The 144,179-nt window shown below is 39.7% G+C and overlaps 4 protein-coding genes across 4 annotated transcripts; 1 reads left to right on the top strand and 3 right to left on the bottom strand.

The window, feature by feature from the left end:
- Positions 1 to 10,159: 10,159 nt before the first annotated feature.
- On the bottom strand, positions 10,160 to 11,512 carry LOC121987051 (protein ABERRANT PANICLE ORGANIZATION 1-like). The gene has a single exon (XM_042540958.1). It carries the CDS (start codon positions 11,510 to 11,512, stop codon positions 10,160 to 10,162), a length of 1,353 nt encoding a protein of 450 aa, XP_042396892.1.
- A 33,246-nt stretch (positions 11,513 to 44,758) lies between these two features.
- LOC121987880 (36.4 kDa proline-rich protein-like) lies at positions 44,759 to 45,429 on the bottom strand. The gene has a single exon (XM_042541591.1). It carries the CDS (start codon positions 45,386 to 45,388, stop codon positions 44,924 to 44,926), a length of 465 nt encoding a protein of 154 aa, XP_042397525.1. The 5' UTR covers positions 45,389 to 45,429; the 3' UTR covers positions 44,759 to 44,923.
- A 26,417-nt stretch (positions 45,430 to 71,846) lies between these two features.
- On the top strand, positions 71,847 to 73,933 carry LOC121986013 (myb family transcription factor IPN2-like). The gene is made up of 6 exons (XM_042539771.1): positions 71,847 to 72,294; positions 72,377 to 72,453; positions 72,529 to 72,589; positions 72,702 to 72,762; positions 72,850 to 72,904; positions 73,060 to 73,933. Exons 1-6 carry the CDS (start codon positions 72,114 to 72,116, stop codon positions 73,738 to 73,740), a joined length of 1,116 nt encoding a protein of 371 aa, XP_042395705.1. The 5' UTR covers positions 71,847 to 72,113; the 3' UTR covers positions 73,741 to 73,933.
- Positions 73,934 to 87,818: 13,885 nt separating this feature from the next.
- LOC121986012 (sodium/hydrogen exchanger 2-like) lies at positions 87,819 to 108,229 on the bottom strand. Its single transcript, XM_042539770.1, has 14 exons — positions 107,912 to 108,229; positions 107,686 to 107,804; positions 99,570 to 99,667; positions 95,725 to 95,784; positions 95,567 to 95,613; positions 95,290 to 95,484; positions 95,165 to 95,211; positions 94,821 to 94,887; positions 94,625 to 94,725; positions 94,419 to 94,520; positions 90,061 to 90,196; positions 89,910 to 89,972; positions 89,283 to 89,366; positions 87,819 to 88,488 (listed from the first exon to the last, which is right to left on the bottom strand). Exons 1-14 carry the CDS (start codon positions 108,089 to 108,091, stop codon positions 88,153 to 88,155), a joined length of 1,635 nt encoding a protein of 544 aa, XP_042395704.1. The 5' UTR covers positions 108,092 to 108,229; the 3' UTR covers positions 87,819 to 88,152.
- Between the last annotated feature and the right edge of the window lie 35,950 nt (positions 108,230 to 144,179).

Here is a 144,179-nt window from a genome sequence, read left to right as displayed (position 1 = left end):
TCACACTGGCAATAGGTAAATCTCCTGAGTGGAGTAGGTGAGGATGCGTTCCCCGTAGAGGGAACAGTAGGCGTCGGGTCGACCTAGGGTTTCCGGTTGGAAATCCGAAGTCAGACCCGGATAGTCCGACGACTGTCAAGTTTATCTATAATATTATCCATGTGCTAACTTTGTTTTGCAGGGTTTGTGTTTGGGACTAACACAATTTGCAGGAATAAAGGAGCATCTTTAACCTTGGATGAATAGTGTCCGAGGCGCCTCCATGGGGGTTGGAGACGCCTTGGGTGCTAGCCGAAGCCAGCTGTCCAGAAGAGTTGGAGGCGCCTTGGAGGAAGCTGGAGGTGCCTTGGACCAGGCGTTGGAGGCGCCTTGGAGCAGCTTAGAGGCGCCTTCAGAGGGATGAGATGTGACCAGGTTTGCGTTGATCCACCCGTACGACTCGACGGCCTAGAGGCGCCTCGGACAGGCTTGGAGGCGCCTCCAGCACTGTTTATAAGGGGACTTCGAACAACAGCTCTCAACAACTTCGCACAAACAATCTTTCTGCAACCTGCTGCTAACGAGACGTTCCGACAAAGCCTCAACTCGACGCCGACAACCCGGAGCTTCAGATTTAGTCTTTTGTTGTCGGTATAAGTTTTATTATTACTGCTTTGAATTGTACTTAGTTTGTAATAGTTTTTACGAACTATAGTTGTTGCCCACCGAAAGCAGTCAGCGACCGCGGGCCTTCGAGTAGGAGTCAAGATAGGCTCCGAACGAAGTAATTTCTCGAGTCTTCTGTGTGTTTGTGCATTTTACTATTTCCGCTGTGTTATAACTCGATATTTTTACGAAATAGTCACGAGCGCTATTCACCCCTTCTAGCGCTTTCGATCCAACACATACTACGCTTCCACGTCGCGAAGTCTCCGTCGAATTTCGGGGGATGGATGCTGGTTTCGGCCATCGTCTTGATCTTTGTGCTTCAGTCGGCGATCAGTCCTTCTAAGGCAGTCTGGCTCTGATATCACTTGTTGGTGTAGCGGGGCCAGCAAGAGGGGGGGTGAATTGCCTGCAAATGAAAGTATACCCTCCTCAAGACTTTCAACTCAAAAATGCAACACTAATAAAAATGAAAGAATAGAAATAAAGAGGAGACAGAATTTTAACTTGGTTACAACCCAGGGGGTTGTTAATCCATGGCGGTTGAACAACTCTACTAGAATATCTCCTTCACTGTAAGCGGAGAAGTCTTTTTTACACACTTAGAATGCTCAAAGGTTTCTAGGAACTTAATACAAAGTTGAATGATTATTTCCTAGCTCCAGGGGCCTTTATATAGCTCCTGGAAACTCTATCTCGAGTGTTGAAGGCGCCTCCAAGAGGGTTGAAGGCGCCTCCAAGAGGGTTGATCAGATAAAGCTTTATCCGATTGCAAACATTCATTTTTACTGGGTCTAAGGCGCCTCCATTACCCTTGAAGGCGCCTCAGATTGGGTCTGAGGCACCTTCAAGGTTATGGAGGCGCCTCAGACAATGCAGGCAGCGGAGGCGCCTTCAGCACTTCGTTGAAGGCGCCTCCAGCTAACTTTCCAGCTCCTTTTGATTTCATTTTAGCTTCTGATGCTCTATTAACTTGGGTTATTGTGGCCAACCAGAATAAGGCTCACCTAAACCCAATTCCCGGTCTTTTCCTCGAGCAGACTTCCGTCCTGGCTTCTCGTCCCTCGAACGCCGCGCACGTTCTTCTCGTCCACCGGAGTACTCTTCCACAGCTCTCTCGTCCTTCAGACGCACCGAGCCCGTCAGCTCCCTTCCCATGTCGTCCTTCTCACTAGCTGCGTCTTCTGCTCGACTTCCTGCGCTCCTAAGTTCTTGTACACTTAGACATAGGGATGAGATAACTAGCATGACCTAACCTAACTTAGTTGATCACATCAAAACACCCACGGGGTCCAACATGAAGTTGGAGTTGGGCTAATATGGGTTAGTCTAATTTAAACATATTGTCAAACATTAAAAAGTGAAGATTATTGGTGCAATCGTTCCCTGGGTCAAGGTTGACCAATTTGACTAAGCTCAAGTGGATTCGAGCTTGAGTTTCGATATTTAAACAATATATTGTGAACAACATGTTTGGATAATATATTGTGGGACATATGAGAGAGAAGTCAAGTAGGTCATGAAAGACCGGTACTTGACTTGTAAAGTCATAACTAGGTGTTAGACAATGGTAAAGTCCTAACTAGGAGTTAGGTAATGGTAAAGTCCTAACTAGGGGTTAGGTAATGGTAAAGTTCTAACTATGGTTAGATAAGGGTAAAGTCCTAACTCGAGGGCTAGGTAAAGGAAAGCCCAACTGGGTCAGGGAGGATTGCACATTGGTAAGGAAAATCCAAATGGGTCAAGGAAGATCGCATGTTCGTAAGGAAAGTCCTAACTACGGTTAGACAACAAGACAAGAAAAGTCTAGATGGATCAAGGATGATCGCACGTTAGCAAAGGAAAATCATAACTACGATTAAGTAAAGGTAAGTCCAATTGGGTCAAGGCGAACCACACGTTTGGAAGGTAAAATCCAAACTGCGGTTAAGTAAGAGAAAAATCCAAGTGAGTCAAGAAGGATCATACGTGATGGTAATCCAATTGAAAGTTGACAAAGTCTAAGTGAGTTAAATGGTTGACCAGACACTTAGTGGAGAAGTTTCAATAGGTCACAATTGACCAGAGGTTGGGCAAGGGAATGTTAGAGTTAGGTTAAGTAAGTTAGGGTTGGACAATCAATCAAGTGATCAATTGAGTACTCCACCAATCAATCAGTGGATCAATTGACCGCACTTCTCCGCGACGCAGAGGTGTTCTCAATTGATCCACTGATCGATTGAGAGTTGCGCTAATTGATCCGTGGATCGATTGAGTGCACTTCTTCGTGACGCACAAAGGCATTCCCAATTGATCAGTGAATCAATTAGTTGCGCCAATCAATTAGGTGATCAATTGGGCGTGTTTTCGTCATGACAAATAGCAACCTCTTCATCAATCAACTGATTGATTAATAGGAGTTTTTCGCAAAGCACAGTAGCTTCCTCATGAGAGCTTGATCGATTAGGTAATCGATTAAGTAACGAAGTAAAGAGTTATTGTGAGATTTGGATGGCTAGATGTATTCGGATTTGACGTGACAATCAATTGAGGGTAAGGTCAATCAATTAGGAGCCCTAATCCATGGGATATAAAGGTGTCGATGAAGATTCAAACACAACTCTTCTTCTCCATTCTTCACCACCGATTCTTGAGCTTTGGAAGACAAGTCTTGCTGCACTTTCCAACCTATCAAGAGGCATTTACAAGCTATAAGAAAGCAAGCAAGGTTTTCATTTACATTGTGTATTTTCTTCTTGTTTGCATTATATTTCTTATTTGTGAGCTTGTACGAGATTTCTCCACCACCGGAGTGTTTCTGAGAAGGAGTATTTTCATAGTAGAAAGTGTTGGTGCTGGAAGCACTAGCTAATCAAACTTGTGCTTTGATATTTGACAAAAGTTCAAAGTTAAGCTATGTTTTAATCTAATAAATCTAACTGAGTATGTAGGAAAATCCTAACTGATCTGAGATAAAGTGAAAATCCTAGTTGATGCTAGGCAAATAAGTCCCAGTGGATACTAGGCAGGTGGAAAGTTCTAGTTGCGGTTAGGCAATGAAGTCTTGGTCCGTGAGATTGACCAAAGTCATGGCAAGTTTAGGACATTGAGCGAAATCCTAGGGTCGAGGACACTAGGTGAAAGTCCTAGAGGTTGTGGACACTAGGCGGGAAATCCTAGGATCAAGGACACTAGGTGAAAGTCCTGGAGGTCGCGGACACCAGGCGAGAAATCCTAGGGTGGAGAACACTAAGTGAAGTCCTGGAGGTCGCGGATACCAGGGGAGAAATCCTAGGGTCGAGGACACTAGCTGAAAGTCCTAAAGTCTCAAATACTGAGAAAAAGTCCAAACAGTTTGGAAGACCGGTTTGGAAAAAGATAATTCTCCTGAGAAGAGTAGATGAAGCGGCGTTATCCGTTGAGGGAACCGTAGGCGTCGGTTCGACTTAGGGTTTCACTGGAAATTCGAAAGTCAAAACCATACAATTTAGAGACTATTAAATTATTCATATTTTATTGTGATAACTTTGTTTTGCAGGAGTATCTTTGGTATTTTGGACTAACATGTCTTACAAAAAGTGAAATACACAAAGAAACTTCGGGTAAACAGTGCTCGAGGCACCTCCTATGGTGTTGGAGGCTCCTCCGATACCCTGGTTGAAGACCCTGTGTGGAAGGGCGTGGAGGCGCCTCCCATGCTGCTGGAGGCACCTTGGAGATGGGCGCAGAGGCACCTCAGAGAGTATAGAAGGCACCCTCCAGAGGATAAAAATCGTAGATTCGGTGATTATCATGACCGAAGCTTAGGAGATAATCTTTACATCTGGAGGCACCTTGGATGTAGCCGGTGTTGGTGCGGTTAGGACTAACGGTCTAACCCGGGTTTTGATGAATGACAAAATAGGTTAAGTTAGTTTTGTTGTTGATCTAACACTCTGATCGAGTGTGCAGGAGAAGTCCAGACAGGTCGATGGGCCTTCGACCGCCCGCTCTGAACAAAAATTATAATTTGGTGGGGACGGTGAACCCAAGAAGGGATCTCAATAATTTACGGCCGGATCGCGACCCCGATCCGATCATAAATATGAGTGACACATCCCCTGGATCATAAAAAAGTGGTCCAGGAGATCTGTGCTCTCTTTAATACTCATGCTCATGTCCAGGAGATCTGTGCTCTCTTTAATACTCATGCTCATAACCTCCTTATATAGGAGCTTAGACCCTTGCATGCGTGGTTCATTTGCTTCGGCAAATTTTATCCTGACTGGTTCAACATTCAACTCACATAGGTTTTTTGCTCACAAGCGAATCAACTTGTTTTAGTCCAATTCGGATCTGGATTTGCAACCCCCTGCACACCCACGCATGAGAGATAGTCTTTCCCCATACATTTGTTCACAACTACAATGCTTGTGAAATAGTATAAACCAACCAATATACCTTGAAACTCCCAATGCATAACTAAAATCTTATTCACAATGAAACCTCTTGCCTCTCCACTTCTTTTCCATTCACATCCAACATATCTATCATTTGAAACTCATCTTGGAAGTGATTAAATTGTAACAACTTCAGTTCTTGAATTGACAATGACTTTTGTATACACAACCACTCCTCAATATAAACACACATTTTTCACCCCTTTAATATGAAATTATTGGCTGCATCCCTGACCCTTGATGAAGACAAGTGGGATGAAACATTATGAATGATTGTAATCTTGGATTTTTGATAGAATTTTTTATGCAGGACTAACATAGGAGAATCTAGTTTTTCGGAGGGCATAACTTTTAACTCGGGATTCGTAATAAGAATTTAAAAATCTACATTTTTTATGAGGGAACTTGTAACCATCAATTTTCAGACCCAAATTTCACAGTTTAGACCATTTTTGAAGTCTTTTTTATTATCTTTTTAATAATTTATATTTTTATGGTATTTAGGTTATTTTTTGATATTTTTGATATGTAGGGGGTTAGAGATTGTCTATATCAGCATCATGTTTTATTAATTTATGTCAATTATGAAATTTACTTTTCTGGTAAGATTTCTTCTATTTTTTAATAAGATTCGAATTGAGGCCTAAAATTTAGAATTTTTTTTCCTTTTTAAGTCATATAGTTTGAAGATTTATATAATACTTATCAGCTGTATGATGTATTATCCTTTATTATTTTTTTTTTTTGACACACGGTGATTTTTCTATTTGTTTTTTTTTATTTTCTTCTTGTCTTCTCCTCTAATTTTTTTTCTCATTAGCATACAGAATAATCTTTATTCTGCCCAATGTTAATTTTAGTTGGGCATCTATTCAATCAACTTGGTACGATTGTAGATGTACTGCTCTTAGAAATAGAAGCATTCTATTCTAACTTGAAACAACTAAATTGGAATTCACTCAAATGAAGTAGTCTGAGTTGACTAGAAGAATCTTGAGTCGATTCAAGATGTATATATTTATTGGGGGATAAGATTTGCAACAATAGATTTACATTGACCAGAACAAGTTGGAGTTGATTGAAAATATTACTTAGTGATGGATAAAATTGCAAACTTAATTATTCAGTTGAATTGATTAACAAAACATTAAACATTAGTTAATCAAAGCACATTTGGGTTGACTAAATATGATTAGAGTCGGATCATGTTCGAAAATCGAAAAGATGAAAAATTGGAGATATGGTATTCATGCTGATCTCTTGTAGATTCTGTGCGGACCTGTAACACAGATAATGCCAGAGTCGAGTCAAGGAAAGGGTCCCCGATGTTGATCACGTTCAAATCAATCACCAATGATGAAATAGAAAACGGAGCAATAAAAAAACTATTGTAGCATATCCATCCATAAATAAGGTTATTTAAACTGACATCTTTAATTTCTCTATGCAGGATTTAATTCGTGTTAATTAAAACAAAGGGATTTTTAAAGTCGAGATAGAAATGATACGATTCGATTGTTTATTTCTTTCGTTTACTTTCAACTAACCCTATTAACGTGCTAAAAGGAGATCGCTCATCCTAAATATTTTTTATCGCCGGCTCCATAGCCATAGTAAAATAAAGAGAGACAATCAAGTTGACCGAGCGTTCTCTTACCACCCTAAACTCTAAATAAATCTAAGGGCATGTACTAGAGGGCATGTACTCTAAGGGCATGTAATCATCTATCATGTCCCCTCGGATGGGTCTAATGGCTAACATATGAAGTGTTGTCATCATGAGGTCTGGGGTTCAAATCTCGACAAAGCCGAGATAAATATCTCCCTTATGTGCTAGTCATTATTTCAAAGGCTAGTAGCCACCCGTGATTTACCTCCTCCGTGTTGGCCCTGAGACGGGTTGGCGGAGACGCTGGGGGCGAGCGTATTCGCCTTTTGCCACCATGTAATCATCTATCATTAATAAGTCCCCTCGGATAAGTCCAGTAACTAGCGCATGAAGTGTTATCACAATGAGGTATGAAGTTCGAATCTCGACAAAACCGAGGTAAATACCTCTCTTATGTGCTAGTTACCATTCCAAAGGCTAGTAGCCGCCTGTGATTTACCTCCTCTGTGTTGACCTTGGGACGGATTGACGAGGGCGCTGAGGACGAGTGTATTCGCTTTTTGCCACAATGTACTCGTTGGGAATTGATTCCTGTCCTATTAACTTATTAATGATCCATCATAGTAAAAAGTGATTATGATTATTTTAAGAACCTCTCATAATCTGTCCCCAAGTTATGTGAAGATAAGTAGATTATAAGGTTAATTTATAACTGACCGCTAAAAATAGAAGATGAGAGGAATTTATTTCTCCAAAGTATAATCCGCCGACAATTAATTCTTTATCCCATATAAATATGTGATCCTCTAATCAAGTAAACATCCACATGGGAACACCTATTAATGATCCAGCTTCATGTCACAGTTGAATTAAATTTTCTTCATACTATAGAGTTTTATCTTTTTCATGAACTAGTATTCCCAATGATTTAATTTGGTGTAATTTATATTTATTTCTGGCTCCCGAATCATTATTTTGACGTAAAAAATGAAGGAAAATATGCAGAAAACTTTGGCTAACGTGTAGATATTAATCCTATGGATTTTTTTTTATTAATCATCAAAATAAATCCAAAGTACTCATAGTCAGTGACTCATATTTATTCGTATAATTGAAACTGGACTCAGTCCTTAATTATCTAAGAAATTATAAATACACCCTACCGTCGTCGCATCATTAGGCCGGGGTAAAAAACAAGAATACTCAGTCCATCTGGTATGATGTAGAAGTTTCTTAAAACAGATAAATATCTCTATAATAAAATTAGTGATAAATTTAGAAACGAATTTAAAAATAAATTTATAAACAAAATTATAAATAAATAAAAACTATATTTAATAATAACTTATATATAAATAACATTAAAGACTAAATTTAAATTTAAAATTATCGTGATTCGACTAAATTAAAAAACAGATTTATAAATAATTTTATAATGGGCCTCTAATATTAGAAACATATAATGTTTAAAGTGAGTAAAGAAACTTTCAATAATAGATTTTTGAGATGAAATTTTACAGCTTAATTCAACCTTTTTTTTAAGATAGAAAAATAATCCCGAGAGATGATTTTTTCCATCTCTGTTTTCATATAGTGAAACTCAGCTTTTAGTTTGATTTAAAGACTTATCTCTAGGGGTGTTCATTTGATTCGGTTCAGATTATTTGAGTTATTCGGTTCGGGTTATTCGGATTTTATAATTTTCTAAATCCAACCAAGAATCAAACTGAATTAATTATAAACAAAATTACCCGAAACTAATTCGGATTATTCGGTTCGGGTACCAATTAATCCAATATTCTTTTCATTTCAAATTTTCAATCTTCTTCAAATAAATAAACTCTTAATAATTTACATTTATAAATAAATAAGCTCCAAATTTGATAAAATAATTTCATTCGATGTAAGAAAAAAAACTTACACATTCCAAATATTCCAAAAATTATACTAAAAAATTAAAAAATATATATTAATTCCTTATTCGGGTTTCGGGCGGATTATTCGGATGGAGAGTTAAATCCAAAATCAAACCATTAACACAATTAATATTTCGGGTCAGTTCATTCAACCGACCCGAATTTCATTTAACCAAACCAAATAACCCGAATGTTATTTAGATTAGGCGAATTAATGGATCGACCCGAATAATGAACACCCCTACTTATATCAGCACACATCGATCGTGCTTCCAGTTTTACAAGAGACTGATCATATATACAAGCAGCCAATGTCTTTCACGGCTATGTGAAAGAAAACACAGCATATGCAAATCTATATATATTCGACCAATTAAACATATATATATATATATATAGCCTAAACTCATCGACAAAGGATCAGGTAATATAATTAATCATGTACACATTGAGCAAAGGAACTAAACCAGTACGTATTTTTCTGTGTTTTCAAATCAAAGAGATCAGTATTTTTCTGTTCTGTTCCTTCTAGTTCTGAACCCCATCCCCTCTTTACATTAACATATTTTATTCCACTACAAATTCAAGAAGATAGATAGATAGATCCCTGCACAGCTGCACTGGTAAGATCTCGCAGCTAATCTCCAGGCCCCGCAGAGCCAGTAGCTTCAACTCTTTCTATTCTATGCATATATATATATATTTGTATATAATCGCAGTATTGCATGGTATATTAATTTTGAGAGGTCAGGTGCAGTGAGGGGTTGTGTTTGCAGGCTTTTAATTATAGCGTTTCATGCATGTGAGTACTGTGAGATTCTTCCTCTTCTGTATAGAAAACTCCCCATCTTGTACTCAAACTGCAGAAAGCCAACCCTTTTCCTGCCCTCTCCCACACACAGGAAGGCGAGATTTACTAAACCTCTTCCCCCTCCAAATAAACTCATGATAGTACCAAACATAAATAATCGCATATATTTATTTATAGCAATATGCCTCCTTCCACTTTAATTTCATGGTCGCATTCCAATCTCGCCAACCATGCACTGCGCCCATTCATGATCATGCTACAGCGTGCAACAGTTCCGTGATCATGCTACAGCGTGCAAACCATATTCCATGAACTACCTTTGCTGCTATCCAAAAGGCCAACACCAACGTAACAACCACTCTCACTACTCCTGTTCAATGCCATTCCCATTCTGTATGATGTTTTAATTTGAAGGGTTTTTTTTTTTTGTTTTTTAATAAAAAAGAAACAAACAAACAACCGAACAAAGAAAGAAAAAGTGCATGCAAAATGTATCAAAGATCATCGATTTCAGACTACAACAGGAAACCTAGCTAGAGGATTAGATAAGTGTAGTAGTGAATAGTGGTTACATGCATGCATATTGCATGGATCATGAAGAGGTACAAAGCTTGTTAACTAGTATACTCTAGCTAGAGGGAGGGAGCCACTTGCGATCGATCGATCGATCGATGACTAAATTGACAAACAGGTGAAGTGATGAATACTGATGATCATGTGGATGCTACGAGAGTAAGAGTGAGGAGCTCTGGGTTGCTAGCTAACCGTCGAAGCCTACGGGAGGCATGAAGGAGGATGAATCGAGCAGCGCCATGCAGGGAGTAGCCAGGCGCGGCACGTAGGCGAATCCGCGAAGCGTGCCGATCACTCCGCCGGGTCCCTGGAGGAAGGGGCAGGGCGGGGCCCAGCGCCACTCCTTGCGGCGGACGTGGAAGAGGAGCACGTCGTGGGAGGCGCGCATGGTGATGACGAGGAAGTCGCCGTGGCCGACGCACTCGAAGCCGCGGCCAGCCTCGGCGTCGCAGAAACGGGAGTGGACGTCGTGGGGCATGCGGTCTAGCTCCGACCACGCGCGGCCGCACGGCTGGAGCGACCACACCCGCACGCTCCGCGGCACGCTCAGCTTGCTCTTCTCGACCGCCGCGACCAGCACCACCCGCCCGCCGCCGCACTCAGCGATGCTGGGAGAGCGGAGGAAGCGCCGCATCGGCGGTTGGATCTTCTCCCATGCGTTGGAGGCGACGTCGTAGGAGAGCACACCGAAGGGGCCGCAGCTCATGCCGTAGAAGCGGCCCGCCGAGGCGGCGTAGGCCATGCGCCCGGGCTCGAAACTGCAGAGGCGGGGCAGCGCGCTGCCGGTGGCCCAGGGGGAGTAGAAGCCCGTGACGCCGTCAGCGTGGAAGCACTCGGCGGTGAGATTCTTGACTGCGAAAGGGGAGATCATGTCGTCGCCGGCAAGAACGGTGCAAATGGAGGAAGGCCCGACGGCGAGGCCGACGGTGGGGAAGAGGCGCGGGGTAGGGGAAGGGGGGAGATGGGCTGCGAGTTTGGACAAGAGGTTGCAGAGGAGGAGGGTCTTGGAGCCCGCGTCGTCGGAGATGAAACAGAGCACCCCGTGGGAGGAGGCGGCGGGGGAGAAGCCGGGGGGAATGACGGCGTCGAGGGGGATGCGGTGCCAGGAATCGGCAACGGGGTCGAGGAGGAGTGCCGGGGGAGGTGGCGGCCTCGATGACGATGAGGAGGCGGCGGCGATAGCCGGGGAGGATGCATCGGAAGGTGCGGACGAGGAGGCGGTCGTGGAGGGGAGGAGGAAGAAGACGAAGCAGGGGAGGGCGGGAGCGAGGCGAAGGTGGAGCTCAAGAAAGCTATCGGAGAAGACGAGGGAGTACCAGCGCTTGCAGACGGCGCGGGCGCGAAAGAAGGCGTCGGGGGGCAGGAAGGCCAGCACGCGGTCCACCATCCCCTGCGGCAGGTGACGCCATATGCGCGGGTCCATGTTTACCACGGTAATTAAGCTGGCAGACGAAGAGGCGGAGGAGGAAGAGGAAGCGCCGGCCCCGGCCCCTGTCCCGGCCCCCGCGGTAGTTATGGAAATGGTGAAAGCCTCCTCCATAGCGCGCGCACGACAGCAGCAATCTATGAATGGCTTGTGGCGGTGAGTGGAGAGTCAATTAGAGGGTAAGATGGTGTCGAATATAAGGCAGAAGAATAGCAAGGAGAAAGAAGAAGCTGTACAAAAGATAAAGAAAAAGGAACAAAGAAAGAAATACAGAAAGGAGAGAGAATTGAGAAGGGGAATGGGGAGACACTACAGTAGGGTTTCTGTTGTGTGTAGTCTTTTCAATCTATCGATCGTCATCATCGCATCTCATCTCATCTCATCTCATATCACATGAGCCGGCGAAGGACGAATTAAGGGACAAAGAGAACAGCGATTGTGAGTGGGCGTATAATGTACATGGTTGTGTACCGTTGACGTGAGTTATAAAGCCCAATTCAATGGCATATCTCGTATATACCGACCATGTTGTTGGTACGTAATCAAAATATGGGGAAGTTAGAGTGTTTGACTATACATGATTCAACGATTAATCACACACTATATGAAATTAAAGCATTTACCAATCTCTTTAACTAATGACAAATTTTTGTATCTATGCATGGTTTGATCTTAAGACTTCTATTTATTTATATACTCCTAAAGTATGTCAATATTTTTGAAAACTCTTTTTAAATATTGGTCTTTCGATAGAGCTATCCTTGTTAATCACAAGGAAGACAATCCTATATATCTTAGGGGTTTGGGTGTTTTATGATTGACCTAAGGATCTAGAAGATAAGTGTCGATCAACAACTATCATTTTCAAATATGTATAGATTTTCAAAAAATATTTATATAATGTACTCAATTAAACATGAAATATCATTAAACATCATAACGTAGACAACTATTTTGAAAATATTTTTAATAAAAATAATCCTATAAATTTTTGAAAACCTTTTTAAAAATATTTTCAATTTAAATTGTCCTAACATCTCACCTGTTCTATGTGACTCAGTATACACAATACATGGTAGTTTTAAAGTTTTGTGAGATGAGATTTTCAATTTTAATTTGATTAAATTGTTTTTCTAAGAAAGTTTGATCTTGTGTTAAATTTAAACTTAACTTTGGATTTGACAAGCCATTGTTTTTAGAATAAGCTTGTAAGTTGTGATGAGTCACATGAAATATTATTAGAGTAACGACTTGCCTAAGACAAAGTTTTTCCAACATCCAACTCAAGAAACTTAATATTAATCTTTGATCTAACTAGTCCAGATTGGACTAATGTAGCTTCAGCTAGATCTACAAAATCGATTATACCAAGGAGAATACTTATGATTCAATCTAGTATCATCTTAACCCTCTTTAATACGTATTATGAGTCAAGATTAAACTCCTTCTCCTTATATTTGCTCTATTTACCTGTTATAAAATAAGCAATAATCACACGGATAGAAATGCATGCCAGGTGAAGCATGACACATTGCAATTTACAAAAATATACATGAACATGACAAATATGAACACGTATATATAGAATCACGAAAATTAAGTCAAACAAATCATATTTAAAGCGTTTGTTTCTAATAATATATCAAACTCAGATTTGATATATTTTATGCTAAATACTTCAACACATTTTAATTTTTGTTAAGTTTTATAGTTTTCTCAAGTATAATTTATTGATTAGTTCCAATGTCATAAGGTACTTCATTATAAATAGGTTTATAATGAAATTTAGGTTCTTAGCTTGGGTTTGAGTTATACTTGTAACTCAAGTTTATATTTTGAAAGTTTGTAAAATTATCAATAATTTCTTGTAACTTATTAATTTTGTTTTAAAAATATTATTCTATTTTTTTAATTTTCTAAAACTTGTAATTTGAAAGTTGAAGATTTATCTTTAAAATCTGAATTTTTAAACGTTAAAAACTTATCTTTTGAATTTTTAAAACTTAAATATTGATTTTTCAAACTTTTAATTTTTGAAAAATGCTTTTTATGATTTTTAAAATTCAAATTAGTTTTATCATTTTTAAAATTTGAAATATTGTTTCCTTTATTTTTAAAATTCAAATTTTGATTTTTAAAAATCTTGAAATTCTAATTTTTATTTTTGAAAATTAATTTCTGATTTTTCAAATCTTTAGATTTTGAAAACCGCTTTTCTAAATTTTAAAATTTTAAAAATTATTTTTACGATTTTTTAAAATTTGAAAAATATTTTACTATTTTTAAAAATTCTTATCATAATTTTGAATTACTTAAATTTGATTATTAATTAGATTTATATTGATTAATTAAATTTGAATTAATTGATTTATTTTTCAAATTAATTTTTGATTAGTCAGGTCAAGGTTTTAATTAATCTGACTAGGATATAGACTAAACGGATCATCATTTTAATTGATCCATGTTGGTACAACCTATCTCAGGTCAAAGTTTATCAAGTTGACTAAACTTGAATGAATTCGATCTTGAGTTTTGATGTTTGACAATATGTGACATAGAAGTCAAGTAGGTCATGGAAGACTAGATACTTGATTAGGAAAAGTCTTAACTGAAGGTTATGCAAAGAAAGTCCAAGTGGGTTAAGGAGGATCACACGTTGGTAAAGGAAAGCCTTAAATGTGATTAGGTAAGGGAAAGCCGAAACTGAGGTTAAGCAGGGTAGAAGTCTACTGAGTGACTAGTCATAGCTGAAGGTTAGGTAAGAGAAAAATCCAAGTGGATAATCAGAGACTTGGTAAGGAAGTCCTGGCAGGTCAAGATTGATTGGATGTTAGGTAATGTGAAATCCAAAGAGGTCAAGGTTGACTGAATATTAGGCAAGGGAACCCTAGACTCGGATAAGGGAGTTAGGGTTGGGCAATCGATTAGGTAATCAATTGGATTGATTGCCCAATCATTGGAGGTCATTCGTGGCGGCAAAAGGTGATTGTCCTAATTGGAAGTTAGCCAAACGAGAAGTTCTAATTGGAGGTTAGACAAATGAAAGTCCTAGTGGGACTAGGCAAACCTAGTTGGGAACTATGTTAAGTCCAAAGTGAGTTATCTGAGAGCTAAACACTTGACACAAGGGATGTCCTAGTGGGACTAGGCAAATCTAGTTGGAAACTAGGTTAAGTCCAAGCTGGGTTAGCTGGGAGCTAAACACTTGGCACAAGTGAAGTCCTAGTGGGACTAGACAAATCTAGCTGTGAACTAGATTAAGTTCAAGGTGGGTTAGCTGAGAGCTAAACTGGCACAAGAGAAGTCTTAGTGAGATAGGCAAACCTAGTTTGGAACTAGGTTAAGTCCAAGGTGGATTAGCTGGAAGATAAATACTTGGCACGAGAAAAGTCCTAGTTGGGAACTAGGCAAGAGAAAGTCCAAGTTGGTCAAGGGTTAATCGAACATTTCATAAAGAAGTTCTGATAGGTCAAGGTTGATTGTATACTAGGCTATGGAAAGCCCCAACAAGTCATGGAAGACTTCGGGTTGGATAAAGGAACCCTAAAACTAGGTTTAGGGGATTAGGGCTAGACAATCGATCAGGTTGTCCAAAATCAATCGATTAGGTGATCGATTAGACACTTTCCTCGTGAAACAGAAGGGTTATAGATCGATTGGAAAATCTATCAAGATCATCTCCAATCAATTGGGTAATCAATTGAGAGGTGTTTTTCGTGAAAAACAGAAACTTGGTGAATCGATTAGTCGATTCACCCCTTCTTAATTGATTGAGCATTTGATTGAGAGAAGTTTTTCACGAAGCTTAGTGAATCAATTAGGTAATTGATTCAACCTTTCTTAATCGATTGGGCTAATCGATTAAGGCATTTTGCGAGAGAATATAAAGGTTGAGAATCGATTAAGGCCTTAGTGATCGATTGGTATGACTCACCAATCGATTAGGAATTTGAAAATGAGTCATTTTGCAGGTGAATAATCGAATGATGATGTGATAATCAATTAGGGAAAAACTTAATTGATTAGAAGCATCAAAGGAACCCTAGAAAAGGGTATTCATGAAGGATTGAAGCACGATTCTTGGCTGTTAATTCTTGAGCTCTCAGAGACAAGTGTTGCTGCATTTCCAGACATCTAAAAGCATTTTCCAAGCAAGAAGAAAGCAAACTAAGCAAGATTCAAGTATTGTAAAATTATTTTCGATTTTCATTTGTATTTGCTTCTTTTATTCTTGGTGTATAGTCGTATTTGTGCTTGCATGAGGCTTCTCTGCCTCTAAGAAGGAAGTATTCATAGTGCATATGTGAGTAAGGAGAGTGGACCCTTGGATTAGTCATCTCAAGGAGGTGGTTACCAAGTAAAGCGAATGTGTAATAATTGTTTCGAGTTTTTCACTACAACATCAACAAGAAGTGAAAGAAGCTATTCACCCTCATTTACTCTCGAGTGTCCTAATAAGTGTTATCAGAACCGCTCTTCATTGAGCTAATTGTTGGAAGAAGAAGCTGAAAGTTGAAGCCCTAATTTTCAACAAGTCAAAGATATATCATCATGGGTCTCATCCTCAAAATAGATTTCTGAGATGGATTCGGATATGATATCGAAGCACCTCCACCCTTTGGATTGGGAGGATTCGACCAATGGAATGGTAGGATTAAAAATGTCTTCATGATGAACATTGAAGAATGGTTCATTTTAATGGATGGATTTGAAGCCCCAATTGATGGTCAAGGACTTCTCAAGAAAAAGAATTGGATCGAGGAGTAACTCAAAAATCTAAGACAAACGACAAAGCAACCAAAATTTTAGTTAATTTATTGCCTAATAATATTTTGTGTATGATAGGTAATTACAAGGAAGCAAGTGAGTTATGGAGTAAATTGACCAAACTCCATGAAGATCCATCCTCAATGGAAAATAGAGAAAAAGGCAAAGAGGGAAACTTTTTGTTTCAAATACAAGAGGATTCGGAGGTTGAGAGGTGCTCAATATCTGAGGAGGTTATCGAAGAGGCATCCATCTCAAGGGATGAGGGAGAGTGCTCATTGACACCGGAATGAGAAGAAGTCTCAACTTCTGGAGTAAATGGAGACAAAGATTTCTCCACCTCTACAAGAGAAGGGAGCAAAAATTGTGAAGGTATATCAACTTCAATTTGTAAAAATAAAAGTCACATTATATGCTTTGAATGTAGGGAGTGGACACTACAAGAGTAAGTGCCCCAATTTAATGAAGAAGAAGACTTAAATTACTCTCAAGATGAAGGAGATGCTAAAAGAGGTTGCCCCCATGATGTGAAAGAGTAAGGAGTATATTGTGTGTTTCTCTTGTAATCAAATGGGACATTATTGGAATCAATGTCCAAAGGGGAGGAATTCGACCAAGAACAAAGAAGGAATCTCAAATCAAGTGGGAGCTTCAAAGGGCAAAATTAAGGTATCATTAGCTAATGATACTTATTTAAATCTTGATACAATGCATGCTAGAAATAAATTTCATCATTTTAGTACTATTTATCATGAAAATAAAAAAACATGAAAAAGCTAAAGAAAATTACAAAGCATTTCATGTTAGAACCACCTTACCTAAGGTTAGAAAGGTAGGAAATAATTTAGACAAGAACTCTAAGGATTTTAGATATATACCTAGAAAGAGAAATGCTCAAGGAAATCATGAAAAATCTAAATTTGAGAATTTAAGGAAAGAAAATCAAGTCTTGAGGTCAAGACTTGATAAATTAGAGAAGATCCTTAAGAAAATGACAAATAATGTCAAAGGATTTAAGAAACAAAACCTAGGTTTAGGAAGACAAGAGTCATCTAAGGACAAGAAAGGTTTGAGATACAAACCTAAGTCCAAGAAAGGTATGACCTTATATCATAAAGTTTCATATGGTTATGGAACTAACTCTAGGTCTAGGAGTTAAGCCAAGGTTATAAGGGAAGCTATATCTCTATAATTGACCTTGAGAAGACTAGTGTGACTAAGGCTTTTAAGAAGCCTAGGAAAGTTATTAGAAATATATCAAGGGAAGTTATCCCTAGTAAATACCTAGAACACCCAAGAAGCATCAATAGGTATTGAGTTCATAAGAGTATATTCTCTACACCCTAGATGAGTTTAGAGTGTGTCAACTCTAATTGGAAGAGTAGTTAACCCAACTACGATGAAGTTGAAACTTTAGGAAATTTTCAAGGTATTGTGATATCTTGAAAATAAGAGATGATTGTTACTCTTGAGAGTAAGGATGTGCTAATAAAATTTGAAGAATTAAGTCTGATTAAATTGACACAAATAGGATAGAACTCAACGAAATATGAAGTTAAGATTTTGACATATTCGAGAAAGATAAGGACAAACTTAGGTTTATTTTTGACTTAGCGATTAATAATGATATTAGAAAATCTAGGTATTTTTTTTATGTTAAACTTACCATGTTTTGTGTACCCTATCACATGTCATGTCATCATATCATATATCTTGCATGGAAGAAGATACATATCATACATACATCATTCAAGTCAAGATATGATAGATTTTTGTTTGAAAATATGCATTTGATGTATATCATGATCATTATCATGTATTATTTTTAATTTCTTATAATTAAGGATAATGACATTAATTGACATCCTAGGTAGGATGATCAAAGCTAAATTACTTAGTTAGATATGTATGATATCTTAGTTTTAGGAAAAACTATTTTACATCTCACAGAACCATAGATTTAACTTGTATATATTTTTGAGATACATTAGATACAAGTAAGATATTAGAAAGATGAACAAAATTTAAGATATTGATCTAGTGCATCTATTATTAGCAGCTACCAATCGATTAGAAATGCTGATTTTGGTTTAAGTAATATGATTTTAGTATATTAAGCTACATTTAATCAAGTTAACCATCTCTAACCCTATTAAGTGCTTAGGTTAGCATTTAGGGTAATTTTCTTGATGAAAATAAAAAAATAGTTAAAAGATACTAATTTGGTGTTTAAGAGGAGGTTTAGATTCGAGATTGAATTTTTAACCTCATGATTTCGTTTTGAGTTTTCCTAAAGATTTAGAAAATCAAAATCATTATTGGTGCAATGATAAAAGTTAGAGTATTCTTCGAGGGGGAGGTCTTCCTTAAAGATATGATTTATTTATTTTTTTAATAAGGAGACAATGGGAGATTGGAAATCTTCATTATTATGAATATATGCTCGAGGTTGAGCATATGATATAATTAAAGGTATGAGATTTTCATTGGATTCCTTTGAACAAATTGACTCACGGGAGCTAAGTTGTCAACTGAAGCATAGCAGTTGGTAGTGGATTTTAATTAAATAATGTTAGAGGATCTTCCTTCTAAGCTACCATCTATGCGAGACATCGAGCATCAGATTAATCTTTTTTTGGGGCTGAGTTTGGATAATCGATTAACAATTTCCTCAGTCCCAAGGAGGCTATATCCGTGAGAATTACTAGAGAATAATTATATTTGTGAAAGCATGAGCCTATGTGAAGTTTTTGCCCTAGTCATGCTGAAGAAAGATGGTTCATGGCCTATGTGTGTTGACAGTTGAGTCATCAATAAGATTACAGTGAAGTATAGATTTTTAATTCCCCACTTAAATGACATGTTGGATCAACTATCCGATTCTTGAGTCTTCTAAAAAATTAACCTTAAAAGCAGATACCACTAGATCAGCAAAAGGTCGGGAGATGAATGGAAGAAAAGATTCAAGATGCAACATTGACTATATGGATGGATGATCATGCCTTTTAGATTGTCCAATATATGCACCTAGCACATTCATGAGGTTCATGCTTTATATTTTATAGTCCTTTATGGGAAAGTTTGTGGTGATCTACTTTAATGACATCCTTGTATACAGTCCGACAGAGGTATCACACTTTGATTACCTCCATGCTATTTTTGAAAAGTTGAAAATGGAGTGTTTATTTGTTAACAAAAAGAAGTATTCTTTCTTTACTACATCGGTAACTTTTCTTGTTTTTATTGTGTCTGTTGATGGTATGCAGGTTGATAAAACAAAGATAAATGTAATCTTGTAGTGACCTCAATTGAGGACCTTGCATGATGTCAGAAGTTTTCATATCTTCTCTTCTTTCTACCATTTGTTCATCAGAAATTTTAGCATTTTGATTGTTCCCAATACCGAGTGTCTCAAGGAATGAGATTTCAAGTAGTCTAAAGAAGTAGAGGTTGGTTTTTAACTGGTCAAGCAGTAGATGATCGGGGCATCAGTTCTGGTAATTTTTGATTTTGACCAAGTGTTCAAGGTCAACTGTGATGCATCCGATATTGGTATAGGGGTGTTCTGAGTCAGTCTGGGTATACAGTGACTTTCTTCAGTGAGAAGTTGTCTAGATCCAAGAAGTATTATTCTACTTATGACTTATAGTTTATGTCATTGTACAATCCTTAAAGCATTAGCGTCACTACCAAGTATGTAAGGAGTCCATCCTATTTATTGATCATGAAGCCTTAAAATATATTAATGGTCAAAATAAGCTGAGTAGGCGACATGCCAAGTGGATGTCTTATTTACTAAAGTTAACCTTTACGCTAGGACATTAATCTAGGAGTCTAAATTGTCACAGATGCCTTGAGTTATTGCTCTTCATTACTTACTGTTTGGGTTGCAAGGTTGTAAATACAGTCCCACATTGAAAACACATGGGAAAGATCATGACTTTATAAGAGAAAATATATCTCTATTGGCATGAGACCTTTTGGAAAGAGCCCAAGAACAAAACCATGAGGACTTAGGCCTAAAGTAGATAATAACATACCATTATGGAGATATCTAAATTCTTTTTGATCATACAATTAGTATCAGAGCCCGGACTGCCAGAAGGTTTAACCGCCCACAAGAGCTATGGTCTGATTGAGTCATATGAGTACAATATTTGTTAGTATTAGCCATAGTGTCAATTATGAGATGATTGTAAAGGGCACATTATTGTATCATATTTCATTATAAATAAAAGGCAAAGTTGATTATTATATTTATTTCAGTTCAGTGCCAATTGAATAAATATAATAATGTCCTTGGGTAGTAGGTTCTTATCTACAACATATCAATTAGTTGAATTGATAGTGAGATATGTAGATATATATAGAACACTACTCTTAACTATTCCTAGTCAAGCATTAATATATAAGGACAATATTAATACGTTGAGACTAGCATGTAGATCAACGGATGACTTAATCTCACAAGTCATGAATATGAGATATCAGGTTGATACATGAGTATATATTAGAGAATATATACTAAATGACCCGCCATCAGAATGTTTCATGGATCGTTATATGAGTGTCATAAACATTCTCATGTGACTATTGGTATGAATAGTCCTTGGACCTGAAGTCACTACGGTTCCCTACATAAGGAGTTATGTACTTTAGTATCGGTAAACGTTACCTGTAACAAGGTGGACAATAAAGTCGATCACTGGGTATGCAATGAATTATGCGGAGGGATGCGAGTGATGTAGATGAGATCTATCCCTTCCATATGACGGAAGCGATATCTGTGGGCCCTTTGATTAGTAAGACACAAGAAAGCATGACCAAGTGCAAATGAGTCAATATGAGATATTGAGCTTATTTGATTGAATGTGTCTACTTAGAGATCAAGAAACACAAACATTGATAAGAAGATGACACGATCTATACCTCATTGATTAACCTAGATATCAAGGATAGAGGGATAAAGTCATACAAGATAATAGCCACGGACAGATTAGGTCGGATCTTGACCTTCTCGTCACTTGGGTAGCAATGATGTCTTGCTAGATGTCACTCATTGCTTATGTATCTAAATGTTGATTTAGGTACATTGTCAACGTTACAAGAACCTATTGGATCACACACAAAGAACAAATAGATTTGGAGATGGATTCATATGATGAATCATTGGATTAAGTCTAATTCGAATTGGACATATTGAGTTGGACTCAATTGGATCTAATTGTTAGATTAAGTCTAATTCAAATTAGACTCAATGAGTCAATTTGAATTAATGAAATAGTCATTCATTGAATTTGAATTGCATGAGGATTAATTGAGTAAGACTAGATTGAATTAGACTTGAGTTAGACTCAAGTGAGGAGACTTGAGTTATACTCAAGTGAGGATTAATGGAGATAATTATTAAATTTTGAAATTTAATAATTTATTTCATTCAATTTTCGAAATTGATTTGAAATGAGGAGTTACAAGTGTGATTCTTAATGGAGTGTAAATACTCATTAAGGCCATTAATGCTAATTAAGTATTTTCATTGGATGAAAATACTTAAGCAATTTTCTCTTCATTTTGGGCACTTCTTCATTGGCTTCTTCCTCTTCCTCTCCTCTCCTCTCCTCTTGGTCGAAACCTTCTCAAGGTTGCTAGCACAACCTTAGGTGGTTTCATCTCCATCTTGTGAGTTTGTGAGACAAACGAACGCTTGTTCGTGTGGATACAGTAGAGGGGCGAACGCGAGATCATGCTGTGATCCGAGCTGTCGGGAGTCCGTGAGCATGCTACAAAGGTATAATCTTTCATACTTTTAGATCTAACTTAGTATAAGTTTTGTTTCCCTTCGCATGGATCTTCTGGGGTAATAGGTTTTTTCGCTGTGCGTTTGCATGTTTAGCAACCTATTACCTTACAATATTGACCTCGAACAAAGAAAGTGAGGGCTCCTATGTTCGGATCAAGAGGACTAGACACCAGGTAGGAAGTCCTAGTTGTGACTAGGCAAAGGAAGTCCTAGTAGGTCGGGTGGACTGAGGGGCAGGAAGACCTAGTGGGTCGAGGATCGGACGTGGGAAGCCTATGATCATTTGTTTGAGGGGGGGGGGGGATTGTTGGGGTTGCAAGGTTGCAAACATAGTCCCACATTGAAAGCATATGGGAAAGATCATGAGTTTATAAGAGAAAAGATATCTCCATCGGCATGAGGCCTTTTGGGGAGAGCCCAAGAGCAAAACCATGAGGGCTTAGACCTAAAGTGGACAATATCATACCATTGTGAAGATATTTAAATTCTTTTTAATCCTACACTTACTACCATGAGTACCAAAGTTGCAGACTTTGAAGTCTTTGCAAATATATATGCAGCTGACCCTTTATTCGGAAGGATATTTCAGGAGATACATGATTGTCTCCTTCACGGTTTTATTTTGCATAATGACTATTTGTTTTATGGGTTACATTTGTGAGTTCCAGATTGCTCTCAGAGGTAACAAATTATGAGTGAGCTTTATAATGAGGGACACTTTGAACTAGATAAGACATTGACCCCCCATCTCTATTGATTTTTATTGGTCCAAGTTAACCAGTGATGACTCACTTTGTAGACTGATATCTATATACCAGTGATCTAAGAGGGTTCTTACCAATGAAGGTTTATACACTCCCTTTCCTCTTCCTGAAGCTCCTTGGTTCAATGTCAGTATAGATTTTGTATTGGGACTACCCTACATCCAACGCACCTCAGATTCTATTTTAGTTGTGGTTGCCAGATTTTCAAAATGACATATTTTGTAGTTTACACGAAGACTATGGATGTTGTCTGGCTTGCCCATCTTTACTTCAAAGAGATTGTGTGTTTACATGACATTCCTCAATCCATTATTTCAAATAATGATACTAGGTTTATCAGTCATTTTTGGAAGAGCTTATGTAAAAAATTGGGAACACAATTGAACTTTAGCAGTTCTTACCACCCCAAATAGATAGTCAGACTGAGGTGGTGAATCAGAGTTTGGGCAATATTCTAAGGTGTTTAACAAGAACTAAGTTGAAGCAGTGGACTTGGTGCTATCTCAAGCAGATCTAGTTTACCTACAACAGATCGAGAAACATAAATGTAAGTTTGAGTCCTTTTGATGTTATCTATGTAGGGAACCCAATCCGGGAGTCAACCCCTATCCTATGTAGAGGACGGTTCAACCCTAAAGCAGATGAGATGACAAAACATTTTTGAAGTATTCATGAGCAAGTGAAGCAAGCAATTCAAGAGAACAACACTAAGTACAAGACTAAGGTTCATTGTCATCGTCGTTAGGTACTATTTTGCAACTATGTTAGGACTGTATTTATTCGTGATTGTTTGTGGACGAGTATAACAAGCTCAACTTTATTTTAATTGCAAACATTGCTTAAATCGTTATATGTTTTCAAATGCAATTAGTTTTCTTAATTTTTTTTTAAAAATATTTTTAAAAATCTGTACTTGAGCATACTTCTCTTAAAAATTTATTTTTGAAAATACCTTATTGAAAAATCTTGCTTCGGAATAGTTTTGAAAACTACTTTGAAAAGCTATTTTTTATTGTAAAATATGTTTAAAAATTCCTTTGAAAATTATTTTTCAACTTAACCTATTTCTCAAAAATTAGTTTCTAACTTCCCCAAGTTCATTTGACAAAATTAGTTTTTAAAATTTAAAAATTTTACAAATATTTTTTTCTAACTACTTACGATTTTTGAAACCATTATTTTGAAACAATAATAAGTTTTTAAATTATTTTAACATACTTATGATTCTTGGAACTTTCTGTTAGTTTTTTATGTATATAAAAAAGGACGAGAATAGGTTAAAAAGTTTAATTATTTTTAAAACCTAAGTATATTAAATTCAAGGAAGAGTTTAAAATGAGGGAGAATTTTGAAAATTTAAACATTCAAGCATGTTTTTTCTTCTAAAAATTAAATCATAAAGTGTTTTTTTTAAAATTCCTTTTGAAAACTTTCTATTTCTAACTTTGCAAAATCCTTTTTACAATAATTTATTTAAACTTTATTTTTGATAAATGTCAAAAGGGGAAGAGTATAGTGCTAAAAGTTAAATAGTTTTTGTTTAAATATCCCTTAAACATTAATTTCAAGAGGAGAGATCATGTTAAGGGGGAGGGAGCATTTTCGTTTTAAAATATTTTCTTTATGTTTATTTTATTTAACTTTGAACTAGTTTATCATAAATAAAAAATGGGAGGATTGTTGAAGTAGAGAACACCAGATAGTTGAACCTAGATTTTGATATTGACAAAAGTTCAAACTTAAGTTTTATTATGATCTAATGAAGGCTCACTAAGTGTACAAATAGTTCAACTATAAAATCCTAGTAGGCCAAATTGACTGCTACTAAGTAAGACAAATGATAGAACTTGAGTTTTTTTCCTAATCGCACGAATTCTAAGAATGAAATAAGACCTCGAATCGAGGAAATACAAGACATGATCTAGTTTCATCGAAAATATGACATAATATAAGAGTATAAACAAAAATGACAAGGAAACCTGATTGAAGAGTCATTCTCTTTATCCCTTAATGTCGTATGAAAGATCCTGAGGAAGAAGAAGAAGCGGAAGCAAATGAGAAAGATCTTCTAAGGGGCTTAGCGGTGACGACGCAAAAAAAATTTTTGTCAATGAGGAACAAGAAACTAAGTCAAGATATGATGTTCTAAATCCTTGGGGACCTCCCCTTATATAGGCAACCAATCTATTATCAACTCATAGATGATAACGAATTGGGTTAAAGGGTTCTTCACATTCAACTCACATCCAATGACCCAAAATCTAATAAGCTTAAGTTAGATTATTTTAATGGATTCAGTTTGTACTCATATGCATAACTTATAATTAAACCCACTAATTAGAGATAATAACCAACATAAAAGTCCTACTGGATACTAGGCAAGGGAAAACCCTAGTAGGTCAACTAGACGAGATACTAGCCAGAAGACTTGGCAGATCGAATATAGTAGACAAGAAGCCTAGATGAGTCTAGAGGACTGAACGTCTAGTAGGTTGATGGGTCTGAAGGACCAAACAAAAAGAGGAAGTCCTAAGGGTTGAAGGATTGGATGCCGAGTAGAAAATCTAAATAGATATGGAAGACCGAATGTTTGGCAAGTCAGATAACTTCTCTTAGGAGTAGTAGGTGATGACATATTCTTTTGAAGGGAACAGTAGACATCAGTTCAGCTTAGGATTTCACGAGAAATCCGAAAGTCTGAATCTTGAGATTGTCAAATTAGTTTATGTCTTCTTTGATATTATGCTTGTGTGCTAACTTTGTGATACAGGTAGTCGAAGGAAATGGTTTCGACAAAGTTCTAGATGTTTGGAGGAGTTTTTGGGTGTCGGAAGATTCCAGGCACTGGACGAAGTTCCAGACTTCTGGAGGAATTTCTGGGCATCGAAAGATTCCAGGTACCCTGGAACAATCCAGGGCACCCTAATTCCAAGCGCTCTGGAACATCCAAGGTGCCCTGGATCAGAATTTTTATCAAGAGGATAACAAGCGAATGAAGCGGATCAGATAAGGCCTACTTGAGGTGCCTTAGGTCATTCGAGGCAACCTTGATAACTATAAAAGCAACCTACAACTAGAAGCTCAAAACAACACTTTTCTATACTCAAATAATATTTTCGCTACTATGAAATTCTGCTACGACACTGAATTATTGCTCCGACAACAACAATCAAGTCTTTACTCCATTTTATTTTAGGTATTAGTATTATTTGTATTTCTTTTCATACTCAAATTTGTGTAATTTTGAATCTTTAGTGGATTGTCCATATGAAACGATCAACAATCGTAGACCATAGACTAGCAGCACAGACTGTGAACTAAGTAAAAATAAATTGTATTAGCATTGTGCTCATATGTGTTTAATTTTCACTTTGTACTTTTGAAAATCGTGAAAAAAATGACATGTGTTATTTACTCCTCTAGCGCCTAGCGCTTCTTCGATCCTACACTTTTTAGAAGATCCAAACATCTTTTTTCTGTTTTAAATCATTTCTATTTTTATAGTATTTTAGATATTTTTGGTATATTAGTAATTATGGGTTAGAGTTTGTCTATATAAGTACATGTTTAACTATTTGAGAAATTATCCTATATTCTTAATAAAATTTTAGTTTTTTAGTAAATCTAGAGAATGATAATCTTTTTTATTTTTGACAATTTTTCTTTTTATTTTCTCCTTAATTTCCCCTTCTTATCGGCCTATTGGATAATGACTATTCCACTCGGTACCATATCCCCCATTTGCTAATGTGATGAATAAACTCTATTACTTAAAAATCACTCATTACTTAAAGTAAACAGATTAAATAATATAATCTTAGATTGATAATTAAAATTATCAATAATAACCTACAATCCAACATGCCCTAATAGTGTTTAATATTTGATGAAAAAATAATATTAAATGATTTTTAGAACTATTAATTGAATAATTTAGATTTTTTATAATTAAAATTGGTCCTTGATCTCTTAATCTAGATCTAAAATATGAAACCATGAAATTATTAAACACATTTTTTCAATTTTAAACAACAAATTTAATACAAAAGTATAACCAATCAATCTGTTTAAACGCTTCCATTAAAACAACTTCAAAACTTAATTTATTTATTTTTTAACAAAAGGCTGACGGGAATAAATTCCCTCAACCTGAAAATTGTTCGTGGTGGTGGTCAATGGTCGTGAATGCCTCCAGAGTACTCCTTCAGCCGTCCGGAAGCGAGACAGTTTCTTCGATTTAATGCTGCTGCTCGCGAGGATCGAGCCAGCTTCATTCATGCATTGCCGTGAGTTTGGATTTTGCTGGAACATCCAAAACACTATGTTTTGGAAGTGGCAACGATCGAGGCCGGGGCGGAGCAGAGTATCTGCCGCAGGGTGGTGCACTCTTTAGGAAGAAGAGATGGGGTGATCAGCTCCATAACCGAGAAGGAAATGGATTAGAAAAAAAAAATGCAGTGGCAACAGAGGTCCTCTGCTAGAGAGAGGGAGAGAGAGACAATGTGAAGGACAAGAAGAACATGCATTGTTTTCATACGTCCAATCCGCTCCTCGTTGGACTCTCGGTTGACATAGCATCACACTTCTGCTAGCTGCTGCTACCTTGGATTTGATGATGAAAAGGGCAGTAGAGCAATGAGTTCCTGCTTTTTGTTTTATGTCGTGGGAGATGGATCGATCGATTGATGGACGATGGTGCTGTTTGCCATTTGCATCACGAGTCAGGTTTGCTTGGCGGCTCCTCTGGGTTGCTATATTTGCCAACCACTACCTCAGCCTCAGGCTCAGGCTCAGGCTCAGGCTCAGCCTCTGCCCTTGTCGCTGCTGCTGTAATGTATCACTGTGACCGAGGGTTATGTCCTGCTGCCTCCACTTTGCCGCCTCTTTCTTTATGGCGGTAGATGGGATCTGAGATGGTGGAGGAGACGTTTGGTTTGCTGGTGGCTAGCTGGTTGGTTTGTGACTCGATCAGGCGTGTGTCACTGTTGCATGTGTCAGCTGCCATATGTATCACAAGTTCCCATGTGTCTCCACGCACCGCTTCCTAGCTACTTGATTTTCATGCCTTTGTTTTCTAATTTTGATCGATTTAAATTTATATAACAATTTTGGATAAATTTAAATTATAGACCGCAACTGATTGTATAATATAATTTTGATCAAATTCCTCTTTTATATTTCTTAGCTAGTCTCTACATTTGTTCTATGTCCTTACTTTCTTTGACAAATTTAGATCTATATGACAATTTTGACTATACAATAGGAACTTAAATTGCCAAATTTCAAAAATGATATATCTATTATATATATGTTCCATAGATCTTGTGTCATCATTCAATTTAAATTCATATAATAGTTTTAGATAAAACTATATATTCTTCAAAACTAACCAAATTTCAAAAGGACCTATTTTATATTCCCTATAACATTTAATAGTATATTATTTATCTCTGTGTTTTTAGATTTTAACTAGATTAGGTCTCTGTGTAATAGTTTGGGCCGAAACTATTTGTGTTTCTTAGGACCCGTGGAGTAATTCTTACGTACCTTTGTTTTCTAATAACTATATGAATCTAAATTGGTCAAATCTTGAAAATGATCCCTATATTAGGTTCTACCTCTAGTGAAAATCGATTAGATTGACCAGGATTAAATTGGCTCGATGTGAGTTTCATTGAATTTTAATATTTGATCAATATATTTGTTAACGAGAGTGGTACGATGAGTAGAAGAAGAGTTTATTAAATAGAGAGATTGTCGGTGCAATCAACCTCTGATTTAATTGACTAAAATTGATGTCGATGCGGATGTTTGAGCGAAAAGTCAAGAAGGTCAAAATTAATCAGGTACTTAATAGTGAAAAATTTTAAATGGATCATGCATGATTGATCAGACACTTAGAGCTGGAAGTCCAACATAGAGTTGACAAATAGAGAAGTCTAAGTAGGTCACAATTGATCGGATACTTAGTTGTTGAAAATCCAATAGAAAGTTGACAAAGACAAAGTCTAAGTAAGTCATGGAGGATCAAACATTTAACAAGGGTAAAGTCCAAGTGAATCAAAGTTGATCGGGCACTTGATAATGATAGAAGTACTCCTGATAGATCATGAAGGATCGGATGTTAGGTATGAAAAAAAAAGTCTAAACAAGCCAAAGAGAATCAGAGGTTAAGAAATGACGAATCTTAGTATATCAAGGTTAATCAGATGATAAACATGAAGTGAGAAGTTCAAATAGGTTAAGGAGGGTCGGATGTTTGGCAATAACAAAGTCCTAGCAAATTAAGGTTGATCGGATGTTAGACATGAAACGAGAAGTCTTGACAGATCAAGGTGTTAAGCGGGTAAAGTCCTAGTAGGTTGAAGTTAATTAGATATTAGATAAGGATGAAATCACAGCAAGTCTAGGTTAACCAGTACTAATCGTATGAGGAAGTTTCAGAGACATGAGGGTCCTTGCGAATTCAGTGTGAACAATATTTTCACCACTTTAAAACAAAGCATTAGTCAACTGATGAACAATGCCCATCGATTGTAAGTAGTATTTTTGCTATAATATTTTGTTGCAATATCAATCGTTTGATGAGTAGTAACAATCTACTGATTGTAGGATCTGTGTGATCCATAGAGGGGGATGATACTATAAAGTAGAAAGAAAGTTTGAAAACTCGATTGTTACACACGGATGGAATCAATGGATTTATATTACTATATTAGTGAACATAAGGTTTATGAGTCAAGTGCAACACTTGACTATTTGAGTATCAATTGATTGATGGATAGTAACAATCGACTATTCATGGTCAAATCAAAATTGGTAAGAGACGTTATGTAGGTGGAAAGTGGATCAATTGATTGATGGTAATAAGTAAACTGTTGGGTCACTTCAGAGATAGAGGGAGGTGAATAGCTCACTTATTTCATCAAAGATGATTTGCAGCGGATAACATCGAAGCAAACTCCTTCAATGCTAACACAAGGATTTACTTACTGTCCACATTAAGATGAGATAACTAATCTAAGGATCCACACTCGAGCACACTCTCCACTATGTAAATACTCATTCTCGGAATAATTCGGAGGTGGAGAAATCTCGTACAAGCCCACACAAGATTACAACTCAAAACAAGAAGTAAATACACAAATATAAATAAAAAACCTTCTTACTTGATATGTTGTTGCTTATAAATACCTCTTGTAAGCTTAGAAGTGCAGCAACAATTCAACTCTAAGCTTCTAAGAACCGGTGGAGAGGAGTGTGTAAGAGTTGTCGCCTTTGAACTCGTTGTCACCTTTCTATCTGTACTTTTAGGGCTCCCAATCGATTAGGCATGCTCCCAATCGATTGCCATATATCCCAGCGATCACAGTCGTCCAAAGCTCGCAATCTGCACAACAGCCATATCCCAATCGATTGACCAATCGATTGGGGAGACTTCAATCGATCAATTGATCTATTCAGAGCGCCTCTATACTCTCGTAGAAGATTTGGAATTGATTGACCAATCAATTTTGGCTACCTCACAATCTTGTGAGAAAACCCAGCCCAACTGATCGATTGGGAGTAGCCCAGATCAATTGGGAACCTTTCTATGCTCATGATAATGGCTGTCAATCGATTAACTGATCAATTGGTGTAGCCCGTCGATTGTGATGCTTTTGTTCGCAACACTCTTTGAATCGATCAACTGATTGATTGGGCCCTGCCTCAACTTGATCGATTGATCAACCTTAACTTACTTAGTTTAAGTCTAGAGTTCCTATGCCCAACATCCGGTCAATAGTGACATGTTTGAACTCCTCATTGCCTAGCATCTGGTCAACCGTGACCTATTGGGACTTCGTCACCAAGTGTCTGGTCAACACTTTGACCCACTTGGACTTTTCTCCTCGATAAAATGTCCGGTCAACCTTGACACACTTGGACTTACCATCTCGTGTCAAGTGTCTGGTCATCCATGACCCACTTAGACTTCTACTCACTAGATATCCGATCAACCTTGACCTACCTAGATTTCTACTGCCTAGTTTTACTCACTAGGACTTTTTTATTGTCTAACTTCACTCACAAGGACTTTCCCACCTGGCTTCACTCACCATGATTTCCATTTGCGCAGCCTCACTCACTAGAATTTCCCACCTAGCTTCACTCACCAGGATTTCCATCTGTCTATCTTCACTCACTAGGACTTTCCAACTACTTGGCTTCACTCACCAGAACCGTCTCACTGCATATCGTCACTCACTAGGGCTTTTCACACTACCCCGCTTCACTCATCGAGACTTCTCAACTACCCGACTTCACTCACCAGGACTTCCCAACTGCTTGGTTTCGCTCATTAGGGCTTTCCATACCAAGTTCACTCAATACTGACATATTTTGACTTTCATCTTCTATCAATCTTCCCATTAGACTTGCTCTTGCCTAATCTCTAGTTAGGACTTCCCAGAATTTTCAACTATCTTGCTTCACTCACTATGATTTTTATCTGACTTTACTCACTAGAATTTTCCAATTGCGTAGCTTCACTTACTAGGGCTTTTCACACTGCCCCACTTTACTAACCGGGACTTCTCAACTGTCCGGCTTCACTCGCTAGGACTTCCCAACTGTCTAACTTCGCTCATTGGGAATTTCCACACTAAGTGCTTGATCAATACTGACACACTTGGACTTTCATTTTCTGCCAACCTTCCCATTGAACTCGCTCTTGCCTAACCTCCAGTTAGAACTTCCCAGTCAAGTATCTAGTCAACCTTGACCTACTTGACTCTTCTGGTTAATCTTTAATCGTTAATATCCTATATGGACAATTGCACATGCAATCTCGATACATTCTCAAACATCAAAACTCAAGTATCAAAACTTAAGCTTGAGTAATTCAAGCTTAGTTAACCTGATTAGCCTTGACCAAGGAAAAATTGCACCAACACAAATGTCTGATAGGCAAAAATCAACCCTGAGACTGACCTCAAAGCTCTAAATGGAGGGTTTTATGGAGGTTTTTATCACCAATTCTTAAAGGTTTTTCTTAGAGGTTTTGGAGGATAATACTAGTGCATTTTAGGACCTTAGAAGACAAACCAAAACTATAAATAACAATCAAAGTAAAACTTCTTAGATTAAATTATTCATTCGATGTTTTATGTCATTTGTACACTTATTCGATTTGGAATCTTTCTGTGCTCGCGATAATAGCTGCAAATCAATTAACTGATCAATTAGCATAGCCCCAATCGATCAGCTGATTGATTGGAATGCTTTTGTTCGCAACACTCTCCTAATCAATCGACTGATTGATTGGACCCTATCTCGATTGATCACCTAATCGATTGACCAACCCTAACTTACTTAGTTCAAGCCTAAGGTTCCCATGCCTAACATCCGGTTAACAATGACTTGTTGGGACTCCTCATAGCCTAGCATCTGATCAACCTTGATCTGTTAGGACTTCATCACCAAGTGCTCGGTCAACTCTTTGACCCACTTGGACTTTTCTCCTCGTGCAAAGTGTCCAGTCAACCTTGACACACTTGGATTTACCGTCTTGTGTCAAGTGTTCGGTCATCCATGACCCACTTGGACTTCCACTAACCAGATGTTTGGTCAACCTCGACCCACCTATATTTCTACTATTTGACTTCACTCACTACCGAACTTCACTCACTAGGACTTTTCCACCTAGCTTCATTCACCAAAATTTTCATTTGCCTAGCTTCACTCATTAGGATTTTCCACCTGACTTCACTTACCAAGATTTCCATCTGCCTATCTTCACTCACTAGAACTTCCCAACTATTTGGCTTCACTTACTAGAGCTTTTCACTACCTAACTTCACTCACTAGGGCTTTTCACCTAGCTTCACTCACCAGGATTTTCATCTGCTTAGCTTCACTCACTAGGGCTCTCACTTGACTTTACTCACTAGGATTTTCTAACTGCGTAGCTTTACTCACTAGGGTTTTTCACACTGCTTGGCTTCACTCACTAAGACTTCTCAACTGCCCAGCTTCACTCATCGGACTTCCCAACTCCTGACTTCGCTCGCTAGGACTTTCCAGACCAAATATCTGGTCAATACTGACACAGTTGGATTTTCATCTTCTGCCAACCTTCCCATTAGACTTGCTCTTACCTAACCTCTAGTTAAGACTTTTCAATCAAGTATTCGGTCAACCTTAACCTACTTGACTCTTCTGGTCAATCTTTGACTGTCAATATCCATATGGACAATTGCACTTGCAATCTCGATATATTATCAAATATCAAAACTCAAATATCAAGATTGAATCTTGAGCCAACTCAAGCTTAGTTAACCTGCTCAGCTTTAATGAAGAGAAAATTGCACCAATACAAATGTCTGATAGGCAAAAATCAACCCGAGCCTAACCTCAAAGCTCTAAATGGAGGGTTTCACGGAGGTTTTCATCACCGATTCTTAGAGGTTTTTTCTTAGAGGTTTTGGAAGATAGTACTAGAAGAATAGATATGGTAAGAATTATACGAATTTTCTCCACTTCTAAAATGTCTTTTGCAAGAAAATGGATCGTGTAGTATTACTAAGACTAGGTCGTGAAATGAAGTAGGAACTAATTAGAGTTTTGAACCACGTAAAATCTCAGTTTAGTGTGCATGTCTTTTACTTTGTTTTATGTCTTTTACTTTGTTTTATGTCTTTTACTTTCACTGCATGTTGAGACAATTTTGTAGATGAGCCCGATGATAAAAAATGATGAAAGAATCACAAATCCTATTTAATGGTCTGTTTGGGAGAGGTGAGGGAAGGTGGCATTCATCCTTAAGGAAGGAGGTGAGGGAAGGAGATGGGGGGAAGGAGGGGGAATTTTTACCCTTTCTTATCCCTCAAATGAATTATTTTCTTACACTTTAAATCAAGATGTAAGGAAGTTACCTTCCCTTTCTCCTCCTTTCTTTCTCTTTCCTTTTCATTAATGAAGCTCTCCTCATCCCATCCAAATATAAGGTTAGCGATGCCATCCATCCCATCCTATTATGTTCTTAATTTGGAGTGTGTAGAGTTATTTCATATCTTTATTTTCATATTTAATTATTTTACGTTCATATGATAATTTTAGTTAAAAGTACTTACGAATCTAAATTGATCAACTATGAAAAAACAAAAGCATAAAGTGACTTCACATATACTCCAAATTAAAGGAACACTAGCTTAAAACTAGTAAATTAACCAAAGTTGTTCAAAATTACAAAACAAGGGATCAAATGATCAATTGGCTCAGATTAAAAGGCAAACCAGGTTGTGGGTCCAATTGAGTGCTAAGTGAGTCAGGTCACACCCAATTCTAGTGTTGAAATCTTTGCTCGTTCCCATTGGAAGCCATTGTCTTTTTCCATACCCATCGATCAGTCCACATATTTAACTACGTACCATTGCTTTCAAAACACTGATCATGTCGAGCTGTTCAGAAACAGACTATACGATTCATTTTGTGTTCCGGCACTGTCATTCACTTGAACCATCCAGTCGACATGCATAATTGCCGGTGGAGAAGAGGTCTGTGCATTACCACGACTTTTCGTTCGCCCTCCCCTTAAGACTTCATTCCCTTCTCCTAGACAAGTTGCAGAAATATAATTAACAACCAAAGGTGACAAAACACATCCACCTCGTCCCATTAATCGCACAATTACGCAGCGTCAACTCAATCACTAGTTGTTTGAAAAAAGAGAGCATATTCCGCTTATTCGTATGGTCGTCGCGTCAGACTATTGGAGCGTTAAGTTGTGTGAGTATAGCAGCCATGTATTTGTGCCGGATCAGCAAGGCAGTTGCATAAACATCTTCTTTTGATTTGGACTGATTGTCTTCGGTGCCGACATCATGCATGGGACAGTGGAATTTGACATTCGAACTATTGCTCGGAGCCTTTTCCCACTTCGAAGTCATCAACCAATTATTCCTCCTAAACAAGTTGGAATTGAGTGTCCTGCTGTTTCTGGAAGATGAAGTTCATGGCAACCAGTTGGGAGGCCAAACACGTATCACAGTTCGTGCGTGGCAACAACTCTAGCTCACGGCCACAATTTTCTAGATCTTCTATATGAGGGGTAGAATATTTGATCACCTACCGATTTTCTAGTTTATTTTTGAAGAAGATATATAAAGTTAAACAAAGTAATGCTTTGTTGAACTATTTCAAAATTAATGACTTATGGACCAACTGTTTACCATTGCCATGCATGCCTATCGTTTAGAATTGCATTTAGTTGTTAGTTGTAAAAAATTATTTGCAACAACTTTTTAATGTCCTATCACTGGAAAAAAAACACGCAGACAGTGACTGAATTAACTACTGAATTAAAATTCCATCCTAATATCAGTTGTTTTTAATAAAAATAAATATCATAGTTAATCTATTAAATTTGCGATGAAAATTAAATTTTATCACTAATATAGAGACAAAATTAAATTTTCCTCATTATATAGTTAAATTCTTAATATTTTTCGATGTTGACTTCTCTATCTGGCGTGCTTTTAAATTTTTGAAGATAACCTTCTTCGTGCACCTGCTATGTATATGATGAATGATTATTTATTGATAATATTAGATTTTAATGATTTAATTAAGATTAAGTTTAAACTATCGGTAAATTATGCATGCTTAGTTTTATACATTTAATAATGTTAACTTTATTTCTTATTAGATTACAATGTATATGAATAAAGTCTAGAGGTACAATAGATTAAAAAATAGATTTATCATTGAAAAATATTTTAATGAAGTTGAAAATTTTGTAAACTTTGCTAAGCGTCTTTCAAACTATATGATAATGATAAATTATGTTATTTGTGTAATCATTGCAAATGTAGAAATACAATTTTCTATGATGAGGATACCGTAAAAGTACATCTATGTAGAAATGATTTTTATTCTAAATTACTACAACTGTTACTGTCATGAAGATCCTTATATCTTTGAGTATTATTTATTATCACTCACATTTAATCTAACTTTATTAATTGCATATTAGATAATAATAATATTTTTTTACATAGGATGATATGATTGATAGAGTTACATAGGCATCTTAACCTATTATAAAGGGATAGGAGTTACATATTCTGATGCTATAAATGATATATATCATGGAGTTGTTGGTGGAAGGAAAAAAACCTCCTCTACTACCTTGGCTTATAGGCAAAAGTTGTATAAGATCATGTGATAACTCCTAGGCTTAGGGGTCGCCTCAGTTTTACATATACTCAAGTGCAAATATTAATACAACAAAATAAAGAATTGAGGGATTGAGTCACAATATTAAAGAAGTCTCATATCAGTGAGCAGTCAATTGAAAATTGAGTCAAGATGACAGTAGAGCGGCAAATGCAAAAATGTATATTTCAACGGAGTTCAAATTTTCAAACACCACATGATTTTGATTTACAAGAGACTCAAAACCTGAACGCTACTGATAAGTAGTTCATAATAACAACAATGTTTTTTGAGATGGGTTGACTTTCAATTTAGCTAAATTTAACGATAAAAATTAAAATCCGTCGTTAATTTAGCAACGAAAATTTTAAGTTCCGTCACTAATTTAGGAAATAAAGTTGACAGATTTTGGTTTCCATTGCTAATATAATATAGTGATGTAATTTTATTTTGGTCACTAAATTTAAAGACTAAATTTAATATCCACGAATTTTAATATCCTCGTTAAATTTAGTGACAAATTTTAATTTGGATTCGTGACCGAAATTTTTAAGACTAATAATTCCGTTGCAAAGTGTGATTAATAAAAAAATTTAGTCATTAATGTTTATTTCTTGTGGTGTAAAGAAGATTTATAATTTTTAATAGTGCTAAAAATGTGATGTTTGATGGGAATCATATTTTTTTTATATGTCATTATATCATGTTAATACCATGTTCATATTTATTTAATTTAATTTTTAATAATGACATAATTAATTTTACTTAGTATATAAAATTTTTATTTTTAATTATAATTAATAATTAATTACAATTTACAGTACTAATATCTGTTTATTTATATTGGTTGATTGATTTGTTTACCTACGTTTTTATAATATTTTTTAATTTGTAAAATTTAATTTTAACTTTAATTACATTTCTTTAATTTTATAATAATATATATTCATAATTTATTTTTAAAACGAATGAAATTATTATTATTATTTTATAATCAAAATGTCTAGACCTTATGCCCAATTAATTCTCGAGACGGATAGTCTTTTTATGATCCGTCCATGAGATAAATTTAAAAATATTAAGAGCATCAGCAATGGAAGCTACTTTGTGTTGGATCGATCGCACGCGAGAGGAGGGTGAATTATGTGGTTTTCAAAAACTCGTCTTTTCGTTTTTAAAATCAAGTAAGAACTCAGCGAAAATTAAGAAAGCGAACACCAGAAGACACGGTTGATTTACTTGTTCGGAGCCTTCGGCAACTTCTACTCCAAGACTCAGGTCCCGCGGACCTATCGATAGGTAAATCACTATAAACCTCTTTCGGTATCTTTGGAAGAGAGAATCGAGTACAGAGAAAGAAGGAACAAGTGCAACACCCTGCACTTATCCTATTGCAAATAATTAAGTATGCAAATTACAGTTCGTTACTCAACACCTTCGAAGATTGTCAACTTAGGCTCGGTGTCGGTCGGGTCCTCGACAGTAGTCGGGTGCAACAGCGTCGTAGCAGAGTTACAGCAGTAGACTAGAACAGTCGGAACCTCAATTGGATGTGTAGAGGCTTGTATATCAGTTGTTGTTCAATGCCTTCTCGAGATAGCCTTATAAAAGGCATGGAAGGCGCCACCAATGAGGCAAAATTGATCCCGAACAACCCGATATTTATCCGCAACTTCGGCCAAAATTTATCCTGCAGAAGGCGCCTTCGGACACTGTTCACCCGAATACAATTTCCTTCTTTTGTTCTTCAAAACAATGTTAGTCCAATAAACCTGCAAGACAAGTGTTAGCATAATTATAATTAAAGAATAGTAATTAGTTCCTATTCTCCTAGGACCAGGAACTAGTCAAAGTCTCAGTTTAGGGATCCAAAATGGACCTAAACTGAACCGACGCCTACTGTCCCTTCAACCGGGACGCGTCCTCACTCGGTCACTCTTCTCCAGTGACTTACCTTAACTTACCAGTTTACCAGACATCTGGTCAACCCGTCGACCTGTCTGGACTTCCTCCACCTAGCTTCACTCACTAGGGTCCGACTTCACTCACCAGGACTTCCACCACCTAGCTTCACTCACTAGGGCCTGGCTTCACTCACTAGAACTTCCATCACCTAGCATTCACTAGGGTCCGGTTTCACTCACCAGGACTTCCACCACCTAGCTTCACTCACTAGGGTCCAGCATCACTCACCATGACTTCCACTTGCCTAACTTCTAATTAGGACTTCTCACTTGCTAGTCATCTAGTCCTGACTAAACTATTCTCTTCCAAACATCAAATCCTATTTGGATTAACCCTTGATCAAATTGACCAGACTTAGGTGCATTGTCAAACATCGAAATCCTAGAGGTCAATTGCACCAACACTTTGAAGTGCCCGTTGCTGAGCTGGCACATGGGACAGACTTACCTCCCATAGTGGGAGGGAGGTTCGCCCCTCAAATGACGGAGTGGCTCTGCAAACGCGGAGCCTCCATCATCAATTTTTTTAGTTTTAATTATTTTTTAAATATTTGTATAAAAAATAAACGTTGAATGTTGAAGAAGATGAGACGTTAAATAATGGCTAATTTTATAGCCATTGTTCAATGTTCAATTTTTTTTAATTAAAAAAAATTCTATAAATACATCACGAACTCTTATTTTTTTCATTCGTCTCTTCATGCTTTATTTCTTTCATCCTTTCATTCTCAATTTGTATTCGAGATGGACGAAAATTTTAATACTTGTTTTACAAATCTTTTGAATTCTTCAAATGCAGAAGAAAATACATCTTCTCAAAATACCAACATTCCTCCAAACCATGATGCCCAATATCCTCAATTTTTCTCTCATAGGCAATACCGTCCGAATTTTTAAAATATCTTATATGTTCCACAAGGTCTTCCAATTTTCCCAAATTCCTCAAAATTTATCACTCCCCCTTCAGAGTAACACCACCTCAACTCCATTTGGTATGTATTCACGTTAAGATTGATCAACCACGAGCAACCAATTTGGGATGTCTTCTCCGCCTTTCGTATTTTCATCTCTTCAACCATTAGCCATGTTTTCGAATGAAGAAAGAAGGGTTATTATCTGTTGGTGCAGATTGCACTAATGGGATCTAACTCAAGTTTTGATGAATGACAAGGAAGTTAAGTTAGGTGTTTTGTGATCTAATTGCTTTATCAAGTATGCAGGAACTGACAAGTCCGAAGGATCGGACACCAGACTGAAATCCAGCTAGGTTTGGGGGATCAGATAGCTGGTACGAAGTCCATGTAGGTCAATGGGCTGACCAGATATCTAGCAGGAAGACCGGTTGGGTCCGCGGGACCGGACAACCTACAAAAGTTTAGTTAGGCCTGCGGATCTGATAACTATCATGAAGGCTTGGTGGGTCAAGAGGCTAATCAACCTACTGCAAGTTAGTAAATAGAGGTAAGTCACTGAAGGAGAGTGACTAAGTGAGGATGCGTCATGATTGAGGTACAGTAGGCGTCGATCCAGGTTAGATCTATTTTGAATCCCTAATCTGAGACCTTGACTAGTTCCTAGTCCTAGGAGGATAGAAGCTAATTACTAGTTTTTTTATCTTTCACTGTGCTAACTTTGTTTTCTAGGTTAAATATTTTAGTTTTGGACTAACACAACTTGTAGGGCCAAAGGAGTAAAAAGCCTTCAGATGAACAGTACCCGAAAGCGCCTTCAAGCATTGGAAGGTGTCTCCACATTGTTCATGGAAGGCACCTTCAATTGCTTGAAGGCACCTTCCGCAGGATAACTTTTGGATATCATCGTAGATAAGATACAGTGAAGTCGGGATTAGATTTCTCAAGTTGGAGGCGCCTTCAAGTTTATGGAAGACATCTTCCACAACCTTTATAAGGGCTATTCGACCAAGCTTAAAAAAAACAACATCCATACAAGCTTCTGTGAGTCCATTTGAGGTCCCGATTGCTTTGACTTCCTGTTGTGACACTGCTACGACACTGTTGTGCCCGACTGCTACCAAGGAGCCGACCAACACTGAGCCTAAGCTAACAATCTTCTAAGGAGTTGGGTAACGATTTGTAATTTGTACATTTTACTACTTGCAAAAGGACAAGTGTAGGGTATTGCACTTGTTTCCTTTTTCTGTGTACTCGATTCTCTTTTCTGGAGGTACCAGAAAATGTATTTTAGTGGATTATCCATCGATAGGTATGTGAGACCTGGGTCTTGGAGTAGGAGTCGTCGAAGGCTCCGACCAAGTAAACCGACCATGTCTGTTTTGGTTTTCTTACTTGTCATTAGATTTCTCTATTTTTTCGATGCACGTACTCGTGTTTTTTATTTAAATAATAAAATAAAGTTTTGAAAACCACGTGATTCACCCCCTCTTATGTGTGTATCGATCCAACACTATTGACCCATCTATTAGCAAAAAGAACCTCTAACGTCATAGTCTGTTCCAACATCTCAGTGGCCACCACACTCATCACAAGAAGAGCGTGAAGTTGAACTGGAGAAAGATGATTCGAAACAATTTGATCTCTTGATGAAGACACGATCCTTGCGAAGGCATGAGCAACTATTAGCATCGATGCAGTCATTGGTAATGACTAGAAGGATCAAGCTTTTTGGAAACATATAGTTGATTACTACAACAAGCATTGACCCATTGGAACTATAAAGAGAACAAATCATGTGCTAAAATCACATTACTATAAGTTTGTGCCGATGGTAAATGAATTTTCTATAATTTATAATAATTTGTATATAATGACAATACTGGAAAATAATTTCGAATTGATTTTAATCATGTCTCAGTTCTACTTAAATTTTGGGATGAGGCCGTCCAAATCACAGTTTACCTTATCAATCGTTTACTCACTCCACTACTTTAAAACAAGTGTCCCTTGGAGAGACTTTATAATTATTCTCTGGATTACTCTTTTTTTTATATCTTTGATTGTACATGTTATCCTTGACTATATAACCTTACTCTAAACACAAGTTAAACCCTCGCTCTTAACAATATGTTTTCCTTAGTTATAGTAATTTGCATCATGGGTATCGTGGGCTCCATATTTCGATCAGGCGGATATATATTTCTCAATATGTTACTTTTGATGAATCTCTTTTTCCATTTGTAATTGCTATCTCGGATCCTCCTTCAGATAATCAAGAAACTTTTCTAATATCACCGAGTAATATATTAAAATCCTCACAGATTGCTTCATCAGGACATATTGAAAGTACAAGAGGGATGGTCGCTTAGATCTTGCTCCGTCTCCACAAATTCTAGTAGACTTAGCGACTAGTGGTGATCCTCTCTTTAGTTTTGATTCTAATCCGTTTGATCAGTCATCTCCGATTAGCACTAATAATGATAATCCTCAATGAATGCTTCCTCTAAGTGATATTTATGCACGATGTTAATCAGTTTCCACTCATTATCCTCTTCCATGCGCTCTTATTGCTTTTTCAAATTTTGTTGAACCTTTTAGCTTTACACAGGCAGCCAAAGATCCATATTGGCGTGTTGCGATGACTACAGAGTTTGATGCTCTTCTTTGCAATGCAACTTGGAGCTTAGTTCCTCGTACTCCATCTATGAATATTGTGGGCTCTAAATGAGTTGATCGAATTAAGTATCGTGCAGATGGATCTATTAAACATTACAAAGCTCGCCTTGTTGCTAAAGACTTTAATCAACAACCATGTATTGACTTTAATGATATTATAAGTACAGTCGTCAAAATTACAACTATTAGATTGATACTATCTATTGTGGTTAGCTCCAATTGGCCGATACGACAATTAAATGTTTCCAATGATTTCCTTCATAGACACCTTGAAGAAACTATTTTTATGGAGCAATCACCTGGATTCATCCGTCCGTAACTTTCAACACGAGTGTCAACTTCAAAAATCTATATATGGTATTCGGCAAGCACCTCGTGCATTGTTTCATTATCTATCTACCTAACTTCATACTCAGGGATTTTTGGGCTCAAAAACTAACTATTCCCTATTCTACAAATGTCATGAGAAATTTTTAATATTTGTTCTGATTTATGCGGATGATATCTTAATAACTAGTAGTGATCAAAATGATATTAATACTTTACTCCATCTTCTTCGTCAAGAGTTTCATATTCAGGATCTAAGCAATGCTCATTTTTTCCTTGGCATTGAGTTTCTCTCACATTCTGAATGTTGTCTTCTCTCTTAGAGCAAATATATTACGAGACTTCTACAATGAACTAAAATAGATGGTGCATGCCCTATCTCCACACCAATCATTGAAGGTGGTTTCACCGCACCTTCATCCTCCTCTTCAATGGCTGACTCTCAGATCTATCGAAGCATTGTTGGTGCCCTAGAATATGTCACCATTACACGACCCGATATTGCTTTCGCTGTCAATCGTGCCTGTCAATTTATGCATGCTCCTACTGAACACCATTGGGAATGTGTTAAGAGAATTCTTCGATATCTGAAAGGCACTATTCTACATAGTCTTCTTTTATATTATTAGTTCTCACGAGAGTTGATTGCCCATAATGATGCAGATTGGGCTGGATCTCCCAAAGATAGACATTCTACTAGTGGATATGTCATATTTCTTGGGCGAAATATGGTTTCCTGGCTTTCCAATAAGCAACCTACAGTCTCTCGCTCAAGTACTGAAGTTGAATATAAAGTTATAGCTAATGCGACGTTAGAAATTATTTGGCTATAATATCTTCTTTCGGAATTACACTTTTCCCCAACTGCTATGCCAAAAATCTGGTGTGATAATATTGGAGCTATTTATCTTGTGACAAATCCTATTTTTCATACTCATACCAAGCATGTAGAGATTGACTTTCATTTTGTTTGTGAGCGTGTAGCGACTTGATAACTTTCAGTTTCTTACATCTTTAATGAAGATCAAATTACTGATATATTTACCAAGTCATTATCCAGACAACGTTTCACCAAGTTAGCACTCAAACTCAATGTTCAGGCATTCCTGTTGAGTTTGTCAGGAGATAATGGAAATAATGAAAAATAATCTTGAATTGATTTTAATCAATTGAGATTTATTATATTTGGCATTACAATCAAGATCGACATGAATTAAATAACAAAAATAATACTTCCAAATCTATTATATTTATTACTATGCTTATAATTGTATGCTATATTTAATTTTTTCATTAATGTTTGGACAACTTGTATAAATAAATCTATTGACTTTAGTGAATAACAGATCAAAGAATTATCTTCGAGAATGTGTTTAAGAACGCATTAAATATGTGGAAAGCTAATAATAAAAACAAGGATGTCAATAAATATACTTCACAATTAGTTGCTCGTTCCTCTAACAAAAAGACAAGGACATCCGAATCAGGAGGGAACACTTTAGCATCAAATCCGAATCCAGATAGAAGTGTTGATGTGAATGATTCTGAAACCTGCATTCATCCGATAGAGCAAAAGGCAGTGAAGAGGAAGAGTAAAATATAAAGTTAGAGAGTGCGACATAATGGAACAAATTCTCGATAAAGAATGACAAGATATTAAAGAATATCAAATAGAAAAAAATGACTTTGTGAAAAATTAAGATCTTTTATAAGAATTTCATAATTCTTACGAAGGATACTCATGAGATGACATCAAGATAACTTTGGATATATGAGAAAATGGTTAAAAAAAAGTAAATAAAGATATGCCTGTGTTTAAGTTTATTTTTTTATATATTATTATAATTTATATCTTTTAATTATATATAAAGTAAAATATGAAAGAGAGATAAAAAATATATATAATTAAAAAAATATGATACCTAAAAAATAAATTGTTGAAAGATTTTTTATTTTGAAGAAATATATAAGAGTTTTTATTTTTGATGTGACGTTGACATAAGTATTAAAATAGCTCTTCATGGATCTCCATGGATGCTTAAAAAAAATATTTAGATAAACCAATGTCCCAAATTTTTTAATAAGATAAAAAAAACTATCTGGCAGCGGGGATTTAAACTATGAATATTTAGGTAAATTACTGAACACTCGCCGCCGTAGCCCACTGAGCGCAAGAAACCATACGGAAATATTGCATTCACTTTTTATTGCATAGCATTTAATGAATACATAAAATTGCATTGACTTCTATTGCACGAGGACAAGAATATATTTCTGAATGAAAAATTTGATAAAATGAATCCAAAATTAATGGTTTAAAACGTTGACCATACTCGTTTTGTGTTTCCTTTTCTACAACGGCCGGCACAGTGTATGTGAAGGTGAGTATCTGATAAAGACTATTATATAAATAATTATAATTTTCACCCTCATTCATTTTCATCTTGAAAAAAAATGGGAAACAGACTATCACAGCAGAGTCTGTATATCAAAATGTTTGTTTCATGCAATGCAGATTATGCATGGTTTTTTTATAGACCCTCAAAAGAACTATGATATCTTGAAAAATCTCAATGAAATATTTAAGGATAGACATATAAATTCATGATCCATCATTTTATTTTCTGTGAACCCCTTCATTTTTCTCCTCAAAAATAAATGATTGAATTGGAATTTTTCAAGGACTTAATTCTTGGATCTTATTTTAAAATATTATCTGACATTGTGCATTAATTAATGAAGGTTTCTCTTCTGCACTAGTCAACCATCTACTACACAAGCGTGGAACCAACATTAATTTGGTTATTGTTCAAGACTCATCGTCCCAGCCATGCACCACTGTTCATAACTTTATCAGTATTTCATCTTTTGTTTTGTAAATTGCATTGTAAGATTATATATCAAGCATTCCTGTGTTGTCTGGAAAACATGCTTTGTAAAACTAAGGAAAATATTTCAACGTACGATATTTAACCATATATAGCAACTATATATATGTGCCACATTTGTGATAGCCAGGCTACACTTATTAAGGATCTTACACACGATATTAATCGACCACACACATTGATTGATACAACAAGCTTAACACTGTCGGAGATCGACAGATGAGTAGGTTAAGCAGGGCATTTGTAGTCGGAGGGCACGTGCTTTCCACAGTCAACGAGGAGCTCGATGGCGATGGGCAGCAACACGTTGATGTTGAGCGCCTTGGCCTTGATGATGGTGCAGAAGCAGAGCGCCGCGTCCAGGTCGGCGAGCCCCGAAATCACCGGGCAGCACGTGCTCTTCTCGTTTTGCCCGATGATAACGTGCACCAGCCCGCCCAACAGGTTCACGCACGCGTCCAGCTTCAGTGCGTTGATGGGGCACGCCCCGCCCGACGGCGGCTGCTTGGGTGACGGCGGTGGCAGCTTGGGTGACGGCGGCGGCAACTTGGGTGTTGGCGGCGGCAGCTTGGGTACCGTTGGCGGCGGCGGAGTTGTTGGCGTCGGGCAGTACGGGCAAGCGAGCGAAGGGAGGAAAAGAGCGCAGTTGGCTACGAGTAGTAGCGCCAGAGCGGCCACGAGACACTTGGCCATGCCTTATATATCTCACTCGGTCCCCCAACGAGATGATAGATAGATAATAAAGCAGTTTGCTTGCCAAGGTTTATATAGAGTTCAAGTCTTCGCTTGATCCCACTGGAAGTCGTCGGTTTTGTCCAAGCTCATCGTCCTTTAATTACAGGACAGCCCTAATTCCATAACTCTAATTTTGATCGCTAATTATGAAATAATCGAGTTCTGAGAGTTGTTAACAAATGCCAAAACAATATCACGTCCAAGCGTTACTCACTCGAATCATGCAGCTAGCGTACATACTTTGGCGTAGAGAATGGTTCAGAAGAGGACAGTGCATTACGTGGCTTTTCATTTGGAATTTGCTCATGATCATGACCCTATGCATCTTCTCTTAGACAAGTTGCAGCTAGGGTCCAAAGCTTGGAAATTTAAACATTCACCTGGTCCCCTCATCTCATAAATTCTAGTAGTAGTTCTAGAATCTGATATCTTCTAGCTAGTTAGTTGTCTGAAAACAGAGAACCAATATGAAACAGAAGAAACTTCATTATGTTTCTTTCACGGTGAGAGTTTTGGTTATGGGATTGGAAAGGGGAATGAAGCACTTGAGAGAGATTATGATTTGTAGTTTCAAAGTTACATATTTAAAGTTTAAATTCGTGCGTTTGGTTGCAACTTGGAATGCGCGCGGAATGACCATTATGATAAGATCATGTAGTAAAATCTTTATATTTCTTGATAGAAATATAAGATATAAGTGTTCAGTTTATTTAAACTCCTCTGTCAACGCAGGAGCATTTTTTATATGAGCCTTGTGGTGGGAGAGTAACTGCGGCCTCACTATGCAAGAGTTGAACAAGAACAGAGGTTTGTGGTGGATTAATTTTGCATGTATTTGTGGTGGTCCCCTGCTTGTTCTTTTGCATGATTTTAAGGCCTAAATAATCCTGCATAACATCTTCTTTCGATGTGGATGGAATGTCTTCAGTGCCGACATCGCGCATGAGATTGTGGAATTTTGAAAACTGATCGTCGCAATTAACTCTGATCCTTTTCCCACTTAATAGTGATCACCCAAATCCCATCTCGAGGCAAGACATGGAATTTGATCTGTCTTAAAATAGTGAAGAAGACTAGTTGGGATGTGACTCCTCGGTTAACCGTGTGAAGGTTCCGTTCTGATATGCAACATAAAAAACGTCAATACGAGTCAGGAAAGGGGTCCTCAGCATTGACATTTCGACGCTCAAATCGTCACTGGAACAGTAGAAAGACGACGGAGTAATCTAGTAGCAATTAGAGCACAAGCACAAATAACATCTATCAGTGCATGGATCCCCTTTATATAATGCTACAATAGACGACGTGCATGTTTCTCAAGATGTGAGCACATTTTCTTAACTGCCTTATGAAAAGATCTATCGGAAAGTATCTCTAACACCATACCTTAACAGGGCATGCAAATCTCAGATATGACAGTAAAAACATTCGTTGTACGATTTATCTGTTGACCATGCTCTGTTGTCAGCCGCATTATCTCCCAGAGGGATATTACGAGATATGGGAGGGGTCCTACTACTTGACTGAGCTGGGGAGCCACTCGACTGGAATTCCCCACCCAGTCAATCTCAGCCGTTTTTCTCCGTAGTATCTCGATTCGGTAGATTGTTTCTTACCCGACCAGACATGTGCTCCGGTCGGTATAGCATTCACTTGGTCAGTTGTGATCATCTAATGTCGGATCGGCCTAGCATTGACTTGGTTAGTTGTGAGCATCTGATTTTTTTTTCCCGTAGTGACCATTTATATAAGCCACCTAGTCGATCGGCAGTTGATGTCGACTTCCGCTCGGCCATGACTTTATGATAGGCTCGTTGGTTTTCTAGTGTTGACCATCTTAACTTTAACCTCTACATCGACTATTAATCCTATCTTTAACTTATACTTGATAAGCACCTTTTACCATCATATCAGGATTGCTTAATTAGTCGATTCGAATTATGATTTATCAGGTTTCAATTCGTAGCAGATGATGGAGAATGAATTATTTTTATTTTGTTCTTCACACTCTGTGAGAAGGCAATTAATTTAGGAATGTTTTAGCTTTTGTCCTTTTTGTTCAGAGAGTCTGCTATGCTTCCCATGCATGCTGAATTTCTATAGTTTTTTTTTGCCGTTTTAATATTTGTTCTAATACAACAGTAGTGATAGTCGATCATTTGTGTCCGTAGGAAACAATTTCACCATTCTACTGCCTCTGTTCCAAGGCCATTCGATCTTTCCTGTGATCGATCATGCAAAGTTATAGAAATTTAGTGAATTATGAGAGAATATAAAATTTCAAGCGATCATGCAATTAACTGTTATATTTTTTTATATCCTGAAGGCAGGAAGATGAAAAGGTCATAAGTTTAAGTACCCTCAGTCTCACTGAAACGCATTAGTGAGCTGCATCCTCACCAATCTATTTGAGATTTGTTGCTTCAATATGACCTAGTCATTGATCAAAATTCATGGGCATATTCTAGATATCTTATAATTTCAAAGTTTGTGAATATCATCGATCTCAAGGCACCTGCGTCTTCTAATTTGGAATTAATTATATGAAAATATCTAATTCTAACTAAAGATACTTATAGTTTCTCTAATTTAAGGTTGAGTATTTAATAAAGGGGATTATACTTAATTAATCTTGTATTCATTTTACTTTGATCCTCAATGAATTGGATTTGACTTAATTAATTAATCCACCTCATTTATACACATTCTTCACTAAGATAATAACTCAATCATTCTTTCAATACTTTGCTTAGACAATGTTGGGACATGCAAAGTTACGTGAACTTCCATGTCTAAATACTTTTCATCTTAGTCGACAATACTCCAAAACAAAAAACAACATCCTACGGTACTAGCAGAAACGTCATTTTCTTAATTACTAATAGCTAGAAAACTTTCTTTCACAAGAAAAAAATTCAATTAATATATTATAAGAATATTCTGATATTAAAATTGTAATTGCTAAAGGTGCATGTAAATATTTTAATACAGAGGGGAGGGAGACAGCAATTTCTAAGATGGAAAGGCAAAGTAGGAACTGAAAGAGGCATGATGGACCTATGGATTATATACCATAAATAAAATCTTAGTGCTTTGGAAAAGTTTCGAGCCATTGATTGCTTCACATACGTTGGCTAATTAATTATTGAACAAATCATAATGAAGTAATGAGTCATTGACTAATTGCATGATGAATGCCCAATTCACATTTTTTTGGCAATCCAATGGATTTGGGCCTTTTAAAATAATAGTTTCAGATTAATTAGTCAGCAAAGATCATTAATTGGCATCATAATTACATTGAAAGGGACGGGTTAGGTATGATCTGAGGATCTGAATAAGAGGCAGGCAAGATTTTTATATTCATCAATTACTGCATAATGCAAACATATAATTACTCTATAATGTAATTAATGTAAACAAGAACTAATGTGTTTTTATCGAGCTGTAATAGGTTAATTATATTATTCACTAGGCCATGAAAGCTAGCGTAGGGTTTGCCAAGCTTGCAGGAAAAGATTGGAATTTGCAATATTTAAAACAACCAAGGAATGATTCGCTTTGCAAAAGCAACTGCAAGTGCAGTGCAGCGCAGTGCAATGCAGTGCGTGCTTAAAATCTAAGCTAACATTTGATCCTGAATATATTTTTCATTTAATTAGTTGATTTGGAGCTTAATGGAATGGCTAAAGGTTAAATCAAAACTTTTTCGATTAATTTGTATATTTAACTAAGTGGAGCAGCTTAATTCTGTGCACGTGGATAAGTTTTTATTTGTCAATAGGTTTTTATAAAAGTGAGTAGTAAAAGATAATTAGATCAATGTAAGGTAGGCTATGGAGCTTCGTGACCAAGTTTGGAAGGTAGCTAGATTGTACCTTTTTAAGACTCGTTCTCATTTGGATTGGAGCTCGCGTCTTCGGTTTGGGTTTGGTAAAACAATTCTAAAGGTCACTTTTTGTGGAGACGTAAGGCATTTGGTAGGAGATTATATTCTGTGTGATCTTGACCACCTTCACCTTGGAAAGATTCTTCTCTAGATTGTCCAATGATCTAAATCCTTAATTGGAAGAGGAAGTTCACGTGGTATATATGATCTCCAACAATGAAGTTGATCTTAATTCCTCGAGGAGATCAACTTGTGCTAGAGGGGGTTGACCTTTCCAATTTAATAGAACCTTAGTTTTTGTAGGTGTGATTTTAGAGGCTTCATCCTATTGACTAGGGTAAAATTTTAACATTAGATGTGTGTAGTGGGAAAGCTCACTCATGTCGAATAATTTGATTATGGGATTCAAAGTAATTAGGGTTGATGGCCTAATCATTACTATCCATGACATGGAGGTTGACCCTCTATAATGTAGATAGATATATGGATGAAATTACTTTAGAAGTTAATGTTGTTCTCTCATTAACATAGTCGAGCAAATTGAGGGGCATCTTTAAATTAAATGAAAAAGCAAGGTAGTAGGCAGTGGAGGAGATTAAGATATGAAACAGTGGAAGGAGTTGAACATGGAGGTCTCTAAGACCTATAGCTACAAGGTTCAATTGAGTCAAGTTTTAAAGAAAAGTGAAGAAGTTAATATGTTAAAAACTTATTTGATCCTTGAAATTCTTAATTTCCTAATGAGAGTAAATATATAATTGTAAAGATGGCACACGAGCAAGCTTATTATGCTCATACTAGTTAGTAACAGTTGGATATTTTAAAAAAATTCTATCTTTTAATTGAAGTTGGGATTTCATGGCTCTTGTAGCTAACCCAAGTGAGATGGTATGACAACTTTGGTAGAAAGTGTTAGGACACTATGGGAGCTAGAGGAGGGTAATTAGCTCTAATTACTTTGTCTTGTTGATTTGTTGCAGTCGAAAAACTCGAAGCAATGCTAACGCCCGAATTTACTTAGTATTCACCTCATTGAGGTGACTAATCTAAGGATTCACAGTGAACACACTCCATTATGAAAATAACTTATTCTTGGAAATAATACGGAGGTAGAGAAATCTCGTATAAGCTCACAGCAAGAAAAATACAACAAGAACAAGGAAATGAATACATAAATATAATGAGAATTTTTCTTGCTTTCTTTTTTTTCTTGGAAATGCCTTTCGTAGACTCAGAAGTGCAGCAACACTTTGCCCCGAATTGTCCAAGAATTGGCGGTGGAGTGGCTTAGAAATAGTGATTTGAATCCTTGTGAAAACACCTTTTATCCGTGATCTAGGGTGTAGTGGGAGAGCTCACTCATGTTGAATAGTTTGATTAAGGGATTCGAAGTTAGGGTTGATGGCCTAATCATTACTATCCATGACATAGAGGTTGACCCTCTATAAAGTAGATATATGGATGAAATTACTTTAGAAGTTAATTGACGCCAAGTAGAATATAGATTATTCTAGGACGTGAAGTTTCAGAGGGATTATGAGAAAATAAGAGAGAAATATTGAAATAAGAAGTAGCCTGAGCTAGGTTTAAAAACCTTCTCAAGAAAGCAAGAGAGGGAATAGAAGAATAAAAGATATGTAGTCGTATCGTGGTTTAAGCGAAATCAATTGATTCAATATCAAAATAACTTATCTCTGTAGATATTGAATCTCGTCTTAGGTGCTAAGAACACGGTGTAAGACTTCCTCAATCGAAACCTACCTTTCACGACCATGATCATGTACCCTCCATTGAATCTTAATGAGCTATGATGCCAACTGATGCCCCAACTGACGTAAGGGAAAGAACTCCGGGTGCGACGTTTGAATTAGAGGTTTGTAAAGAAAGACATAGGAAGATAATTCGTAAACAAAGAGTAGCCGCCTCTAACTTTAAACAAAAATAATTTATTTATTCAAATCAAAACCAAACTCAACATTAATCACCTCCTTATTTACAAGAGCCTTAACCCTTGTTTATATAACCTATTTTTTTTTTTAAAAAAAAATCATAACAAAAAAGTCGCAACAGAAAAAAAATAAATAAAAATAACTAATATTAAAAAAAAGATAAAATCTAAACTAACTTTAAAAAAGAAAATTAATCCTAAAAAAAGATAAAATTATATTATTTTTTTTTAAAAAAAACTAATTCTAAAAATTTGAAACAAATAAAGGAAAAGTCAAAAGACCAGATTTAGAGTTTTGACGACTTAGTTAGCTGATTCCATCTTGTCTAGACTCCAAATAGAGTGCAATTACGTCAGGAGGCCATGAACTCATCATCTTCCTTGCAAGTAGCCTCGATCGTCATTCTTCTAGATTCAAAAGGGAGGTTGGTAGCCTCATTTTCTTCTCATATATAATAGCTAGAAGGGGAACATAGCCATGTTAGTTGACATAAGATGATTGTGTCCCTGGATACTCCTGCATAAGATGCCCCAGGTTGAAAAGAACTCATTCTCAAGTTTATAATTATATTAGGTGGTAACCTAGGGGGAAGATCGTCTCATATCAAATTGATAAAATCTACTATCAGCCGTTGCATTTTTGCTACATCTCCCATCCTCTGATTTTCTTGAGCTACATTGAATCCTTCAGCCATCCAAATTCTTGTTAATTCAATTTCAAAAAACATGTAATCCTTTTGAAAGAGAGCATAGAAGGCAAAACACCAATTGACAGGTGCACTAAGATATTGATAGCTCAATTGTAGGACTGGAATAATATCATTTTTATTCTGTTGTAATTTTCATTCCTCGCTTTTCAGTATACTTCTCCAGTGGTGTGGGTTCAAGTTGGGTCCTAACAAGTTTCCCATTGTTTTTGTTGCTAGTGGCAAGCCCTTCAACTTCCAAGCTATACTTCTCCAAATGCCCACAAGTTCTGGGTGCTCCTCGGGTTTGGAAGAACCAAATGCACATTGCTTGAATAGCTCCCCAAAGAATACTTCATCTAAACCACCAAGAACAATCGCCTCCACTGTACCAATTTTGTTAGCAATGCTCATGCTCTGAGTTGTCACTATGACCTTACTTCCTGCAACAGTATACATGAATGTCGTACACGACTTTCTCAACTCCTCGACTTCATTCCATGCATCGTTGAGGACTAATAGAATCTTCTTCCTAACACGAGAGTAGCTTGAGATAATAATAGTCCATGAGAGAATTGTTGGTGTAATTTCTCCTAAGTCAAGGTTAACCAAGTTGAATAAGCTTGAGTTAGCTCGAGCTTGAGTCTTGATGTTTGAGTTTTGATGTTTGATAATATATGGAGATTGCAGGTGCAATTATCCATATAGGATATTGACGGTTAAAGGTTGACCAGAAGAGTCAAGTAGGTCAAGATTGACCGGATACTTGACTGGGAAGTCCTAGCTGGAGGTTAGGTAAGAGCAAGACCAATGGAAAGGTTGGAAGAAGAAGAAAATCTAAGTGAATCAGTGTTGACAAGACACTTGGTGTGAAAATCTTGATGAGTGAAGCTAGATAGATTGGGAAGTCCCGGTGAGTAAAGTCGAGCAGTGAGAAAGTCTTGATAAGTGAAGTCAGGCAGATGAAAAGCCCTATTGAGTGAAGATAAACAGATGAAAAGTCTTGGTGAGTGAAATCAGGTGAAAAATTCTAGTGAGTGAAGCTAGGTAGATGGAAGTCCTGATAAGTGAAGCTAGATTGTTAGAAAGTCCTAGTGAGTGAAGCTATGTAGTGAGAAAAGTCCTGGTGAATGAAGCTAAGTGAAAAGCCTTAGTGAGTGAAGCTAGGTAGAGAAAAATCTTGATGAGTGAAGTCAGGTGGTGAAAAATCCTAGCGAGTGAAATTAGACAGGTGAAAGTCCTGGTGAGTAAAGCTAGGCAGTTGGAAAATCCTAGTGAGTGAAACTATGCAGTGAGAAAATTTCTGATGAGTGAAGCTAGGTAAAAATCCCTAGTGAGTGAAGTTAGACAGAGAGAAATCCTGATGAGTGAAGTTAGGTGGTGAAAAATCTTAATGAGTGAAGTTAGGCAGATGGAAGTCCTGGTGAGTGAAGCAGGCAGTTGGAAAGTCCTAGTGAGTGAAGCTATGCAGTGAGAAAAGTCCTAGTTAGTGAAGCCAAGTTAAAAGCCCTAGTGAGTGAAGCTAGGCAGAGGAAAATCCTAATGAGTGAACTCAGGTGGTGAAAAGTCCTGATGAGTGAATCCAGACATGTGGAAATCCAGGTGGGTCATGGTTCACCGGACACTTGGTGTTTGAAAGTTAAAGTGGGTAATAGAGGACCAGACATTTGACACAAGACGGTAAGTCTAAATGGGTCAAGGTTGACTGGACATTTGGCACAGGGAGAAAAGTCTAAGTGGGTCAAAGGATTGACCGAATACTTGGTGACGAAGTCCCAGCATGTCAAGGTTGATAAGATGCTAGGCATAAGGGAGTCCTAACATGTCACAGTTGACCGAATGTTGGGACTGGGAATCTTAGACTTGAGTTAACCAAGTTTGGGTTGATCAATTGATTAGGTGATCGATTGAGCCATAGTCCAATCTATCAGTAGATCGATTGGGCAGTACTTTTTTATATGTGGAGTTCAATTAATCAGGTGATCGATCGAGAGGAAATCTCATAAGCACAAAAGGTTTCTCAATCGATCAGTTAATTGATTGGGCCACTCCAATCGATCAGTTGATCTATTAGAGCTGGTTTTCTCGTGACGACGTGAGATAGTTGGAATCGATTAGTTAATCATGTTGGTACCCTAAGGTTATTTTGATGTGATCAAACAAGTTAGGTTATGTCCTGTTGTGTTTAATCCTATGTCTAAGTGTGCAGGAACTTAGGAGCACAGGATGTCGAGCAAATGACACAGCTAGCGAGAAGGACGGCATGGGAGAGGGCCGACGACCTTGGTGCGTTTGAGGGGCGAGGTACTGCGGAAGAGTACACGGGCGGACGAGAAAGAGGTGCTTGGCGTTTCCGAGGGACGAGAAGTCGGAACGAAAGCTCGCTCGAGGAGAAGGTCGGAAGTTAGGTTCGGGTGAGCCATATTCCGGATGGTCGAAATCACCCAAGCGAGTGGAGTCGAAGCGGAAGACCCAGATCGAAGCAAGCAGAGCCGAAGCTGGAGGCCCGGAGAGAAAGTCAATAAAATGTTGACTTTTCCCTTCGGGGCGCTCGGAACCTAAGTTTTATCAAGATCGACGTGGCCTTTGACCGACGCATCGGGGATAGAGTTCTATCCCACTCCAGGCGCCTGGAACCCTTCCAGGCGCCCCGAGCAAGGCTATATAAGCAGCCTTGCTCCCAAAACTTTACAATAACGCAGAATAGTTTGAAACAACACTTGTGTTTGAGTTTGTTAGAGTTTAGGTTTGCTTTGTGAGTTTTGAATGCTGTAAGAGGCTTCTCTGTCCAGAGAAGATTTTTTTAGTGCATTTTTCGCCTTGGATTAACAATCTCCCCTGTTGTAACCAAGTAATTCACTATGCCTCTTTCTTTTCAGTTTATTTCTTATTTTGTTTATGCATCGGGGATAGAGTTTTATCCCACTTCAGGCGCCTGGAACCCTTCCAGGCGCCCCGAGCAAGGCTATATAAGCAGTCTTGCTCCCAAAACTTTACAATAACGCAGAATAGTTTGAAACAACACTTGTGTTTGAGTTTGTTAGAGTTTAGGTTTGCTTTGTGAGTTTTGAATGCTGTAAGAGGCTTCTCTGTCCAGAGAAGATTTTTTTAGTGCATTTTTCGCCTTGGATTAACAATCTCCCCTGTTGTAACCAAGTAATTCACTGTGCCTCTTTCTTTTCAGTTTATTTCTTATTTTGTTTATGCATCGGGGATAGAGTTCTATCCCACTCCAAGTGCCTGGAACCCTTCCAGGCGCCCCGAGCAAGGCTATATAAGCAGCCTTGCTCCCAAAACTTTATAATAACGCAGAATAGTTTGAAACAACACTTGTGTTTGAGTTTGTTAGAGTTTAGGTTTGCTTTGTGAGCTTTGAATGCTGTAAGAGGCTTCTTTGTCCAGAGAAGATTTTGTTAGTGCATTTTTCATCTTGGATTAACAATCTCCCCTGTTGTAACCAAGTAATTCACTGTGCCTCTTTCTTTTCAGTTTATTTCTTATTTTGTTTATGCATTGAGGATAGAGTTCTATCCCACTCCAGGCGCCTGGAACCCTTCCAGGCTCCCCGAGCAAGGCTATATAAGCAATCTTGCTCCCAAAACCTTACAATAATGCAGAATAGTTTGAAACAACACTTGTGCTTGAGTTTGTTAGAGTTTAGGTTTGCTTTGTGAGCTTTGAATGTTGTAAGAGGTTTCTCCGTCCAGAGAAGATTTTGTTAGTGTGCTTTTCGTCTTGGATTAACAATCTCCACTATTGTAACCATGTAATTCACCGTGCTTCTTTCTTTTCAGTTTATTTCTTATTTTGTTTATGCAAGTGTTATATTAGGTTATAAGTTTGAGGAAGGTATTTTTGTTTAATTTGTGTAGGGGCTATTCGCCCCCCTTTAATCGGCCGCCGAGGGTCCTAACAAATCGATTCTGGGGTCTTTTGCGAGAGCACAGAAGACATTTGGATCGATTAGCTGATCGATCCAGCTATCCTAATCGATCAGCCAATCGATTGGGGATATGACCGTTACGCAGATTGCGAGCTTTGGATGGCTAGGATGACTTGAATCTCATGTGGCAATCGATTGGGAGTAAACCCAATCAATTGGGAATAAGCTCAATCGATTGGGAGCCCTAGATCACTCAGAGATAAAGATATTGGTGAGTTCAAATATAACATCTCTTCTCCGCAACTACTCACAGATCTCCATCGCCAGTTCTTGGAAGCTTAGGGCTGAAGTGTTGCTGCACCGCCAAGTTTACAAGAGGCATTCACAAGCAACAAGAGATCGAGCAAGAAGAGGTTTTGAGTTGTATTCTTACATTTACCTCTTGTTTAGAGTTGTATTCTTGTTCTTGTGTTGTACGAGATTTTTTCACCTCCGGATTGTTCTAAGAAAGAGTGTATTTCTTAGTGAATAGTGTACTCGTGTGGATCCTTAGATTAGTCACCTCTTCTTGAGGTGAATACCAAGTAAATTCTTATGTTAGCATTGGAGGAGTTCACTTCTAGTTTTTCACTGCAAATCATCTCCAACGAAGCGAGACAAATTATTCACCCATCCCCCACCTCCTAACTTCAAAGTGTCCCAAAAAAGAACATTCCTGTTTCACATTTCGTCAATCAAATCGTAGGTGGTATCAAAAAAGCATCATTCACTATAGAGATTCAGAAGGCCAAGACGCATTAAGTTTGGACAAGCATCTCTATAAGCTGACCATCACTTAGTAGGAAGTAAAGTGTTTCTTGCTCTAATAGGCATTTTCCTTCCAAAGTACCCTAGTGAACTTTTATGTAGTCTAATAAGGAGTTGACATGAGACGTGAAGTCTAAATGAGTTTAGCTTGACTGAACACTTGGCAATTGTGGAAGTCCTAATAGGTTATGGAGGATTGGATGTTAGACATATGGTAAAAGTCCTAACAAGTTATGGAGGAAGGATGTTAGACATGTTGTAAAAGTCTTGATAGATTATGAAGGATTGGATGTTAGGCACGAGAAGAAAAGTTCAAACATGTCAAAGAGGATTGGATGTTTGGCAATGGTGATGTCCTAAGAGTTCAAGATTGACTGGATGCTAAACATGTGAAGCCTCGACGGTTTAAAATTGACTGGATGTTTGGCAATGGTGAAGCCCTGACATATTAAAGTTGATTAGATACTAGACAAAGGAAGTCATGTAGGTTGAGGTTAATCAGATACTAGATAAAGTGAGAATTCAATCTTAGTAATAAATGTATTAGTGACTACTATAGAATACTAATGATGAACCCCTAAATCATGAATTCGAAGTTTGAGGTGAGTTTGTTGTGTGATCAATCGATTGTTGTGGTTCATCAACTAATTGTTGATAATATTAGAGCAAATAGAATATCAAAAACTTAGCTAATCAATTTGGCTGATCATCATCGATTGATTGATACAGATGCATGATTAATCAATTGATGTCACTATTGCAACAAATAATTTTTTTATTTGATCCAAGCACTCAACTATTGATACAATAGTTGATGGTATAGTAGCTGACTATTGCCCTTCATGTTGAGTTGGAAGAAGTCATTGAGTGATTAAAGTTCAACAACATAAAAATTATGACGGATCAATCGATTGATGAAAACTATTAGTCGACTATTGGTGGTTTCCAACCATGACTTGAAGTCTATAAAGGAGGGTTTTTGTGGAGGATTTCGACGTCAATTCTTGGAGGTTTTGAGGGAAAGTGTTGTTGTTTTGTAGACTTTCAAGAGTTAAATCCAAAACCACTCAGAGCAAAGTTTCATTAGTGTAAACTTGTTGTATCGATTGTATACATTTTTATTTATATCTTTATCTTTGCTTTGTGTTGGTTTATAGGAATATATTGGAAAGAAGTTTCTTTGTCTATGAAGGAATCCAAGAAGGAAAAAAAAGATAGTGATGCTATCACACTAGGATATGAGGCTATGAAGTAGGAACCTAGGTTTCAAACCATATAGAAATTAATTTGTTGTGCTTATATTGATTATGTTTATTTTGTTTAGATTTTCATTGCATTTTTAACTCTTTGTAGATAAGGATAATGAATGAAATCGAATGATTGAAGTGAATTAGTATTCACCCCTAGAGACATCATCAATTCCAACATAAACAAACCCTAAACATTTAGCAAAATAAGTTTTTGGATACTTTGACTACTTCTTTATGCCTTATTTAGGAAGCATAGCAATCGTGTGGCATGTAAGGGCCACAATGATGTGATGTAGAAGGACATCAATAAAATGTCATGCAAAAGTAGTATCAAAGCCCCTTGGGCTACGGTGCGATGGTAGGATGCCCATGCAGTCTTGCAGACATCCACAGTTTGATTCCTAGCTACGACACACTACATGCATTTTCCTCTAATGGAATGGAAAACCTATAATGTTAGGTTGTTAGACTGCCCACTACTTATGCTTCCAAATTTATTTTAGTGGTCGGTGGAAAACTTTCATAGCACCAAGTCAATCACCTCTAGGATTAGTCAGTTCAAATAGTTGGATAATTGGATTACCAAAAGAAAATGTCAAACACCGATGCACAATTTTTTAGGGAAAAAATGATGCAACAATAGTGTTGGATTGAGTCGCACGTGAGAGGGGGGGGGGGGTGAATCACGTGGTCTTGAAAAACTTGTTCTTTTAGATTTTGAAAATAAAGTATACGTAGCAAAAAAATATAGAAATTAAAAAAGAATAAGAAGATAGAGATAACAACGGTTGGTTTTACTTAATTCGGAGTCTTCGGTGACTCATACTCTAAGACCCAGGTCCCTCGGACCTATCGATGGATAATCCACTAAAATACCTCTTCCGGAATCACCGAAAGAGGGGGGATCGAGTACAATAAAAGAATAAGAAAGAGTGTAATATGTTACATTTTTATTTATGCAACAATTAAGTATAGTATTAAAATTTCGTTACCCAACACCCTTGAAGATGATTAGATCAAACTCAGTGTTGGATGACTCCTTAGCAATAGTCGGGCGCAGCAATGTCATAGCAGAGCAGTAGTAGGAAGCTGGAGTAGTCGGAACTCCAAACGGACGCGTACAAACTTGTAGAAGAGTTGTGTCTTGAATGCTGCTCAAACATGGCTTATATAGGCTGCGGAAGGCGCCTTCAACCTCCTCTAAGGCGTCTCCACAAGTAAAGTTTATCCCTCAATCTTTGATGATGATAAAATCTATAAACTTTGGATTTTATCCTCTGGAAGGAAAGCTCTTCAAGGCGCCTTCCAGCAAGCTCAAGGTGCCTCCAATTGCCAATTTGACACATCAATTTTTTGAATGCCATAATTTTTGACTTCGAACTCGGAATCAAGCTCTGTTAGTTGCCACGATGTGCAGAATTCGAAGGTCTATGTTTGTATCTACAATATAGAGTTAGAAAAATATATGCACGAATAGTTTATAAGGATTTATGCGTTAGGTCCTGTCTTTCCAAGACCAGAATCTAGTCAGGGTCTCAATTTAGGCCTCTAAAATGGACCTAAACTGGATCGATGCCTATTGCCCCTCAACTAAGATGCGTCCTCACTTAGTCACTCTCTTCCAGTGATATACTTTCACTTACTAATTTGCAGTCTATCGACTAGCCTCTCGACCCACCAGGTCTTCATGCTAGTTGTCAGGTCCATAGATCCAACTGGACTTCGGCCAGCTATCAGGCCCCACGGATCCAATTATACTTTCTTCCAAATAGCAGGTCGGCCCTTTGACCTATCTGGCTTCTCACCAGCTATCGAGTCTCGCATATCTAGATGGATTTCAGTCTGGTATCAAGTCCTCTAGACCCGTCAACTCCTGCACACTTGGTAAAGTAATTAGATCACAAAAACATCTAACTTAACTCATTTATCAAAATCTGAGTTAGACTGTTAGTGTAAATTATACCAACAAATAGTGTTGGTTGCTACTCGGAAAGCCTATAGGTTCCACTGTACAAAAATTTTGTACAAAGATCTGAACCTTTTCCTAGCTACCATGTGTTCTTTTAAATTAAATTTTGGATCTCCTGCGGAACTTAACACGTTTGATCCAAAACTTAATCTATTTGTTCTTTTAGGTTTTGACTTGGATCTCCTGCGGAACTTAACACGTTCGACCCAAGTCTCCTTAAGTTATTAATTCCATTAAATATTAATTTCCATAAAAGGTTCCCAGTACTGACGTGGCGAGGCACATGGCCTTCTTGGATATGGGAGCAACCACCACCGACTAGACAAAACCTTTAATAGAAAGCTAATATTTAATTTCCTAAAATAACTTTAGGTTAACCAAAGAGAACAATCAAATCACAAGGAAAAGAAAGAAACAAAAGAACACAACTTGGAAAAAACATATTCGAAATACTAGAACGTAAGCCTCTTGTATTTGGTATTATTTCCATAAATAACTAGCATGATGCGGAAATAAAAATTACTAGTTATACCTTGTAGAAAAACCTCTTGATCTTCTACCGTATTTCTCTTCTAACCTCGGACGTTGTGTGGGCAACGATCTACCAAGATGAGAAACCACCAACCACCTTCTTCTCCTCCAAGCAAGGTTCGGCCACAAAGGAAGAACTTTACCAAAGAAGAAAATCAAAATACTAACCAAGCTCCAAGAGATGCTAGCTTTCTCCTTCTTCTTCTTCTTCTCCAAGTAGTATCCGCCACCACAAGAACTCCAAGAAAGAGAAGTTCGCCACCACAAGAGGAAGAGAGGAGAGGGTAATGGCCACAACACCAAGGAAAAAGGGAGAGAAACAATAGAGGTTGTATATCATGAAGGCACCCCTACCCCTTCTTTTATATTCCTTGGCCTAGGCAAATTAGGAAATTTATTTACAATAAAATTTCCTTAATTTCCTTGACATGATTTATTTGAGAAAAATAAAATAAAATTTCCCAAATAAACTCTAATGGTCGGCCACATCAAGAGGAAGCAAATTGGACAAGTTTCAATCAACAATTAAAACTTTCCTTATTTGTTTTCGGAAATTTTAAAAATAAAATTTCTCTTTAAAAATCTCTTCATGGTTAATAAAAGGAAATATCTATAATTTTAATTTTATTAACATGTGAATAATTTTAAAGAGAAAATAAAACATCTCTCCAATCTACAAATAAGGAAAGAGATCTAATCTCTTTCTTTAATCTTTTGTAAATCTTTTACAAGAGAGATATTTTAATTTTAATTCTCTTTTAAATTAAATCTTCCACATAATAATAAACAGTAAAATTAAAATTTCTTTTTAATTAATTATGGTCGGCCCTACTAGCTTGGGTTCAAGCTAGGCCGGCCACCTTACCTAGGTCGGCCCTAGCTTGGTTCCCAAGCTAGCTTGGTCGGCCCCTTTAGGTGGGTATAGAAGGTGGGTATATGTGGGTATAGTACTCTATAAATAAGAGGCTACGATAGGGACCGAGAGGAGGAATTGGTTTTGGTCTCCGATAAAATTAAGCATCCCATGGCCCCCAACACACAACTTAATTTTATCAATGATAATTCATTCCACTAGAGAACTATCATTGAACTACCGCACCAATCCCAAATTACATTTTTGGGTTCCTTCTTATTATGAGTGTGTTAGTCTCCCTGTGTTTAAGATATCGAATGTCCACTAATTAAGTGAGTTACTGACAACTTATTTAATTAATATCTAAGTCCAAGAGTAGTACCACTCAACCTTATTATCATGTCGGACTAAGTCCACCTGCAGGGTTTAACATGACAATCTTTATGAGCTCCTCTTGAGGACATTATCAACCTAGTATCACTAGGACACGCCTTCTATAATCAACAACACACACTATGAGTGATACCATTTCCCAATTTATCGGGTTTATTGATTCATCGAACTAAATCTCACCCATTGATAAATTAAAGAAATAAATATCAAACATATGTGCTTGTTATTATATTAGGATTAAGAGCACACACTTCCATAATAACTGAGGTCTTTGTTCCTTTATAAAGTCAATATAAAAGGAACGACCTCAAATGGTCCTACTCAATACACTCTGAGTGTACTAGTGTAATTAAATAGTCAAGATAAACTAATACCTAATTACACTACGACTTTCTAATGGTTTGTTCCTTTCCATTCTGGTCGTGAGCTACTGTTTATAATTTATAAGGTACTGATAACATCATCTTCTGTATGTGACACCACATACTATGTTATCTACAATATAAATTAAATGAACAACTACAAACAAATGTAGATAATTAGACCAAATGTGATTCTTTATTCATAATGAATGTTTACAAAGCTTAGGCTTTCAGTATACACTCCAACAAATAGTACACATGATGGTCACAACAATATGACATGCAAAGGAAAAATAATATAATGTTACTTTCTAAACAACACAATGCAACAACAATATGACATGTAAGGGCAAAGCCACACAATGCAACATGAGAGTGGTCAATGGTGCTTAGCATAGTGGCATAGTGCTAATTCTTAAGAGGAGGAATAGCACACAAGTGAATAATATGTATAAAATTGTTAGGGCCGGTGTGAACTAGAGATGGTGAATAACTCTGATTGCTTTGTTTTAATTTCGTGCTCATCGTTTGAATGTGCAATGAATAACTTCAAACAAAATCGACTAGTCTAACGATTATCATCACTATCCTTCTCCTTCTCGGATATTTTTCAAAGACGAAGAAGCCTCTTATAACTTGTTCTTACAAGAACACAATAAGAAAATAAGAATGCAAATACAAATAAATGTGAAAACAATTTTACACAATGATCTTTGTTTTGCTTGCTCTTTTATCGCTTTGAATCGCCTCTTGATAGTAAGAAATGTAACAGTACTTCGTATCCAACCTCTCAAGAATCGGCCTCTTCAAACACCTCAAAACCTTCTTTTATTGGGTTGATATCGGGATGATTTTTGCCTATCAGTCGACTAATCTTACCCATCAGATCCACTATAGATTTGAATGTTACTCTGACCTATCAACTCAATGGCTTAGCTTCATCCATCTCAACATTAGTCGACTCTCCATTACCATTAGTTTACTGTTGCCTAATCAGTCGAATTTCATAGTCGAGTTCTGAACTCTTTATTTACTTAAATAATAACATCAGTCAACTAATACACTCTAACAATTGACTTATTATAGTTGGTCAAATTTTCCATCTGAGTTTTGAAACTTCTGTATACTACTACAGTGCCCATTATTCAATTGTTACTATAACAAAACACTATCCATAATTATTGTAATAGTATTATAACAATCCTATTTATGAAGTTTTGTGTCAATTAGTCAATCGCTACACCCTATCAATCAATTGATACTTCTATTTTAGCCTTATTAAAATCGAATTATCATCTTGTCCGGTATCTAGTTGACCTCAACTTATTAAAACTTCTTTTGCTCAATATCAGTTAACCTTGACTTGCTGAAACTTCCCGTTGACTAGCATCTGGTCAACTTTTACCTACCGGGACTTCCTTGTTGCTTAGCATTCGATTAACCTTGACCTATCGAGAATTTATCATTATTTGACATTCGGTCAATCTTGACCTGCTAGAACTTAACGTCTTATGTTAACTCCTATTTGACTTCCAACCACTAAGTTTTTGATCACTCATGACCCATTTAGACTTTCCACTTGACAAGTCCTTGTTGGACTTCCAATCACTAAGTTTCTGATCAACCATGACTCACTTAAACTTTTTGTCTCGTGCCAACTTTATATTGGACTTCTGAGCGCCGAGTGTTGGGTCGACTGTCACCCACTTGAACTTTTTATATTTTGTCAAGTATATGATAACTTTGGCCTATTTGATTTTTCTCTTAACCAATTTAATATATTAATTAACTGTCAAGTATTCGATCAACTTTGACCTACTTGACGTTCAACTGATATATTGATCAAATATCAAAACTCAACTTGAGCTTGGTTACCTTGGTCAAGTTTGACAAAAGGTCGGTTGCACCAATAAAAAATGCATTCTCATTATGATAAAAATAATATTTTTAAATTGAATATCTTACTAACAATTTTTAAAAATTTTATGAAAAGAATAGTCTAGTGCATCGAGTTCTTATCCTTACAATTTATAAAGGATCGGACCACATTAAATCTAATATATGTAATCTTATCTTGCATTATAAGACAGTCTCTTACAATGCAAAATAAAATTATATATGTTGGATATTGGGGCCTAAATGGACCAATACGATTTTGAGGAGGAAAAATCGGAAGCCATCAATTGTTGAAAGTTGTAATTGACTTCAAAATTGAAATCTACGTTTCGCGTAGATAGATTTAGACTATTAATTTGCTCAAAACCGATTAAGGGTGAATGAGAAATTAATGTTCAAAGTCGGCCCAAAATAACGTTGGTTATTCATTAAGGAAATGCAAGGGAGAATAGTCCCACATCGGAAATTTCCGATGTGCATTCCTTACTTATTAATGATGTTGAGTTATTGGAGTTAACTCAGAAAAGTACCAGGTACTCTCTGCTCAGGGGCGAGCAGGTGCTCGCACCTGTGAGCCCGCCACCCGCCACGTGCGCACGTGCGCACGTGCGCAATGGGCGCAATGGGCGCTTTGTAGGCGCACTTTGCACTTCGCACTGAGGAGCTTAAATTTATGCTCCAGGTGACATTGCAGTGCCTACATGGCACTCGGGTGACGTGTCAGGCTAGTACCTGACATGGCAGTGCCTATGAGGCATCCTCGTGGGCAAAGGGAGATGACTGGACAGTTGGTTGGGCGAACGGATGGCAGCCGTTGATCAACGTTGATAAAAGAAGTATGGTGGATCGCTTGTGATGCGATCTAGAGCGTTGGATCACAATGAGTCACGATCTGACGGCTTGGGATGAGACATGATCTGAAGCATCGGATCAATGGATCCAGATCCGATGGCTGATAGATCTGAGGGTCACAACTCTTAGATCTGATGGATGAGATTAAAGGGGCTATGTGAAGGGTTATAACTCTTCAGTCCGGACGGCCCAGATTAATCCACTCAAAGGTCACACCCCTCCCTAAAACCTCTTCCTTCTGTATAAATAGAACCCTCCAGATTGGAATCAAATCACTCAACTTAATCTTCTCTTCCTCAAGTATTCACTCACTCATCTTGTGCATTCAAGAGTCCAAGAAGCCTACGAGAAGGTTCGCTGGTCTCGGAAGTCGGAGTGCTACGATTCCGAGACGATTGTCGTCGTTGTATCTTGGGAACGAATTGCAACAATCCGTTAAGCACCGTAGCGGAGCAATATCGTTTACGGAGATAGTGTCGAACACTAGCCTCGACGATCAGTTTGCATACTCCGGAATTTACCGGAAACAACAGTCGTAAACGATATTCCGTACAAACTGATATGGCTACCAACGACGTTCCAACCGCCATTCCGACCGCTGTTCCGACGGCCGTTCCGATCGCCGTTCCGACATCCATTCCGCACGGAGAAAAGCCGGAGAAATTCACCGGAGCCGACTTCAAAAGATGGCAGCAGAAGATGCTGTTCTACTTAACAACGCTAAACCTTGCACGGTTTTTGCGTGAAGACCCGCCAGTCGCTACGGACGGTAGCAAGGCTGCTTGCGATACGTGGACGCACGGAGATTTTCTGTGTCGCAACTACATTTTCAACGCCTTGGACAACACGTTGTATAACGTGTATTGTTCATTGGAGACAGCGAAATCTTAGTGGGAATCGCTTGAGAAGAAATACAAGACCGAAAATGCCGGACTGAAGAAATTCATCGTCGGCCGGTTTCTGGATTTCAAGATGGTGGACTCAAAGAGCGTCTCATCTCAAGTCCAAGATATGCAATTAATACTGCATGATCTGGACGCCGAAGGAATGAAGCTGAACGAGTCATTCGCAGTTGCTGCGGTAATTGAGAAGCTCCCTCCGTCATGGAAGGATTTCAAGAATTACCTAAAGCACAAGCAAAAGGAGATAGGGCTGCAAGACCTGATCCTGAGGCTACGAATAGAGGAGGATAATCGAAAGTTATCCGACTGCAGAGGAACCAAGCGGACTATAGACGATATGTCCAACCTGGTCGAGCCGAACGCTAAAAAGCCGAAACAGTTCAAGAAGAAGGCACAAGCGAAGAAGTTCAAGGGATCCTGCTACAAATGTGGAAAGGCAGGACACCTGTCCCAGGACTGCAGACGCCCGAAGGGGCCAAAGGATGCTGCGAACCACGCCGCAACCTCTCTTGAGGACTTGGATCTCACTGCGGTTGTATTTGAAGCCAACTTGGTGGATACCAACCCGAAGCGATGGTTCATTGATACTGGAGCAACTCGTCATATCTGTTCCGATAAGGCGATGTTCTCCAAGTATACTCCGATAAATGGCAGGAAGCTCTATATGGGTAATTCCACGACGTCGCCAATTGTCGGACTCGGAAAAGTTGTTCTGAAGATGACGTCCGGAAAGGAGCTAACACTCATTGATGTATTCCATGTTCCCGACATCAGTAAGAACCTAGTTTCTGGAGCGGCACTAGTTAAGGCCGGATTTAGGCTAGTGTTCCAGTCAGACAACTTTGTACTTACGAAGAATAATATCTTCGTAGGAAAGGGGTACCTAGAAAAGGGTCTATTCAAAATGGTTGTAATGCATGTACTCCGAAATATTGATGGTAATAAAATAAATGCTTCCAGCTATGTTGTTGAGTGTTTTAATTTGTGGCATGATCGACTCGGACATGTGCATAATAATACTCTTAAACGTCTCGTCAAATTAAATTTATTACCAAACGTCAATGTTGACGGAACACACAAATGTGAAGTGTGCGTGGAAGCAAAAATGACGAAACTACCTTTTCATTCGGTGGAAAGGTCAACGACTCCTCTAGAGTTAATACATAGTGATCTATGCGACTTGAAATTTGTGCAAATTAGAGGAGGTAAAAAGTATTTTATTACTTTTATCGATGACTGCACAAAGTTCTGTTATGTCTTTCTTTTAAGAAGTAAAGACGAAGCCCTAGAGGCATTTAGAACTTATAAAACAGAAGTTGAAAATCAACTTGACAAACGAATTAAAATAATTCGTAGCGATAGAGGTGGAGAATATGGTGCACCGTTTAATGAATTTTTCTGGCATTATTCATCAAACAACGGCACCTTACTCACCTCAATCGAACGGTGTTGTCGAACGTAAAAATCGGACACTAAAAGAGATGATGAATGCCTTGTTGATAAATTCAGGCTTACCTCAAAACTTGTGGGGGGAAGCAATATTATCGGCAAATCACATTCTCAACAAAATCCCTCATAAGAAAAGTGATAAAACTCCTTATGAACTATGGAAAGGCCGCGAGCCATCGTACAAATACCTGAAAGTGTGGGGGTGCTTGGCAAAGGTCAAGTACCTAAACCAAAGCAAGTAAAGATCGGACCTAAAACGTTCGATGCGGTATTTGTCGGATATGCCCATAATAGTAGTGCATATCGTTTCCTAGTTCACAAATCAGACATTCCTGATATTCATGTGGGAACAACCATAGAATCTCGGAATGCAATATTCTTTGAAAATGTATTCCCAAATAAGAAGGGAAATGTTGAAAATGATAACAACGGAAGTTCAAACGAGAATGTCGTTACCGAACTTAGCTGTTATAAAAGAACTATTGACGATCAAAACAAAGAGCCACGTCGTAGCAAACGGGCTAGAGTTGAGAAATCGTTCGGGCCAGATTTCATGACTTTCATGTCAGAAATGGAACCAAGAACATTAAGTGAGGCTCTCTCTAGTCCCGATGCTCCAATGTGGAAAGAAGCTGTCAATAGTGAGATTGAGTCTATCATGAATAATCATACTTGGGAATTAGTAGACCTTCCTTCTGGTAATAAACCATTAGGTTGTAAGTGGATACTAAAACGCAAGTATAAAGCTGATGGATCAATTGACAAGTATAAGGCCAGACTTGTAGCCAAAGGGTACAAGCAAGAGGAAGGCCTTAATTACTTCGACACCTACTCACCGGTGACAAGGATTACGTCCATACGAGTGCTAATAGCTATTGCAGCACTGTATGACCTTGAAATACATCAAATTGATGTTAAGACTGCGTTCTTAAATGGTGAGTTGGAAGAAGAAATTTATATGGAGCAACCCGAGGGGTTCGTGACTCCAGGAAATGAGAAAAAGGTATGTCGACTTGTTAAGTCATTATACGGACTTAAGCAAGCGCCCAAACAATGGCACGAAAAATTTGACAAAGTAATACTGTCAAACAAATTCAGAATAAATGAATGTGACAAATGTATTTATGTCAAAGACACACCTAAAGGTTATGTAATCATTTGTCTATACGTAGACGACATGCTAATAATGGGCAGTAATCATGATATAATCATGACTACAAAGAAAATGTTGACCAAAAATTTCGATATGAAAGATATGGGTCAAGCAGATGTTATATTGGGAATTAAAATTCTCGGGACATCAGAGGGGATAGTTCTAACACAATCCCATTATGTAGAATCAGTATTGAAAAGATTCAATGCGTACGATCTTTCTACTGTAAAAACACCTATGGATCTAAGTCAACACTTAGCGAAAAACCATGGTGAGACCATATCGCAGTTGGAATACTCTCGGATAATAGGCAGTTTGATGTATCTTACAAACTGCACACGTCCGGATATTGCCTGTACGGTCAACAAGCTGAGTCGTTTCACCAGTAATCCAAACGACGCCCATTGGAAGGCATTGATGCGAGTTCTTAGATATTTGAAATATACTATGAACTATGGATTACATTATGGAAAATATCCCGCTGTGTTGGAGGGATATTGTGATGCTAATTGGATATCAGATACAAAAGACTCCAAATCCACTAGTGGATATGTATTCACGATCGGTGGGGGAGCAGTATCTTGGAAATCCACTAAGCAGACGTGCATTGCTCGGTCAACTATGGAATCCGAGTTTATAGCACTAGACAAAGCAGCTGAGGAAGCTGAATGGCTGCGGAACTTCTTGGAAGATATTCCGAGCTGGGAAAAACCTGTACCTGCCGTACTGATCCACTGTGATAGTCAATCGGCGATTGGAAGGGCACAGAGTAGTATGTATAATGGGAAGTCAAGACATATACGTCGTAGACATAATACCATTAGGCAGTTGATCTCGAATGGAGTGATTGCAATCGACTATGTTAAGTCCAAAGATAATTTGGCAGATCCTCTTACGAAAGGGTTGAGTCGAGATCAAGTATACTGCTCATCAAGAGGAATGGGATTAAAAAATCTACAACTGAAAATGACTGAAGTGGAAAACCCAACCTTGTTGACTGGAGATCCCAAGACCTTGGTTCAATGGGACAACAAAGTTTCAGAAGTTGTGGTTCAGCACAGGAGATAGTTTATCTCTATCCCAATCCTAGGATGAATTTGTGTTGTCCTACCTCATGTAGTGAGGTTAAGCTTATGCTTTTAGTGACTTCTATACCTTATAAGGTGGAGTATGGTAGGATACTCTTGATAGAAGTGTCACCTATGTGAGTGTGAAGACAGGCCGCTTCAATGAAACACTCATGAATCCAAGATAGTGTCCATGGCCAAAACGGAACCAACCATGAGAACCTAAAGTAGGTGAGATAGGTCTCTGTGTGGGTGTTATTGTCTTAGTATACACAAACAGCTGAGCAGTTCAAGACATCACGTTCACTGCGCAGCCTAGTATACTCGATAGCATTCCACTACGGAAGGTTCAAAGCCACAAGCTACCTCTCCCGATGCAGTGACTTATCGATTGGACTCTTGTAAAGTGTCAGCATGCATACACGCATTACATTAATTTCCATTCATGTGGAGGATTGTTGGATATTGGGGCCTAAATGGACCAATACGATTTTGAGGAGGAAAAATCGGAAGCCATCAATTGTTGAAAGTCGTAATTGACTTCAAAATTGAAATTTACGTTTCGCGTAGATAGATTTAGACTATTAATTTGCTCAAAACCGATTAAGGGTGAATGAGAAATTAATGTTCAAAGTCGGCCCAAAATAACGTTGGTTATTCATTAAGGAAATGCAAGGGAGAATAGTCCCACATCGGAAATTTCCGATGTGCATTCCTTACTTATTAATGATGTTGAGTTATTGGAGTTAACTCAGAAAAGTACCAGGTACTCTCTGCTCAGGGGCGAGCAGGTGCTCGCACCTGTGAGCCCGCCACCCGCCACGTGCGCACGTGCGCAATGGGCACTTTGCACTTTGCACTTTGCACTGGAGCTTAAATTTATGCTCCAGGTGACATTGCAGTGCCTACATGGCACTCGGGTGACGTGTCAGGCTAGTACCTGACATGGCAGTGCCTATGTGACATCCTCGTGGGCAAAGGGAGATGACTGGACAGTTGGTTGGGCGAACGGATGGCAGCCGTTGATCAAAGAAGTATGGTGGATCGCTTGTGATGCGATCTAGAGCGTTGGATCACAATGAGTCACGATCTGACGGCTTGGGATGAGACATGATCTGAAGCATCGGATCAATGGATCCAGATCCGATGGCTGATAGATCTGAGGGTCACAACTCTTAGATCTGATGGATGAGATTAAAGGGGCTATGTGAAGGGTTATAACTCTTCAGTCCGGATGGCCCAGATTAATCCACCCAAAGGTCACACCCCTCCCTAAAGCCTCTTCCTTCTGTATAAATAGAACCCTCCATATTGGAATCAAATCACTCAACTTAATCTTCTCTTCCTCAAGTATTCACTCACTCATCTTGTGCATTCAAGAGTCCAAGAAGCCTACGAGAAGGTTCGCTGGTCTCGGAAGTCGGAGTGCTACGATTCCGAGACGATTGTCGTCGTTGTATCTTGGGAACGAATTGCAACAATCCGTTAAGCACCGTAGCGGAGCAATATCGTTTACGGAGATAGTGTCGAACACTAGCCTCGACGATCAATTTACATACTCCGGAATTTACCGGAAACAACAATATATAATAAATTCAATATGATCCGATCTTTCATCAAGATGTTATATTAACGGGAGCCGGGTAACGAGAGCTGTGTGTGCCGACCTATGTATCCTTTCAAACTTTATCAATCTGATAAATTAACAACTCCAAAAGGTATTTGATTAATAATAAATTATTTGAGACGGCTTGGAACAATCTCCCACTGCGTGCACAAGGAGTAATTTTCAGCCTTCTCCTCACCCAATTCCAAAAGCATCTCTGGCTGCATTGTCAAAGAAGAGAGCATAAAATCCCCTTGTGATGCGAGTAAATTAATGTTAAACATTTTCTTCATCACAAATTAAAGACCAAACAGGAGCACGTAGAAATTATATTGTGCTGTACATGTTTCCTGAAGCAACAATGGTTAGAATTCAAAACCTGACTGATGATTCTCTTCGACACATTCGATCCTATTTAGAATTAAGTTGTCGCATGCAAGTGTTTCCTTATCAATGTTTCCAGGCATCATCAAGCGACTATGCATCCAATGATTTCGTGCTACCTAAATAAACAACACACAGTGACAATATCAAATCAGTCTGTACTCGATTTGCCCGGCCCTCTCGGAATGCACCACAAGGACTTAATAAGGACACATAGAAAATATATATATATATATAAATAATTAAATTATTAAGGATCTAATATAAATAAAAAGAGACAGAGCCATGAGATGAACATCATTGATTGCTCCACTTGTAAACATAAACTACCACTCAAAATGCCAATACTACTGTTGATATAAGAGATTGCCTTGGGGTCTGCCCTCTTCCTTATGTTTTATCTACTTCTTCTACTTCTTCTTTTTTAAAAAAATTCTTTTACTGACCGCAATGATATTAGTTAATACCCTAATAACGACGTTTTATTCTCTCCGTTCTCCACGCATCTTTTGGCAAAGTAGGGTTTCAACTTTCAAGTAGGTGGCTTTTAAGTTTTATGCTGCAGGTTCAGGAATAACTTCACACCGTGCCTTCCCCTCCCAAGAGAAAGAGAGAGGGCAGCAGCAACAAACAGCAGCAGAAGCAGCCGAGGCCGAGGCAGAACCCTATTCCAATTCTGTTCTTGAATCTCTTCCCAATTCACTGCAACTGGAGAGATTTTTAGATTAAAATTATCCAGAGAGAAAGAGAGGGAGGAAGGGAAAGAAAGAAAAAAAAAAGAAATTAGGAAATAGGAAGCAAGAATGTTCCCCTCCAAGAAGGCAACAACTATGAATTCATCCTCCCACGAGAGGCCTCCTTCCGTGTGCGTCCAGGGCGACTCCGGCCTCGTGCTCACCACCGATCCCAAGCCGCGTCTCCGGTGGACCGTCGAGCTCCATGACCGCTTTGTCGATGCCGTCACCCAGCTCGGAGGACCCGACAGTATTAACTATACGATGCGTTCTTTAATCCATTAATTTCTCAGAGTGACTTTAGTTATGATTGCATTCTTTTGGTGTTGTAGAGGCGACACCCAAAACCATCATGAGAGTTATGGGTGTGAAGGGCCTCACTCTCTACCACCTCAAGAGCCACCTTCAGGTACTTAATTAATTCTTCATTCTTTTGCATGCATGTCACTTTATTAATTTTTTTCTTCTTCATATTACTTTGAAGAAATTTCGGCTAGGGAAGCAACCTCACAAGGATCCCAATGATCATAATTCTTTCAGAAATTGTGAGAATTAACTACCATCTCCATTTTTTTTTTATTTTTTTTGCCTTAAATACTTGACCTTGTTGATTAATTAAGTTCCTTATCTGTATATGTGCTACCTTTGGTGGTATAGCTACGGTAGATCTACACAGAAACGCAGCTTCCTCATCAATGATGGGTCGTAACTTGAACGAGTAAATTCTATCTTGAATTTTTGTTTTTTTTAGTTCAATTAATTTTTTTGTGTTATATATATATATGCACAAATATATATATTTCAGGAACATGCACATGATGCAGATGGAAGTTCAAAGGAGACTACAAGAACAGTTAGAGGCAAGATAAATATATATATAAATATATATATAGCTGTAGAAAATTAATATCGATCTCTCTTTTATATATATATATATCATTGTGCGCATTATTACATAATGATTTTCTTGCATTCCTTAATATATTATTAATTAATCAACTATGTTGGTAATTAGGTGCAAAAATTGATTCAAATGCGGATCGAGGCGCACGGGAAGTACATGCAGAGCATACTAGAGAGAGCGTGTAAAGCTCTTGCCGCCGAGAGCATGGTCAACTCCGGCAGCAGCTACAAAGCGCCGGCGATGGCGGCTGACGGCCAGTTGAGTGCCCCAATCAAGGAGCTGAGTTCCTCCATGAGCTTCCCTTCTCTACAAGACCTCCACTTATATGGCTCGGGGGACCAATTGGATCACCATAATTTAGATCATAGCTTCAATTTTAGCCCCAACAGCAGTGCCGAATCCATAATTTTAGGCAAGTCCAAGAGGCACAGCCCTTGCAATAATGTCAATGGGAGGAGCTCGTGGCTCGGCTGGGGCGGCGCGCTCGGACCCAGAAGTAGTGTTGACCAAGAGCCGTACTCCAAGTGCGACCAGCTTCTGCACATGGCACTGCCCGTGATCGAACCTGCCGGCATTGAGGTGAATCCCATGGCCAACGTCTACGAGACCAAGCCAGTGCTTTCACTGGACGGCACCCTCACCGCTGCCGACGAGAAGAAGTACGATGGATCGTCATCGTCGGCGTCGAAGATCGACCGCCCGTCGCCGCCGCCGAGGAGAGCTCCGCTTGGCATGGAGATGATTAGTCCCATGATGGCGATGCCACAAGCTAGGAACTTGTCCTACGGGTGAGGCTGACTATATCGGTGGGTGCAGTTCTATCTCACCAGGCTCATGCTCAAATAAGCGATTGAGCTGGAGTTGTGTGTCGTAATTAATTAATTAACCGCTAAACTTTAGCTAGCTGCTGCTTGAAACATTAGCTGAGATATTGGGAGTGCCTTAATTTTGTTGTTGGAGCTATCTTAATTTTGGTTTTGTGTTCCCTTTGATCTTGAGAAGCAATAGGATGAACAATTGTACCCGTTCGATCGCCTGCAATAAATTAACAAAATTTATAGATCAAACTCAGCCCCTGTAATCACTGATCGAAGAACATGAAATTAACTAGCCTGGCATGTACCGGCCCCAATGTGATCAAAAAGTGAAATACAGATGGTTACCGCGCACAGAAGTTCAGGTCTGACCCAATGAAACCAAACTAAGCTCCAACCTTCGAGCATCAGTGAGAACCCAGATCAATCAAATAATCAAACCGATAGTAGTAAAAGGTGAAATTCCCCAACCCTGTAATCATATGTGATGGAGATAGTTGGCCCTGGGATGGATTGACGGGGACGCTAAGAACGAACGTATTCATCTTCTACCATCAATATATGAGGAGATAAATTAAGTACAGCAACCGAGCACAACATGTCTGAACAACAGTACAAGATTGGATTACTGAGGAAGAAAATCCGATCACATCATTTTTTTTTATAATTTATGTTTCCGACTGGATGGATTAATTTTAGAGATGATCAATTTAACTTCATGAAAATTTTGCATCCACTATAAAAATAAATTCAGAAAGTACTCACGTTGAAGACCATTGACAACTAACCTCCACAAGTAATCCATCGAGATATATATATATATATGCTCCACCTGGGTACTAATCATGTGGGTCACAAATACGTCCTCTCGGATGGATCTAGTGACTAGCGCATGAGGTGTTGTCATCATGAGGTATAGGGTTCGAATCTCGGTAAAGTCGAGGTAAATATCTTCCTTATGTGCTAGTCATTATTCCAAAGGCTAGTAGCCGCCTGTAATTTACTTTCTCCGTGTTGACCCTGGAATACGAAGCCAGATCCTCTAGTCTAGAATTTTCTGGACCAGAAGAGGTCCTGTCCATTCATTGGTTGGATGAACTGGACCCTACCTGTTAAACAGATGGGATCCAATTCATCCAGTCAATGAATGAGCAGGGGACTATGACGGGTCCAGGGATCCTGGACCAGAGGATCCCTGCTCCTGAAATACGGGGCGAATGTATTCGCCTTTTGCCATCATGTGAGCCACAAACACAGTTGCTCCATCAGGTGGGGCCGTCCGATCTCATTTGGGTAATCATACTTTCTGTCACTTCTCACGTTAATTTTTCCTCCAAAATAGAATATATGTATATTTTAGGAGAGTATCGAGTCATGATACTCTTGAGTATCCACCAAACATCTTACCACTACATCATATCACCAGAGTCCAATCCAGTCATTTATGATTGTAGTACAGATTTATTATAATAAATTTGACTTTTTACAACAAGCTATTATTATATTTGCAATGTGCATCCTACATTGTATAATAGGTTGAAAGTCATAAGAGATAATCAACGCATACCAATGCACTGTAGTTAACTCAATTTACAGTGCGCACCGATTAATCACTAATGAAAAACAAATAAACATGAGAACCAAGTTGACCAATTCTACTTAGATACTATGAAATATAAATTCCAAACAAGCTGAAATGACTTAGAAAGTTCCTACCCACGTAGGGGTAAACACTCTCTTAAAATTGAACCAACAAAATTGAATTTGTTAAAATCAAACTAATTAATTTTTTTTTATCATCCTAGAAAAAATTAGTCGATTTAATCAGTTTAATTGACTTTTAAAAATCAAAATTAAAACCAAACTAAATTAACTAAAATAATCAATATCTTCTTTTATAAAAAAAACTGAACTTCCAAATTAATCTAATCCAATTTCTGAATTAATTCGGTGATCCGTAATGTTAAAATTGAAATTATGCTAACCCCTAAAGTCATGTAAGTGTTTGAAGGATGCATGATTAAGGTATAGGGTGTTGCTACATGATATCGGATATCGTGGAATCGCTTTTTTTTTATATATATATTCATGGACTCCTACATTCTTCTCTTCGCCTGCACAATATCAGCCAGTAAATGAATTCTCGAACATTTAACGCACCTCGATGCTAACGACTAAAGAAAGAAAGAAAGAAAGAAAGAAAGATAGATAGATAGATGCAGTCCAGAGGCCGCCAAACACATGAATCAGGCTCCAAATAATTCTCTGATTATAGGAATTGGATTTGAATTAAGACAAGCTAGCTAGACGAATATACATGGATGGTTTAATTCAGATCATCGAAGAATTTTGAGATTCCTTGTTCCGAGGCTAATCTACTAAAAGCTCAATCTGATTTAAGTTGCAATAAAGAAAATAAGAGGCATCAGTCACCAAATGCAACAGATGCCACAACCAATATGGAGATCCTGTTCTTCTAAGATTTCCAGATTAAACACCCCTTTTCTTTTTCTAACCATTCTTTTCAAAAAAAAAATTAATCTGTTTTGTGAAACAACTTAAATAAACCAAAATTTATTCTTTTCTATTTCATTAAAGCTATATATTTTAATTTCACCAATGTATCAGGTTGTTTGCAAAAAATTAAAGGCCATAATTTTCATCTCAGCCGCCCCTCCACGGCGTCCACAGAGTTAAAAAGATACAGAGTGGTTTCTCAAGTGGTAGGAGAAACTTATTTCACGAACCCAGGGGCTTCAAATGACTATGCAGCTCGTTTCTTGATTAGTTAAAAGATATTGTTCCCTGGATCTGCAGAATCTATGTCCAAGGACCAAGCTAGTAAGCTCTTTTGTTGGTCGCTTCGTTTCTTAACCGGTACCAGTAGTTATAGACAATGCCATCCTTTCCGGACTGTGCTCGCGCAGGTTGGAAAAATAAAACAAGCATTTACATGGGCCATGGCAATCGATCAACCTACCGAGTTAGCTACTGTCATCAACATCAAGATAAGGTACAGAATACCATGCAGACTCACCAACATAAATTGTTAATTCAGGCTCTATCTCCACACCTGTAAAGGAATTGGCAATAAATATATATAAATTAAAGATGTCGGAGTTTCTTCCTTGCTTTTGGACTAGGGCCTAGCGAAAAGAAGAGGAGAGGAAGGAGGGAGAAGGATAGAAGTTGGTAGGTAGCTAGGTAGATGGATAGGTAGCTTTGTCGATCACAGGGACGATCTACTATCTGCAACTCCGAGATATTTGAAGAGAATAAATTAAAGGGTAAAGGGAGCTTGGTAGCGCAGAGCAGGTTATCGAGGAAGCTTCTGCTTCTGCTCCTGTATTAAAGGGAGGGTATTATTTGAAAAACTCGCAGAGGAGGTCATATGTGAGCCGAGCGAAGAAGGGCCAAGGCAGAGACGAAAGCGCATTGGGCACTACGCCGTCTCAGTCTCCAAGGGAGGCAGCTGCTTCGGGGCATGCAAAAGAGGAGGAGGAGGATGAGAGAGAGGCAGAGGAAGGGAGAGAAAAAAGTAAAAGGAAGACGAGGGTTCGAGTTTGGGAGGAGAAAGTGATGTTCAGCAGTCACAGGGAAGCTTCGTTCGGTGATAGTCATGATAATTTCATCTGAAGATTGTGAATCGGATTGGATTAAGGATTTGATAACCTTTACTATCTGAATTAAGCATACGAATTTATCCAATATGTAACTTAAATATCCAATTAAATAATAAATTAAAAAAATCTTTTCTTAAAAGCCATTAAATATTTTTTATTAATATTAATAGGAATATATATATATATATATATATATATATATATATATATATATGATCAAATTTTGATAGTTGAAGGGAAAGAAAAAAATTATTATATCTGATCCTTCAATAGGAATAAGTATGAGGATGTATATCTTATATCTAATGAATATGAGACTACGGATATAGGATTCAATCTGAATCTGATCCTTTATCGTCCTTACTTGGTGCATCCAAATTTTTTAATCAGGTATTCAACATCCGATTAATTCATTCATCAGATCCTATAAAAAAAATATCATCAGATTCTGATGATTTAGGGTCACAAATAATTCGAATTTGTCAAATGTAATAATATACACTTACAAATAAACCTATTAAATGCTTATGAATTTATATTTAATAAGGATGTACATAAATTATATTTTAAATTCATTCAAATGAATAAAAACAAAATCAAAATTAGTTAGTAAAACTCGGATATTTAAATTCTAAGAAAAACCTCTAAAATAGTCTCTCATTTAGAATTTAAATTATAATTTTGTATTATTCCTCTCATTTGTAACGGCAATTTCCAATGGAAAATTTTTAAAGAGGTAAATAAAAAAGTTCTATGTAGATAAGGTTTAAGATTTGTAATTTTAAAATAGACATACTCTTTTCATTAATGATGCATAAAAAAAATAATATAGGGTAAAAAAAAAGTTATAAGAAGGTACTAGGTTTTTATATTTTTGATATAGTATTAAAATGACATTTGGTATTAAAATGACTCAATTAGAGGTTCTATTTTTTAATTCAAATATTTATTTAATATACTTAAATAAATATTTTCCTTTTTACATGCAGTTACTTAGGCACTATTAAATGTTATTTTTATACCATTAATTAAATAGTTAAGTAGATACCACTGTAAATATATCATTACTCATTGACTCAAATCAGATTGTTCTCGTTACTTAAGATTTATAAATAATTTTTAAAATAATAATTTCATAGTTTACGTGTTTGACCCATGTTGATCTGAACACTAAATTTATCCGGGCCAATGTCTGAATTTATATATGATTTAATTAAATCATATGATTTACCTACAATTTGACATGCATCAAAGAGTATTATATTGATGTAATTTTTTCCCTTTTCTCTTTATTTATTTTATTTTGGTGTTGAGAGACTCTACCTCTATTCTTGGATCCGTCCTTGCATGGTACAAGACAGGCTAGGTAGAAAATAAAAAAGGTCTAGATTTAATTATATATATTTATACAAAATTTAAAATAAATATAAATTTTTTGTTTTCGATTAAAATAAATATTTAATAATATAAACATGTAAATATTAATTTTTTAATTAATAAATTTTTTTCTAACTTATACATAATCGCTTCCTCAAATTCATACATTTTCTATTATCTAATTTTACTATATTTTTTTTATTTACATTTATGGGTTTTATTTTTTTATTTTATTCTATTTTCTATTTTTTAAAATAATGATTTCTCTTTTTTTTTTTAATGATTTCTGTTTTCTTTTTTCCTTTTTATTTTTTAAAAAATATTTCTGGCTTACAGCCCGAGCCAATAGGGACAATTAAACTTGTCTATGTTGCAGAATGATGCTTGGCCCGGCCCATAATGAATATTTAGTGCCCAACCCACACAAATATAAATAGGCCAGCCAATAAATAGAAAGCAATACAATTTAGCAACACACATTAAGATTCGATGGTGAAAAGGACAAAATAGAAGAAAATATAGATTTGACAAGATGGTAATGAAGAAATCATAGAATGTACATATGATTTTAACTCTGAAGACAAGTCCACTAGCGAGGAGAAGATAATCTATTATAATGATCATAGTGTACAATAAACATAATAAAAGATCATATGTGAATCCTGAATATCTCCACATCGTCCATCTCACGATTATGTGTAGAAAGATAAATTAAAAAATTATAGATGGTCTCTATGGGAGGATATATATAGTGTACAATGAAAGAATAATATGTTGATAGTTCAATTAAATAGTTTTGTGTGTTTGACAAAAAAAATAGTTGAGTTGGATCAAATAGTTGTGTTTGATAAAGGATGATTGAATTCAATCAAATGATTTTTGATGTGTTGGACAAAGGGTGATTGGGTTTGATCAAATGAATTTGATGACTTTGATAAAAGATTTAAGCTGAGTTAATTGTTAGGATCCTTGGCGGCTGGTTAGAGGAGGATGAATAGCCCCTGTACAAATAAAAATAAAATTACCTTTCTCGGACAACTAACTTAATTAAAAAATACTTGCATAAGAAATAATAAAGAAATAAAAAAGACAGAGGCACATAAATTTTTACTTGGTTACAATCGAGGAGCTTGTTAATCCAAGGAAGTAGAGCGCACTAATATCTCCTTCAGGCGGAGAAGCCTTTTTACAGCAATGATCGCACAAAAAGATGAAACTAAACGAAAACTAGAAGCATACAAGTGTTCTTTTTCAATATGCTTGTTGCTTTTAGCTTCTTGGACCAATGTTGTATTTATAGCCTTGGTCGAGGCACCTGGAAGGGTTCCAGGCGTCTGGAGGGGGATAAAATTTTATCCCCTTCACAACGAATCACGGTACGCGATCCGGATAAAACTTCGTTCCGGGCGCCTTGACCAAGAAAGTCAACTATGTTGACTTTTCCAGTCTGGGCCTTCCGCTCCAGCTCCGCTTGCTTCGGTCCGGGTTTTCCGCTCCGACTCCACTCGCTTGGGTGATTTCGGTCATCCGAAATAGGGCTTACTCGAACCCAACTTCCGGCCTTCTCCTCGAGCAAGCTTCCGCTCCGGCTTCTCATCCCTCGAAAACACCGCGCCTCCTTCTTGTCCGCCCACGTACTCTTCCGCAGCACCTCGTCACTCAGACGCATCGAGCCCGTCGGCTCTCTCCCGAGTCGTTCTTCTCGCTAGCTGCGTCTTTTGCTCGACATTCTATGCTTCTAAGTTTCTGCACACTTAGACACAGGATTAAATACAACAGGACCTAACTTAACTTTTTTTATCACATCAAAATAATTTTAGAGTACCAACAATCTCCCCCTTTTTTATGTGAGCAACCCAAGTTAAGTTAGAGTAAACTAACATAAAGTAAAAAAATAATAAATTTACAATTAAAGTGCAAAAATTTAAAAATGTTAAACTATCTCCCTCTAGACTTAATCTTCCCTTCTCTCCCTTTGATCACATAAAAAATGGGATATAAAAAAAATCTAAGGGATTTTTCAAAAAAAAAAAGAAAATTTTTAGTAAAAAAAACTGATTTTCAACATTTTGAAAAACTCTGAAACTTTTAAAATTTATTTTGATATCACTTAAAATAATTTTAGAAAAATTTTTTAAGTAAATTTTTTTTTTGATATCATAAAAAAATATCAATAATTTCCAAAGTTTGTAAAAACTAATTTTGAAAAAGTAAAGCTGATACTTCAAAAAAAAAACTTTAAGTTAAAATTTCTAAGTTTAAAAAGATAAAAAAAATGAGTAATTATTTAAAGCATTTTTAATTATAATTAAATATTTTATCAGTTAGTCAATTAAACATTTTATTTCATTAATCGACTTCTAGACTGTAGGGAGGCACTAAGTCTTCTTGGTTATTGGAGCAATAACCGCTTTCTAGACAAAGTCTCTTAAAGAAATTCAAACATTTAATTTTCTCGCTGAAAGCACTAAGTCTAATTAAAATTCAAGTTAGATAAGACTTTGGAACCCAATATAGGTTCCAGCCAACTAGATTAATTAAGAATTTTTTAGGAACATATTTCTTTAAAATTTTTCTAATTTGCCCCCTATGAAATCTAATATGCTGGTTTAGTCTATTATAATTTTGAGTTCTAACATTCAAGCATACATGATTTTTCAAGTTCTTTATTTCATTTTATAATTGTCATTTTCCAATTTTATTTTATCAAATTCTTCTAATGGACAAGATTTTGTCAGAATTAATTTTAACTCTTTAATTTCTTTTTCTAGCTTGTAACAATTCTTTGATAAATATTTTATAAACTTAAAGGACTTATCAGGAGGAAGAGATCATACTTGACTTACCTTGTTGATCCCGTTATCTGTAGCTCCCCCTGAAGTACTGCTTTCTTCCAATGTCGCTCCCCCTTCATCGATGCTCTCGATGCTCATTTCGAATGAGCTTGCTTCATTTTCGTCATCTTGATAGCTTCCCATTAACAAGAGTACGAAGAAAGCCTCAATCTCTGATTCGGATGACGTTTCGTCCCACGTCGCCTTCAGGTTTTTGTGTTTGTTCGTTTGGATGAGCTTCTTGTTCTTGCCTTTGTCCTTGTTCTTCAATTTAGCGCAGCTGTCTTTAACATGTCCTTATTCATTACAGTGGTAGTATATGATTTTTCTTCTCTTTCTACCCTGCAGATGGTTAATTTTTCTAGATTTAAATAACTTTTTAAATTGATTTACCATCATCGTCGTTTCCTCGTCGTCGAAAGAAGATTCTAACTCTTGTTCATCCATCTTCGCCTTGAGGGCAATATTGTGTTTGGCTCCTTCTTTAAATCTGCACATTTCGATTCATGGACTTCAAACGTTGAAAATAACTCTTCTAAGGTAATAGATTCTAAGTCCTTAGAGATATAGTAGGCATCTACTAATGATGCTTATTTCATATTTCTAGGGAAAGCATTTAGAGCGTACCTTAGCGAATCTCGGTTGCTTACCTATTCTCCGAGATTCGAAAGTCCGGTGATGAGCTCCTTAATCCTCGAGTGAAGGTGTGCAATGGATTCGTCTTCTTCAAATCGAAGGTTGGTGAGCTGGTTGTGAAGTAAGTCCCATCTCGCGAGCTTAGCTTTGGACATTCCTTCGTGTAGCTCAAGGAACTTCTCTCAAATCTCCTTTGCTGAGTTGTAGGCGCCGATCCGGTTGACTTCTTGTGGCGGTAGGACGCTCAGCAGATGGAACTCTGCTTTGTCGTTTGCCACGTAATCGACCTGCTCCTTCTTCGTCCACTGGTATTCTTCCTTACCTTCGGGTGCTACAAAACCAAACTTCATTATTAAAAGTAATTCAAAATCAGTTTTAAATAATACTTGCATTCTCTTTTTCCAACTTGCGAACTCTCCCTCCAACTTCGGTGGGTATATACTCGGTCCGACCATCGATTCGGTGCTTCGATCGGCGGTTAGTCCTCCTGAAGCGTCCTTGCTCTGATACCATTTGTTAGGACCCTTGGCAGCCAACTAGGGGGGGTGAATAGCCCCTGCACAAATAAAAATAAAAATACCTTTCTCGGACAACTAACTTAATTAAAGAACACTTGCTTAAGAAATGGTAAAGAAATAAAAAAGACATAGGCACAGAAGTTTTTACTTAGTTACAACTGAGGAGATTGTTAATCCAAGGAAGTAAAGCACACTAATATCTCCTTCAGACAGAGAAGTCTTTTTACAGTAATGATCGCACAAAAGATGAAGCTAAATGAAAACTAGAAGCGTACAAGTGTTGTTTCTCAAGATGCTTGTTGTTTTTAGTTTCTTAGACCAAGGCTATATTTATAGCCTCGGTCAGGGCATCTAGAAGGGTTCCAGGCATCTGGAGGGGGATAAAATTTTATCCCCTTCGCAATGGATCAAGGTCAAACGCGATTCAGATAAAACTTCGTTCTGGGCACCCGAACCAAGAAAGTCAACTATGTTCACTTTTTCCAGTCCGGACCTTCCGCTCCGGCTCCGCTTGCTTCAGTCCGGGTCTTTCGCTCCGGCTCTGTTCGCTTGGGTGATTTCGGTCATCCGGAATAGGGCTCACCCGAACCCAACTTCTGGCCTTCTCCTCGAGCAATCTTCTGCTCCAGCTTCTCGTCCATCGGAAATGTCGCATGCCTCTTTCTCGTCTACCTGCGTACTCTTTCACAGCACCTCGTCCCTCAGACGCATTGAGTCCGTTGGCTCTCTCCTATGTCGTCCTTCTCACTGGCCGCGTCTTTTGCTCGACATCCTGTGCTCCTAAGTTTCTGCACACTTAGATACAGAATTAAATACAACATGACCTAACTTAGCTTGTTTGATCATATCAAAACAACCTTGGGATACCAACACTAATGTTTTGCTTGCTTATTGATACAGCTGATATAGGGGATCCCCATGTAGAATCAACCTGACTGATTTGTCAATCGGACTATCTAAGAGATATATCTAGTCGGACCATCCTGATACTAGGCTCCACTCCCCCTCATCCTCCAGGTTAGATCATCCCGATCCCAGGGGCTCCTCTCCCTCTTATCCTCCCGATCAGACCTCTGATTCATGAGGGTTGGCTCCGGGGGGAGGGAGGGGGTGAATATCACTTTTTTTTTAAAACACTCATTTTCTTTTTAAAACAAAGTAATGCAACGGAAAATAGAGACTCATTTCGGTTATTTGGTTTGAAACCTAGGTTGACTCTTACTCTAAGGCCCGCAATCCTTGATCGCATCGTTGGGCAATCCACTAAGGGGGCGTTTGGTTCTTTCCTAGGAATAGGAATCGGAATGAGAATCATTGTATTGTGGAATGAGAATGAGTATGAGCATGGATATCACTCTTAAAATCAATGTTTGGTTAGTTGTATATCTTCTATCGGAATAAATCAAAGTTTCCTTTTTTACCCTTAAAGGAAAATAAGAGAAAAAATTAGATGTGAGAGAAAGATGAATGTGAGAGAAAAATATGATGAAAGAGAATGATGAGAGAGAAGGTATTATGAGAGAGAAAGTGTGATAAGAAAGAATGAAGAGAGAGAAAGTGTGATGAGAGAAAATGAAAAAAGAGAGTGTGATTGGAGAGAGCATGATAAGAGAAAGTATGATGTGAGAGAAAGTATGATAGAAGAGGATGAAGAGAGAGAAAATATAGTAAGAAAAAAATGAGGAGAGAGTGTGTCATGAGAGAGATTGAGGAGAGAGAAAGTATGGTGAGAGAACAAGAGAACAGTGAATATGATGGGAGAGATTGAGGAGAGAGAAAGTATGATGAGAGAGAAAGTGTGTTGAGGAAAAAAGGAGTAAGTGTGATAAGAGAGATTGAGGAGAGAGAAAGTATAATGAGAGAGAAAGTGTGTTGAGGAAAAAAGGAGTAAGTGTGATAAGAGAGATTGAGGAGAGAGAAAGTATGATGAGAGAGAAAGTATGTTGAGGAAAAAAGGAGGAAGTGTGATAAGAGAGATTGAGGAGAGAGAAAGTATGATGAGAGAGAAAGTGTGATGAGAAAAAAGAGAGTGTGATGGGAGAGATTGAGGAGAGAGAAAGCATGATGAGGAAAAAAAGAAGGGAAAGAATGTGATGGAAGAGATTGAGGAGAGAGAAAGTATGATGACAGAGAAAGTGTAATGAGAAAAAAAGAGGAAAGAGAGTGTGATAGCAGAGAGAAAGTGTGTGATAAAATGATGAGAGAGAAACTATGATGAGAGAGAGAAGATATAATGAGATAGAATAAGGAGAGATAAGTGATATGAAAGAAAAAAAAAATAAATATATTTTGATATTTGATATTAATGGAGAAAATTTTAGTTTTAAGTCAAGGGTATTTTTGGAATAAGGGAATATTTTGATCGATGAAAATAGGGTAATGACTCATTGAAGGGGGGATCAATGAGTATTACCCAATTTCAAGGATTCATTTCTTTATTTGTATTCCTATTCCTATAATCCAAACATTAACAATGGGAATCAATGATTCCCATTCTCATTCCCCACTCCTATTACCCTAAACCAAACGCCCCCTAAAACTCTTCTTTTTGAAAATCTCGGAGAGAAGCAGATCGTACAATGAAATGTGTAAGATAGTAACAGCCTACTATCTTACTTGAAATAGAGTACAAAACAAGCTAATTAAAAGTATACTGACACTCGATGTAGGATGGAACTCAGTCGGCACGTCTTTAGTTGAGCAGCAGCTTGTTTGGTGATGAGTAGCAGACTTGTCGTACGAATAGGAGCTTTGCACAGCAATGAACACAGAACACATGTACATCCTCGAACCTCGAGCTTCACTTTATAAGAATCGTCAACGTTAGGTCGATCGAAGAAGAGGATCGGTCGACCGAACTCACTCCCTTCCTTCTTCGCTGAGATCTAATGCTGATTCGATCTTTGGACATTAATTACATTTAATGGTTCGGTCGACTGATCCCTTTGTTCAGTCGACCGAATAGTAAACTTCCATGTTCCCCGAGATTCGCACTTAATGCGCCTTTAATGTGATGATCGTTCGGTCAACCGATCCTCTTCTTCAGTCAACCGATCTGGCTAGCTTCCATCTTTGCTTCGGATAGATCTGTACTGTGCCACATCATCAAGGTTCGATCGACCGATCAAGCTTCGATCGGAATATTCTGTGCTTTGATCTAAATGATCTCTGGTCTGAGTCAAGCTGGTTCGATTGACCGATCCTCCTGTTCAGTCGACTGATCAATCCAGACCTGCAAAACATAGTTATACAAAATATTTCTGCAAAACAAATGTTAGCATAGTAATATATATAATACATGAGTAGTATTATACAGTAAAATTGTCTTGATCTCAACTTGGAATCATTCCCGATTTCTTCAGTTGGATGAGCGACCTTGGGTTGTTCTTTTCAGGAACACGATCTCACTGTTGCTCTTCCAGTTGCATACCTCAACTTACCTATCAAACACTGGTCCTCCAGACCTATTTGGATTTTGCCTGCTTAGTGTCTGATCGTGATCCACTAAGACTTTTCCTGCAATACTACATTAGCCAACAACAATAATAGTAATACAGAATACTATGGTAAACCTAAATTTATATTTACCGAGATTTGTTGGTCCGGTCAACCGCAACCATCCGATCAACCTTGCTTAGAGTTCACTCCTCCAAGACTTCTTGTTACCTAAGGTTATCTCCCACTAGGATTTTCTCCATCTGACTTCACTCACCAGAACCTAAAGTTACCACCTCCTAGGGTTTTCTCCACCTAGCTTTACTCACCAACACTCAGTATTCAGCTACCCAGAGATTAGGTCCTCCAGACCTATCGAATCCACTTAGCTTCCACGATCTACCAAGATTTTCCTTGCCTAGCCTGCAACTAGACTTTCCTTGCCTAACCGCAGTTAGGACTAGTCACTCGGTTGACTTCTCACCCTTGCCTAGCCACGACTAGGACTTTCCATGATCAAGCTCCATTAAACATACTTAAACATATTTGTCGGACATTAAAATCTTGAAGGTCGATTGCACCAACACACGCGGCTCTGCTCCTCTCAATTCCCTGTAAGATGAATAGTCATACGACTAGGCCCGCTTTTTCTAACCCCTTATCTCACCCCATTGATTGGGCTAGGCCTAGAAAGTCCAAAGGGTTATTCTACTCACAAACTTATTTCATAATTAATGTTGCGCGTGAAATTGTCAGAGACACGTAGGATCATATATTTGTATAGAATATAAGATACAAGTAACGTATAGACGATAACATGGTACAATACAGTAAAAATACACGAATTTGACTTATCTTATATTTTGATATGACAATTAATGTGAGGATTACAAAGGTGTTATAAAATGATCTTCTCCGCATGGGTGCAGGTATATTTTTTCACTTCATGCGATCTCAACATCATCTTCTATATTCTCTTCCACTTCACTGACTTGAATGTAGCTACATCAAAAAATCACTTGCCCTGCTTACTGACATTCTTCGCCTTCCTCTTTGTGGTTCTACATGCTCTCCTGGTTAAGGTCTTTTTCCGATCAACTTTAAAGTCAACTAATTGCTGGTCCAACTTCATCAATTAAGACAGAATCACTTATATATTTGTCAGAGTGCAATTATCAAATACGTGTTATTGCAACTAACAGTGAGTGAAAATAATCTAAGTAACTTGAGGTTAATCAGATTCTGGACAGATAGAGAAGTTTGATGGGCATTGACAGAAAAAAATCAGCAAGAGTTATGAGTTGGCAGATGGAGAAAGCCCAAGTAAATCTAGACGAGAAATTCTAATAGATCATGATGGATCGGATAACCCAATAAATAAAAGGTCTCAACGCCCCTAACAAACAGAAGATCCAGAGATAAGCCTCTTGGCATGGATATTGCTAGAAGCTAAGATGGGCTCAGCCCAAATGCATCACCATTTGAAACTTTTCAGGAGAACTTTTCTGAAGGTTTTTCTTTTTCATCCACTCTGCACACATAAAAGGAACAAACAAATGGAGCAGGGAGTAGACACTTTTCGCACGAGTAAACTTAGATAAGTGATTGCAAATCTCATAGTACAGTAATAGGTTTGCAGCTTCAGAAACTCAACTAACAAAAAGGTATAACATACAAGAAAACAACTCCATGTGAGTCAGTTTCTTTTGGAGTGATGAATATACACACTTCTACAGATTATAATAGAAGTTGATACAAAATAGATGATGGTACAAAATAAATACAGTAGGTGCTGATGAGATTCACTCCCATATCATGAACTTCTCCATATACAAGCTCTACTGCTAAAGTTTAGATTTCACACAATAAATCAGGAAATTCCACAGTTGGTTTTCATCTGATCATCTTCCCTGAAGAACCGAGTAAATGAACTACTACCAGCAACGGCAATCCTCTAGCTATAGGCTTACTCCCAGGCATTGACAGTGCGCTCAACAGGTGAACCAGGAACAAATGGAACAAAACCTCGGCCACCGAACATCGGACGCATGAAGGCGTCATCAAACTTGCGCCAGTAATGGTGAACAGAGCGGCTCGGTACTGTCAGAAGCATGCGAAGACTTGTTGGACGAGGCACAGGTTGCACTGTTTCAACCTCAGATCCCTGTCCATTGTCAAGTAGATGAACAAGGAAGGACTTTGGACTCGATGGCTCAGAAGAGACGCTGAGAGATCTGGTGAGGTGTTTAGAGCTTGGAGGCAGCAAGAAGTAAATAAGAGGCTTAGTCATAAAACCAAACACCTAGCAAAATAAGGAGATATCAGCACAAAATCCATTGCAGAAAATACAGTAAACGATGTGACTTGATATAGTAAAAAACAGATATAGGTTTCAACAATCATTCAGGAAAGATAATTCAAATCTTTTTGGTGTTCACCATTCAAGGAAAGGGATCAATTTACATATCTATATTCTTAGCACTCCCCCTTCATGTGTGGGTGGTGGGTGGGATATTTAACTTAATTGATCTAGACCTCCCAACTCATAAAAATTTAAGCAGATTTTTTTTTTTTGGTTTGACATAGATGGGATTCACACTCTTGATCTTCTCTTCTATAGATGTTAAAGTTGATTGGATAACCATTTATCCCAAGAGTTTGAACTGATGGGAAAGGGACTAATACATATATTTATATTGTTAACACAGTCAAAAAAACAATTCAGCTCAACATGATATACTATTCTCACAAAAATCATCTCCAAAGTATGTAGATAAATTTCTGACTACTAATCTCAATAAAAACTCCAATGAAATGAGAAATCATAAACCAAAATTGCAGAAGTACAATAGAACTTTCACTTTGACATGAGCAATCATAATCGCATCTTGTTAGAATGGCAAGTTCCTTCAGAAGAAATTCCAAAAAAAAAATAATAATGAAATTTGTAATCAGTTAGCACTAACTTGAGAGAATGGTAATATTCCTTAAGTGCAAAACCTAATGCTTATTATAATAAACAGATGGTCTCACAATTGAGCTATGACACACTATTGTAGTGACTAGTACCACAATACCATGAAACAGAAGTCTTACCATTGTACTGAAAAGAACAACTGTGATGGTACTGGTGATCATAAAAGCATTTCCACGCTGTTGAGTATGGCCAGATTTGGTGAACTGAAAAAGCATCAACAATTTGTCAGCATAAAGATTAAAGGTTTGATGAGCAATTGTGGCATGGTATGAGGCACGAATAATTGTATGGCAGAGTACTTGGATGCTATGCATGTATTTCTCTGTGTGTGGTCGTAAATGTAATGTAAATTCCCTCAACCATCATCCAACTAATAAAGGAGACAAGAACACAAGTAAAACAAGACTACAGGAAGTGTACTGTTTTCCCCTCATTCTAGGTTGTTATCTAATTTTCCCACAAACAAGTTCAAATATGATATAACAAACTTATGGATAGATGATTATAAACACAAATATTAAAGTATGTAGATATAGCAATGCCTCAACCATCACTTTCTCTTGTATTATAGCTATCATTAAGATTAAACCGCTGTCCATAGCAGTTGCTTTTGCTTTCATAAAATGAAAAACAATGGAAGATCGCTTGTTCTAAAATCATAAAAACAGTATTGCCTGATATAGTCAGTATAATTATGAATCTACAGAAAGCTGCTTCTATAGAAAGTGGTCATTAGTCATGATGACCTTGTTATAAGCAAGTGCGATTGACACAGCGCCTCTCATAAGACCAGCCCACCAAATTATAACCTGTGGATAAGTAATGTATGTTCAAAAAGGATCGAGAATGAAAGTTCAAAACATAAGTTTAGTGAGAAAGCACTGAAGAAAAACTCACTTGTTGCTTGAAGGAAATTTTTTGATTCTGAGGTTTTTTAAAATTGGAAATTAAACATAGTGGAAAGATGAAGGCGGCTCTTCCGACCAATACCAAACCTAGAAGAATTGAGCTCACACCAATGGATTTTCCAGGGCTGTATGACAGTGCAAATATTAAGTTACCCAAGGAATCAAGTGTATTGCAGTAGTAAACCAATGCAGACAAAATTTGCCGACAATATATTAATGCCTCTGATTAAGCATTTCTAAAGATAGATACTGAACAAATGGACTGAAGCAAATAAGACAATGTATCAAAATAATGTAGACTATAGTAAAATACATCATCACAATTAAGCATGATCAAAATTAACAATTCTAAAGCATTCTATATACAAATTATATGAATTTGATGCAAGGATGCATTGCTAATAGATATTCACAATAAAGCACTTATCCATATACATACAGAGTGAAAGAGGATCATTAGTAAATTACAAATTTTTATTAGTGCCCCCTGGACTTCACTCAGTATACAGTTTGCAGTCTCCTCTGATGGTGGTAATTTCCTTAACTTTGTATATATAATTTTTAATAAATAGATATGACACACTAGGTTGATGACATGTTCAGACACGATAATATAGCCTGGAAGTAAATTAAAGCTCTCATATCACTTGATGTAACATGAATTAACAATCCGCACAAAGAAATAAACGTCACAGAATCCAAACTGACATGAAATTTTGTTATGCAAACATTTTTAAGCTTGACATCCCTTTTTATATACTCTAATCCAAATAAAGTTGCAAACAAATGAAAATATAATGAAAGAAAAATATAAAATCTAAAAGAAATCAATCAAACTAGAAAATAAACTAAATTAAAAATTAGAAAATAAACAAATTAAATTAAAGTTCCCCCAAAAAAATTTTACAATCCTAATAAGACAATTACCAATTTAAAACTACCTTAAATAACCTATCCTCCTTGACAAGAGGAATTAGCAAAATAATCCTTTTAGAAGTTAAATTCTTAATTTGCACTATTCTTTCCTACCAAGGAGATACCAATTCTAGGCAAGTTATCTACATTTTCTTGGGTCATGGTATCCAAATGTAAGGAAAAATTTTATGGCCTTTGTTTAGCAAGATTTTTTCATTAACTCTCCTTTGTCAACCTTTCTAATGAATGAAAAATTGATGTATTTTGGTTCTTCTAGTTCTAGAGAAATTATGCCTACTTTATTCTCTTCAGTTTTAGTTGCTCTTTGGAAATAAGAAATGCCACAACTAATTATGGAGCAAGATGTCCATCTCCAGAATAATCTTGCAGCGTGCAAATGTTAATACTAAACTATGTCACCAGTACCAAATTCAAAGAAGTATGATCTATAACAAAGTCTGCATGTAAAAATGAAGGTTTAAATGTCTACCAATAAATTAACAAATCCACAAATTCAAAAATTGAACTAATGGTTAGATAAGTAAGATAAATATTGACTAAAATCACTATTGCTCAGGCTAAGAGTGGAATGAATACTGATTATGAGATTGCGTAGATTAATGAACGCATTTATATGAAGCTCTTTTAGTCTATGTAGGGTATGAGTGAAATAATAAAATAATAATAATTCAGTATAATTTTGTTCCTATTAATGATGCATGCTCCTTATACTAGATGAGTAGAAATATCAATGTCGTGGTAAGTAGTAGAGAAGAAAAGTAAGTATCTTAAGCAAACAAATTTTAGAGTTATAAATTCGTCTCTAGACATAGGGGTACGGGATTATAAGCTAGGGTGTCTGATATCCATGAGTTATATATGTATTGGGGACAATATTCATTAAAACTATTCATATAGTTCGCTCTGATTTTCATTAATCTAAGCTCGTCGTCTTCATAAGTGTGATTGGTTTAATAACCTTCCTAAAAGCTACATCATTCATACATGCAGTAGCAATGATTGTATTTCCTCTAATCATATCAATCTAAGCAATATTGAGAAGTATGTAAAACTAAAGTGTGAAAAATTTCAAATTTAAGTAATGTGAAAAACTAAAGTGAAAGAACCATGACCTGGCCGGAGCCTTAGCTAGGGGCAATCGTGTACCCAGCATGGCCTAGGCCCGATTAATTTTAATTATGAAAAATAATAAAAACACCTAAAATTATTAATTTATTATTATTAAAAATAATAATATTGTTAAATATTAATTAAAATATTTAATATTTCAAGTTAAAAAAATATTTATAATTAAATATTACTATAAATTGAAGGGGAGCCTTGGCGCAACGGTAAAGTTGTTGCCATGTGACCAAAATGTCACGGGTTCGAATCCTGGAAACAGCCTCTTGCAAAAAGCAGGGTAAGGCTGCGTACAATGGATCCTTCCCCGGGACCCCGCATGGCAGGAGCTTCGTGCACCGGGCTGCCCCTCTAAATATTACTATAAATTATAATTTGGTTGAAAAAAGATATGGGTCAAATTCAACCAAGGTTCTTGTCAGGTAAGCACAGCATGGAACTACATCATGCCCAACCCAATAACCCAACACATGGGTTGCATAGGTGTCACTCAACCTGAACCAATTTAGGGCTGGGGTTTGGTATGACATGACTTATGTCATGCCAAGTCAAGTCTAGTTGCGGCCGACTTTACCCATTTGATAACTCTATGGGTTCTCACTTAATAACTTCATTTTAATTTTTTCAACAAGTGAGATCCACGAAATAGATTTTAGAGTATCAATAACTGAGGAGCCTCCTATGCCATGAAGAAATCATATGCTTTCTTCCTTATGGTGGCAGGTCAAGAACCCAACATGATTATATGGTGCAGACAAAAGGAGGCATGCTTATAGGAGGAAGAGCACAACAATGAGTTGCTTGTTGATTTGTTGTGGCAGATGGAGTAGTCGGTAGGCAACCAATAAGAAGACAACTAGTAAAAATAGGTGACGGCTAAAGGAGGGATGAAGTTTGATAGGGATGGAGGTGAATGGCTTTAGCGTATGAAGGTGTTGTGATGCAAAAGCAACCCACGATAGGAAGAAAGAGGCAAGATTTGCATGCAAGAACATGATGGTTGGTGAGAAATGAGAGAGAACAAGGGCATGTGTGTCTTTGTGAGTAGATCATTGTGTTAACAAGCCGTGAGGACGGGGAAAGTATTTGGTGGCCTAAATGGCTTGAAGCATATGGAGATGGTGAGAACAAGAAAAAACAAAAAAGGTGATGGTAAGGGATGATGGGCATGCAATATGATGGTGAGGTAATAGGAGGGAGGTGATATCAAGAGGGTTGGAGAAAAGGAAGAGAAACACTAGTGATGAAGGCTGACAAGGTGGGTCAGGGATGCCTTCTTGCGGATAGCACTTAAGGATTGAAATGGAAGAAGGGAACAACAAGGAGGAATTAGGATGAAGTGGTGTAGGTAAGGAAGAGTATTGAACATGAAAGAATTTGATTTTGATATCAAATTGATTCAACACTAACACAAATAAAAACTTATATAGGTTTGATACTACTTGATGTAGCATGAAGAACAAATATTCACAGAGGAAAGAAATCTCACAAAGAGGAAACTTTATCATGCAAAGATACCATGGAGTAGTGTCTTTTTTAAGGATTTGAACCCTAACAAAATTGAAAACAAACTAAAAATATTCAAATAAAGAAATAACCCTATACCTAAAGACCTGATTAAATTAAAAATAAACTAACTTATAAATTAGAAAATAAAATAATTAAATTAAAGTTCTACCAAATTATCCTACAGTCCTAATAAGAGAAATACCACTTTAGAATCATCTGAGCTAACTTATTCTCATATGCAAGAGGATCTCTTTTACAAAATCTAGAACTTTAAAAAAATATATATTTCTAATTTAGATTAAAATGTTTCTAAGACCAACTTTCTGGTTTTAAATTTACAGTACATTAATCGTGAAAACCTAGTGATTTCAGTGGATCCACAACATGCGAAATTGATAATGAAATTCTTTTCCCCCACGGGCTAACGCAGATGGTTCATGCAGTGGTGTTGCCACAGATAAGTCTAGGTCAATTCCCGGTGGGTGCGGAAGACCCATGAGTTACCTCACCCCACTACATGCGTTTTTGTTGCTAGACGAACCCCTGTATGGTTGTATCTAGCTAGGGGACGACGATATTGGCCGCCTGGGATAAACATTATCACCTTTCGCCACAGATAATGAAATTTCTTTAAAATAAATTATAGATTACCATACAACAATATCAAATTGAGACATAAATAACAAAATAGTCAAAAGAAGGTAGTAATATTCATGCACACTTTTGGTTTTTGTAATCAGTTATAGCACATATACAAAACATGATCAAAATATAACAAACCTGTCACTGACAAATTTCCACTTCTCAATGTCTAATGCATCGGTTCCAACATAAAGGAAAAGGAAAATTTCAGCAATAAATGACAATGTTGCAAAGGCATGCCTGAAAAGACAACCAAGAAAGAGCTCAAACTGACTGATACAAAATTGATCAAGAAACAAGTTAAAGCAACTTGTGCTGATAGAAGAAGCACAAAAATCATATACTTTGTAGTGACCCTAGAGCTCTCCGTTACATTATGCCAGGTATAGTGTGACATTACTATTCCACAAAAGAAGACAGTAAGAATACCACTAAAATCCAGCAACTGCAATGACAAATTAATTTACAATTGATGAGCTAAATCTTATCACAAACAAATTCAGCATAAGACATGTTCGGTGAAATGAGAAACAAACTTACTTCAGCCAGCATATAAGAAAGATAAGCCATAAGTATCATAAGAGCAACTTCACGATCTGTTGAATGTCTGGATAACAATCGAAAGCGAATGTGAGAGACGATAGATCAATGGAAAAAAAAATTTGAAATGCTTCATTTTTATCATTTACATCAATTGCAGAAAACAAAAACACCACAGACATTTAGTTTAACTTAAATGGTCTATGCTGCTGCAATATTATTCGTAGTTCTGTATGATCTATGAGTGTCCTTTAATTATTTATGGTGCTGCTACATTATACAGAGGATAGTAAACATGAGGAAAATGTAGAGACTAGAAGAAAAACAGTTGATGTTTTTCATACCTTCCAAAATACAACTGCTTAATAATGTAAGCACTCAGCAATCCTGCCTGCAAAGCGAGTTAATAAAATATCAGAAAAACTATAACATAATAAAAACATCCATAGTAAATTGGGTTAGAACTTACAACTGCTCCAAGTAAGGTGCTTGCTAAAAACAGATAAAAGAAGTTTGCAACAAACTGCAACACTACGGTGAAGTCAACATGAACTAGATCAAATTTCTGAATTGCATTAAAAAGCACCACTGATGTAGCATCATTTACAACTCCTTCACCAAACACCAAGCTATAAAGCAAAGGTGTCTCATCCTGATTGAGCACCTGATTTTCAAGTAATAAATTGCAAACATCAGTTAGCTAAAACAAAGTCACTTACATAATATAATATGCTAGAGTTGATAACCTGCAAAGTGCAAACAGAATCTGTAGCAGAAAAGATTGCACCAATAGCTGCATAAACAAGAAAAGACATCAAAAAGGGAAGACTAGTGGCAACATAAAAGTGGAATTAAACAAAACATGTATACAATCAAACAAAATGTACACTGCAAAGTTATTTACCAAGATAATCTCCAATGTCCAATTCACCTATATTCATTTTTCTGAAAAATTCTATGGCACCTGTAAGAGAACAGAGATCAACAAAGAAAATTATTCATCATTTTCATAATTCAAGAGAATGCTTCAGTTAATTAAAATTTATAAATAGACTAGTCATATAGGATAAACTGATTTTCATTCAACATTAGCAATTAAGTAAAATAAACTCAAATGTTCCATTGGATCACTTCAAGTTAACTGCATTTGCGACAACAAAATAAGCCAACAAATAAGGATGCCTCAAAACATTCATTTCCTAATATTCAGAAACACTCAGATTTGGGTTGGTTGCATCAATTGGTCTATTGATATTCAAAAAAGTTTGGGCAGATATGATTATGTGCAGACTACAAGTTAAAAATTCACTCAAGATCCTGTGGGGAACAGATCAAGTTAAGCCAATGCAAGTTGGAAGAATTGAATAATCCAATTATATTTAAAATTGATGCTGATAAGTTCTGATCAAATCTATACCTACCCATCCAAGAGTTAGATTAGATATGCATCTCCAAACACCAAGCACCAATATTCACCAACTAAAGAAATCAAAGACTTACCAAATATTAGGTAGAATTTCAACGAAATCATATAAGTATCTGCCAAATATTATGAATCAAATACGACAATGAATTCCGTTAGATAAAGCAGCATCTACAATTTACTAATAATGTCATATTTCATTAAAAAAAAAAGAGTCAAAAAAGGGAGAAGAGAGCAAAAGAGAACAGAAGGAAAAAAAAGACTTGGTGGCAAAATCTTCCCCCACTGCATTGTCATCTACAGAATGGAGGTAAAAATATAATAAATAGATCCACTTTGTCTCTCCCTCCTCCTTTCCAAGTCATAGGAAACCTAAGCTTTGTACTCCTACATTCATCGCTGAATACTTCGTCGGCTTCTCCAACTACAACATCAAGAATTGGCATGCTATTCTATTGGATTACCTACACAATCATTCATTATAGGCACATCTTTGATGAAAGGTTGTGGTCTAGTGACAACATCAAGCGTGAGACTAGGTTCTTGCACAAGCATGGCACTAGCAGTCACATCATCTGCTCCACTTGGTCTACCTGACTAGTTTCACCCACCCACTCCACTTGAGAACCAACCTGCCGACAATACCTTGGCAATTTGTCACCCATTTTGTGGAGGCAAGGTCAAGAATGCATATTGCCTCATTTCGCTAAGGGAAAACATGGCCTCTACTCAATCCATCTCCATGTGGGTGGTAGCATCCTACAACCTCAAGTCACACGACATCGCACAAAGCCAAAGACACCAACAATTTCTTGATGATTTTGAGTCTCATAACCTTTGAAGAGGGAAACATTAACCATCCATGTCATCCTCCATTGAAATCATTGCTCTTATCATCGCCCATTATTACTTGCAAAGGATGCCAAGAGGACTTGAGACCAGGCTACCTCCGTACATCTCCTCTAGCCATTAGAACTCCTTGTTGATCTAACTTGAGAAGAAGATCATCAAGCTCTTATTTTAATATAATCCCAATATGTTTTTTTTTGAAGGTGTTCATGATTCACCAAACCAATCCTAGACAGTCTTCCCCCTAGTTCGCCTACTGAGCAAATTCGGAGCACAACTTATGCACACGTAGAAGTCGACCTCTAGGATATTCATCTCATTTGGGATTCAAACCCTAATTGTCTCATTTGAGATTCGAACCCAGATTACCTTATTGTTCCTCTAAGTGCTTTACTACCGCACCATGTTTTTTATGCTGCCTATGGTGTAGAAAATGCCCAAGAGATTGTCAACCTTGCTCTACCTCGCTCTCCCCTCTAATTGTCAAGGAGAGAAAAAAACATACTACTAAGTATTTTATCCTTGCCCAAATTCATGGAGAGCACAAGAAGAAAAGTGACTGGACAAGAGGTCTGCCCGAGAACAAAAAAAGCTTGGTCAATAATGATGCACATGGCCACTTCCCAGTAACATAAGGAAAAAATGATGAGTTATGCTAGTATAAGCAAACCTATGTGAAATACTTCCACCCACTTGATGAAGGAAAAGATGGGTCTAACTCTTGGGCTTTGTTTATGTGGGCAAATCAATGTGAAAAAAGCTAAGTATTAACACTGTAAAAAACTAGTTGCAAAGTTAATTGAAGATGAAAGAGACTATCACTCATCATTGGCGTCATTTATGTGGGGACTAGGGACAAATTCATATCGCCCCTTTTCTTGTGGGAAGTGTAAGGAGAAGAAAAGCCCAAATCATCATACGCTTACTATCTTGCAACCGCCATCTGATATTGGTCATTGCTCAATTTGAGAACATCTAGCCAGCACCTCGATCGGTAAAAAAGAAGCAAAGTTAAAAGAAAAAAAACTATTGTTCCAAAGAAAGGAAAATAATCCACGATCCGTTGGTTGGGTGAGGAAAAAGAAGCATTGTCAGTGTCGTAATGCTATTGTCCATCTCCTACATAGCCCCAAGCACAAGCTTACATGATGGCAATTGCCTTTGCCACCCTCATTTTCTTGCCCTCACCACTGACGTTGCCCTCAAGGGAACAGACGAGAAAAACACTTGAATATTGCCTTCGAGGGATCTTGCCCGGCCCCTTGCAGACATCCAATGCGGCACAGGAGGGCAAGCCCCATGTGGTCAGCTACCTATGGAAGAAGAAGCAGAAATGGCATAGGAAGGAAAAAAAAAAAAATGAAACACCATATCAATGTGGCCCTGGACTCCTTGGGGGGGGGGGGGGGGGGGGGGTTACGCTTTAATCATACTAATGAAAAGTCACATGTAAATGCTTCCTTTTGGGATTCATACCTTATAATAAATGATGCCATTTGGAATGGAACATAGAAAAAATATACATCTGCACTTGATCAAGTTGATTAAATTCAGCCCAATCATGAAATCAAGTTGACTACTTGGTGATATAAAAGGTGACCACACAGTAAGTTCAAGTTTGACCCATAATCAGCCCCCAAACCAAGCTCAAAAAGTGGATTAGTTTGAATCAATTGAACTGCAAACAAACCAATTGGAAGCAAATAACAGCAATCCGAATTAAAACTCTAAGCACATCTGCACAACCATTGCAAATGTTCACCTAAATCTAAGTCTAGCACTGCTAAGCACAATTTGCAAAGCTTAGATTATGAAATTTGTCTTAAGACTTTTCCATTACCAACTTCACTACACGTTTTCATACTTTTACATTATGCAAATTTTCCTTTTCCATGTAATAAGTTTTGCAATGAATGCACGTGAATGTCTTGTATGTTTGACAATAACATTTGGCTCCTTAATCCAAATCTCTCTAAATTTTTTAATTAGAGGCAAAGTGGCAGAGGCTTGCACCTGCTGAAAGTTCTAGCGCCTACATAAACAATAAAGCTCCATCTTACATGGGGAGGATTTGATGAAAGTTAGTTACTTCTATCTGTGAATAATAAATTCCTTAACCCAACAAGGAGGGAGCATTTTCAACCTCACATGGTCAGTTGAATCAGAACAATCAAAGAACTTAAAAGAACTTACTCCATAAAAGTATGTTCATAGTGCCTTAAGGTGTGCCTCATGGTCATTCATAATGAGGAATAACTCGAGAATCATGAAATTGTCTAACTAAATCAATGCATATGACAAAGATACATTTTATAACTTAGATATGAAGCTACTTTAACAAATTGACACAATGTCAAAATGGTTGATGGCAGAATTAACTTTTCTACTAGTAAAAAGTTCTGCTTTACAGTACAAACCATGCAAATTATAAGAACTTATGTATGTAATAAATGCATGTTTAGGTATGTTACCCTTACCAAGTGAAATTATGACAAAGGAGATCAATGTCCCTACTGCACCAAACAACATAATTGTCATGAAGTTGCGGAAGAACTGTTTTTTCTTTACTTGGAACCTGATTCATCAAAGGCAAGTTTTCTCAAAAATGTTTTGACATTTCCATTGATATAGTTTAGTAGAATATAGTTGCACACAAGAGATAGAGGACATGATTCAAGAATGATGCATAAACAGCTACAGTATTTAGGTGTTCAGACCATGATTCTAGATGGCATGTAAATGAAGACACAACAGAGCATTATGAATTTCTATTTACCTTTTAGAAAGTATGAAATCAAAACATACTTTAACAATAATATGAAATCAAGATGGCAAGTAATATGAAGTGGCATGGTTGTTGAGATCATGATGCATATGAAGAAGAGACGACAGGACATTTCCAATATTGGCATCCTTACTTTTTAGGAAAGATGGCATGAAAAACAAGCATTTAACAATAATACAAAATTCAATTACAAATTGAAGGGCGTTCATTGAAATTGATAAAACTCAGATAGGCAATGAGTCAATGACAACAACAACCATCTTATCCCACTAAGTAGGATCGGCTATATGGAACCTAAAAATCAAATAGACAAATGAAATAATAAAACTGAAGCTATATGAAACAATTATCCCAGCATGGTCTTGCTTTGCCTTTGCCATCATTCCAAACAAAGGCCCATGATATAAATGCTGAACTATCAGCATACAAAAGTACTTTTACTAATTACTAAAAAACTAAAAGGTGTTTAAAAAGATATGATTAATAATCATCAACTACTATAATGCATGGTTCTTCAATACAAATTGAACAGAGCCTATATGCACCATAAGGCATGAAAGTGTTAATAACTTGCACACATTATTTTGAAAATACTTTGGAAAATATATCATGGATAACTATGATTAGACATAAGCATTTTACAGTTTAAAACCCTTGAACAATAATTTTTTATATCATAGGAATGTGGGGATTCTTGTATGTGATATTTTAATAACACAACTATAAAATTTGAGGGCAAGCAATTGGACATGCAATTTGAGCATATATTTTTACTTATATATGTTAATGTTTAATGATATTGATCTCTTACTTCTATAGAAAAAAATGTTTGCCTATTTAAGTGAAAGTACAAGATTAAAGTCCTGGCATAGGGCCTTACTAAGGGTTATACAGACTAACCTATAGAAGCAGCTAAATGTTTAAAATCCACTATTAATTGAGGGGAATAGGATTTGTCCAAGAGGGGTCTCTTATGGTGACCACTACATCGCTTTGATAGGAGATAATAAGCTAATTGGATATCCTAGGGAGTATATATATTAAATGCCTGTAAATGAACTCTATGTGCATGAGTTCCATATTAAAAGAGCTTCTATGTTTGTTCCTATAGCGTAATTTGGTTGTAATCTTAGATAGAACTAAAATAAGAAGAGTTTCTTAAAATTTTTGACAGAGACCCAAAAATAATCTCCTTGAGGTGTGACTTCTCCACACATCTCTTGTTGGGGCTCTTCTATATGGGGTAGCTATATAGAATCACAATTAGGAGCTGGACTGTCCTAGTCCTTATGGAAATCAAAGAGTTAATTGCACACAGATCATTTATGCACCAACCTTTTACATCATAAATTATATGTGCCTTAGGTAAAGTAGGGGCAAGAGGGGTGAAGTTCAAGACCTAGCTCACCTTGTTCAATCTAATCAAAGCTTTAGTACTAAGTAAAAGTTTACGCTTGTCAAAGCACTTCACCAATGGCATGGTAAAAATATTAAGCAATTTTTTATTTACTATTATATTCTTTTGAATTTAAAATATTTTAAGGGATTTGTTAATGTTTTTTTATATAAAGAACTCTAAATCACAAACCTAATTCAGTTTAATTTAATTTTTGTTTTTATTTGTGAAACTTGCTCTCTATAAAAGAAAAGTCTTTCTAAAGGTTTATGCATCAAGAGAAAGTTTGTTGGTGATTTCCATAAAATGGAAAAGAATGGAAGGAATAAGGAACCATAATAGTTGTGTCTGTTCAATTGTGTCCCTTCATGTATTGGTGTCTTTTGATGTATGAACGAAAGGTTGTGATCCAAAAGACATGTCTTATCATAGAAAATGATTCGAACATTATAAGACTCCAAGTGTTGTTTGTATATTATTATATTGCTGTAACAATATACAAATATTCAATTGTCGATCTTGAATAAATCCAAGATATGCGGAGTTGTTTTCAAGTGTGCACTTTGAAAATAATATTATTAGGGAATCCATGGTATCTTGGAGGAACATTTGCTTAGCCCGAGTGCATCACCGTGGTGGGAGCAAACAGTTTCTTAAGGAAAGCGAGTGTACACTCTTTGGATTCATTCTCTAATTTATTGAAGGAATTACGAAATTCCTCGACGACATCAATTCTCTGATAAGGGCAGAATTGAAGAAACAAAATCTGCAACATAAGACAGCAACAATGTGACAGAAGCATATTCAACCAAGATTTCCCACCAACAATCTTAAGAAACTATTTATGACTTCTCAAGAAAAATTCGCTTCGTAACTTTGCTATAGATTTTGTCAAGTTTAAAAGGTTCAATGGAGAAAACTTACGGCATTCGCAAAAGAAATTGCATTTCCTACTCACTTTATTAAATGTGGTGTATGCTCTTACTGCATTGAAACCAGCAGAAAAAGAAATGAAACTGTAGCACAAACAAGGGCAAGACAAAAATGGGATCAAGACGATTATGTGTGCAAGGGGCATATTTGCAATGCAATGTTTGATGCTTTATTCAACCAATACTACAACAAGGAAACCACAAAGGAAATATAAGACTCACTTGAAGGCTTGAAGCTAAGTATCAATCTGAAGATGCTATAAGCAAGAAATTTCTGGTTTCCAAAATTTTCCAATATCGCATGGTCAACATTAGAAAAATTATTGAGCAATTCCATGTTTATACTCAATTTTCATAACATGAAATGCGTATGGATGAATCTATTGTTGTGTCTTCGGTGATTGACAAACTTTCTAATTCATGGAAATATTATAAAAATAATCTTAAGCATAAAAAGGAGGACTTGTCTCTAGATGAATTGGCTAGCCATCTTCGTATTGAGAAAGATTTTTGCACTAACAATTCGAAGGAATAGTCCTCTAAGGTGTTTATGGTGGAGGAAGTCAAAAATCCGAGGAACAATAATAATGGTAACTCCTCCAAAAATAAAAAGAGGAAAGTTGATGACAAAAAATATAACTCTAGGAACCAAAAAAGAAAAGATAACCATCATCATTGTGGTAAACCAGGGCACTACAAAAGAGAATGTAGTATCTTAAAGAAACAAAATAAGGTGGGAAGGTATGAGTATGTGGCTATGATCGTAGAGGCATGTTTCGTTGATGATTCCCACGATTGGTGGATTGATACCGGTGCTACAAAGCACATTTGTATTAATAGAAACTAATTCTCTACCTATTCACCGGTTGAAGAAAAGATAATTATCTATATGGGGAACCACTCTACGGCAATCGTCAAAGGAATTGGTACCATCAAATTGGAGTTCACGGGAGACACTTACGTTGACTAATGTGTATCATGTTCCTGAAGTTAGGAGGAAACTTATTTCTGAAAGCATACTTAGCAAGTGTGGCTTCAAAATTGTCATTGAATATGTTTTGTAATCATCCTTAAAGGAGGTGTATTTGTTGGCAAAGGATTTGTGTATAATGGAATGTTTAAAATGCATATAAATAAAATTGTTGTTTTTGTTTATATGGTTGATTCATTTAATTTGTGACATTTTCGTTTAGGACATGTTAATTCTCGAAAAATGCATGACATGAGTAATCTGAATTTAATACCAAAATATAAGGATGACATACTAGAAAAATGCAAAGTCTACATGCAAAACAAAATAACTAAAACTCCATTTCCTAATAAAAAGAACTAGTTCTATATTGGAATTAATACATAGTGATGAATGTATGTGATTTACATGCTACGCCTACTAGGGGAGGAAAATGTTATTTTCTTTCCATTATCGATGAAAGGGAGCCTTGGCGCAACGGTAAAGTTGTTGCTTTGTAACCAAAAGGTCACGGGTTCGAATCCTGGAAACAACCTCTTGCAAAAAGCAGGGTAAGGCTGCGTGCAATGGATCCTTCCTCGGGACCCCACATAGCGGAAGCTTCATGCACCAGGCTGCCCTTTATCGATGATTTTTCTAGATATTGTTATGTTTATTTAATGAGGACTAAGGATGAAGTATTTGATAAACTTAAAATTTATGAGACCGAAATAAAAAATCTATGTAATTCTAAAGATTAAATGTCTTAGAAGTGATAGAGGAGGTGAATATCACTTTTCTAAATATTGTGAAGATATGAGCATTGTGCATGAACTATCTTCTGCATATACTCCTCAACAAAATGGAATGGCAGAAAGGAAAAATAGAACTCTTATTGAAATGGCGAATACTATGTTGAGGAATTCACAACTAAGCACTATTGGGGCGAAGCGATAATGATTGCATGTCACATTCTAAATCGTGTTCCTTCTAAAGGAAATAAAGTTATCCCATATGAATTATGGAAGAAACGCAAGCTTAGTCTATCTCACTTACAAGTTTGGGAATGTAGAGCTATTGTTAGACTTCCTGAACCAAAAGTGAGGAAGTTAGGAGAGAAGGGTATTGAGTGCATCTTCTTGGGTTATGCTGAAAATAGTAAGACATATATGTTATTGAACCCAATAATTCTATTTTTGTCAATGTCATATTTTATGAGAACAGATTTTTTACTATACCTAAAGCCTTAGATTCTGAAGTTCCTCATGATTCTACTACTAGCACATCAATAGTCAGTAATGAAGTAATTGTTCATGCAAATGTTGATGTTAATCCTCCTAAATTAAGGACAAGTAAATGGGCTCAAAAGGATCCTTTGGACCTGACTTTGTTATGCAGGGAACTAGGAATTCAAATGTGAAACAGATAACCATATCTGATTTAACGGAATCTGATCCCAAAACATATGAAGAAGCAATGAAGTCTAGGGATGTTGCATGCTGGAAAGAAGCAATTAATGATGAGATGGAGTCTATTATGAGCAATAAAACGTGGAAATTGGTTGATCTTCCACATAGCTCAAAACCAATCGGTTGCAAATGGATCTTTAAAAATAAGATGAAAGTTGAGGCAAGGTTAGTAGTAAAGGGCTTTAAACAAAATGAAGGCCTAGACTATTTTGATACCTATGCACCCGTTGTTAGGTTTGCTATGATTAGAACCGTGATCACATTAGTATCAATTTATCATCTTGAGATATATCAAATAGATGTAAAAACAACGTTTCTTAATAGAAAGCTAGATAAGGAGATCTATATGGAACAACTGGAATAGTTCATTATGCCTAGACAAGAGCATAAAAGTGTGTAAATTGGTTAAATCATTATATGAACTTACATAGGCTTCTAAACAATGACATGAAAATTTTGGTCAAGTGATAGTTGCTAATGGATTTAAAATCCATGAATGCGACAAATGTGTGTATAGTAAGTTTAACCATAGTAAAGGTGTTATTATTTGTCTTTACGTGGATGACAAGTTGATCTTTGGAACCGATATGATTAGTGTAAATGACATTAAATTATTGTTGTCATCCTTCTTTGATATGAAATATTTGGGTCTTGTTCTTTCACAATCTCATTATATTGAAAAAAATATTGGGAAACTTTGACCATTTTGATTGTAAGACCGTTACAACACCTTTTGATTCTATTATTAAACTGTATCATAATACGGGAAGGACAGATAACCAACTAGAATATGCTTTGTTCCTTGATGTATGCAATGATATCGACTAGACCTGATATTGCATTTGCAATTGGAAAATTGAGTAGGTATACCAGCAATCCTAGTCAATTGTGCTGGAATGCAATTTATCGAGTATTGAAGCACTTAAGACACTACGAATTATGATATATATTATCTTGGATATCCTAAAATTCTAGAAGGATATCTAGTTGGATATCTGATTCAAAAGATCATACAACTATAAGTGGATGGATATTCAGAATTAGTGGAGTCATATCTTGGGTTCTAAAAAAGCAAACTTATATTGTTGATTCCACAATGACAACCGAGTTTATAGCTCTTGCTTCGTGTGCTAAGGAAGCAGAATGGTTGAGGAACCTGTTAATGGAAGTTCCTTTGTGCTGAAACCAATGCCTCCATTTGCTATACGTTGTGAAAGTGAGGCTACACCATCAAGGGCATATAACAATATTTACAATGAAAAATTGAGGCATATTGGATTGAGACATAATTCAGTTAGACAATTAATATTTGAATATATCATAACTATAGACTATGTGAAGTCAAGTCTTAACTTGATTGACCCTTTGACAAAAGGCCTTATAAGGGATCTAGTTTTGAGAACGTCAAAGGAGATGTGACTAAAGTCAACTTACTGATCATCAATAGTAGAAACTTGACTCAACTTTGGGTGATTTCCAAATCTTGGGTTAATGAGCAAAGTATATTATATGGATGGTTGAAGCACTTAATTTGTCTAAGAAAGTGCTTGATTCACGTAATGGAATGGTTGGGAAAAGCTTCTAAGCTTTGAATGGAGTTATAAAGGGCAATCCTTTGGAATACTTAGTTACATGGGTATTCTTTATAGCATCCACCTATGTGAATATAAGAGATAGTGTCGTCTCTAGTGTGGTATGGCTAACTACATAAATATTCATGAAAAACCAAGGTATTAAGACACAAGGTCAATCCACGTGTCGCCAATATGAATATCGAGGATAAGGAAAGTCTATGTGTGACATTGCTCCGGTTAATCGAATAAGGTCGATGGTTCAAAGCTGGTCTACTAGTCACCTTGGTTAGCATTTGAGAGGTCTTCACTATGTAAGGGTTCCAATCCATTGGATACCTTTATTTATGCATAAGGCTTGTCACTTGATAAATGAAAGTTTTCAAAATTTCATTTTTATGGAAATGATGGAGGATTGTTGGTGATTTCTATAAAATGGAAAAGAATAAGTTGTGTCTGTTTAATTGTCCCTTCATGTATTGGTGTCTTTTGATGTTTGAATGAAAGGTTGTGATCCAAAAGACATGTCTTATCATAGAGAATGATTCAAACACTATAAAACTTCATTATGCACAAACACTCCATCATCTTCATATCAAGAACCTTTCCTCTCAAAATTACTTGCTTTCAAAGTGTTGTTTGTATATTGTTATACTGCAGTAACAATATACAAGCATTCAATTGTTGATCTTAAATAAATAATCTAAGGTATTCGGGGTTGTCTTCAAGCGTGCACTTTGGAAACAACATTATTAAGGAATCCATTGTATCCTGAAGGAACATTTGCTTAGTTCGAGTACATCACCATGGTGGGAGCAAATAGTTTCTTAAGAAAAACGAGTGTATGCGCCTTGGATTTGTTCTCTAATTTATTGAAGGATTTACAGAGTTCCTCGACAGCGGCAATTCCTTGATAAGAGCAGAATTGAAGAAGCAAAATTAGCAACAATAATAGTTCCCTGACAAAAGCATATTCGACCAAGACTTCCCACCAAAAAAGTCATGGTCAAGGGAAGTGGAGACTTCTCTAGGGTCCTCCTCTTATTCTTATTCTCAATATTTCAAGACAATATTCTTTTACATGACAGGCCTCAATACACCATCATGCTGATAGCAAAGACAACACTGATTGCACCCTTGAGGTGTGATAAGACAGAATTAAGCCCGCAGGAGCTAAACACTTCATTTTACAATGAGATTTGGAGAACTGTTGATTACATTTATTATTTGGTGTCTCTTCTTCGAAATTGGCAAGTTTAATAATCGTGGAACCAATATTTTAATGTCTGATTCCAACATTAGCTAGATCAGTAACTATAGATTTGGTTGTTAAAGTGTCAGGTTGTCCTAGTTTGCAGGTCCCATGATGGAAGCCTCATACCATAACGAAACTATGAAGCTCAAAACTCAAACTAAAGAAACGAACATACGAATCATTTCCCCGGTGTAAAAACTAACAAGTGAAACTGGAACAAAGAATATAAAAAGTACCCTGCGTTGAAGATTATTGGTGGAAGCACATAGATAAAGAAGAGATCTTCACTGAAGACCATAATATGTGAGTTCTTCCCTTGCGTCAAGAGACGAATTACGGCGCCAGTGCACAGTCCCTGCGTTCAAAACCGCCCCCAAATCATCTCATGCCTCCCACTAAACAGTAAGTACCAAACAGTTCGAACATTACCAAAAAAAAACCAGAAGACAATCAGAGACTCACAATGATTAATGAAGTAATGGACTCATTCATCCAGCGATTCTCCTCCAGCAGGTGGCCAATAACGATGCAGGCGCAGATGAGCGCCACGAAGATGTTGATCGACACCACCGACGCATGATCCGAGGTCCCGAGCCGAGAGATCCCCAGCTTCATCGCTAGACTCGATAAATCCACGGCCATGGCACCGCCCCGGCCGCAGTATTCCGGCGGAGATCTCTCACCAGAAGACAAGCGTCAGCGCAGACCCCGGTGTGTGTGGGCTGTAAAAAAACAGATTTTTGCAACGCAACGGGAGCAGCCGAGAGGCCATTTTTATCTTCGAGATCGCGTCCAACGAATTGGCTTCGTGTCTGGTGTTCTCGGCGTTGCGTCTGATCTCTTGGTCACGTGAGCCGAACGGCTTGCTACGGAGTAAACCTTCATCGTCCATAATTTTTTTCCTTTTTAACAGAAAAAAAAAAAGCAAATTGGTAAACATTTATGTCCTCTTAAATTGAAAAAAAATCAATATTATTTAAAATTATATATATATGGACAGATTTATTGAAAAAAAAGTTTTAATTGATTAAAATTGCTTAATCAGAAATATATCAAATTAGATTAGATTTGGGTGCAATTGTGATTGTACCAAATAGTATATGAATCGGCAAATTAACCGATTTGAGCCACGTTGACCAATTATAGCAGCGGTGGTGACCAACTCGGATTTGGCTAAATGACGGTGAGCTGGAAAGATTTGGATCGTTACTAATATATAATCTTATCCGGAGAAAATGAAGTAGATGTTTAGAACAACAATGAAATGTTTTGAATCTTGATTTATTTTTTCTTCTTCTTTAGATTACCAATTTAGCGCAGCACGCCTGTGCATAAAAAAATCGTATAGAAAAGGGATAATTTTATTATAAAAAAAACAAAAACAAAATAAATTCGTATTTTTAGACATCATATGTTTGATTCCTCACTCGCGTGCAGGTGCACGGGAAAGAATTAAATTTTATTAAAAGAAAATTTGACTGGCATCTTTAAGAAATTATTATGTTGTATATATCTTTTCTACGCCGGCGTTGTTCATTTATGCGCAGCACTATGAGCAATCAAGCTTGCATTTACGTCGTTCACGAGTATGTCTACTTTTTAAATTTGACTTGTAAACAATTTGTCACGGGCTCCTCGAGGATTTCCATGGTTTGAAGGAATCTTTTCATGTTTAGGCTCAAGTCTATTTGAGGTGCTAGGTAGAAATTATTTTTTTTTTTTTTTTGTAGGTCTTGACATTATTTTAAAAAAATATTTGTCACATTTTTCATAGATTTAGATCGAAAATATTTAATTTTTTTTAACAAATTAAATATTATTTTTTTTAAAAAAAATATACAATTTATTTTTCTCACTTTTAGATGGAAAATTATTAATTAAAATTTTATATTCAAGTTTTGATAATCTAATACAAAGAAATATAAATTTTACTGTATTAAACAGAGTATTATTATTAGATATAATAATACACTTTAAGTAGATAATAGGTTTACAATTCACTTAACTAAAAATAAATGTATTTAAATGAAAGATGGAGAGAAAATCCTTATCAAAAGGAACAAAATTGAGGAAATAAGAATAATAAAATAAGATAACAATATAAAAAAATTATGCTCCCATGCTCAACTCATCATCGGAGAAGTACAAAATACAAATAAATAAAAAATAATATACAAAATGAAAAAAACTGAATACAATCCTTAGAAAATAAAGATCACAATGAAACCAAATCAGCTGATCCTGTCCGAATCGCTAAACCAATGGACGCTGGACACGTAGCGCTCCCCTGCTGCTGCTGTGGATCTCCGACTAAATGCACGACTCTCCGACGATCCTGCATAGAAGTCGGGCCGGGGAGGTTCCAGGCGACGACCCTCCGACGCTCAAGTCAGGCAAAGCTCACAGCAAGAAAGTGGCTCCAAGAATTATAGAATGCGTGAAAAAACCTCTCTTGGCGAAGGTCTGCGAGCTCTTATATAGAGCTGGGAAGGAGTGTGTGCACACTGATCGAGGCACACACGTGTCCTCAGCCCATACCCCAGTATGGGCTTGTCAGTGAGCTTACCTGACCCATACTGCTACAGTACCAGCATGTCCCTGATGGGACAACGAAACCTCCTGACATAAGATCCAGAGTATGGCCTGAACATGTTCGCTGTCAGAGAGACGTCCCTTGTCTTTCTCCCTTGCTCCCGACATGGAGTCCGGGCGGCCGGCTTCATAAGTGTCCGGTCGGGTGTATACGGTGATTTACTTGGGGGATTCTTAATAGCGTGTTCTGTGGAGACCAGTAGCAGTATGTTTCCTTGTCTTTGGCCGAGTGTGCCGTCCGCTCGGCCCTACAATCTGTTCGCTGAGCGCCGGAACCCTAACTTCCGTCAGGGCGCCTTTGACCACCGGCCTGACACCGGCTGGCCGGCCGGTCGGACCTACCCTTCTCCGGCCGGACACCGCCCCTTTGACTTCCACGTGGCGTTGACTCCACCGGAAGGGGGTCCCCTGTTCTTACAACCGGATCACTTGCCTCCCCTTCAAGTCTAGTCGAAGGAGGCGAATTGTCCGACTGACTGGACTGCGAATCTAGCCGGGCAGCTCCTCCGTGCTAATATACTCCGATCGGCTTATCGCAGAGATGGCCTTGAACAAATCAACAATAGCATTCACCGGATCTCCTCGGGTTTTACGCCAATCTCCGACATTAAGGTTGAGCATGCTTTCATTAAATGCTCCGAATGGTAGAACGCCACGTGGCGCAATGCCATCAGCCTACGGTGGCGGCGACATGGTGTTTTGATGCGATCGAAGCGATTCGAAATGAACGGCGAGATGCACGCTTTGATTCCCGTGACCTGGATCCAACGGTGGAGGCCGGCCGACCTCCGCCCTATAAAGCCTTCGTTTCCTTCTCTCCCTCATTTGCTTCTGCGTCCTCGACCACTGCCTCCAGTGCTTCAGAGCTCCGGCGATCTTGTTTCTGCTCTCCGACGCTCTCCGGCGCCTTTTCTTTGGCCCCCTTTTCCCACAGCAAGGTTTTACATCTTTCCTTCTGCCTTCCCGGTGTTTCTTCAGCATTTCTTTCTCAGTTTCGATCCTTGAAACTTCCTTTCGCTTGCTACTATTTTTCTCCTACTTTTTTTCTTCCAATTCTTCCCGAACGGCCCATGGCCAGCTCCTCCCATCCCGAAGATCAATCGCTCGGCCCATGGTACACCACCATGCAGTCCCGATTCGAACAGCGGGACTTCGATATTCTGGTCGATAATTTCGAAATCCCAGAGGATTTCGAAATTCGCTTAGCTGGTCCTGCCGCTCGGCCTCATCGACCGCCGCGCGGAGCGTTCTGTGTCTTTCGAGACCAGTTTACAGCTGGTCTCCGTTTTCCTGTACACCCGTTCATCATAGATGTCTGTAAGTTTTTCGGCGTGCCGCTCGGTAGCTTAGTACCCAATACTTTCCGTCTCCTCTGCGGTGTCGTCGTTTTGTTCAAGATTCACAACATCCCCCTCCGACCGGAGGTCTTCTTTTATTTTTATTACCCCAAGCAAGCCGAGCCGGGCACCTTCATGTTCCAGGCTAGGCCCGGCTTGGTCTTTTTCAACAAACTTCCTACCTCCAATAAACATTGGAAGGATTATTTTTTCTACATCCGTATGCCCAATCAGGCAGACTTCCCGACCCAGTGGCAGGTCACTCTGCCTCCTACTCCCGAGTTGAAGAAGTTCAAGACCCGACCGGACTACCTCCACGCTGCAAACATACTGGCCGGTCTGCGACTTGACATCAACAAACTTCTCCATGAGGGAGTGATGTACATCTTTGGGCTGAGTCCTATACGGACTCCTCTCCCGACCGGCTTCGGTAAGCACTTGGGTTGGGCATTTGCTTTGATTGCTAACTGATTTCTTTTCCTTTCTTTGCAGCGGACATCGTTATGGATTCGGTCATGGCCGGTGTTTTGAAGAGAAAGGCGGCCGCTCTGGAAGCCGCGGCGACCCGGGAAATGGAAGCTTTGGGTATCCAGCCGGTCGGATCCCACGAAGGAGAGAGCGGGACTCAGGGTGAGTCGACCGCTCCCACTTCTCAACAAAACGTTGCCAGCGAAGCCATTCCTGAAGAACCAACTGCCCCCGGGGAAGCTTCCGCTCGGGAGGAGGAGCAGCCTCGACAAAAGAGGCGTCGAGTGGAAACTCCTTCGCGGTCGGCGGCGTCCGCGGTTCAACCAGCCGAGCGGGTCACTGAAAACGCTCGGGGCAAGGCGCCAATGCCTGAAACCATTTCGTCTGACCGGACACCTTCTGATTGGGACGAGCCGGCCGCGCCGATGGAGGCTATTCCAATCAGCACCCTTCCGCCCCCTCGCCATTCAGTCCAGCGCTCGACCATCCATTCCCAGTATTCTGCGCCGGCTTCTGATCCCCTTCCAACTGCCGGTCGGACAACCCACGGCCCCGGACGCACGATTCGGGTTACCCTTCACCTTCCTACTGAAGAGCTATTGCCAGAGACCGCCCGACCGACTGTGCCCGAGCATACCATTACTTTGAAAGGGCCTCTAGCCGAGATGTGGGCGGACGCTCGGGCGCGCATCGCGATGATTCCGATCGGGAATTTGGCCAACAGTCATATGCAGCAGGCCACCGGGGTAAGTCCATTTCATCCCAAGTTTTGTATGCCTTCATTCCGTTCGGCCAATAACAGTTTCTATTTTCTTTCGTCAGAGATGGGTGGAAGAAATTGTGGTTTGTAATCGCTTGGCCTTGGTAGATGAAGAGCTGCGCCAATTGAAGGCAGCGGTTGGTCCGTCCGGTTCTCAGGGACCATCCTACTCTGAGCTGCAGAAGGAGCTGAAGAAGGCTCAAGACATGCTGGAGGCCGAACGGAAGAAAACAGCCGACCAGGCTCATCATCTGGCCGAGCTCGAGCGGCAAGTCAAGTCGCTCGACCAAAAATTTACCTTGGCCACCACTCGGAAGAATACGGCCATATCTGACTTGGAGAAGAAAAATGTGGAGGCTCGGGGCCTAGAGCTAAAGGTCAAGGAGTTGATGGATCAGCTCGACCAGGAGAAAGTAAGCCGCTCGGCCGAAGCGACCAAGTATAAGAGTGGGGTGACCGCTCTGCAGGAATCCCTCTCTGCAGCTCAATTGGCCTTCAAAGAGTACCAGGAGGCCGAGCCGGGTCGGGTTGCTGCTCTAAGACAAAGTTACATCCGGTCGCCCGAATTCTCGGAGAAAATATGCGAGCGGATGTACACAGCCTTCGACTTGGCCATGACGGCCACTATGACTTATCTGAAGTCGAAGGGCCTGCTTCCGGAGCTCACTAATATTCCGGCTGGCGATCAGGTGGCGCTCCTGGAGACCATCCCCAAGACCCTCTACGATTATATAGAGTAATTTTTGTAATTTGGCCGCTCGGATAAATATGGTCCTTTTTGTACTCGGGTCGCCCGGCCTGAGATTTTATTTTGAATGCAATGCTTTCCCTTCGCGCACTCTATATTCTTGCCCCATGCTTTTCACTTAATATGTACGTTGCCCGCTCGCTAATTATCGAAAGGCCTTTTGGACGAAGTATTTGGTGATACCCATCCGATCGGGTAGACATTCCGTACGCGTAACATTCCGCTTTGCTGACCAAGATCGCCCGTACCAGCCGACAAGGACCTTTGAACCATGAGCCGTGCGGAACGCAGAGTCGATCGAACGTCGGAACATTTAACGTCGGAGTTCGACGGCTCGGGTGTTTATAGCCGGACGGCGCGACTCTCGATCTTTGACAGCGGGGCTCGTCGGCTTTCCGCTCGGAGCGTTTATAGACGCCGGCTCGTCTCTCGATATTTAACGTCGGAGCTCGACGGCGCGGATATTTATAGTCGGTCGGCGCGGCTCTCGATCTTTAACGACGGGGCTCGTCGGCTTTCCGCTCGGAGGGTTTATAGACGCCGGCTCGTCTCTCGATATTTAACGTCGGAGCTCGACGGCTTCCGCTCGGAGGGGCGACTCTCGATCTTTAACGACGGGGCTCGTCGACTTTTCGCTCGGACGTTTATAGACGTCGGCTCGTCTCTCGATCTTTAACGTCGGAGCTCGATGCGGATATTTATAGCCGGTCGGCGCGGTTCTCGATCTTTAACGACGGGGCTCGTCGACTTTCCGCTCGGAGGGTTTATAGACGCCGGGCTCTCGATATTTAACGCCGGAGCTCGGCGCGGATATTATAGCCGGTCGGCGGCTCTCGATCTTTAACGACGGGCTCGTCGGCCTTCCGCTCGGAGGGTTTATAGGCCCCGGCTCGATCTTTAACCGGAGCTCGGCGGCGGATATTTATAGCCGGTCGGCGCGGCTCTCGATCTTTAACGACGGGCTCGTCGCTTTTACGCTCGGAGGGTTTATAGGCGGCTCGTCTCGATATTTAACGTCGGAGCTCGGCCGCGGATATTATAGCCGGTCGGCGCGGCTCGATCTTTAACGACGGGCTCGTCGGCCTTCCGCTCGGAGGGTTAGACGCCGGCTCGTCTCGATATTTAACGTCGGAGCTCGACGGCGCGGATATTTATAGCCGGTCGGCGCGATCGATCTTTAACGACGGGGCTCGTCGGCTTTCCGCTCGGAGGGTTTATAGACGCCGGCTCGTCTCTCGATATTTAACGTCGGAGCTCGACGACGGATATTATACCGGTCGGAGGCTTTATAGACGCGGGCTCGTCTTTCCGCTCGGACGTTTATAGACGCCGGCACGTCTCTCGATCTTTAACGTCGGAGCTCGACGGCGCGGATATTTATAGCCGGTCGGCGCGGCTCTCGATCTTTAACGACGGGGCTCGTCGACTTTCTGCTCGGACGTTTATAGACGCCGGCTCGTCTCTCGATCTTTAACGACGGAGCTCGTCGACTTTCCGCTCGGACGTTTATAGACGCCGGCTCGTCTCTCGATCTTTAACGTCGGAGCTCGACGGCCTTCCGCTCGGACGTTTATAGACGCCGGCTCGTCTCTCGATCTTTAACGTCGGAGCTCGACGGCGCGGATATTTATAGCCGGTCGGCGCGGCTCTCGATCTTTAACGACGGGGCTCGTCGGCTTTCTGCTTGGAGGGTTTATAGACGTCGGCTCGTCTCTCGATATTTAACGTCGGAGCTCGACGGCGCGAATATTTATAGCCGGTCGGCGCGGCTCTCGATCTTTAACGACGGGGCTCGTCGGCCTTCCGCTCGGACGTTTATAGACGCCGGCTCGTCTCTCGATCTTTAACGTCGGAGCTCGACGGCGCGGATATTTATAGCCGGTCGGCGCGGCTCTCGATCTTTAACGACGGGGCTCGTCGGCTTTCCGCTCGGAGGGTTTATAGACGCCGGCTCGTCTCTCGATATTTAACGTCGGAGCTCGACGGCGCGGATATTTATAGCCGGTCGGTGCGGCTCGATCTTTAACGACGGGGCTCGTCGGCGTTCCGCTCGGAGGGTTATAGACGCCGGCTCGGCTCTCGATCTTTAACGCTCGGAGCTCGGCGGCGGATATTTATAGCCGGTCGGCGCGGCTCTCGATCTTTAACGACGGGGCTCGTCGGCTTTCTGGTCGGAGGGTTTATAGACGCCGGCTCGTCTCTCGATATTTAACGTCGGAGCTCGACGGCACGGATATTTATAGCCGGTCGGCGCGGCTCTCGATCTTTAACAACGGGGCTCGTCGGCTTTCTGCTCGGACGTTTATAGACGTCGGCTCGTCTCTCGATCTTTAACGTCGGAGCTCGACGGCGCGGATATTTATAGCCGGTCGGCGCGGCTCTCGATCTTTAACGACGGGGCTCGTCGGCCTTTCAAGGCTAACTCCTTACCAGGCCGAGCGGCCTTGGCCTTCGTTCCGTTGACGATGACTTGTATTTGTTTCTCCGATTTTTCATTTCTGCATTTCAAGTATACAGTCGAAAAAAGTACACAGGATTATTTACATTGGCGCACCTTTCACCCCGCCTGGTAAGGCTGGAGGTGGTTCGCGCTCCACGGCCTATCTAGCTGCCGACCGCCCTCATCCTCCAAATAATACGCGCCCGAGCGGAGCTTTTCGCTGATTCTGAAGGGACCCGCCCACGGAGCTTCCAACTTGCCGACATCGCCGACCGGCTTGACTTTCTTCCAGACAAGATCGCCAACCTGGAATGATCTGGGAATGACGCGCCGGTTGTAGTTTTGCTTCATCCGTTGCCGGTATGCCATAAGCCAAACGGATGCCTTGGCTCGCTCTTCGTCAACCAAATCCAGCTCCATGTTCCTCTGCTCGGCGTTGCCTTCATCGTAACATTGGATCCGGACGGACTCGACACCGACTTCGACCGGAATGACCGCCTCGCCTCCGTACACTAGATGGAAAGGCGTGGCGCCCGTTCCTTCTTTTGGAGCCGTTCGGATGGCCCACAAGACGCCCGGCACCTCATCTGGCCAGCTTCCTCCGAGATGGTCGAGCCGAGCGCGCAGAATACGAAGGATTTCCCGATTGGCTACTTCGGCTTGACCGTTGCTTTGGGGGTAAGCCACGGACGTGAAGTGTTGCTCGATGCCGTAGCTTTTGCACCAATCTTCTAGCACCTTCCCTGTGAATTGCCGTCCATTGTCTGAAACCAATCGGCGAGGGATACCGAACCTACAGATGATGTGTTGCCAGATGAATTTTTTGACCATCTGTTCGGTGATCCTGGCTAGCGGCTCGGCCTCCACCCACTTGGAAAAATAATCGACCGCCACCAGCAAAAATTTCCTCTGCCCGGTCGCCATCGGAAATGGACCCACAATATCCATTCCCCATTGGTCGAACGGACACGAAACGGTTGATGCCTTCATTTCTTCGGCCGGTCGGTGGGAGAAGTTGTGATACTTCTGACATGAAAGGCAGGTAGATACTGTCCGAGCGGCATCTGTTTGTAAAGTTGGCCAAAAGTATCCGGCCAAGAGGATCTTCTTGGCCAACGAGCGCCCGCCCGGATGACCCCCGCATGATCCTTGATGTAAGCTGAGTCCTCTGAGCTTACACATTTCAGTAACGGGCGCGAGAAAGCTTTCTTGTAAAGCTGATCTCCGATGAGTGTAAACCGACCGGCTCTTCTTCTGAGGAGTCGGGCTGCATATTCATCGGAGGGTGTGGTGCCCGAACGGAGAAATTCTATAATAGGTGTCCTCCAGTCGCTTGGAAACGTGAGGCCTTGCATCCGGTCGACGTGCGCCACCAGCAGTACTTTTTCAATTGACTTCGGGATAACAACCGGCGTTATAGAACTTGCTAGTCTGGCCAACTCATCGGCTGCTTGATTTTCTGCTCTGGGTATCTTCTGTACAATAACTTCTCTAAAATCAGCCTTGAGCTTCTCGAAGGCTTCGGCGTAGAGTTTCAGCCGAGCGCTGTTGATTTCAAAGGTGCCAGAAAGCTGCTGAGCGGCTAACTGCGAATCCGAGTGAAGAGTGACCCGACCGGCTCCCACATGCCGAGCTGCCTGCAAGCCAGCTATGAGGGCCTCGTACTCTGCTTCATTGTTGGTTGCTTTATAATCCAGCCGGACGGATAAGTGCATCTTTTCTTCTTGAGGGGAGAGCAACAATATTCCAATCCCGCTCCCGAGCCGAGTGGATGACCCATCCACATATATCCTCCACATAGCTTCCGGCTCCGGCCTTTGCACCTCAGTCACAAAATCGGCCAAGGATTGCGCTTTGATCGCCGAGCGGGGCTGGTATTGAATGTCAAATTCACTTAACTCCGTCGTCCATTTGATGAGCCGCCCGGACGCTTCTGGGTTTAATAACACCCGGCCGAGCGGGCTATTTGTCTTGACGATGATAGTGTGCGCCAGGAAGTACGGACGGAGGCGCCGAGCGGCTAAAACCAGAGCAAAGGCCAACTTCTCGAGCCCGGTGTAACGAGATTCAGTATCTTTTAAAATGTGGCTTAGAAAATACACCGGCTGCTTCTCGCCGCTCGACCTCACAAGTGCTGAGCCTACAGCATGCTCAGTTGAAGACAGATAAATATAAAGTGACTCACCCCCGATCGGCTTGGCAAGTATAGGCAGAGAATTAAGATATGTCTTCAATTCTTCGAACGCTCGATCGCATTCTTCATCCCACTGGAACTTAGTAGCCTTGCGCAGGATCTTGAAGAATGGTAGGCTCCGGTCGGCGGTTTTGGAGATAAATCTGGACAATGCCGTTATCCGACCGGTCAAACGCTGCACTTCCCTCGTATTTCTTGGAGGCGGCATGTCTTGTAGAGCTTTCACCTTGCTGGGATTTGCTTCGATTCCCCGCTCGGTCACTATGTACCCCAGAAAACGGCCTCCTTTTGCCCCGAACAGGCACTTCAGGGGATTTAGCTTGACTCCATATTTGCGCAGCGTTCGGAAGGTTTCTTCCATGTCCTTGAAGAGATCGGCCGTTCGGACGGATTTGATAAGAATGTCGTCCACATAGACTTCCATATTACGCCCGATCTGCTCCTTGAACACTTTGTTCATCAAGCGTTGATAGGTGGCCCCGGCATTCTTCAATCCGAACGGCATCACATTATAGCAATATGTGCCGTCGGCCGTTACGAAGCTTACTTTTTCTTGATCTTTCCGTGACTTGATGATATCCTTGATAGGCGTCAAGCATGCAGATTAATTCGCCGTAGAGTCCACCACCGTGATCTATCCCAAGGCGGAGGATAGAAGTCCTGGGGCATGCTTTGTTTAAGTCCCGAAAGTCGATGCAGACTCTCACTTGCCCGGCTTGGAGACCAATACTACATTGGCCACTCGGGAGCGCACCTCGATGTGGCGGCCTCCGAAGTTTTCTACTTCCGGGATGATGGCATTTTGCTCGACACTGAAATCCCTTTTCTACTGATCGGCGTCCGGTCGGACATGCAATTCATGCTGTGCCATGCCGAGTAACTCATGTGTCGACCAGACGAAGACATCATGATTTCGTTGGAGGCATTGGATCAGTTCCTCCTTCTGCTTCTCCTCCAGATCAGAGGCGATAAAAGTCGTAGCCTCCGATCGGGTCGGATGGATCTGAACCTCCTCCTTTTCCTCATAAATTAAAGCAGGAGGTTTCTCAGTTATGGCGTGTACCTCGATTCGGGGTGCCTTCCGAGCGGAATTAGCTTCTGCTCTGACCATTTCGATGTAACATCGCCGAGCTGCTAGCTGGTCTCCTCGTACTTCTCCCACTTTGTCTCCCACGGGGAACTTGATCTTCTGATGGAAGGTGGAGACGATCGCTCGGAATTCGCTGAGCGCCGGTCGTCCCAAAATGACGTTGTAGGACGAGGGAGAGTCAACCTCCTCCTCCCAGCGAGGTAGCCAGCCGGATCTGTCCGACCGGCTGAACTTCGTTGCCCGTAAACCCGTAGAGCGGGGTCGTCATGGGCAGCAACTCGGCTCGATCAATTTGCAGCTGATCGAACGGCTTCTTGAACATGATGTTGACCGAGCTCCCTGTGTCAACGAATATGCGATGAATAGTGTAATTTGCTATTACCGCTTTAATGAGCAGAGCGTCGTCGTGGGGCACTTCAACTCCTTCTAAGTCCCCGGGCCCGAAAGTGATCTCCGGTCCACATGCTCACTCTTGGCTGCAACCGACTGCGTGGATTTGGAGTTGCCGGACGCCCGCCTTTCTGGCTCGGTTGGAGTCTCCTCCGGTTGGCCCACCAGCAATAACATTGATCTCGCCTCGGGAAGTATTGCCTCTGTTTTCCTCTTCCCGAGCGGACAGTCGGGGCCGTTCTCTGGACGCTCGGCGATTCTCCTGCCTTGGAGAACGATGTCGATCGGGCGTATGTTGATGTCGCATCTCGGGGCGGGTCCGGTCGGCTCCATGGGTCCTTTGTCTCCTGTCGCTGGGAGGAGACCGTCGTTCGGCATTCCTAGGAACGGGATTAGCCACGAAGGGAAGACTTTGACAATCCTTCGTGTTGTGCGTATCCGTCCGGTGGAAGGAGCAGAACATAGGGGTCCATCTCTTCTTTGGCTTGGGCCGAGCGGCAGCTACTTCTTGAACTTGGGACTTCCCACGAGGGGAGCGGACGCTTGACCTTTGGTCCTCTAGGTGGCTGTGAGCTGCGTGCTGTTTCCGTTCGGCATGAATAGGTGCCCGCTCAGTTGGAGTTTCCTTTTTCCGGGCGGCTTGCGCTTCTTCCACGTTTATGTATTCGTTAGCCCAATGTAGCATGTGATCATAATCTCGGGGCGGCTTTCGGATGAGCGACCGGAAGAAGTCCCCATCCGCAAGGCCTTGCGTGAAGGCATTCATCATCGTCTCCGATGTGGCCGTTGGAATATCCATCGCCACTTGGTTGAATCGCTGGATGTAAGCTCGAAGCGATTCTCTCGGCTCTTGCTTGATGGCGAACAAGCTGACACTTGTCTTCTGATAACGCCGACTGCTGGCGAAGTGGTGGAGGAAAGCCGTTCGGAAGTCCTTGAAGCTAGTGATGGATCTGTCCGGCAGCCTCCGAAACCACCGTTGAGCCGATCCCGAGAGAGTGGTAAGAAAGACTCGGCACTTACTCCATCTGTATATTGATGGAGCGTAGCTGTGTTATCGAACTTACCCAGATGATCATCGGGGTCTGTTGTTCCATTGTACTCGCCGATCGTCGGAGGCACGTAGTGCTTGGGCAGAGGGTCTCGTAGAATAGCCTCCGAAAATTGGCGATTGATCCGCTCGGGAGATGAGTCTGCTCGGGGAGCTTTCCCCTTTCTGTCGTCTCGCCTAGGCATTTCGTCGGAAGAAGATCCTCTATCTCTCCGAGTCGGTACGGCTTCAGGGGTGCGAAATAAGGCCCGATGGAATGCGACGGTGGCTTGAGGTGCTTCCGCTCGGCCACCCGACGCTTGTTGCTCCGGCCGTTCGGCCGCTGCTTTCTGTTTTTGCTCCACAAGTTTGGCGGCCCTTATCTCGACCAGAGCTTCGAGTTCTTCCGTCGAAAGCGCCATCGTGTGTTGTCGTCCAGCCTCATCCATTGTTTCCAGTCGGATGCAGGAGCGTTCCCACAGACGGCGCCAAATTGATCCTGTCCGAATCGCTGAACCAACGGACGCTGGGCACGTAGCGCTCCCCTGCTGCTGCTGTGGATCTCCGACTAAATGCACGACGATCCTGCACAGAAGTCGGGCCGGGGAGGTTCCCGGCGACGACCCTCCGACGCTCAAGTCAGGCAAAGCTCACAGCAAGAAAGTGGCTCCAAGAATTATAGAATGCGTGAAAAAAACCCCTTTTCGGCGAAGGTCTGCGAGCTCTTATATAGAGCTGGGAAGGAGTGTGTGCACACTGATCGAGACACACACGTGTCCTCAGCCCATACCCCAGTATGGGCTTGTCAGTGAGCTTACCTGACCCATACTGCTACAGTACCAGCATGTCCCTGATGGGACAACGAAACCTCCTGACATAAGATCCGGAGTATGGCATGAACATGTTCGCTGTCAGAGAGACGTCCCTTGTCTTTCTCCCTTGCTCCCGACATGGAGTCCGGGCGGCCGGCTTCATAAGTGTCCGGCCGGCCGTATACGGTGATTTACTTGGGGGATTCTTAATAGCGTGTTCTGTGGAGACCAGTAGCAGTATGTTTCCTTGTCTTTGGCCGAGTGTGCCGTCCGCTCGGCCCTGCAGGGCGCCTTTGACCACCGGCCCGACACCGGCTGGCCGGCCGGTCGGACCTACCCTTCTCCGGCCGGACACCGCCCCTTTGACTTCCACGTGGCGTTGACTCCACCGGATGGGGGTCCCCTGTTCTTACAACCGGATCATCAGCATTTATCAAGAACTAAATAAAAGCCTTTTTGCGCATAAAGAAAAAGAAAAAATAAATCATATTTTTCATTACCTAAACCAGAACAATTGTAAATGATAGAATGAAGACAAATGAAAAATTGAATAATTTATTATTGTAAATATATTTAAATAAAAGTTAAACTTAATGTCTATCAAGGAAGCGAAATGGTAGAGGTATATAACTCGTTATTGCTAAAAAATAATAAAATCTTCCATTTTGATGGCACATTTGAATTTAATCAAGCAACAAACATCGTAGCACTGACCGCATCAACGTGTTAGTGTTAGGTGTAGTTTCTCTTCTCCAATCTCAATGAGTAAGAGAAGCACAAAAAAGGAAAAGTTGAAAAAGGGGAAGAGGGGGAACTTAAAAAAACTAGCATTTTTAATTTGTATTATATGGATAAGATAAAAAATTTCTAATTCATGTTCTTATTGATCAAAGGAGAAAGTATCACCAACGAACGAAAAATGTAATCAGAGTAGGCTATGATTGAGAGATATTGAAGAGGAATAGATTAGATTTTATAAAATAACATTCATAATTAAAAATAAATTTAATTTGTTAAAAAAAGTCCACTCTATCCATTGAAATCCTAATGAGATCTTTGTGAAATCTGAAACTTTTATATATTGAGATAATGTAAATATTTAATCACATGAGTCCTATTCTTTTTCATTCTCTTAAAAAAATATACTTAAAAATATATTCAATATATTAAAATAATGACTCCAATTTTTAGAAATTTGTAGAGAATAAAATTATGTAATTTTTTTATCATGTGAGTCATATTTTTTTCTATTATCTTTTAAAAATATATAGATAAATATATTTAATACACTAAAAATAATGGACCCTAATAAAAATTGGGACCATAGGTATAGACTTTAATGGCCTATGTCTAAAATCGGCCATGAAAATAAAGATTGCATTCCCTTGTTCTCCCATGTGTTTTTTTTTAAAAAAAAAGTTTTAAGGCCTCCAAAACGATTAAGCATTTTGAGTTTCTTTCATGTTCAATTTTTAATAGTTTTAGGACCTCCATTTTCATTAAGCATTTTTGACAAAAATATAAGTGATTAGGAGTTCAATGGACTGAGAATTCTTTTAAATAGAGTATTCACATTTATTGAATAGGTTGAATTAGTGTGGGAGGGAAATCACTTTGTTGCTCATTTAGATAGAAATATTTGTACTGATAATATACCATCTACTTTCGAATATGGTATTGTATTAAATAAGCATTTGCAGGTTGATGTAGTTAGTACCGTATGAATATTTATTTTAATAAATTTTAGGATTAATTTTTAATATATATAAAATATCTCATTGACTATTTGATCTCTTCTATAAAAAAGTTACTATGCTAGAAAAAATATTCTTCTTAATTTACCTATATGTATTTGATCCGGCGGTAAGAACGGGGGACCCTCATTCTGGGTAGTCAACGTCACGTGGAAGTCAAAAGGCCAGGTGGCCGACCGGAGGTCCAAGAGAAGGGTGCCCCGACCGGAGGTCCAAGAAAATGGTGGATCGATAGGCCGACCGGAGAAAGGTGGACCGGCCGTCCGGCCGGTCGACCGGTGTCTGATGACAAAAGGCGCCCCGGCAGGAGTCGGGGTTCCGACGCTCATTGAACAGGATCGCAGGGCCGAGCGGATGTCACGCTCGACCAAAGACGTAAGGTAGCATACTGCTAACAGTCTCCACAGAACACTTTATCAAGAATCTCCCAAGTAGACCACTATATATGACCGGCCGGACGTAAGGCGAATGCTGGCCGGTCGGACGCCCGGCAGGGAGTAAGGGGAAAAGGACAAGAGACGTCTTCTGACAGCGGGCATGATCTATAATTCGGCCATACTCCAAATCTTACGACCAGGGATTCCGCTGTCCCATCGAAGACGTGCTTGGACTGTAGCATATGGTGTCAGGTAAGCTTTCTGACAAACACATACCGAGGTATGGGCTAGGGACACGTGTTTGCCTCGGTAGGTGTGCGTGAGCTCTTTCACCGCTCTATATAAGGAGCCTTATACTTCGCCGGAGGTACACATTCTATGATTCTTGGAGCCACTTTCTCGTTGAGCTTTGCCTGACTTGAGCGTCGGAGGGTCGCCGCCGGGAACCCCTTCCCGGCTCGACTTCTGTGCAGGTTCGCCGGAGGTTCGTGCGATTAGACGGAGATCCACATCATCGACTATGAAAGCGCCACGTGCCCAGTGTCCGTTGGTTCAACGATTCGGACAGGATCAATTTGGCGCCATCTGTGGGAACGCTCCTGCATCCGATCGGAAGCAATGGACGAAGCTGGACGACAGCACACGGTGACGCTTTCCACGGAAGAACTTGATGCTCTAATCGAGTCGAGGGCCGCTAAGATTGTGGAACAAAAACAGAAGGCACCAGCCAAGCGACTTGAGCAGCAAGCAACATCAGCATCTGGTGGCCGAGCGGAAGCACCCCCAGCCACAGTTCCATTCCATCGAGCTCTCTTCCGCACTCCTCCTGAAGCCGCAGCAGCTAATCGCGATAGAGGCTCTTCGTCAGATGAAGTACCAATGCGGGACAATAGAAAAGGCAAAGCCCCCCGAGCGGACGCCTCGCCCGAGCGGGTCAATCGTCAGTTCTTAGAGGCCATCTTGAAGGACCCTCTGCCAAAGCACTATGTGCCTCCGACGATCGGTGAATACAATGGAACCACCGACCCGGATGATCATTTGGGTAAGTTCGATAACACGGCTACTCTTCACCAATATACAGATGGAGTGAAGTGTCGGGTTTTTCTTACCACCCTCTCGGGATCGGCTCAACGGTGGTTTCGGAGGTTGCCAGACGGATCCATCACAAGCTTCAAAGACTTCCGTACGACCTTCCTCCACCACTTTGCCAGCAGTCGGCGTTATCAGAAGACGAGTGTCAGCTTGTTTGCCATCAAGCAAGAGCCAAGAGAGCTGCTCAGAGCTTATATCCAGCGGTTCAACCAGGTGGCCATGGACATTCCAACAGCCACCTCGGAGACCATGATGAATGTCTTCACACAAGGCCTCGTGGATGAGGATTTCTTCCGATCACTCATTCGGAAACTGCCCCGGGACTACGACCACATGCTACACCGGGCCAACGAATACATCAACGTGGAGGAAGCCCAAGCAGCCCGGAAAAAAGAAACTCCCACCGAGCGGGTTCCTCCTGCCGAGCGGAAGCCGCACGCTGCTCAGCCACCCAGAGGACCGAGGGCCGAAGCAATCCGCTCCCCCCATGCTAGGTCCCATGTCCAAGAAGTTGCAGCCGAGCGACCCAAGCCAAAAAAGAAGTGGACCCCCATGTTCTGCTCCTTCCACCGGACGGATACACACAACACAAGGGATTGTCGAAGTCTTCCCTTGATTGCTCATCCCGTTCCCCGGAGTGGTGGTCGACGATCGCCCTCATCCAATAGGCGACAGAGAACTCATGAAGCCGATCGGACGCAAGCTGACAGGCGAAAACAACAGACTCCCGATCGGCATCGCTCTCCAAGGCGGGAGAATCACCGAATATCTAGAGAACGGTCCCGACCGTCCGTTCGGGAAGAAGAAAATAGAAGTAATACTTCCCGAGGAGAGATCAACATTATTGCTGGCGGGCCGACCGGAGGTGACTCTAACCGAGCAAGGAAGGCGAGCGTCCGACAGCTCCAGATCCATGCGGTCGGCTACAGCCAGGAACGGGCAAGTGGACCCGAAATCAGTTTCGGGCCCCGGGACTTGGAAGGAGTTGAATAGCCAATTACACTATTCACCGCGTTTTTATTGACACAGGAAGCTCAGTCAATATCATATTCAAAAAGACATTCGATCAACTGCAAATTGATCGAGCCAAGCTGCTGCCCATGACAACCCCCCTTTACGGGTTTACGGGCAATGAAGTTCAACCGGTCGGACAGATCCGGCTGGCCATATCACTGGGAGAGGAGGCGCTCAGAAGGACGCGTACTGCAAACTTCGTCGTGGTGGATTCTCCGTCGGCATACAACGTCATATTGGGGCGACCAGCTCTCAGTGAATTCCGAGCGGCCGTTTCCACCTTCCACCAGAAGATCAAGTTCCCCGTCGAGGACAAAGTGGGAGAAGTACGAGGAGATCAACTAGAAGCTCGGCGATGCTACATCGAGATGGTCCGAGCAGAAGCCAATTCCGCTCGGAAGTCGCCACGGATCGAGGTGAACGCTATAACTGAAAAGCCTCCCTCTTTAGTTTATGAAGAAAAAGAGGAAGTGCAGATTCACCCGACCCGATCAGAGGCCACAACGTTCGTTGCGGCAGATCTGGAGGAAGGCCGGAAACAGGAAGTGATCAAATGCCTCCAGAGAAACTGTGATGTCTTCGTCTGGTCGACGCACGAGCTGTCCAGAATTTCGCCGAATGTAGCGCAGCACGAGCTACATGTCCGACCGGACGCTCGGCCGGTGAAGCAGAAAAAAAGGGATTTCAGCGCTGAACAGAATGCCATCATCCAGGCGGAGGTTGAGAAGCTTCTGGAGACCGGCCATATACGCGAGGTTCAGTTCCCGAGCTGGCTGGCGAACGTAGTGTTAGTCTCCAAGCCGGGCAACAAGTGGAGAGTGTGCATAGATTTTCGGGATCTCAACAAAGCTTGCCCGAAAGATTTTTATCCTTTGCCCCAGATCGATCAATTGGTGGACTCCACAGCTGGCTGCGAGCTGATATGTATGCTCGACGCTTACCAGGGCTATCATCAAGTGCCGCTCGCCGGTGAAGACCAAGAAAAGGTTAGCTTCATCACCGCCGACGACACATATTGCTATAATGTGATGCCGTTCGGATTGAAGAACGCGGGAGCCACATATCAGCGCCTGATGAACAAAGTGTTTAAAGAGCAGATCGGGCGAAACCTAGAAGTATACGTGGACGACATTCTCATCAAGTCCGTCCGAGCGGCCGATCTCTTCGAAGATATGGAGGAAACTTTCCGAACGCTACGAAAATATGGAGTCAAGCTAAACTCTCAGAAGTGCCTGTTCGGAGCAAAAGGAGGGCGTTTCTTGGGTTACATAGTGACCGAGCGGGGTATCGAAGCAAATCCTAGCAAGGTGAAAGCTCTACAAGATATGCCGCCTCCAAGAAATCTAAGGGAAGTGCAGCGATTGACCGGTCGGATAACTGCTCTATCCAGGTTCATCTCCAAAACCGCCGACCGGAGCCTACCTTTCTTCAAAATCTTGCGCAAAGCCACCAAGTTTCATTGGGACGAAGAATGCGATCGTGTGTTCGAAGATTTGAAGACATATTTGAATTCGCTCCCGGTACTAGCCAAGCCAGCTGCAGGTGAGCCGCTTTGTATCTACTTGTCTTCAACCGAGCAAGCAGTCGGCTCGGCACTAGTGAGAGCGAGTGGAGAAGAACCTGTATATTTTCTGAGCCACATTTTAAAAGATGCTGAATCTCGCTACACTGGGCTCGAGAAGTTGGCTTTCGCTCTGGTCCTCGCCGCTCGGCGTCTTCGCCCATATTTCTTGGCTCATACCATCATCGTCCGGACGAATAGTCCACTGGGAAGAGTTCTGCTGAATCCAGAAGCGTCCGGACGGCTCATCAAATGGACTACAGAGTTGAGCGAATTCGACATTCAATACCAGCCCCGTTCGGCGATAAAAGCGCAGTCCTTGGCGGATTTTGTCACCGAGGTACAAAGGCCAGAGCCCGGAGCCATGTGGAAGATATTTGTGGACGGATCGTCCACTCGGCTCGGGAGTGGTGTTGGTGTATTATTGTTGTCTCCCCAAGAAGAGAAAATGCATCTATCTGTCCGGCTTGACTATAGAGCTACGAATAATGAGGCAGAGTATGAAGCCCTTATAGCCGGCTTACAGGCCGCCCTGCATGTAGGGGCCGGACGGGTGATGCTGCATTCAGACTCTCAATTGGCCGCTCAGCAGCTCACAGGTACCTTTGAGATTAACAACGCTCGGCTCAAACTCTATGCCGAAGCCTTTGAAAAACTCAAGGCCGACTTCCGAGAGGTTATTATCCAAAAGATACCCCGAGTAGAGAATCAAGCGGCCGATGAGTTAGCAAAACTTGCAAGCTCAATAACGCCGGTCGCCATCCAGCAGCCAATTGAACAAGTATCTTTGGTGGCGCACGTCGACCGGATGGAAGGCCTCACGTTTCCGAGCGACTGGAGGACACCCATCACGGAGTTTTTGCACTCGGGCGCCACACCGTCCGATCGGAATGAAGCTCGGCTGTTAAGAAGGAGAGCCGGTCGGTTCACACTCATCGACGATCAACTCTACAAGAAGGCTTTCTCTCGCCCGCTGTTGAAATGCGTGAGCTCGGAAGACTCGGCTTACATCCTCCAAGAAGTACATCAAGGATCATGCGGAGGGCATCCGGGCGGACGATCGCTGGCTAAGAAGATCCTGCTGGCCGGATACTTCTGGCCAACCTTACAGGCAGACGCCGCTCGGACCGTGTCGACGTGCCTTTCTTGCCAAAAGTATCATAACTTCTCCCACCGACCGGCGGAGGAGATGAAGGCATCCACGGTCGCCTGCCCGTTCGATCAGTGGGGAATGGATATTATTGGTACATTTCCTATGGCGACCGGGTAATGGAAATTTTTACTGGTAGCAGTCGATTATTTTTCCAAGTGGGTGGAGGCCGAGCCGCTAGCCAAGATCACCGAGCAGATGGTCAAAAAGTTCATCTGGCAACACATCATCTGTCGGTTCGGCATCCCTCGCCGACTTGTTTCCGACAACGGGCGGCAATTCACAGGGAAGTTGCTCGAAGATTGGTGCAAAAGCTATGGCATCGAGCAACACTTCACGTCTGTGGCTTATCCTCAAAGCAACGGTCAAGCCGAAGTAGCCAATCGGGAAATTCTTCGTATTCTGCGCACTCGGCTCGACCATTTGGGAGGAAGCTGGGTAGACAAAGTGTCGGGCGTCCTATGGGTCATCCGAACGACTCCAAAGGAAGGAACGGGCGTCACGCCTTTCCATCTGGTATACGGCGGCGAAGCGGTGATTCCTGCCGAAGTCGACGTCGAGTCCGTCCGGATCCAGAATTATGATGAGGGCAACGCCGAGCGGAGGAACATAGAGCTGAATTTGGTTGATGAGGAGCGAGCCAAGGCGTTCGTCCGGCTGATGGCGTACCGTCAACGGATGAAGTAAAACTACAACCGGCGCGTAATCCCCAGATCATTCCAGGTCGACGACCTTGTCTAGAAGAAAGTCAAGCCGGTCGGCGACGTCGGCAAGCTGGAAGCTCCTTGGGCAGGCCCCTTCAAGGTTTTCGAAAAGCTCCGCTCGGGCGCTTATTATTTGGAGGATACAGACGGGCGGTAGCTGGACCGACCGTGGAGCGCGAATCATCTCCAGCCTTATCGAGCTGGGTGAAAGGTGCACTGATGTAACTCATTTTTGTGTATATTCTGGTCGCCCATGTCCTTGTAATGCAGGAAGCAAAAATGATTCAAAGGATGGCTAAGGTATTCGCCGAGCGGCTGTGTTAAAGTTAGCCTTGAAGACCGTCGAGCTCCGACGTTAAAAATAGAGAGACGAGCCGGCGTCTATAAATTGTCTGAGAGGAAGACCGTCGAGCTCCGATGTTAAACATCGAGAGACGAGCCGGCGTCTATAAATTCTCCGAACGGAAGACCGTCGAGCTCTGACGTTAAACATCGAGAGACGAGCCGACGTCTATAAACCCTCCGAGCGGAAGACCGTCGAGCTCCGACGTTAAACATCGAGAGACGAGCCAGCGTCTATAAACCCTCCGAGCGGAAGATCGTCGAGCTCCGACGTTAAAAATCGAGAGACGAGCCGGCGTCTATAAATCATCCGAGCGGAAGACCGTCGAGCTTCGACGTTAAATATCGAGAGACGAGCCGGCGTCTATAAATCATCCGAGCGGAAGACCGTCGAGCTCCAACGTTAAAAATCGAGAGATGAGCCGGCGTCTATAAATCATTCGAGCGGAAGGCCGTCGAGCTCCGACGTTAAATATCGAGAGACGAGCCGACGTCTATAAATCATCCGAGCGGAAGACCGTCGAGCTCCGATGTTAAATATCGAGAGACGAGCCGGCGTCTATAAATCCTCCGAGCGGAAGACCGTCGAGCTCCGACGTTAAAAATCGAGAGACGAGCCGGCGTCTATAAATCATCCGAGCGGAAGACCGTCGAGCTCCGACGTTAAATATCGAGAGACGAGCCGGCGTCTATAAATCATCCGAGCGGAAGACCGTCGAGCTCACGTTAAATATCGAGGCGAGCCGCCTCATAAATCTTCCGAGCGAAGACCGCCGAGCTCCGGCGTTAAAAATCGAGACAAGCCGGCCTATAAATCATCCGAGCGGAAGACCGTCGAGCTCCGACGTTAAAATCGAGAGACGGCCTCTGTATATATTCTAGTCGCCCAAGTCCTCGTAATGCAGGAAGCAGAAATGAATTAAAAGGATGGCTAGGCGTTTCGAGAGGCTGTGTCTAAAAATCAGCCGAAGACCGTCGAGCTCCGACGTTAAAAATCGAGAGACGAGCCGGCGTCTATAAATCATCCGAGCAGAAGACCGTCGAGCTCCGACGTTAAATATCGAGAGACGAGCCGACGTCTATAAATCCTCCGAGCGGAAGACCGTCGAGCTCCGACGTTAAAAATCGAGAGACGAGCCGGCGTCTATAAATCATCCGAGCGGAAGACCGTCGAGCGCCGACGTTAAAAATCGAGAGACGAGCCGGCGCCTATAAATCATCCGAGCAGAAGACCGTCGAGCTCCGACGTTAAATATCGAGAGACGAGCCGACGTCTATAAATCTTCCGAGCGGAAGACCGTCGAGCTCCGACGTTAAATATCGAGAGACGAGCCGACGTCTATAAATCATCCGAGCGGATGAGGGAAATAAAAAGGATGCGAGTGTCCAAGGAACTCGCCGTCAGTATTGTTCGACCGTCTCTGCGTTCTGCTCGGCTCAGTACCCAAAGGTACTTCAGCAGCATCTAGCGAATGATCTCTGCTATCCAAGCGGAATGTTACGTATTCGGAGTATTACATATTTAGCCAAGCGGAAGGGTCACGCCAAATACTTCGTAAAAATCCTTTTCGGATACTAGAAGTGTGATAATAGACGAGCGGACAACACACACATTGACTAGCAAAAAGACAAAGTACGCAAAAGGAAAGCCTTGCATTAAAAATAAAACTTTAGGCCGAGCGGCCTAAGTACAAAAAAGGATCGTTTTTGGCCGAGCGGCCGAGTTACATATAAAAATATCTACTCTATATAATCGTAAAGATCCTTGGGAATGTTGTCCAGGAGCGCCACTTGATCGCCGGCCGGGATAGTGGTGGAGTCCGGAAGAAGACCCTTAGACTTCAGATGCGTGATGGTGGCGGTCATAGCCAGGTCGAAGGCCGTGTACATCCGCTCGCAGACTTTCTCTGAGAATTCGGGCGAGCGGATGTAGTTCTGCCTTAGAGCGGCGACCCGACTCGGCTCGGCCTCTTGATACTCTTTGAAGGCCGCCTGAGAGGCGGTGAGAGCCTCCTTAGTATTTTGAAGCTCTTCCTTCTGCTTGTTTGCGTCGGCCGAGCGGCCCGCCTTCTCTCTATCTAGCTGCTCCATCAGCTCCTTTACCTTCTGCTCCAGGCCTTGAGCCTCCACGTTCTTCTTCTCCAAGTCGGAAATGACCGTGTTTTTTCGAGTGGTGGCCAAGGTTATTTTTGTGTCGAGCGACTTGACTTGTCGCTCAGACTCGGCCAAGGCATGGGCCTGATCGGCCGTCTTTTTCTGCTCGGCCGCCAACAAATCTTGAGCTTTCTTCAGCTCCTTTTGCAGCTCAGAATAGGAGGGACCTTTAGAGCCGGACGGACCGACGGCCGCCTTCAGTTGCCTTAGCTCTTCATCTACCAATGCCAGGCGGTTGGAGACAGCAATCTCCTCCACCCATCTCTGACAAAAGAAGTAAGAAGTTGTTATTGGCCGATCGGAAGGAATGCACACAAAACTCGGAGAGAAAATAAACTTACCCCCGTGGCCTGCTGCATATGGCTATTGGCCAAATTTCGGAGAGGAATGAGCGCGTCACGTGCCCTAGCGTCGACCCACATCTCAGCTAGGGGGCCCTTCAAAGTGATGGTATGCTCGGGCGTTGTCGGTTGGTCGGCCTCTGGCAGCAGTTCTTCCGTTGGAAGATGAAGAGTGACTCGTATGGTGCGGCCATGACCTGGGGTCGTCCGACCGGCATCCGGAAGAGGATCAGAGGCCGGCGCCGAAAACTGAGAGTGGATGGTTGAACGCCCGACTGGTTGAGGGGGCGGAAGGGTGCTGACCGGAACAACCTCAATAGGGGCCTCCGGCTCGTCCCATTCCGAAGGAGTCCGATCGGACGAGATAACTTCGACCTCTGGAGCTTTTCCGCGAGCACTTGCAGTGGCTCGGGCGGACGGTTGAACCGCCGATGTGGCTGATCGGACGGGGGTCTCCACTCGGCGCCTTTTCGGAAGAGGCTGCTCTTCTTCCAGAGCTGAGTCGTCACCCCGAGCGGAAGGCTCTTGGCTGATGGTTGCTCCAGCCGCTGGCTCTGGGAGAGAAGCCTGAGCGGCCGACTCCCCGGCATGTGTCCCGCTCTCTTCTTCATGTGAGCCGACCGGTTGGATCCCGAGCGTCTCCATTTCTTTGGCTGCCGAGGCTTCGAGCACCGCCGCCTTTCTTTTCAGAATGCCGGCCATTACCGACTCCATGACAATGTCCGCTGCATAGGAAAGAAGAGAAATCAGTTAGCAATCAAAGTATATGCCCAAGTTAAATTCTTACCGAAGCTGCTCGAAAGGGGAGTCCGCATGGGACTCAGACCGAAGATGTACATCACTCCTTCGTGAAGAAGCTTATTGATGTCGAGCCGCAGACCGGCTAGCATATTAGCCGCGTGGAGGTAGTCCGGTCGGGTCTTGAATTTCTTCAGTTCGGGAGTGGGGGTAGGTTGACCTGCCACTTGGTCGGGAAGTTGGCCTGATCGGGCATACAAATATAGAAAAAATACTCCTTCCAATGTTTATTGGAAGAAGGTAGTTTGTTAAAGAAGACTAAGCCGGGCCGAGCTTGGAACATGAAGGTGCCCGGCTCGGATTGCTTGTGGTAATAGAAATAATAAAAAACCTCTGGTCGGAGGGGGATGTTGTGGATTTTGAACAAAACAACAACACCACAGAGAAGGCGAAAGGTGTTGGGTACTAGACTGCCGAGCGGAACACCAAAAAAGTTGCAAACATCTATGATGAAGGGATGTACAGGGAAACGCAGACCGGCGGTAAACTGATCGCGAAAGACACAAAACGCTCCGCGCGGCGGCCTGTGTGGCCGAGCGGAGGGACCGGCTAAAAGAAGTTCAAAATCACCAGGGATGTCAAAATTGTCTGTCAGAACATCAAAATCACGTTGGTCAAATCGGGACTGCATGGTGGTGTACCATGGGCCAAGGGACTGGTCTTCAGGATAAGAAGAACTAGCCATGATCCGAGCGGGAGAAATCAAAAAGGCAGAAAGGTAGGAGAAAGACGGCAGCAAGCGAAAGGAGGCCCCAAGGATTGAAACTGGGGAAAGAAATGCGGAGCAAACACCGGAAACAAGGAAGAAAAGATATAGAACCTTACTGCGAGGAAAAGGATCAAGGAAGAGGCGCCGGAGAGCATCGGAGAGTAGGAATGGAATTGCCGGAGCACCGAAACACCGGGGACGAAGGTAGAAGTCGCGAAAGCAAATGAGAGGAATAGGGGAGAACGAAGATTTTATACGGCGGAGGCCAAGCGGCCTCCACCGTTGGATCCAGGTCACGGGAATCAAAGCGCACATATTGCCGTCCATTTCGAACCGCCTCGATCCCTTCAACGCACCACGCTGCCGCCGCCGTACGATAACGACAGTGTGCCATGTGGCATTCCGCCATTCGAAGCATTTAATGAGCGCATGCTCAGCCTTAATGTCGAAGATTTGCGCAGATTACGAGGAGGTTAAAGGGATGTTGCTGTGGAATAACCTTAAGGCCACCCCTGCGGTAGGCCGAGCGGAGGATAAGGGCACGAAGGTGCCGTCCGGTCAGACTCTCAGTCCAGTCAGTCGGACTAATTGCCTCCTTCGACTAGACTTGAAGGGGAGGCAAGTGATCCGACGGTAAGAACAGGGGACCCCCGTTCTGGGTAGTCAACGCCACGTGGAAGTCAAAAGGCCAGGTGGCCGACCGGAGAAGGATGGCCCGACCAGAGGTCCAAGAGAAGGGTGCCCCGACCGGAGGTCCAAGAAAATGGTGGATCGATAGGCCGACCGGAGAAAGGTGGACCGGCCGTCCGGCCGGTCGACCGGTCGACCGGTGTCTGATGACAAAAGGCGCCCCGGCAGGAGTCGGGGTTCCGACGCTCATTGAACAGGATCGCAGGGCCGAGCGGATGTCACGCTCGACCAAAGACGTAAGGTAGCATACTGCTAACAGTCTCCACAGAACACTTTATCAAGAATCTCCCAAGTAGACCACTATATATGACCGGCCGGACGTAAGGCGAATGCTGGCCGGTCGGACGCCCGGCAGGGATTAAGGGGAAAAGGACAAGAGACGTCTTCTGACAGCGGGCATGCTCTATAATTCGGCCATACTCCAAATCTTACGACCAGGGATTCCGCTGTCCCATCGAAGACGTGCTTGGACTGTAGCAGTATGGTGTCAAGTAAGCTTTCTGACAAACACATACCGAGGTATGGGCTAGGGACACGTGTTTGCCTCGGTAAGTGTGCGTGAGCTCTTTCACCGCTCTATATAAGGAGCCTTATATTTCGCCGGAGGTACGCATTCTACGATTCTTGGAGCCACTTTCTCGTTGAGCTTTGCCTGACTTGAGCGTCGGAGGGTCGCCGCCGGGAACCCCTTCCCGGCTCGACTTCTGTGAAGGTTCGCCGGAGGTTCGTGCGATCAGACGGAGATCCACGTCATCGACTAGGAAAGCGCCACGTGCCCAGCGTCCATTGGTTCAACGATTCGGACATGATCAGTATTTTATCAGGAGGGTGTATAAACATTAGATATTTATGATTTGATTTCAATAAAGAAACTAGCAAGTACGGTAAATTAAGAAGAATATTTATTCTAGCATAGTAAATCAAAGAAGATTTGGTTACATAAACTTTTTTCTACTTATTTAAGGGTATTTCATTAACGCTCTGGTCATTGATCTAAGCTCCTATATAAGGAGGCTACGACCACATATAAAGGGTTACGTACATAGAAAAGCAGCAGCAAAAGCTCTCCACCAACGTTTCCCCTTTTCTCTGTCATGCATCTCTTGCTCGGCGGAGTGCCATATGATAACAGTCGGGTATCTCTCAGTTCGCCGTGACCATTAGTGCTTAGTGGGAATCACAGTTCACCGTTGTATCCTGCGAAACAGGTGACCCAAGAAAGCCTCGAAGCACAGCCGGAGGTGAGACAAATTTGTTTCAAGGAAACTACGTATCGCAGGCCTCGGTTCACACATCCAATCACTCGCATCGCTCAGCCGGTCGTAGCGTCTGCCCGGTCACATAGCCCACTCGACCGCTCGGCCACTCACTTGGTCGGTTGCTCTCTCGCTAGCTTGCTCAGTCGGTCATTCGCTAGCACTCTCGACTGGTCATTCGCTTGGTCACTCGCTCGATCAGCCGCCCTCTAGGTAGTTCGCCATGTCGGTCACTCACTCGGCAGCTCGCTTAGTTCACTCGACCGCTCTGTCAGTTTGCCCGGCTGGCCACGTACACTGCCTCTTCACCTGATCGGTCTCTTTGCCCGCTTGGTCGATTCGCTCAGCCAAAGGCTCACTCGCCCCGTCGCTTCACCCACCCGGTTGGTCTCTGCGCCCGGCCAACCTCCAACTCGCTTGGCTAACTCGCTCGGTCGGACTCTCGCTCGGCCAATCACTCAGTTCACTCACCTGCCCTGACTCTTGCTAGACGCTCGCTCAACTCGCTCGGCCACTGTGGAGGTTGCGTTCGGCACTAGGCAGACACCAACCCCTGCTGCTAGCCTGAAATTATCATCTCAGGTCATCTCGACAGCTAAGTTGAATTTAATTTTGTGTAATTTGAATTCGACAAAATCCCAAAATCTCCAGCATGCAACAGATTGTTTTCTCCAACAAGGTCTGTAAGAACTAGAGGGAATGAATAATTTCGATTACTTCTAGTCGTTGCTTTACACTCATCATTGAATACACAACGGAAACTTCAATTAACTTGGACATCACATGCATTACACCTTAATTTTACTTGGTATCTACCTTCTTGAGATGACTAATCCAAGGGTTCACTTCTCACTCATAGATTTCACTAAAAACTTCCTTTTTCTTGAAAACCTTCCAAAGGCAGAGATGCCTCTTAAGAACTTCCTTTTTCTTGAAAACCTTCCAAAGGTGGAAAAGACTCTTACAAGCATGAACATAAAAATAAAAATAAGAAATGAGAAAACAAAGACAAATACAATAAAAAAAGACTTCACAATTAAACCTTGCTTGATTGATCTCTTGTATCTTAAAATTTCCTTTTGTTGGTCCGGAAATGCTGCTACACTATCCTCCAAAACCCCCAAGAACTGGCATCGAGAATCCTCCTCGAAATCCTCTTTATAAAGCTACTATTTGGGCTAATTTTCGCCTACCAATCGATTGGTTGACTTCACCAATTGATTGCCGTCGAAATCGTCCATTTAAACTTGTAGAGTGACTACTTTTTACCTTACCAATCAATTGTTGTAACTCACTAATCGATTGGTTGCTTTAAATCGATTCTATAACATTTTTTTTGCTGCTATAGTGTACCGATCTATTGCTCCAATCTATTGGACCATTGATTGAACCATCAATCGATTGAACCAATCAATTGCCAATAAAAGTATAGATCTTTGACCTTTTATATCAAAAATATGTTGGTGTAGTTAAGCACCAATGGTCAAACTTAGGTTTTGATAAATGACAAATAGTTTAAAGCCAGATGTTGTGTGATCTAATTCTGTTATCGAGTGTGCAGTAATTGACGGATCTAGAGGACCTGACACAAGGCTAAAGCCTAGTTAGGTCTGAGGACGTAATAATTGACACAAAGTTCAGATAGTTCAATGTGTGACTCGATATCGAGCAGGAAATCTAACTGGATCTGCAGGACTTGATAGCTAGCTGAAGTCTAGTTTGATCTGCAGACCTAACAACTGGCAGAAAGACCTAATGGGTCAAGAGACAACTCAAGTGACTGCAAATGGTAAGTGAAGATAAGTCATTAGAGGAGAGTGATCAGTGAGGATGAGTCCCAATGAGACTATAGGCGCTAGTCCAACTTAGAATCATTTTGAAAGTCTAAGATAAGACCATAACTAGATTCTGATATTGGCAAGGCATAATCTAATTATAATGTCATTTGAATATTATGATAACTCTATTTTACAGATTATACTTAGTTGTGCTAACCTTATGATATAGAAAATCAAATGGCTGGAAAAAGGGCTCCATGCGCTCGATCATAATCCAAGCACCCGAACTTGGTCCAGACACCCAAAAGGGGTTGACCAGGCGACTAGCTAAGGTGAGGTGGCAAACTTTGATAAGCTAGCACACGTCAGGGTCCAGGCATCCAGACCAGTCTAGGAGCCCAGAGATATATGAATTCTCAGGGATAGAGTTCGATGAGGCGCAGACACCTCAGCGGTCCGAGCGCTCGGACCGGGTCCAGGTGCCCGAACATGGATAAATCAGTGATGAAGTAGGATCAGGTAGGCCTCGATCCAAGTGCCCGAGGTGGTCTAGGCGCTCAGAGATGCCTATAAAAGAGTCTTCGATCAGGAGTCTCAATACAACTTCTCTAGGCCTATTCTTGACCGTCTAGCTGCTCTAACTTCGTGCTACCACTCCACTGCAATGCTACTACACCTAATTGCTGCAGTTAGACCATCTCCAACACCAAAACTCAATTCACATTTTCTTCTTCACGTGTTGGGTAACATTTACTTTAAAAGCCATTACTTTATATGCTAAGGAAAGTGTAGGGTTATTACACTTTTCTATTTCTCTTCTTGTACTCGATTACTCTATCGGGAGTTTACCGATAGAGAATTTAGTAGATTGTCTATTGATAGGTCCGAGGGACCTGGGTCTTGGAGTAGGAGTAGTCAAACCCTCTGAACCAAGTAATCGACCGTGTTTTAGTTTTTCTCGTGTTTTATTTTCTTTTAATCCGCTGCGTACTCACGTTCTTTTAAGTTTTTAAAAGATAAAGTTTTTCAAAATTCACGTGATTCACCCCCCCTCCCTCCCTTTCACATGCCTTGATCCTACAAAATCATCTCGTTTTGATATCCGAGTGAAAAGTGATGGCCTTCAAAAGTTTTCTCTATCGGAACTTCCACGTTGCATAGCATTCGATCAACCTTGACATGTTAGAACTTCACGCCTCGTTGCTAAGTGTCCGATCACCTGTGACCCACTTAGAACTTCCATCTCATGCCAAGTGTTTGGTTCTCTATGACCCACTTGTACTTTCTATCTCATTCTAAGTGTCCAGTCCTCCATGACCCATTTGAACTTCCCTCTTGCCAACTCACCATTAGATTTTTGATCACCAAATGTTTAGTCAACATTAATTCACTTAGACTTTCCTCTTGCTAACTTCCCATTAAACTTTCGATCACCAAGTGTCTGATCAACCTTAACCCACTTGGATTTTTCGTTTACCAATTTCTCATTAGACTTTCAATCACCAAGTATCCGGCCAACCTTGACCCACTTGGACTTTTCTCTTGTCAACTTTTCATTGGACTTCGATCACCAACTGTCCAGTCAACCACAACCCAATTAGACTTTCCTCTTGTCAACTTTTCATTAGACTTCCGATCACCAAGTATTCAGTCAATTGTGACCCACTTGGACTTCTCGCCTCGTGCCAACGCTGCATTGGACTTCTGACATCGTCAAATATCCGATCAACCTTGACCCAGTTGACATCTTACTAACATATTGATCAAATATTGAAATCTAAATTCAAGTCAACTCGAGCTTAGTCAACCTAGTCAACTATGACCTGAGATCGATTGCACCAATAATCTTCCCCTTTTTGATGTTTGACAATATGTTTAAGTTAGGTTAACTCATTGGCCTAACTTTTTTACTTATCGTTCATTTCATGTCAAAGCATGCATAAGAGTTTCCTAACTTAAATCCTATATTCTCCCCCTTTGACACACATCAAAAATCTTTTTTCAAGATTCATTCATCTTAAACTTCGAAGATCACAATGGAGGTTCCCTACCTTCCATTTGTTGGGTGTCTCTATATATGTTTTAAAATTTATTTTTGAAAAATATGCAACAGAAGCATAATAATAATTTTCTAAATTATTATAGCACACATTATACACATACACATGAACACACATGCATAGATATAACTGTAGAATAAAATTTGATTAGGAATTATATGTGTTGGATGATGTTTAACGATAATGACTTCAACTAGCAAACCTCACAAGGCTTGCCTCTATTCGTATCCATGCCAAGATACCTTTGAGACGACTTCACAAATTCACAAGCTTCATCTTTGATTCAGTACTAGCCAAAGGGAGAAGACGATGGATTTGAAAGAGAATCCATAGCCCAATTTGGTGCAGTGGTGAGGGCAACCTGGCCACACCAAACAAAGGGGGTAACAACCGATTGGTTGTTGTCCGACGGTTAGAACAACTATTGTTTAGCTATTGTTGCAATTGTCCGATGGTGGGAGGCCAATGGGAGCGGTAAGGGCGGTCGGACGGGTGAAGGGTTGGTAGCAAATGGAGCCAATGGTGGCTCCTTGCGATAACACAAGAGGCAGCAACCCCTTGTGTGGGTAGCGACAGTAAGAGGGAGAAGAGGGAGGAGCAAAACCTAATTCACAATTAGGTTGTCTTTAATTCTAATCCTCTTGTTTTATGAAGGGTATTTATATACCTCTTCATAATAACTTGGGGCAAGTCATAACCCAAGCCCAAATCCAAAACCAAGCCCACATCATATGTGTTGATTCAATCCATTAACAGCAGGCTTGGTTCGAAAACCAAATCATCTTTGGTTCATAACTAAACCAAACCAATTTAGTTTATTACTAATCCATAATGGATGCAACTCGCCTACAAGAGACGTGGACCACCATTGATTCTAGCCCAACAAATATCTTTCATATTTGTCCTTCATTTGGCCCTACCAAATTTAATCTCTCTTAATCTGAGAATCATATTCTCAAACTTATTTTATATTTTTCGGATATACTCATAGTGTGTGTAACCCAATAGGTTTACGGTTATATTGGTAATTTATAATTAACCATTAATTATGAATCGGTAATGAGTGATAGCTAGTAGTACATCATAACCCTCAATTGACCAGAAAATTAATGTTGATCCCAGAACAATTCTAAACTTTTCATAGCTACAGTAAATAGTGTGTCTGTTTCTTTCACTTATTTTATACCCACTTGGTTCAAGACATGGTCTATGTGTCAGTCCCCACTAAGCTAACTATGTCACACCTAAACCAGGTAATAGTTCGGATTCAAATTACTTAAAACACATGTCCAAGAAGACTATCCTCTTGACATATTTTACTTTGACCAAAGACTTACGAGCAATAATCCTGGTAAGAGGTCATAGGATATACGTCTTTTATAAAAATGAGTGGTGAATCCTCTGTGGGTTATTCAAATACATTCGGACATATTAACTTATACTCAATCATCCCAGACTTGTACTTCTTATGAGATGATAGTCAAGATATCAAAATATAAGTTTTTATAACCAATGACTTGAATACCTCAAATCTAAGGAAACTTATACTCGAGTTACAATGCGATCTTCATTAAATTATAGAGAATCATACGAAGTCTCATAGCAAGTCACATCCAATAAACTAGTTATCCTTAACCAACATCCATATGTTAACTCTCAACATCCTAATGTTTCTAGCCTATGAGAACTAACTGCTTGGATAAACCAAGGAGCATAACATATGCTAGTCTTATAAAATTGATGATGCCCAATCTCATCAATTCATCGACTAGAGAATATTTTAATATGTACATAATTACATATGGAGAGATATTCACTAATTGTGACTTAATCACAGTTTCTCTCATGCTATGTATTATATTGTAGACTTTATTAATTGAGTTTAACATTAATATCATAACATATAGAATGCAAACTCAAATAAAAAATTTTATTTATCCAGTGAATAATAAAATATCTAAGGTGATTATCTTAGGATACTCTCAAATATAACATCATTATCTTGAATGCTCAACCTTGAACATACACCCATTATTCTTATTCTCAATCCTTCAAATCTCCCCTTTCATTTTCAATTCATACCTTTAAGGTAGAGCTTCCCCTCAAAGTATGCTCTAACTTCAACCATTGTACCAATAATGATTTTAAATTCTTAAACCTTTAGAAATTTCTAAAAATTTAAGTCTTGAGGTTAAAAATTGAACCTTGAATCTGAATTTCTTTCTCAAATTCTCATTCTTTTTTAACCATCCTTTTTTCATTTTCATCAAGAAAATCACCTTTAAATGTTTATCCAAGTATAACAGAAGTTTATGAATAGTTAAGATACCTAAGAGTGAGCTTAGATAACTTAAATAACCTATTTTAGCTAAAAAAAAAAAGTAATTACCAATTGATTGGTGGCCTGAAAACCTAAATGTCTAATTTTTCATATTGAATTTTAGAAATGCATAAGTAATTATATGATTTTTGAAAAATCATGAAATTTTATATAGACATATGTCAATTAATATCAAGGAAAAATAGTTTTTTATAAAAATAAATCTTATTTTCAAAGAATGGTACAAAGTTGAAAACCATTAAAAAATTTAATGTTTCACTCTAGGTCTAGGAGTCAAATCAAGGTTACAAGGGAGGTTATCCCTAGAGTTGACTTTGAGGAGACTAGTGTGACAAAGACTTCTAAGAAACCTAGGAAAATTATTAGGAATGTATCAAGGGAAGTTATACCTAGTGAATACCTAGAATATCCAAGAGCATCAATAGGTTTTGGATTCCTAAGAGTGTGTTCTCTACAAAATAAATCAGTTTAGAGTTTGTTAACTCCAATTAGAATGAAAGTTAATCCAACCAGAGTGAAGTTGATACTTTAGAAATTTTTTAAGATATTGTGAAACCTTGAAAATGAGAAGTTGATTTTTGCTCTTGAAGAATAAAAGTGTGTTAATCAAAATTTTGAAGTATTGAGTTTAATCAACTTGGCACAAATAGGATGAAGTTTACAAATATATCAAATTGAGATTTTGACATATTCTAGGGAGATGGGAGGAACTTATGCTTATGAGATAATGATTAAGGGATGACACTTAGATGATATACCTAGACATTTTTCTTTGTGTTGGGTATTTATTTTATGTTAGAATTACCATTCTTGTGTGTCATATTACATGCCACGATATCATATTTTACATTCATGTTGTTATGAGAATGTACATGTCATGTCATACATGCATCGTTAATCTATGATAGTTTTCTTTTGAAAAATACACATTTGATATATGACATACTTATTATCATGCATTAATTTAATTTCTTACAATTAAGGACAATGATATTAGGTGACATCCTTGGTGGATGATCAAGTTTAAAATACCTAGTTAGAGATATATGATCCCTTAGTTTAGGAAAAATCTATTTTAATTTATATCTCACAAAGACTATAAAGTGCACTTGTATGTGTATTGAGACACATTAGATACTGGTGGATCTGGTGGACCGACTAGAGGAGGTGAATAGCCTACAATTAAAGTTAGAATTTCTCTTGCTTTAGAACTAGTAAGGACACACACATTAATTAGAAATAATTAGCATAAAAAGAGTAGTAAGGAGACTAGAGATTTATTTGGTTACAACCTAGGTGATTGTTTATCCAAGGTAAGTAAATGTGCACTAACAAACTCCTTCTTCGGCAATGGTCAGAGGTGGGGAAGCCCCTTATAGTAATTGAAAGTTCCCAAACAAAGTACAAGAAATGAGTAATGAATGTGTTGTGAAAACTTAGAGGATAAGGCCACTATTTATAGCTCTCTGGTCGAGATAGTCATTTGCTAACATGGCACTTCCTGGGCGTCTGGAAGAAATTCGGGCGTCTAGACTTCGGTCGAGTCGATCTACTTGGCAACAAAATACGACTCACCCGAACTCATTTTTTGGCCTTCTCCTCGAGCAAGCTTCCGCTCCGGCTTCTCCTTCTTTGGAAATGTCGTGCGCTTCCTTCTCGTCTGCCAGCGTACTCTTCCGCAACACCTCGTCCCTCAGATGCACCGAACCCGTCAACTCTCTCTCGTGCCGTCTTTCTCACTAGCTGCATCTTTTGCTCGACTTCATGTGCTCCTAAGTTCCTGCACACTTAAACACAAGACATCAAACAAACGCAAGACCTAACTTAACTCAGTTAACCACATCAAAACTAATTCGAGATACTAACAATCTCCTCCTTTTTAATGTGCATCAACCCGAGTTTGAGTTAGGTAAAAAAACATGATAAAAGCATAGAATAACATAATAGTTAAAACATAGAATAGCATAACAGTTAAAACTAAAATTTTGCAAAAAAAATATAATTACAAGTATAACCTCCCCTAGGCTTAAGCTCTCATATCTCAATCTCTCCCTTTGATCACAGCAAAAACTTAGCGAAAACAAAGCAAAAAAAATTTGAAACTTTTTCTAAGGGTTAAGGAAACAAAAGTCAAGATTAAAAAAAACTTTTACAAAATAATTTCCTAAAAGGTCTAAATTTTTCAAGATTTAAGAATCATATATGAAAATTTAATGTTAAAAATAATTTAACATTTTGATTTTTTTTTTAGTGTAACAAAAGTATTTAAATATGGAGAAAAAATTTCACGAAATATTTTTAAGTATTTTAGCATAAATAAATTATTTTGTGCAGAACCATAATTTTTGTAAATTATATTTTAAAATTAGGTTTTTATATAAATAAATTTCTAAAACATTTCTATGTATTGACAACACTACAAATAAAAAATTAATTTTTTTTAAAAATAAGTTTTCAAGATTTTTTAGCTTTAAAAATAATATATTTGGTAATTAATCCATAGAAAATTCATAGTTTATCAAAAAATTTACAAAACAATATTTTGAAATATAATTTCAAGGGATCTATCACTATAAAAAAATTTGAATGAGAATTTCAAAAATAAGGATTATACAAAAAATATTTAAAACAGACATGATTCTTTACAATTTTTTTTTAAAAAATAGCTTCATTAATCTAAAAATCATGTTAATTTTTATTATTATTCAAAATATAACGATAATTCTCTAAAAAAATCAGGTTTATCAA

The sequence above is a fragment of the Zingiber officinale genome, chromosome 5B (genome assembly GCF_018446385.1).
Source record: "Zingiber officinale cultivar Zhangliang chromosome 5B, Zo_v1.1, whole genome shotgun sequence".
Taxonomy (NCBI): domain Eukaryota; kingdom Viridiplantae; phylum Streptophyta; class Magnoliopsida; order Zingiberales; family Zingiberaceae; genus Zingiber; species Zingiber officinale.
This window is presented reverse-complemented; position numbering and strand designations above follow the sequence as displayed.

Coding starts and splice junctions, on each gene's coding strand:
- LOC121986013 (XM_042539771.1), top strand. CDS start 72,114: ATGTTCCCCTCCAAGAAGGCAACAACTATGAATTCATCCTCCCACGAG. Junction 72,454..72,528: donor ACCTCAAGAGCCACCTTCAG/GTACTTAATTAA, acceptor ATTACTTTGAAG/AAATTTCGGCTAGGGAAGCA. Junction 72,590..72,701: donor TCATAATTCTTTCAGAAATT/GTGAGAATTAAC, acceptor TTGGTGGTATAG/CTACGGTAGATCTACACAGA.
- LOC121987051 (XM_042540958.1), bottom strand. CDS start 11,512: ATGGAGGAGGCTTTCACCATTTCCATAACTACCGCGGGGGCCGGGACA.
- LOC121987880 (XM_042541591.1), bottom strand. CDS start 45,388: ATGGCCAAGTGTCTCGTGGCCGCTCTGGCGCTACTACTCGTAGCCAAC.
- LOC121986012 (XM_042539770.1), bottom strand. CDS start 108,091: ATGGCCGTGGATTTATCGAGTCTAGCGATGAAGCTGGGGATCTCTCGG. Junction 95,485..95,566: donor ATTCTGTTTGCACTTTGCAG/GTTATCAACTCT, acceptor CTTGAAAATCAG/GTGCTCAATCAGGATGAGAC. Junction 94,726..94,820: donor TTTCTTATATGCTGGCTGAA/GTAAGTTTGTTT, acceptor TTGTCATTGCAG/TTGCTGGATTTTAGTGGTAT.